Here is a 144,179-nt window from a genome sequence, read left to right on the forward strand (position 1 = left end):
TTCAAATGGGGCTTATTCAAATGGAAATTGAGAGGGTTAGTGCCCTTTTTAATAGTCGAAAGTGATTGGAGAGTAACTAACCCCCCTCTTACGCCCACCATTTCCCCAAACACATTCAATAAACAATTTTGAAATAGCCCTCATACTGAACATAGTTGAAAGTTTTGGAAATTAGGTCTTTGAGTATGACAACTCCCCCACAGACCTCATGGCTAAGATTGTAAGTTATGCCCTGGGAGCAAATAATGTTTTTTATAGTAAATGTTTTCGTAAAAAAATTCAATGAGGGCTTATTGAATTGGAAATTGAAAGGGCTATTGCCCTTTTTAATAGTCAAAAGTATTCGGAAGGGGAATCTACCCCCCCCCCCTCCCCATGCCCATCATTTCACCAAACATTTCCGATCAACATTTTGATTTGGCCATTTTGTTCACCGTAGTTGAAAGGTCTGGAAATTATTTCTTTGAGGATGACATTCAAAGACATGATGGCTATGGGGGGAGCCCCACAGCCCTCAGGACAAGGGTCGTAAATTATGTCCTTGGGCCATTTATGGTTTTATAGAAAGTTTTGTCGTAGAAATTTCAAAAAGGGTTCATTTGATTTGCAAATTGAGAAGACTAGTGCCTTTATTATTAGTAGAAAATGATCAAAGGGCAAATGCCTCCCCCCACGCCTATAATTTTCCCAAACACTTCCAATCAAAATCTTGAGAAAGCCATTTTGTTCAGCATATCAGAACAGTCGTATCAGAACCCCAGCCCTCGAGGTAAGGGGTGTAACTTATGCCCTGAGGACATATAAGGTTTTTGGAGAAAGCATGGTCAGATAAACTTCGGAAGGGGCTCATTGGAATGGTAAACAGACATTCTAGTGTTCTTCGTAATCGTCAAAGTGGTTGAAGGGAAGCTAAGCTACCCCTCTCCCCCCAATACACACATACACGTCGTATTGTCCTCGAATGCGTCTGATAGAAATTTTGAGACAGTATTTCTATTCAAAATGGTCTAAATATCATATAACAAGGCCTTTGGGGTTTAAACAATCCCCAAAGATTAGGAGCAAGGGTTGTAAGCCATGCCAATGCCGCATTTAAGGTTTTTACGGAAGGGACGGTTGTTTAACTTTAAAAGAAGCTCAGCCCTTCTCCCTGAAAAAGACTCTGTCAATATTAAGCGAACAGAAATTAATTAAAAATACTTTTTCAACAAAATAAGTTTCAAAAATAAAAGTATAGAACTCCACTAAACCAAAATGAATAGAAATAGAATCAAGTAGTCCACCAAAAATATAACTACCACAAATTAGTATCAATAAATAAATGAAACCCAAAACAAACAGAAATTAAAATAAATAAGTGTCAAACTCAAAACGAGCAGAAATTAATATGAGTAGAAATTAATATGAGTTTCCAGTAAAGTACAAACATAATTTGTACTTTACTGAAAAAATTCTTTTAAATGTTTTCACTTTTCTAACTTTAAGAAATCAAAAATCAATTAAGATTTAAGGAATAAATATCAGCATATGTATATTAAACTGACAATGCAGATTTTATTCAGTAAGTTCATTTGAATTTTTTCACTAAAGTACAAATTATATTCTGGCTTTTAGAAAATTCGGTGCTTAGAACCCTATTCATATTAATTTCTGCTCGTTTTGAAATTGACTCTTATTTATTTTAATTTCTGTTTGTTTTGGGTTTCAGTTATTTATTAATACTAATTTGTGGTCGTTGTACTTTTGGTAGATTATTTGATTCTATATCTGTTCCTTTGGTAATGGAGTTCTTTAGTTTCTTTTCAAAAAAACTTTTTTTGTTGAAAAAGTTTTCTTAATTAATTATAATGAAAACGGTGAATTGTTTATACAGGCCGCGCACGATATTAGGGGACCGTTTAACTCCACCATACACAGCGCCGACACTTACGCACAACTCCTTTTAAGAGCTATTCAGCGCGGTCCATCTAGGTCTATAGTAATAAAGCTTAGAAATCTGTACCGTAAGTTAAAAGTGCAGAAAAATGTTCACGCGTCATCTATTCCGACTACTAGGTCTGCAGTAAATATCCCTGTATAAAAGGCTTTTAGGAAGGGGTCTATCAGCTCTTCTTCTTTGTATAATACTTGTGCTGTTGAACTATGGCTTTCTCTTTCCGTTGTCCTCCTAATGAAAAGATTCGCCAGGTTCGTTTAATTATTTTCTAAAGTGAAAGTTGTCCAACACTGCATGTAAACGCCTGAAACCACTTTGGAAGAACTGTAAGAAAAGTATTTAAACTTGATTGAGAAAATGGATTTTAAATTTGACACTGCTCTACCCGTAAGCTTTTAAATAATCTTATTTTGCTCAGAGGGTATAAATGCGTCTCTGTAAAACTCTTGAATTACTACAAGGGAAATGTTTGGTGTCAATAGGCCAGCCTAGTTTAGCCTGCTGTAAGAATTTGGAGGGCAAGCATTATTTTTTGGGCTTCTGCCTTGTTGATTAAGTTTCAGTTAAAATTTCAATAAACAAACAATTTCACTCCCAGTTCAAAATATCTACTGAAACAACCAAATTCTAATTTCTTTCTTATCAGCCTAAAGTAAGATAGCCTAGCCTAATCACTCCTTCCAACTGTTTATTGCTAATAGCTAATCACTTCTTACACTATCAAGTTCACATAAATTCTCTATTATTCCACCCTAAAACTAGATTGCTTCACCAATCAATTTGTCTAAATTTTCTTAAATCACACTTCCTAGCCTAAAAATCTGACAAAATGGTCAATATATACCAAATAATATTATTGAGTTAGGACTAAAGTGAATACACCATTCCATGCCTTTTTTATGCTGATTACAAATATAATAAGCATTTCTTTCTGAAATGAATTTCCGCCCCCCCCCCCCGATAGAGGCTATACCTACCCGAACCCGGAAGTGACATATATAGGGTGGGGGGCATAAATTCATTTCCGATAGAAATTCTTATTATATTTATAATCAGCATAAAAAAAGGCATCAAATGGTGCATTCACTTTAGTCCTAACTCAATAATATGATTTGGTATATATTGACCAACAAAATCATGTATAGCCTACAAGCTTAGTGATGATAGTAGGATTAACTTGAATATGTTAGCTGTACACAGTGTTGGGTAAATTTTTACCAAATCATATTATTGACTTATGATTAAAGTGATATTAATTTTATTTATGATTAGTAAAATTATGATTAAATTTTATTTCTGATGTAAATGGGAGGTAAGTTTAAATTTTACCCCACCACCCTAATGTGCAAATATATACCCTGAATTGGTATAGCCTATAGGGGTGGGGGTATAATTCATGATAAATATCTACCAAATCATATTAGTGAGTTAGGACTAAAGTGAATACACCATTCAATGCCTTTTTTATGCTGATTACAAATATAATAAGCATTTCTATTGGAAATGATTTTCAGCCCCCCCCTATATAGGCTATACCTAACCTAACCTGGAATTGGCATATATAGGGTGGGGGGCTGAAATTCATTTCCAATAGAAATGCTTATTATATTCGTAATCAGCATAAAAAAAGGCATCAAATGGTGTATTCACTTTAGTCCTAACTCAATAATATGATTTGGTATATATTGACCAACAAAATCATGTATAGCCTACAAGCTTAGTGATGATAGTAGGATTAACTTGAATATGTTAGCTGTACACAGTGTTGGGTAAATTTTTACCAAATCATATTATTGACTTATGATTAAAGTGATATTAATTTTATTTATGATTAGTAAAATTATGATTAAATTTTATTTCTGATGTAAATGGGAGGTAAGTTTAAATTTTACCCCACCACCCTAATGTGCAAATATATACCCTGAATTGGTATAGCCTATAGGGGTGGGGGTAGAATTCATGATAAATATCTACTAAATCATATTAGTGAGTTAGGAATAAAGTGAATACACCATTTGATGCCTTTTTTAATGCTGATTACGAATATAATAAGCATTTATATCAGAAATGAATTTCAGCCCCCCCCCCCTATATATACCTAACCTAACCCTGAATTGGCATATATAGAGGGAGGGGGCTGAAATTCATTTCCGATAGAAATGCTTATTGTATTCATAATCAGCATAAAAAAAGGCATTGAATGGTGTATTCACTTTAGTCCTAACTCAATAATATGATATGGTAGATATTTACCAAATTCATTCTGACAAAAATGATTATTATATTTGGAAAGAGCATAAAAAAGGCATTGAGTGGTATTTTCACTTTATTTGTAAGTCAATAATATGATTTGGTAAAAATTTACCCAGTGTTGAATATTTTAAGTGCACTAATAGTCAATAGTAGAGTTGTTATAAAGGGGATACCACCAGATGGCTAATTTGACAGTGTATATATATATATATATATATACAAATCTTTAAATTAGCCAACCAGTATTTTAAGCCTAGGAGTCCAGCTGGACATAAGGAAACATATTAAGAAAACATTTTGTACTCCATAGTATGCAGAATAATCCTAGTTAACACATTTTGCAGTAGGAGAGCCTTTATCTTTGCTTCTTTCCTTTTTTTCCAGTTTTTCTAAGAAATTCATGAATTTCTTAGGACCTATAAATTCACAGAATATATACCCCCACCCCCCGAATTTGCAAATATATACCTAGATTTTGCATCCTCAATCTAAATATAACATCCATTTGCATCACAAATGAACTTTACTCCCATATTAGCCATATGGTGGATGTAGGTTATAAAGCAGAACAAATTATGCTGTAGTCTAGAGCATGGGCACCCATATGGGAGGGCAGGGGGGGGCTCCGCCCCCTGGCTGAACGATACTGCCTTTTTTTTATATTTTTGTTCTGAGATTTCTACTATATAGCATTAAAAATGCCAATTAGATGCGGTTTGCCCCCCCCCCCCTGGAATTCAGCTTATGGGTGCCCATGGTCTAGAGATAACTCTGATAAAATTAACTGTAAAAAAAAGAGTTTTCCAATATTGTACCCAATCAATTCTAGACCTAACTAGGGTAAAAGACTTCATCTTGGGAAAGACCACTTTTCTTTGGCATTCTGGGTAAATAGAGATGGGTTTTCAGATTGCCCCTATTTTACTGCAGCATGACACAATCTAGAAAGGGCACTAGCCCTTTCAATTTCCAATCAAATGAGCCATTTTTGAAATATCCATGACAAAACTTTCTATGAAAACCTTATATGCCCCCAGGGCATAACTTACAACCCTTTCCCTGAGGGCTTTGAGGGGGTTATCCAAAGAACTAACTTCCAGAATTTCCACTACATGGAACAAAATGGATATCTCCAAATTTTGATTGGATATATTTATGGAAATTGTGGGCATAAGAGGGGGTTAGTTGCCCTTCAATCACTTTCAACTATTAAAAGGACACTAGCCCTTTCAATTTCCAATGAAATGAGTATTTTTTGAAGTTTCTGCAAGATTGCTTTCTATAAAAACCTTCTATGCCCCCAGGGCATAACTTACAACCCTTACCCTAAGGGGTGTGTGTACAGGGGGGGGGGGTGTCATCCTTAAAGACCTAATTTCCAAAACTTTCAACTATGTTGAACAAAATGGCTATCTAAAAGTTTTGATTGGATGTGTTTGGGGAAAAGATGGGCGTGAGAGGGGGGTTAGTTGCCCTCAAATCACTTTTGACTATTAAAAAGGGCACTAGCCCTTTGAATATCTAATCAAATGAGCCCTATTTCAAGTTTCTACAACAAAGCTTTCAATAAAAACCTTATATACCCCCAGGACATAACTTATAATCCCCGCCCTGAAGACTGTGGGGGGAGTGTGACCTGCTCAAAGATTTAATTTCAAGAACTTTCAACAGCATTATAACAAAATGGCCTTTTGAATTTCTAATCAAATGACCCCTTTTTGAAGTTTCTACAACAAAGCTTTCTATAAAAACCTTATATGCCCCCAGGGCATATCTTACAACCCTTGCCCCAAGGGCTGTTGGGGAGTGTCCTCCTAAAAAACAAAACTTCTATCTGGAAATCAACTACGTTAAACAAAATGGCTAACTCAAAATTTTGATTGAAGCTGTTTGGGGAAATGGTGTGTTTGGAAGGGGTGTTAGCCAATAAATTTTGGCTATTAAAAAGGGCACTAGCCATTCCAATTTCCAATGAAAAAATTTGGTTGTTCTACTTGTCCTGGTCTGTCACTGAATTTGTCAAAGTTTTTTCTTTGCTCTTATCTGATCCTTAACCAAACTTGTAGAATTTGGGCATTAGGCCCATCCTGGCATTGAATTGCATTGGTTTAGTACTTCTCCTTACAAGATTCAATAATTTCAGCTGGTTCACGTTCATTACTCAACTGAGAAGGTTAATGGAGAATTGAAGACAGATGGATAAAATTGCAGAGAATTCAAAATGCAGTATTAAAAAAAAAGAATTCTAAAAAATTAAAATCTTGCATTTTGCACAAAACTTTGAAATGTTAAAATTACATGTAAAAAAAAGTTTTCCAATATTGTAGCCAATCAATCCTAGGCCTAACTAGGGTAAAAGACTTCATCTTGGGAAAGACCACTTTTCTTTGGCATTCTGGATAAATAGAGATGGGTTTTCAGATTGCCCCTATTTTACTACAGCATGACACAATCTAGAAAGGGCACTAGCCCTTTCAGTTTCCGATGAAATGAGCCCTTTTTGAAGTTTCCATGACAAAACTTTCTATAAAAACCTTATATGCCCCAGGGCATAACTTACAACCCTTTCCCTGAGGGCTTTGAGGGGGTTATCCAAAGACCTAACTTCCAGAATTTCAATTATATTGAACAAAATGGATATCTCCAAATTTTGATTGGATATATTTATGGAAATTGTGGGCATAAGAGGGGGTTAGTTGCCCTTCAATCACTTTCAACTATTAAAAGGACACTAGCCCTTTCAATTTCCAATGAAATGAGTATTTTTTGAAGTTTCTGCAAGATTGCTTTCTATAAAAACCTTCTATGAAAAAATTTGGTTGTTCTACTTGTCCTGGTCTGTCACTGAATTTGTCAAAGTTTTTTCTTTGCACTTATCTGATCCTTAACCAAACTTGTAGAATTTGGGCATTAGGCCCATCCTAGTATTGAATTGCATTGGTTTAGTACTTCCCCTTACAAGATTCAAAAATTTCAGCTGGTTCACATTCATTACTCAACTGAGAAGGTTAATAGAGAATTGCAGACAGATGGATAAAATGGCAGAAAATTCAAAATGCAGTATTACAAAAAAAAATTCTAAAAAATTAAAATCTTGCATTTTGCACAAAACTTTGAAACATTAAAATTAAAGTTAAAAAAAAGAGTTTTCTAATATTGTAGCCAATCAATCCTAGGCCTAATTAGGGTAAAAGACTTTGTCTTAGGAAAGACCACTTTTCTTTGGTATTCTGGATAAATAGAGATGGGTTTTCAGATTGCCCCTATTTTACTACAACATGACACAATCTAGAAAGGGCACTAGCGCTTTCAATTTCCAATCTAATGAGCCCTTCTTGAAGTTTCCATGACAAAACTTTCTATAAAAACCTTATATGCCCCCAGGGCATAACTTACAACCCTTGCCCTGAGGGCTTTGAGGGGATTATCATCTTCAAATGCCTAATTTCCGGAACTTACAACTATGTTGAACAAAATGGATGTCTTAAAATTTTGATTGGATGTATTTGGGGAAATTGTGGGCGTGAGATGGGGGTTAGTTGCCCTTCAATCACTTTCAACTATTGAAAAGGGCGCTAGCCCTTTCAATTTCCAATCAAATGAGCCCTTTTTGAAGTTTCTACAACATTGCTTTCTATAAAAACCTTATATGCCCCCAGGGGATAACTTACAACCCTTGCCCTGAGGGGTTTGTGGGGGGAGGGGAGTTGTCATCCTTAAAGACCTGATTTTCAAAACTTTCAACTATGTTGAACAAAAAAGCTATCTAAAAATTTTGATTGGATGTGTTTGGGGAAAAGATGGGTGCAAGAGGGGGGTTAGTTGCCCTCAAATCAGTTTTGACTATTAAAAAGGGCACTGGCCGTTTGAATTTCCAATCAAATGAGCCTTTTTCAAGTTTCTACAACAAAACTTTCAATAAAAACCTTATATACCCCCCAGGATATAACTTATAACCCTTACCCTGAAGACTGTAGAGGGAGTGTCCTGCTCAAAGATATAATTTCCAGAACTTTCAACTGTGTTATAACAAAAAAGCCTTTGAATATCCAATCAAATGAACCCTTTTTGAAGTTTCTACAACAAAGCTTTCTATGAAAATCTTATATGCTCCCAGGGTATATATCACAACCCTTGCCCTGAGGGCTATGGGGGGAGTGTCCTCCTCAAAACATAATTTCTATCTGGAAATCAACTACATTGAACAAAATGGCTATCTCAAAATTTTGATTGGATGTATTTTGGGAAATGGTGGGTGTGGAAGGGGTGTTACTTGCCTTCCAATTACTTTTAACTATTAAAAAGGGCACTAGCCATTCTAATTTCCAATAAAATGATGCCCTTTTCAAAGTTTCTACAACAACTCCTTTGATACAAAGTGCCCTGGTCTAGAAAAAAAAGTAATACACTGTGCCAACATTGTTCTTTACTTAGACAGTGCAATTGTGCTGTCTATGATTAGTTCTGCCTTATTGAAAATTTGGTGATTTAACATGTACATTTGGATCCTACTTGCTATCAAATCTGGTGAATTTGGTAGTTGTATCATAGTAGTTCCATTTATTTGCAAATTTGGTAATTAGACAAGTTTAGTTGGCTTCCAGACATTATCAATTTGGGCAGATTTGGTAGTTCTATTGCAAGAGTTCCACCTATTTTTAAATTTGGTGATTTAAGGGTTCATTTGGTTCCCTTTTGCTACTATAGAATGAATTAGGTGAACTTGTTAGTTCTATTGTGCTAGTTTTGCTCATTTGTAAACTGGGTAATTTGACATGTTCATTACAATCCACTAAACTCCTATTGTAATTCATTAAATATTTGCAAATATTATATTGCAAAAAAAAAAAAAAATTGCTGTTCTACTTGTCCTGGTCTATCACTGAATTTGTCAAAGTTTTTTCTTGGCTCTTATCTGATCTTTAACAAAACTTGTATGGCATTCTGGAAAAATAGAGATGGGTTTTCAGATTGCCCCTATTTGACTACAGCATGACACAATGCAAGTGTAGACCCAATCACCTCTTACTAGAGCCAGCCCAGTGGGAGTAATTTGGGCAAAATTATATTTTAGGAGCTTTTGGCTATCTTTGAAAGGGGTTAGGTTGGGAAAATGAAACTTTCAGGAATGGGTCTGATCCTTAACCAAACTTGTAGAATTTGGGCATTAGGCCCATCCTGGTACTGAATTGCATTGGTTTAGTACTTCCCCTTACAAGATTCAATAATTTCAGCTGGTTCACATTCATTACTCAACTGAGAAGGTTAAAGGAGAATTGCAGACAAATGGATGAAATGGCAGAGAATCCAAATTGCAATATTACAAAAAAAAAGAATTTGAAAAAATTAAAAACTTGCATTTTGCACAAAAACTTTTACCAGTTGAGCAATTAATTTTATTTATGAAAGTCATTAGGCTATGGAACAAAAGAGCTTTAAATAATGTCTGTTTTCCTCTATATTTTTTAAGAATAAACTAATAAGTCAATCATACTGAGCTGAGACTATTCAGCTTGAACTCCTCATTTTTTAGAGTCATTTTATTTTTGTAAACATGCATGACCAGATATGTTGAGCTTTCTGCTGGAAATTCTCTCTCCTGTTAACTTGGGAGGGAAGTGTAAGTTTTCCCAGAAATTCAAAAGATGATTTGTTACTTGTCTGTTAAATCAAACACATTCAAGAATTATGCTGTGTAAGATCTGACAGAAACTAGTTAAAGTATTAACTAGCCTGTAAGTCTTCAAAGTATTTAGACGAGCCTGTCATTTCTGGGTGTGGGGTTGAGGGGAGGCATCTTAAATCCTTGGAGTAAATTTGCCTGTAAAAGAGCATTAATATTGCAGTGGTTCCGCCATCTTCATACACTTTGTACCATTCCTCATTCTTTTGATCTGTTCATCACTTCTCATATTTGCTAATGTCAATTTACTTTGCATTATTACATTTGTCAATATCAGGTAAAAATATTCGTCACTATGATTTTAGCAATTAATTCAGAGAATACTCTTGTCCAAGTATATTACAATTTATGAGATTGTCAGTTATCAGTTAATTACAAGGCTCAGGGTGTTTTTTCACAATTAAAAAAAGTTTGGAAGAAAAGGAAGATAAGTCTGCAAACCAAGATTAGAATATTAGAAGCTACAGTGATGACAGAAGTCAAATATGGCTATGAAGAATGGCGCTTCGAAAAGCAGATGAAGATTTGCTAGATGTGTTCCAGAGAAATTGCTTAAGGATTGTTCTGGGTACCTGGCTGACTGACTGTGTTTCAAACAATAGGCTGTACAAAAAATGTGGTTCAATACTGCTCTCTAGGGCTGTAATGAAAGAGGTTGAGATGGCTAGGGCACATTGTGCAGATGAAGGATGACAGATTGCTGAAGATTGTTTTTTTGGCCAACTGTCTAGGGCTAAACAGAAAGCAGGTTGTCCTTGTCTGGGGTGGGAGGACGTCATAAAGAAAGATTGAAAGGAAATGGGAACTTCGTGGGAGGGTGAAAAAGGGAGGCTTTGAATAGATTGGGATGGAGGAGGAGCATGCATTGGCCTCAGGCGGCTTGGTGCTGTGGTGAGTTGTTAGTAGTAGTAGATTATTAGATTATCAATTGTACTTATTAATAGTTTCAGAAACTCATATCCCAGGGGTAGGAAACATGAAATTAGGTGATATAGAATTTGTTTACTCAGGCAGGAAGGATGGGGTACATAGACAGGGAGTAGGGCTCATGATGAATGAGGAAGCTGCTAAGTCTTGTTTAGGGTGGGAAGGTATTAATAATAGAATACTAATTGCTTATTTTATGACCAAAAAGTTCAGAGTATCAGTTATAGTAGTTTATGCCCCTGTAGAACCAACTGAGGGAGATACTAGTGACTCAGATGAATTTTACTTACAGCTACAGGAGGAAAAAGACATGGTCCCAGGTAGAAATATGATATTTTTACAAGGAGATTTTTATGCCCAAGTTGGTAGAAATAGGGATAGATGGTATCCTAGCCTAGGTAAATTTGGTGTAGGAAAAGAAAACAGTAATGGATACAGACTTTTGGAATTTTTAGGTATAACAATCTAGTTATAACCAATATGGAGTTTGGTCATAAAATGGCCCATAAGTTAACTTGGTATTCACATGAGGGTAAGACAGCATTATTGATTATGTTATAGTTAACAAAAGACTGGTAGGATCAATCCAAGATACTAGGGCATATAGGAGTGCTGTTATTGATGTTAAAAGTAAAGATCACCATCTAGTAGTGTCTAGGGTTAATTTAAAGCTGAAATTTCGGAAGGGTAACTACCTTCTAGGAAGTTAGGTAGGTAGACTCCAGGATGAGAATTTGAGAGAAACTTTCCAGGAATACTAAACTTGAGAGTTTAAAATTTGACAATGTGGAAGATGGTTAGAATAATTTTAGAAAAACAATTTGTGAAGTTGCTGAAGGTGTCTTAGGGATGAAAGTTAGGATTGCAGCTAAGATCATTAGTGAAATGCTTTATGTTTAATAGAGAGGAGAAGGGCCTTGTACAAGAATTATCTGAGTGATAGATTGTATAAAAACAAAAGGAATAAAAAGAAAGTGGAGAAAGCTTTAAAATATAAACTAAGGAGGTGTGAAGTGAAGGCTGTGGATAAAATTGCCAAGGATCTGGAAGATGCAGCTAGATGGCATAATAGTAAAATATTGTACTGGCATGTTAATGAATTGAGAGGGAGTAGTCAATCCAGACTTGTCCCAGTGAAAGATAGGAACAGGGCCGGAATTAGTGATAAGGAAAGAATTAAAGAGATTGGAAGGACATTTTGAGAATTTGCTACACCAAGATAAAGTTGCAGGAAAAGATATAGAGGAAACTAAAAAAGTTTGTGCTACCTTGGATGTGAAGGAAGATTTGTTTTGTGAGGAAGAATTGGTAACAGTACTAAATGGAGTAAGAAATATTAAGGATCCAGATGCTGACAGTGGGGTAAATGAGTTTCTTAGATATGGTTGCTCTGAGGTTAGAAATAAGCTACCTAAGAATATGAACATGATTTTTGAAAAAGGGGAAGTACCTAATGATTTTAGGAAAACCTTAGTTAAGTCACTTTTTTAGAAAGGTGATAAGAGTGAGTGTGGTAACTATCAAGGCATTAGTCTGGTCTCTGTAGGTAACAAATTACTTAGTAATATGATACTTTTTAGACTCAGAGATGCTGCACACAAAGTCTTAGGAAAAGAACAGTGCAGTTTTAGAAAAGGTAGAGGATGTTTCAACCAAATTTTCACTCTTAGGTTAATAATTGAGAAGTGCCTGAGTTGTCAAACACCTTTGGTCCTCAGTTTTATAGATTATGAGCAAGCATTTGATTCTGCTGATAGAATGGCTTTAGCAAAGGTCTTATTCTTCTATAGTATGCCAGGCAAATACATTAAATGGATTAGTGCTATGTATGAGAATAACACTGCTGCAGTTAAGGTAGGAAATGAGGTTAATAGCTGGTTATGTATTAAATCAGGAGTTAAGCAGGGTTGTGTTCTATCCCCCTTTACATGGATTATTTTGATTGACTTTGTCTTATGGAGCACAGGAAAGGCAATGGGAGACAAATTGAGAGGAAAAACTCTCCTGGATTTAGATTGTGCTGATGATTTAAGTATCTTAGATGGAAGTGTGAGCAAAATGAATGAACTTTTAGAGGTTTTGCGAGTTCAGGGTGCTAGAATAGGTTTGAAAATTAATGCTAAGAAGACTAAGTCACTAAGTTACTCATTCCTAGACTAAGGCTAGGAATAAGTGAAGATGAAAAGGTAACATTGGGTAACAAAAAGATTGATCAGGTGGGCGGCTTCACTTACCTTGGTAATATTATTGGTAAAGATGGTGGGAGCAGTGAAGATGTTGTAAAGATACAGTAAAGATGTAAAGCAGTAAAGATGGTGGGGGCAGGTGGAGGCTCAGGGTATTTTTCACAGGTAAAAAAAGTTTGGAAGAATAGGAAGATAAGTCTGCAAACCAAGATTAGAATATTAGAAGCTACAGTGGACAGTTGTCAAATATGGCTCTGAAGCATGGGTACTCCAGAAAGTGGATGAAGATTTGCTAGATTTTTTCCAGAGAAATTGCCTATGGATTGTTTTAAGTACCTGGCTGACTGACTGTATTTCAAACAGTAGGCTGTACGAAAAATGTGGTTCAGACCCGCTTTTTAGGGATATTCTTAGAAAAATATAGAGATGGCTAGGGAATGTTGGAGGATGACAGATTGCCAAAAATTGACCTTTTTGGTCAATTGTCTAGGGCTAAACGGAAAACAGGTTTTCCTTGCCTGGTGTGGGAGGACGTCAAAAGGAAAGATTTAAAGGAAATGGGAACTTCCTGGGAGGGTGTAGAAAGGGGGGCTTTGAATAGATTGGAATGGAGGACGAATGTGCATAGCTGTGTTGGCCTCAGGCAGCTTGGTGCTGTGGTGAGTTGTTAGTAGTAGTAGTAGTAGTGCATCCATTGGTGGCTGGCGTTTATGCCCTAGGAAAATACCCCTGCAGAAAATACCCCACCGCAGAAAATACCCCCCCCCCCCCAAGAGAAAATCGTTTTTAAAAGTTTCTTTTGTTTCTTAGGTAGGTACTTCAAAATATCTTCCCAGGACATATCATTCCCCCAAACACATCCAGTCAAAATTTTTAGATAGTCATTTTATTCAGCGTGGTTAATTTTCTGATACAAAATGTGCTGTTGAGGAGGACACTCCCCCACAACCTTTAAAGCAAAGGTTTTAAGTAATGTCCTTAGGGTATACAAGAACGAATTTGGGGCAATATACCATTTATTATTTTTTTTCCTTTAAAGAAGGGCACTTCGTATGGAATAATTTGTCGTAGAAACTTCGAAAAGGGCTCATTCAATTGGAAATTGGAGTGGCTTGTGCCCTTTTTAATAGTCGAAAAATGATTGGAAGGCAACTAACACCCTTTCCATGCCCACCATTTCCTGAAACGCATCCAACCAAAATTTTGAGATAGCCATTTTGTTCAGCGTAGTTGATTTCCAGATAGAAATTATGTTTTTGAGGAAGACAATCCCCAACATCCTTCAGGAAAAGGGTTGTAAGTTATGCCCTGGGGGCATATATGGTTTTTATAGAAGGGGTTGTCATAGTAACTTCAAAAAAAGGCTCATTCGATTGAAAATTCAAAGGGCTAGTGCCCTTTTTAATAGTCGAAAGTGATTGGAGGGCAACTAGCCACCCCCCCCGCCCAGCCTTTCCCCAAACACCTCCAATCAAAATTTTGAGATAACCCTTTTGTTCAGCATAGTTGATTTCCAGATAGGAAATATGTTTTTGAGGAGGACACTCCCCCACAACCCTCGGGACAAGGGTTTTAAGTTATGCCCTGAGGGCATATAAGAATGATGTTGGCACAATGTATTATTTATTAATTTTCCCTTTAGAGCATGGCACTTGGGGCACGTTGTCTCGAAAAGGGCTCATTCAATTGGAAAGTGAAGTGGCTTGTGCGCTTTTTAATAGTTAAAAGTGATTGGAAGGCAGCTAACACCCCTTTCAGGCCAACCATTTTCCGAAACAAATCCAATTAAAATTTTGAGATAACCATTTTGTTCAGCGCAGTAGATGTCCCGAGAGAAAATATGTTCTTGAGGAGGACATTCTCCCACAGGCTTTAGAGCAAGGGTTGTAAGATATACCTTAGGGGCATATAATGTTTTTATATAAGGTTTCGCAGAAACTTCGAAAAAAGTTCGTCCGATAGCAAATTGAAAGGGCTAGTGCCCTTTGTAATAGTTGAAAGCGATTAGAGGGCAACTGACCCCCCTCTCGCGCCCACCTTTTCCCCAAATATATCAAATCAAAATCTGATATAGCATTTTATTCAACGTAGTTTTAAGATCAGGAAATTACGTCTTTGAGGATGACAACTCCCTCACAGCCCTCTGGGCAGGGGTTATAAGTTGTGCCCTTTGAGACATATAAGGTTTTTATAGAACGCGTTGTCGTAGAAACTTCAAAAAGGGCTCATTCCATTAGAAATTGAAATGGCTAGTGACCTTTTTAATAGTCAAAGTAATTGGAAGGCAACTAACACCCCTTTCATGCCCACCATTTCCCGAAACACGTCCAATCAAAATTTTGAGATAGCCATTTTGTTCAGCATGGATGATTTCCAGATAGAAATTATGTTTTTGAGAAGGACACTCTCTCACAGCCCTCAGGGCAAAGGTTGTAAGTTATGTCGTAGAAACTTCAAAAAAGGCTCATTCGATTGGAAATTCAAAGGGCTAGTGCCCTTTTTAATAGTCGAAAATGATTGGAGGGCAACTAACCTACCACTCACGCCCACCTTTTACCCAAACATATTCAATCAAAATCTTAAGATAGTCATTTTGTTCAACAGAGTTGGAAATTCTGGAAAATTAGGTCTTTGAGGATGACAACCCCCCCCCCCCACAGCCCTCGGGGCACGGGTTGTAAGTTATGCCCTGGGGTCGTTTATAGAACTCATTGTCGTAGAAACTTCAAAAATGGCTCATTTGATTGGAAATTGAAATGGCTAGTGCCCTTTTTATATTCAAAAGTGATTGGAAGGCAACTAACATCCCTTCCACGCCCACCATTTCCCCAAACTCATCCAATCTAAATTTTGAGATAGCCTTTCTGTTCCGCGCAGTTTAAAGTTCAGGAAATTATACCTTTGAGTAGGGCACTCCCCCCGCAATCTTCAGGGCAAGGGTTATAAGTTATGCCCTGGGGCATATAGATTTTTGTTGAAATCTTTGTTGTAGAAACTTGAAAAAGGGCTTATTCGATTGGAAATCCAAAGGGCTAGTGCCCTTTTTAATAGTCGAAAGGGATTTGAGGGCAACTAACCCCCCCCTCACGCCCACCTTTTCCCCAAAGACATCCAATCAAAATTTTTAGATAGTAATTTTGTTCAGCGTAGTTGATTTCCAGATAGAAGTTATGTTTATGAGGAGAACACTCCCCCACAGCCCTCAGGGCAAGGGTTGTAAGTTGTGCCCTGGGGGCATATATGGTTTTTTTAATAGAAAGTGTTGTTGTAGAAACTTCATAAAAGGCTCATTCGATTGGAAATTCAAAGGGCTAGTGCCGTTTTTAATAGTCGAAAGTGGAGGGCAACTAACCCCCCTCTCACGCCCACTTTTTCCCCAAACACATTCAATCAAAATTTTAAGATAGCCATCTTGTTCAACGTTTTTGAAATTTCTGAAAATTAGGTCTTTGAGGATAACAACCCCCCCCCCCTCACAGCCCTCAGGGCAAGGGTTGTAAGTTGTGCCCTTGGGGCATATAAGTTTTTTTTAGAACGCATTGTCGCAAAAACTTAAAAAATGGCTCATTCGACGGGAAATTGAAATGGCTAGTGCCTTTTTTAATAGTCGAAAGTGATTGGAAGGCAACTAACACCCCTTCCACGCCCACCATTTCCCCAAAAACATCCTATCAAAATTTTGAGATAGCCACTTTGTTCCATGCAGTTTATAATTTCAGAAAATTATGTATTTAAGGATGACAAACCCCCCCAGAGCAAAGGTTGTAAGTTATGCCCTGGGAGCATATAAGGTTTTTATAGATAGAGTTGTCGTAAAAACTTCAAAATGGGCCCATTCAATTGGAAATTCAAAGGGCTAGTGCCCTTTTTAATAGTCTCGAAAGTGATTTGAGGGCAACTAACCCCTCTCTCACGCCCACCTTTTCCCCAAACATATGCAATCAAAATTTTCAGATAGCCATTTTATGCAACGTAGTTATAAGTTTTGAAAATTAGGTCTTTAAGGATGATAACCCCTCCACCCCCACAGCCCTCCGGATAAGGGTCATAAGTAGTGCCCTAGGGGTGTATAAGGTTTTTATAGAAAGCGATGTTGTAGAAGCTTCAAGAAGGGCTCATTCCATTGGAAATTGAAAGGGCTAGCGCCCTTTTTAATAATCGAAAGTGATTGAAGGGCAACTTACCCCCGTCTCAAGCCCACCATTTCCCCAAAGACATCCAATCAAAATTTTGAGATATTCATTTTTTTCAGCGTGGTCGAAAGTTCTGGAAAATTAGGGCTTTTAGGATGATAACTCCATCAGAGCCCTCAGTGCAAGGGTTGTAAGTTATGCCCTGGGGGCATATAAGGTTTATATAGAAAGTTGTTGTTGGAATTTCGAAAGGGGCTCATTTGATTGGAAGTTGAAATTTCCCTTTTTAATAGTCGAAATTAAGTGGAGAGTAATTAACCCTCACGCCCACCATTTGCCCAAACAGATTCAATCAAAGTTTAGAGATAGCTATTTTGTTCAACGTAGTTGAAAGTTCCGGAAATTATGTATTTAAGGATGATAAACCCCCCAGAGCCCCCAGGGCAAAGGTTGTTTTTATAGATAGAGTTGTCGTAAAAACTTCAAAAGGGGTTCATTCAATTGGAAATTGATAGGGCTAGTGCCCTTTTCAATAGTTGAAAGTGATAGGAGGGTAACTAACCCCCCTCTCACGCCCACCATTCCCCCAAACACATCCAATCAAAATTTTCAGATAGCCATTTGGTTCAAAGTTGCAGAAAGTTCTAGAAATTAGGTCTTTGAGGATGACGACTTCCCCCCCCCCCAGCCCTTAACTCAAAACGAGCAGAAATTAACACAAGTTGGGCTCAAAACCCCTATGCCTTCCCAAGGCAAGAAAATAATTTGCACTTTACTGAAAAAAATACAAATGAATGTGCATTGTCAGTTTAACATACATATACTGATATTTAGTAATCATAATATTTATATTATTTGATTTATTAAAGTCATAAAAGTAAAAAAAAATATATTTTTTTCAGTAAAGTGCAAATTATGTTCTGGCCTTGGGAAGGCATGGGATTTTTTTAGCCCAACTTATGTTAATATCTGCTCTTTTTTAGTTTGACTTGGTTATTTATTGTAATTTCTCTGCGTTTTGGGTTTCATTTATTTATCGATGCTGATTTGTGATAGTTTCACGCTTGGTAGATTATTTAATTTTATTTTTGCTCATTTTTTGTTTAATGGAGTTCTTTACTTTCCTTTATATATATATATATATATATATATATATTTTTTTTTTTTTTTTTTTTTTTTTTTATATATATATATATATATATATATATATATATATATATATATATATATATATATATATATATATATATATATATATATATATATATATATATATATATTTATATATATATATATATAAAACCCAAAAAAAGAATAATAACCCAAGAAAATATAATAATTAAAAATTAGAATAATAACCCAAAAAAAGGAAACTAGCATTAAAAAAAAAATCCTTCCAAGGGTGGTTTGATGGATAACCTGTCAGCTTTGAAAAAAGCTTATCTGCAGTATCAAGGGGATCCGGTAAGATGTATCTCTCCCACAGTCTACCATTCATAGTCCAAGGAGGAATCCGGATAAGGAACTCTAAATATTTGAAATATGCCCTACTGATTTCTATTTTGTCTCATTGAGATAAGAGATAAGATAAGATATTTATTTCAAAAAATGACTATCAGAAGCCCTGAAGGTCCGAATTCGTCTTTCGAAGTCATAAAAAAAAGTCATAAAAATAGCACAACAACTAAAAAACCGGCTAAACAACTGCCAAAAACAACAATATTAGAAAGGCAAAGCCATTCATTAGTAAAAAAAAAGGCGTCAAATGTAAGAAAGTTAAAAAGGTAAAAACTAAAACAAAACCAAAAAAGATTGAGATAAAAATAGCATTAAAAAGGTTAAAAGAGAACATATAAGCAAGGGGGAGGGAACAAAAGAACGAAACGGACACAACCTTGGGCATCACCAGTACCCAAAAAAACAAAAAAAAATCTAGTGGTTTATTTGATCAGTAATGAAGGGGACAAAGGTTTTTTCATACCTGGAGGTTAAGCAACGGATGGGGGACAAGATAGGGACGGGTTCAGAAACAGTATGTGGCAGGCGGTGTCTGAATGGGGAATGTCTTTTGGGGAAAATGTTTTCCGTGCGAGGGTTTATTATTGCATTTTTTACAAACCGAAGGCACAGCGTTCCTCTCCTGTGTTCAAGAGTTTCCAGCTTGGCCTTTTTAGAATGAGTGAATATGGTACCATAGCTTCTTTAAAAGTTATTCTTAGGGCTCTTTCTTGAATAGATTCAATTTTTTCTGATTCGTCATGGGAGATGACAAACTGGACAAGCATATTCAAGATGCGGGTGGACAAAGGAAGTATAGATCCTTAGAGAATGGGATGGGGGGACGTTAAATTTATTCAAGAGCTTAAGGGGAGACATGGATGCATTAGCTCTATGGACAATATCTTTCACGTGGATACCCCACTTTAAATTAGAGGAAATTGTAACCCCCAGTAATTTAAAGGAAGACCCAGAAATTTCTGGGGGGATAGGGTTGAGGAAAAGGGATGAAGTTTAAAGGGAAACAAATAGGCATTATCATAGATTTAGAGGGGTTTACTCTCATGTCTAACTCCACAGAGTCATCTGCCATATCACTGAGAATACTTATAGGGTTACTTATTAAGTTTTGGTAGCAGGTTTCAACAATCGTTAAGTCATCAACAAATTTCCATCTGTCGGGGAATTCCTTAGCGATACTATTTATCATGACAGAAAAAAAGAGGGGACCTAGAAGAGTACCTTGGGGTACTCCATTGTGTACAGGGAGGGGGCCGGAATAATGATTCTGATATTTGACTACCTGTGATCTATTTGATAAAAAGGAGGCAACTAACCAAGAAAGAATCAATATTGAAATCAGTTACAAGCTCCTGAACTAAAATATTTGGTTAACAAGGTCAAATGCTTTTTGAAGGTCAATGCAAACTAAATTTAGCCAGCAATTAGGTTTTTTGTGAATTTTCCCAATTGAGTCAATAAGAAAAACAAGGTAATGGGAAGTAGAGGTGGATTTGATGCTCCCGAATTGTCTCAGGTCAGTCAGAGTTAGGATTTTCTCCTTTTGCCAATCTGTGAGGAATCCTTCATATAGCTTAGAGAAAATGGGAGTGAGTGAAACAGGACGAGCACCTTCAAAGCCAGGTTTCCCTCTTTCTTTTTCAAGGAGGTTATGAAACACTGTTTCCAAATTTGTGTATATTGGCCAGACTCAGTAATCTCATTGAAAATAACAGACAAGTGCTTTGAGAGAAAGTCACTGAAAGAACTAATGAGAGGAAACGGGATATCTAAGGGCAGACACTTGTTTTTCGTAGTTCCCCAGTTCTTCTTTCGATCTCATACGGGGATATGGAGGGGAAACAGGGGGGAGAACGTCAATAGGTAATTGATAAGACAATGCTGGAAGGCTCTGAATGATGGAAGCAATGAACTTGTTAAGATTTTTAGCAGTAACTTCTGGAAATTCCGGTAGGTTGAAGTCAAGCTGATCTAGACTTTTTTCTAATTAGTGCTTTTATGGGTTGACTGATGAAGAATAAATTCTGAATAATTTGACAAACGAAGAGAACTTTGGTCATGAGACTATTTCTGATAGCACCTTGAGTTCAATAACTACTACTACTACTACGAACAACTCACCGCAGCACCAAGCCGCCTGAGGCCAACACAGCTACGCACGCTCCTCCTCCACCCCAATCTATTCAAACCCTCCCTTTTTACACCCGCCCACGAAGTTCCCATTTCCTTTAAATCTTTCTTTATGACGTCCTCCCACTCCAGACGGGGACGACCTGCTTTCCGTCTAGCCCTAGATGGTTGGCCGAAAAGAACAACGTGCCCTAACCACCTCAACCTTTCTTTCATTAGAGCCTTAGAGAGCAGTATTGAACCACTTTTTTCGTACAGCCTATTGTTTTAAATACTGTCAGTCTAGCAGGAAACCAGCAAAATCCTTAAGCAATTTCTATGGAAAACATTTAAAAAATATTAATCCGCTTTTCGGAGTGTCCATGCTTCAGAGCCATATTTGACCACTGTCACCACTGTAGCTTCTAATATTCTAATCTTGTTTTGCAAACTTATCTTCCTATTCTTCCAGACCTTTTCTTTAACTGTGAAAAAACACCCTCAGCCTTGGCTATTCTATTTTTAACATCTTCACTGCTCCCACCATCTTTACTAATAATACTAGCAAGGTAAGTGAAGCTGCTCACCTGATCAATCTCTTCGTTACCCAATGTCAACCTTTCTTCTTCAGTTATTCTTAGCCTTAGTGACTTAGTCTCCTTAATTTTAATTTTCAAACCAATTCTAGCACCTTGAACTCGCAAAACCTCTAAAACTTCATTCTTTTTTCTCACACTATCATCTAGGATGCTTAAATCATCAGCATAATCCAACTCCATGAGACTTTTTCCTCCCCATTTGATTCCGTGGTCTCCCATTGCCTTTCCTGTGCTCCTTAAAAAACAAAGTCCATCAAAATAATCCATATAAAGGGGGATAGAACACAACCCTGCTTAACTCCTGATTTAATACAAAACCAGCTGCTAACCGCATTTCCTACCTTAACTACTTCAATGTTATTCTCGTACATAGCACAAATCACTTTAATGTATTTGTCTGGTATACCATACAAGGATAAAACCTTTACTAAAGCACTTCTATCAACAGAACCGAACACTTGCTCATAATCTATAAAACTAAGGACCAAAGGTGTTTGACAACTCAGGAACTTCTCAATTATTAGCCTAAGAGTGAAAATTTGGTCGACACATCCTCTCTACCTTTTCTAAAACCGCACTGTTCTTCTATTAAAACTTTGTCTACGGCATCTCTCAGTCTAAAAAGTATCATATCACTAAGTAATATGCTACCTACAGAGACCAGACTAATGCCTCGATAATTATCACACTCACTTTTATCACCTTTCTTATAAAGTGGCTTAATTAAGGTTTTTCCTAAAATCGTTAGGTACTTCCCCTTTTTCAAAAATCATATTCATAATCTTCAATAACTTATTTCTAACCTCTGAGCCACCATATTTAAAAAACTCATTTACCACCCTATGAGCACCTGGAGCCTTATTATTCTTTAATCCTTTTGGTACTGTTGCTAATTCCTCCTCACAAAACAAATCTTTCTTCACATCCAAAGTATCACAAACTTTTTCATTTTCCTCTATATTTTTTCCTGCAACTCTATCTCGGTTAAGCAAGTTCTCAAAATGTTCGGCCCATCTCTCTTTAGTTTTTTCCTTATCGCTAGTTGTGGCCCCATTCTTATTTTTAACTAGGCCATGTCCGGATTGACTACTCCTTCTCAATTTTTTAACATGCCAGTACAATATTTTACTATTATGCTGTCTAGCTGCATCTTCCAGATCCTCGGCACTTTTATCCATGGCCTCCACTTCACACCTCCTTAGTTTATATTTTAATTCTTTCTCCACTTTCTTTACATTGCTTTTGTTTTCTTTCATTTGATCTATCACTCAGATAATTCTTGTACAAGTCCTTTTTTTTTTCTATTAAAATAAGGCTTTTTCACTAATATGCTTAGGTACAGTTCTAGCTTTTTTCCCTAATACACCTTCAGCAACTTCACAAATTATTTTTCTAAAATTATTCCAACCATCTTCCACAGTATCAAATTTTAAACTTTCAAGTTTAGTATTCAACTGTTCCTGGAAGGTTTCTCTCAAATTCTCATTCTGGAGCCTACAAACATCATAACTTTCCGGGAGGCAGTTACCCTTCCGATATTTCAGCTTTATATTAACCTTTGACACTACTAGATGGTGATCTTTACTTTTAACATCAATAACGACACTCCTTTATAATCTAATACCTTTTGTTGATCCTTTCAGTTCTCGGATTACTAGAGCTTATCTCGAACGACTTAATGTCAATCCGTCTTGTGAACACTTGGCTAGTTCATGGGCTAATTTACAAAAAATTACTGCTGTAATTCCGACTTGAACTCTGGGCCTACAAAATTGCAAAAGTTTGCATCCATTAATGTGTTCTTTTCCTACGCCAAATTTATCTAGGCTAGGATACCATCTATCCCTATTTCTATCAACCTGGGCGTTAAGATCTCCCAGTAATAACATCATATTTCTACCTGGGACCTTGTCTATTTGCTCTTGTAACTGTAAGTAAAATTCATCTGAGTCACTAGTATCTCCGTCAGTCGGTTTTACAGGGGCGTATACTACTATAACTGATACCCTGAACTTTTTAGTCATAAAATGAGCAATTAGTATTCTATTATTAATACCTTCCCAGCCTAAACAAGACTTAGCAGCTTCATTATTCATCATGAGTCCTACTCCCTGTCTATGTACCCCATCCTTCCTGCCTGAGTAAAAAAATTCTATATCACCCAATTTCATGCTTCCTACACCTGGGATATGAGTTTCTGATCTGACTGGTGGAGGCCAAGCCAGTCAACAACATTTTGGGTGCCTGGGGTGGATAGGGTATGCAAGGGGGTTTGCGACTGGGAGGGATATGAGTAAAAGGGGATTGTGGGAGTGTTTGGATCAGTAATGTCTGCGATGGTGAATTGACTGGTCGTGAGTAAGTTTCTGGGTTGGAGGGGCGTTTCTGTGTTGGAGGGGTGTTTCTGGGAGAGGATACCTGGGACATGTTGCTTTATATTAGATATGGAGGTAGGTAACAAGGAGTATTTGCTAAGGGAGGAATGGGAGCTGTAGTGCTGCTTAAAACATGGGGCTTTCCAGTGTGGAATCTCTGTGTGGTAACAGCTGGGACTGCCCAAGTTTGTGCACTTGAGTTTTGTTTGCAGGCTGATTTTTTTTTTTGCAAAAAGGAAGAGGGGACATAAAAATGCAGGTTATCACACCCGAAACAACGTCTGCGTGATGCTAGCTTACATAAAAGAACATGGTCAAAATTAAGCTTTGCTTTAGTACACTTGCCAGTGAGGTAAAAACGACATACATGCAATGACGAGCGCCTTTTTTGGTCTCACTTGTTATATAAAATAGCTTCCTTTTGTTTTTTGGTGTTATTGGTAACAGATCCATGATTATAGGGACACTTCTGACCTAATTTGCAATTTCCTTGCTTAAAAAATTTGCAATTTTTCATACCGCTATGATCAGGAACACTTTTTTCCTGAAGCTTGCTTGGAGCGGCATAATGTTCAAAATCACGATTATCTCCTAATTTACAAAAACCTGCCAATATTATATTAGCACATTACAGGGAAGTCTTTATTATTAGGAGGATTCACTTCCGTTGTTTCAAAACAAATGCAGGTATTTGTAATTGAGTTGTCAAGGTCAAGATTGTAATTGGGTTGAATAGAGGTGAGGTTGAGGTCAGGTATAATTTCTGAACTTATACTTATTTCACTTGTACTGGCTAAAGTTGATTGACTTAATCCTCTGCTTCCTTCATTAATATTCATTGAGCTTGGGGACAATACACTTTTTTGATGTTGAGAGTCAAAGTCTAAAGTATTATTTACCTCCTTTGGGATGGGATTATTTGTAGGTTGACCTCTCGAATCACTTCCATAAACTGACTAAAAATCTGTAATAAACATTAACACATCTGTTGACTTTTCTTTTAAAGTAAATATTTTTGAAAATCTAGTTGTAAGGAGGGGGCTGCTGTAACGCTGTCTGTTTAAACATATTTATCACTGTCGCATTCAGTGATTTGGCACGATACATGCGCTGAGCCTTCGGGAAGAACTTCAAAAACTTGGCGCTGGGGTGGGGCAAGGGAAATTCTAGGACTGACTGAATTAGGCCCAGCTTCCTGAGGCACGTTTGATTTTTCTGTTAAAAAAGAGAGCTGGCTGTGTGGAGAGTCAGAAAAAAGAGTTGGACTGCTTAGGTCACTTAGGATGCTAAACATTCTTTTTCTTTCAACTGGGATACGAGGCGTTCAAGGGAAACCAGAACGGGGTACATAAGAACCCGGAGAAGGAGTAAGGTTTACCTTGGATTTAGTAGAGCAATCAAGGCACATCCAGGAGCTGCTCCAATTAATTAAATCTATCCTGGTACACTTTTCGGCCCTGGAGTGGAACCAAGAGTCACAATTGGCACATTTATTGAGTTAGATGTAACTCGAAGTCTGCATTCTGGACAATATTATTTTTGTTTTGTCATTTGGTTATGAAAGGGTCAACTATCACGGAATGTACAAGCTTTGAACTTAGAGAGATGTTGACAGTTTGAACTCTGACTACAAACTGAAAATATTGTGATTGGTTAAAAATATCCTAGAAAAGAACCAGGTATAGAACATGAGGGAGAGAAACAGCATTATAAACTTTCACAAGGTGGCGTTTACCAAGATTCAGCTGTGATCCAACTGCACCAGCACACGCATTTCGGATCTTACATTCGGTTCAGGCAATAAGTAATTTCTGAGTTGACTTTAGGGATGTACCAATAGGCAAACCAAGGTACAGAAGCTCATGCAGTGGTACCACATCAGAATCACCCAGATTTAATCTATCAGGGATTTAAGAATGGTTAAAATTAAATAATAACACTTGAGACTTAGCCACATTTAAAGAAAAACCAATCTCATTATAATTCTTAGCAATCTCCCTAAAAAAATTTTCCAAACTAAATACAGCCCTACTTAGGCTAAGAACGTCATCCGCATAACATAAAACAGACACACTAACATAGGTAAATATACAGCAAGGCGATAAATGCCCTTGGGCTCCTAGTGTTGCGTTATTATAAATAGTAGGAGAGGTAATGGCCCCTTGTTTAATTCCAATATTCACACGGAGTTCTGAAGGAAGAAACAAGGATCCAATCTTTAAACGTACTTGGGGCTGTCTATACATACAATAATGAGGTTGAACTGCATCAACAGATACCCCCTTTTTTAGTAGCTCAAGCCTAGTATCAGGATGAATTAGAGATTCAAAAGTATTACTAATGTCATACGCGTAAACAGCCAAAGGGCCATCTGATCTTTCAGCATCCTTTAAAATTGTACATAAACCGCTTAAAGCTTGGTAGAAACCGAGACGCGGTTGAAACCTTAGCTGAAAAGGAGGCATGCAACACTGTTGACAAATCAATAATCAACAACTCAAAAATCTTTGAAAACACACTTGAAACTGTAATGTGCCTGTAAGACGATCATTGAGAAAGTGGTTCCCCTTTTTTCAAAACCTGAGTTATAACACCAACACATAAGCAATCGGGCACAACTCCTTCTGTAAAAATCATCTGGAACAGTAAAGCAATATGGTCAAAAAGATAATCGCAAACAAACTCAAAATGGCGCACACAAATTCCATCCAACCCACAAGAAAACTTCTTTTTAAGCTTCAGTATAACCTCTTTCATCAAATTACCTCCAATAATTACCTGCTCAGATCTAGCTCGACTGTTCAAAAAACTCTTAATTTCATCATCACACTTTTTAGCATGCGGACTATCAGGGGCTTTAAACTGGACAGAAAAATGAGCCACCCACTAAGATTCGGATATTTCTAAAGTATTAAAATCAGTAGATCGACCGGGGCGAGACTTCCAAAGCAAATTTGGATCGTCAGCGATTTTTGTCACCAGTTCAGCTTGGATATTGGCAGCATGATCACACAGCGCTTTACAGAACTTTCTTTTTGTATCAATACGTATGGCATCTAAACCACCAACTCTAAGCCTATCACACTCTTGCCATATACGCAACCATACTTTAGCCTGGGAACAAGCACTAACTAAAATCGGATTTTGAGACCAACCATATTTTTCTGTTTTCACTCAAGACTTGCAAACAGGTACAGCTGCATGATCAGCACATCTAATAGCATGAGTAATTTGTTCACAACATAGATTAAGTTGTAAGCGAAGCTCGTCCAAAATTTGCTCGTCCACAACTGCAGAAGAAGATTGAAGGAGGTGGTAGAGAACTTTTATTGTAGTCAAAATATCATCACATACTTTCCGAAAAAGTCCAACATTGGTAAGATCCCAAGATTTCCTGACAGACTACAAGACTAACCTGATTTGTGATGACGAACTTCAATCTTATTTCTTGAAGGATCCGTATTATATACTGAATCAACAGCTAATTTACAAGCTTCAGGAGTCAACAAGGATTTAGGGGGATTTGTTGCCACTTCAAAATATAGTAGAGGGGTTACAACAGTATTTCTATCCAAATCAGGGATAGCCTTACACATTGACCATTGTCTGAATTCTGTTATAGTTTCTTCCATCTTTCTACACATTTAATTCACTGTTGAGGTTATGCACGCCGAAACTATTTCAGTACCTGCTGGGGCTTCTGAAGGGTTCCAAATCATAAATTGGGGAAGTGCATTTTTCTCTTTTGAGCATTTATAATATATTTTGGGAATATCCATGATGTTATCCTCTTCATTGAAGTACTTTATTCATCTATCATTACAGCCATTTACTTCATATATTAACCTTTTCCCCTCAAGAATTGTTTCTTTAGGAAAAAAACTTTCCACTACTCTTGAAAAATTTACTAGTTTTTTACGCCAGTATACATGTATCGGCTAATAAAGTTCAGTACAAGATGATACAACAATGATCGGAAGTGGTAACGTCATACCAGGTCCACGCAACGCAGTCGTGAAATAATCCAGAACAGTCTGAATGAACTTATGCTTGAGAGCATAAACTAACATGGTCTTTGCGTGATGGTAAGACAACAAACCTTATTGATTATGTTATTGTAAATTGAAGACTGGCAGAATTAATACAAGATACTAGGGTATATAGTGCTGTTATTGATATTAAAAGTAAAGATCAACATCTAATAGTGTCTTGGGTTAATTTTAAAGTTGACATTTTGGAAGGGTAGCTACCTCTTGGGAAGTTACGATGTTGGTAGACTCCAGGATGAGAATTTGAGAGAAACTTTCCAGGAACAGTTGAGTACTAAACTGGAGAGTTTAAAATTTGACAAAGTAGGAGATGGATGGAATAAATTTAGGAAAACAATTTTTGAAGCTGCTGATGGTGTCTTAGGGAAGAAAATTAGGAACGCAGCTAGAAATATTAGTGAAAAAGTTTTATGTTTAATAGAGAGGAGAAGGGGCTTGTATAAGAATTATCTGAGTGATAGATTGTATGAAAACAAGAGGAATGTAAAGAAAGAAGAGAAAGCATTAAAATATGAACTAAGAAGGTATGAAGTGGAGGTCATGGATAAAATTGCCAAGGATCTGGAAGATGCAGCTAGATGGCATACTATTTAAATGCTGTACTGGCATGTTAATAAATTGAGAGGGAGTAGTTAATCCAGACTTGTCCCAGTTAAAGATAGGAATGGGGCCACAATTAGTGACATGGAAAGAATTAAAGAGAGATGGGCAGAATATTTTGAGAATGTGCTAAACCGAGATAGAGCTAGAGGAAATGATGTGGAGGAAAATCAAAAAGTTTACCTTGGGTGTGAAGGAAAGGTTATTTTGTGAGGAAGAATTAGTGACAGTTCTAAAAGGATTAAAAAATAATAAGGCCCCAGGTTCTGATACTGCGGTAAATGAGTTTCTTAGATATGGTGGTTCTGAAGTTAGAAATAAGTTACTGAGTATTATGAATATAATTTTTGAAAAAGGGGTAGTGTAAAAATTCGTTAGATACAGCAATGACTTTATTCAATAATTGTAGACACCCAAGTCACTAGAATAGAAAGATAATTTAAAATGTTGCATCTTTCCTCCTTCCAAAACCAGTGGGTGGGTAAAATATACTTAAATAACAACAAAGGAATAATTAATTCAACTTTGGTAACATCAAAGCTACTTGGGAATAATTCATATTTTCTTTTATGATCTCACTTCACTTTACTTATAAGAAGGCGCTAGGCTCATTTTTTTTTTAAATTCACACAATAAAGCTTGGCATCTTTTACAAGGATTTATCTACAATGTCTTGACTTTAACTGGGACTAATAACATTTTAAAATTTCGCTTATAATCTCACTTTACTTTGCTTGGTCTAAAGCACTCTGCTCATTTTTTCTATATATCCTATCTGACTTTTGATACTTAGAGGTTAAGCCTCTTTACAGGCTTTACATAGCGACCTGAGCGGGTTGAGTGAAAAGCATTCTGCAAATCACAATGGGAAGAAAGATCAGTGCTGGTTGCAGTTATTGGTGTGTGAAAGTCTGGGCTGGAATTGTGGGCAAATTGTTCTGGGCAGCATGATTCAGGGCTTTAGGATGGAAGTGTGGCAACTATAAGTGGGTTTGTGGATGGAGACGCAATAGAAACGCCTGGCGCGTTTGATGGTGATGCAGGATTTTCAAAAAATGGCCTGCAAGGGGTTCAGCCTGCGGAGTTTTTGCTGATTGACCAGTAAAAAGTGGTTTGTTTAGCTGGTGAAGAACTTTTTTATGCTTCCTAATCTGGCAATATGTTCCCCCATCATTTGTCTCAACTATGTATGATTGAGGGTTAGTGTCTGCTTTCCTAATTACACCAGATTACCATGCATTGCCATGGATTTGGGCTTGGACTGCTTGTCCAGCTTGTAAGGAATTTAGCTTCTTTGAGTTTCTCAATCATTATATTTCTTTTGGCGTGCTCGTTGCTTATTTCTATGTTATCTGAATTTACCATGATGGACTGTATGTGGGGAGAGAAGTTTCCTTGTGCATGAAACAATTGATCTCAAGTTTCTGCTCATTAGTAGCTGGGCTGGCCCTCTAGCTGGCCCAGTTTTGACAAGGATATCTTTGACTGTCTTTACTGATATTTCTGCCAAGCCATTTGATTGAGGGAAATTTGGGGATGACGTCTTGTGTTCTATTTCCCATTCTTTTACAAATTTCTGAAACAATTCTGAGGTAAGTTGCGGACCGTTATCAGATACAAGCATGCATGGAATTCCATGTCTCGCGAAATGCCTCTTCAGACATGCTATGATATGGTGGGCGTGTGCATGGTGCCCGACTCTGTCAGGCTCAATAAACCGGCTGTAATAATGGGATAACAATGGTTCTTTTGATTTGAATTTTGGTATTTGGTGCAAGAATAGTAATGTTTAATATAGTCTTCAATATCCTTTGTCCTGGACAGTAAACAATGGAGTGAGCTCGCTGCTTGGTCTTTTCTCTTCCTAGATGCGATGTATGGATGTGGTTCAGAATTTCTTTGCAGGATTTGAGAGGAATGACCAAACAATCTGCTTTCAGAATGATCTGACTGATGACGGTCAATTCAGACCTGACGTTCTAAAATAGGAGAATTTCTACTGGTAGACTTCTTTTAGCTTCAGGCCATTCCCTCTGGATGAATTTTGTGAGCTGGATTAATTGAGGGTCACTTGCTGTCTCTTCTTTCAATTTGTTTAGTTTCTCTGTCCTTACTGGAAAATCACCATTACATAGTGCACATATGACTCAATGTCTAATTGAGTCTCATTGCCCTGTTCATTAAGGTAGAACCGCGACAATGCGTCAGCGACGGGAGTTTCTTTGCCAGGACGGATTACCTCTGTGAAATCGTATGATTGGATTTTTACTAGCATCTGCTGGAGCCTTGGTGATGATTTTGAAATTGGGTGGTTTAGCACAACTTGCAGAGGTTTATGATCTGACACAACAGTAAATTTCTTGCAGTATAAATATTGATGATAATGCATGCAGCCAAAGAGGATGGCATACAGTTCCTTTTCTATTTGGGAATAGTTTTGTTCTGTTCTGTTAAGTGATCGTGAAGCAAGGGATGCATTCCTTTCGTTCTGAAGAATGGTGGCTCCAAGGCTTCCTGATGCAATGATTCCTGATGCAGGGTCAAAGAATGCAAGATAATCACAAATCGATTCCTTGTTCAAACAGTTTGTGGTAACGAACTGTAAGTAAGGAGCGACCCGGCTCAATGGTAACCGAAACTCTAGAAAACGAGATTTTGTTACCAATAGATACATACAAAGAATCTGATTTTAATGCTGATTTCAAATATATAAGTTTCATCAAGTTTAATCGTACCCATCAGAAGTTACGCACCTGAGAAAATTTGGCTGATTTTTGAAAAAAGGGGGAAAGACCCCCTAAAAGTTATAGAACCTTAATGAAAATCACACCATCATATTCAGCGTATCAGAGAACCCTACTGTAGAGGTTTCAAGCTCCTATCTACAAAAATGTGGAATTTTGTATTTTTTGCCAGAAGAAAGATCACAGATGCGTCTTTATTTTATTTTTTTTCAGGGGTGATTGTATCGACCCAGTGATCCTAGAATAGCGTGGGAGGGCTCATTGGAGCGGAAATTAAAAGTTCTAGTGCCCTTTTTAAGTGACCAAAAAATGGAGGGCAGCCAGGCCCCCTCACACGCTCATTTTTTCTCCAAAATCACCCGATCAAAATTTCGAGATTGCCGTTTTGTTCAGCATGGTCGAAAATGTGATAACTATATCTTTTAAGATGACTTGGTCCCCCGAAGTCCCCGGGGGGAGGGCTGAAAGTTATGAACTTTACCCAATGTTAACATATAGTATTGGTTATTGGGAAGTATACAGAAGTTTTAAGGGGTGATTTTTTCTGGTAGTGGGGGGGGGGGTCGGGGGTTATGTGGGAGGATCTTTCCACGAAGGAAGTTTTCGTGGGGGAAGGGACATTGCTTTGAAGGGGGCGCCGGATTTCCCAGCATTAAAAAAAAAAAAAATCAGAAATTAAATATAAAAAAAACAACTTTTTCAACTGAAAGTAAGCAGCAACATCGAAACTTAAAACTTTTTTAAGTATACGAAAATATTACGTAATGTGTTTGGGTTCACCCCTTAGTAAATACCTCGCTCTTTAAGCCAAAGATTTTTTAGTGCTTTCATAAGAGCTATTTATCCTAAATAACGGCCTTTGTGATTAAGGGGTCATTTTTAAAGAATTGGAACAAAATTCGAACTTTAGCTGAAAGAGCGAGGTATTGACTAGGAGGTGAACCCCCTAATATACGTATTAAAAATATATGAATGTAGAAGTTCGTTACGTCAGTTAATTCGTAAGTTACGTATATTTGATACTAATAAAAACTTTCGTAAATAAAATTAAACAAGTTTCGAGAAAGCCATTTAACCAATTAAAAGTAAAATTAATATGCAAATTTTGTTTTAATTATTCATTTACGGTGAGCCAAAATCGAAATCTACATTAATTCAAAAAATCGTTCTAAAATTAAATAAAAAAAAACAACAAGTTTTTCTAACTGAAATTAAGGCACGACGTTAAAACTTAAAACGAACAGAAATTACTCCGTATATGAAAGGGGCTGCCCCCTCCTCAACGCCTCGCTCTTTACGCTAAAGTTTGACTTTCTCACAACTCTGTTTTTTTAAACAATAAAAAACTTTAGCGTATAGAGCGAGGCGTTGAGGAGGGGGCAGCCCCTTTCATAGCCTATACGGAGTAATTTCTGTTCGTTTTAAGTTTTGAGTCGTGCCTTACTTTCAGTTAAAAAAAAACTTGTTTTCTTTTTATTTAATGTGGATAAACGCTGCTTCATGCTGGGTTTCCCTATGGAATTCCCGTTGGTTTGCCAGTTCACGAAGTGGCTGGTTCAGCAACGAAAGGTTCGGTATATATATTGCTAGATAATTCATTATTCCCAAAATAGTTCGTAGCTCGTCTTTATTAGATGGGGCCCGCATTTCTTTTAGTGTTTGAACCTTTTTAGGATCTGGATTGATGCTATTTTTGGATATTATGTGTCCAAAGAAACGTATGCTGTCTTGTTTGAACACACATTTTGTAGGTTCAATTTGACCTGTTTCTGGCGGGCTAAAGAGGCACACGTGTGCCTCTTTAAAGAGGCAACCCACCACAATGTTAGGCGATTTCCGGTCCTAGCGGTCGCAGAGAGACGGCGGTGATCGCATTTTGTAGCCTAAGCTCAAACTAAGAAACATGTAAAATTTCACCCCCCTCCGACTTTATCTTCATGGGGGAAGTGGGCCGGAAGTTTCGACCCTCCCACCACAGCCCCCCTTTAACGTTGTCTGATCGGGCTGAAATTTAGAGGATAAGCTTTCCTAGGGCCTGAAGGTTTATCCTCAAAATTTCAGCACAATCCGATCACTCCTTCCCTGTTTTCCAAAAACCAAATATCAAGTGTTTTTTTTTATCAGCCACGCCTACAGGCCACAGTTGGCAACGGATCCGGGTGAATGAGGACTCATTCGAAGCGGAACTCGACCTGTTAGGTCTGTTTGATATTTTCAGACAGAAAAAATTATCCCCCGAATTTACATTTACGAAAAACCTCGTTTTCCTATAAGAGCCCATGTTAATTTTTCCCACCACAGCCCCCTTTAACGTTGTCCTTTAACGGGCTGAAATTTATAGGATAAGCTTTCCTAGGGCCTGGGAGCTTATCCTCAAAATTTCAGCTCAATCCGATCACTCCTTCCCTGTTTTTCAAAACCCCCAACTTTTTTTTATCCACGCCTACAGGCCACAGTTGGCAACGGATCTCGGTGAATGAGGACTCATTCGAAGCGGAATTCGACCTGTTAGGGCCTTTTGATATTTTCAGACCGAAAAAATTATCCCCCGAATTTACATTTACGTAAAACCTCGTTTTCCTATAACAGCCCATGTTAATTTTTGAAATTCCTAAAAGCATAGTACTTCATTATTAAATTAGATCAAAATAGTCCTCTTAACCTGACAAGACCGACTGCAAGTTTCCAAAAATTCCAGCTCTTTCCCAGAACTTTTTTTCGCGAAAAACGAAAATTTTACTTTGTATTTGCTTGCGTCGAAAATAGATTGCAGAGACTAAAAATAATTAATCAGGAGTCTCTGATGGTACAGTGGTCAATATTCCTGTCGGTCATGCGGAAGACCCGTGTTCGATTCCGCGTCAGATTGAATTTTTTATATATTGAATTTAAAGTTAAATTTCTAAAATTTAAAGTTAAAAAAAGAAACTCAGTTTAAGAAACTCAGTTTCTTTTTTAAATCCAATCTATTAAATCCTTCGGCTCAATAGGCGTCTCCAGAAGAATATCACAGTCGGCCTTCAGCTTACAGGTAAGTCTCCACTGGTTTGATAACATGCCGTATACCCGCATGCTCGAAGAAAAATTGAAAAAAGAAAATCTTAATGTGCATTTGACTTGAGTATTCAGGAACTAAAAGCCTTAACACAAGAATCTTCAAAAGCGGGGGGTTTGGGGGCGGCAGCCGCCCAACTTTAACCCCTGACACGATCAGCTTACAGTTAGTCAAGCAATAATAAGTAATAAACTGTACAAAAACGTGCAGAAATTATTTGAAAAAAACTACGTTTTCTAAAGAGTTAAAGAGGCTGAGTCACAAGTTCGAACCTTAAAACGTACAGGGATTAGGAGGTGCAGTTGGGGGGCTTTCGCCCCCCAAACCCCCCGCTTTTGCAGCCACTTTTGTTAAGGTTTTTTAAGTCCTGTAGCCTGCAATCAGTTGGTCATACCAAGTTCATCATATTATAGCTTGTTATCGGTTAGGGAAAAATCTCCTTTAAAAAATCAAGCGAACAGGCTCAGTACTGTTTCTAATCAAAGAGTTGCAATAGGATGTTCTTACGGTAAAAAATTCAAGCAGACTTCGTTCGTGTTGCAAAGCATTTTTTTTTGCAAGGGAAAAAGCGGAGGTTGAGGGTGGCAGTAGACCCCCAAAATAAAAATCTTAACAAAAGAGGCTGCAAAAGCGGGGCGTTTGGGGGCGGCAGCCCCCCAACTGTACCTCCTAATCCCTGTACGTTTTAAGGTTCGAGCTTGGTACTCAGCCTCTTTAACTCTTTAGAAAACGTAGTTTTTTTTTTCAAATTTTACATAAGGAACGAACTGTATCCCATAGTAACTGAAGTAATAAAAGAAATCATTATATACATGATTATTTTCATCATGATGTTTCTACGACAACGCGTTCTATAAAAATGTTGGGATATATTCCTTAAGCAATCATCATAACCTCTAGACCATGTAGGATATATTAAAATATCTGATTAATGGTTTATGTTAAAGAACAAATTATGGACTTAGTTAGCTGTCTGATTCTTTGAGGATCATCTTTTACTATTTCAAAGAAAAAAAAAGCCTGTTTCAAAGAGTCCGTGGTAACGAACAGTATAGTAAGAGTGACTCGACTCAATAGTAACCGAAACTCCATAAAACGGAATTTTGATACCAATAGATATGTCCAAAGAATCGGATTTTTATGCTGATTTTAACTATATAAGTTTAAACAAGTTTAGGTTTACCCATCAAAAGTTTAGAGCCTGAGAAAAATTGCCTCATTTTCGAAAATAAGGTGAAACATCCCCTAAAAGTCATAGAATCTTAATGAAAATCACAGCATCAGGTTCAAGTTCTCAACTTATCATTATATATCCATCCTATTTTATTTTATTTCATTAGCATTAACCAAACTTGACTTCTTTAGCAGTGCCCACATACTGCACTAGTACCGCTAAAAGATTTACTATTGGCTGCTGATTGGGGAGACATGCTAACTTTACTGCCTTTTGGGTTTTCGTCCAAATTATGGATCATTGATTTGATGACGTTTCTCCTATATGATAAACTAAGCAGCTCTGTACCAAATGCTAGATTAGTTAATTAGTTTTTAGCGATTGTTTGGCAGAGTTTTTTTTTTTTTATTTCTAATGTTAAAAGAATATTTCATTGCAGCCACATTATAGAGTTGAAGAAGGTGATATATTGATAGAAGAAGAATATGATGCTTTGAATGATGAAACTTTTGGTAATGGTAAGTAAATTTTTCAATTCCATAAAACGGCTGGCCCAGCATATATTTGTTTTATTTATATTAACCATTTTTATCTTAAAAAATAGAGATTATGCTAATGTACAGAAAAAATAGGGACGATGGCAATGCTTTGGTGCGATATTACCCCTCCCCTCCCCCTTTGCTAAAACATAGAATGGGAAAACAAAGTCTGCTGACAATATGTTATCCATGAGTACATTCCGTGTCACCTTCTTATTGATTATGTTGCACATTATATTCTGCTTGTACTGTGCAATAACTGTAAAACTACCTGTATCCAGAAGTGAGAGGATAATTGTCTAAGAAATAGTTTGCTGCAACTAATTGCCAAATTTCTTCCAAATCTTCCCAAGATTGTGCATTTTAATTTTACTTCAAACTAGCTTGAATTTAAAGAAACACATTTTAGGGAGGCCATAACCATACATGCGCGCAGGAGAGAAGGCCCCTATCCCCTCCAATATTTGTCCTAAGAACCCAATGGGAGAATTGAAAATAGTGACCAGAAATCCTTTTTTTGTCCCCCGCCCCTGAATATCCCACCTCCCCCCCTAAACCCCCTCCTGAGAGTTAACCATTAGTACATCTCAAATAATGACCTTCGTTTGATCTTCAAAGAATCTTCTGGAGCTTGCTTTATCTAGAGAAAGATGTGGATGTGCCTTGAGATTGACCCACATTATTTTAAGGAAAACTTGGAAAATTACAAATAGTGCATTAGTTGCAGACCCCCCCCCCTTAAGGATAAATTTTTAAGATCAATATTGAAGATTGTAAATACTTACAAATAGGCTAATTATATTGCCAAAAATGATATAGCTCTAATATAGCATAAAAAATAAGGGTTAAATATTTAAGATTGTGTAAACAATGTGTTGAAATAACTATTCCTTCCCTTGATACTAGAACAGTTTTTTTTTCACTGTTTCAAAAGACTCATTTTCAATGACTTGTCAACTTTTTTTAATGATTTCTTAATCTCCTTAACCCTTCTGGATATGGCCTTGAGTAGGAGTCTTCTCCAGTCTGTTAACCTTGTGTGGCTTAATGCTGTGATAAGTCTATAGCAGTAGGTCATGGCTCTTGGCTCTCTTTCAAAAGACTTCATCTTCGAAAAGGCTATGCTTTCTTGTCTCATTGCTTTTCTAAATTCTAAACGTTTTTTTTCATGATTTTCAATTTGGTTTCTAAATGAAGCACTCCACTGAGCATGCTTGTATGAACCTTTTGAGTTTTTTACATTCTGCTTTAGATTTGGGATTAATTCCGGCTGCTATATTCCTGGCTGTATATATTCCAAATGCCTTATCCATATTTTCCTGCATAAGGCATTTGATTCCTTAACCCATGAAATTCTTCTGTCGAAGTTGTCACATTTTGCAGAAGCGCATCCAGGATTTTTTTTTCGGGGGGGAGGGGTTTACTAATTTTTTTTTAGGGGAGGGGGGTTACATAAAAAACCTAAAAAAAACGCATACAAAATTTGTTTATGTCCATTTTTGTTACGTTTTTACGAGTCAAACAAACATTTCGGGGAGGGGGGTTCAAACTGGGTAACCCCCCCCCCCCTGTATACGGCCTTGCCATTTTGGTACGAGGAGAAATGTATTTTCTTGGTTTCAGCCTTATTTGAATGATAGGTTCTGTTTGATCCACTTTTCAATTCACCCTCAAAAGAGAATTTCGGTGTCCTCCAGGGATCAGTTTAGGGCCTATGCTATTTTATTTATGTAACTGATCTTTTTTATGTAGTAAAATAATTAGAAACTTATTAATTGCTTTAGAATTTGTCGTCCTAAACCTTCCCTTGCTCATAGTGGTAACTATAGTTAGCCTTCTTTTGATGTCCTTGTTTGTTTTGCTGAAGACAGCGTACTTGGCACTTTGAGAAATTGCGAATCAGAGCTTCAATTAAATCTGGAAAGTTTGTTTTAGAGATTAATTTTATGGCTTGATGCTAAATATCTTACCCTAAATTTTTCTAAGTCCAGTTTTTTTTCGCTTGTTTCCCCAGTTATCTGAAATTAACCTGCCAAATGGGATATTTCATAGATCTGAAGATCGATATGTTCGTGTTTTGCACATTCTTGTTGATGAAAACTTTCTAACGTCACATTGAATTGATTGAAATGAAGATATGCAGGAGTCTTGTTATTTTAAGGAAGCTGAAACATACTTTTCTTGGATCAATTCTGAAAATCCTTTTTCACTGGTTGATCCAATCTTACGTTTCTTACTGTCCAATAGTATGAATGTCAACATTTCCTTCTCCGTTAAAACCACTTTCTAAAGTTTACAATAAAGCTAGAAACCTCATTCAAGAAACTAATCCTTCAGGAGTTAACCCTTTATTCCATCTCGAATCTATATTTTTTCATGCACATGTCTTACTTTTTCTCAGCTTCATGGTGACCTCCCCCAGCCCCTAAGTGTTCCGCTTTCTTTTACCTCTGATTAAAATATTTATGATCTTCATAGTATGAAAAAGCATATTCAAATTCATTTTAGTCTTAATCCTTTATTTTCAATCCTCTAATGGCGAGCCATATTGTATAGAACAATTTGCCTGAATCAGCTCGAAGGTGCCACTCTTTCAGGCTGTTCAATTTTTTTTTCTTTTGGCTTCTTTGAAGCTATTTTTGTCTGTTAATTTATTTTATTTTCCTATAATATCATTTTATTGGAGTCTATTTAATCTAATTAATTAATTTAGTCTATTCAATCTATTTAGTTTTCTTGTTCTATAGTTTTTATTTTACTTGTGTTTATTATTATTATTTTTCCTTTTTGCTCTTCTCTCTGTAAGTAAGTGATTATTATTTTTTTTCCCCTGAGTTAGTGACTAGTTTGTCTCCATTCTTCGTTACAGCCCAGTGAGCCTTTGGGGAAATAGTAAGATGTAATATTGGTCACAGGAACAATGGGTATTGGTCCATGGGAAATTAATTAATGACCCCATGGCGAAAGAAATAGACCATCTGAAGTATGAGGTCGAGATACTGAATGCCGACCCGGAAACACTAGCGAATAGGTTTTCACAAAATCAGCCCGAATAGCGAATAGGTTTTGCATCAGTAAAATCAGCCCAGAAAAAGAAAGATGGTTTTTATGACGAAGAATGTAAATTCAGCAGCGTTAATTTGTATAAAATATTACACAATGTAAAGAATGCACGGAATGATGAATCAAAAATCGAGGCACTAACAAGATACCGTTTAGCACGTAAAGAGCACAACAAATTAATAAAAAGGAAAAATATAAAAGAAAAGAAAAAGCCACTCTTTTAAACTGCTTTAGAGAAAATAACAGTAGGGAGTTCTGGAAAATGTTAAAAGGAGATAGGCTAAAAGACCTACAGTCAGAGGTGCCCACCTCCGAAACTTGGCCCGATTACTTCAAACAACTACAAGAATACACCCATGATAGCAACATACATCTACAGGAGGCATTAGGTCTAGATAACTGTGAAGGAGCATCATTCCCTCTGAACCAGGAAGATTACGTGTTATGCGTGACCCAGTCACCCCGGGAGAAATTGAAGATTCACTTAACAAAATACGAGGTGATTCAGCTCCCGGGCCCGATGGAATTCCTATGAAGATCTTCAAAGCATTTAGAACTGTTCTTTTACCTTTTTTGGCCTCATTATTTAACCTCATAATTTTAAAGAAGGAGTGGCCAATGACCTGGAAAACCTCGCTTATTTTCCCACTTTATAAGAAAGGTAATCCCGCTACACATAATAACTATAGACCAATAAGCCTCCTAAACAGTGCTGGAAAACGTCTAGAAAAAATTACAGATAAAAGACTGGAAATGTGGATAGAAGAGAAAAAAATCTTGCAAGAAGAACAAGGTGGGTTCAGACCAGGCTATTCTACAGCTGATAGAGTTTTTGTTATCAATGTTCTTGTAGAAAAATACTGCAAAGGTAAAAAAAAAGTTATATGTGGCTTTAATTGATTGAAATCAGCATTTGATAGTGTAGATCGTGTTTTATTGTTTAATATTTTATTAAATCTAGGCCTACCAATCCCTTTTATACAAATTCTATTATCTATGTATTCATTGAATAAAAGTTTTGTGAAAGTTGTTAGGAAGGGAATATCTCTGCCATTTTTCTCGAAAAAGGGCGTGCGCCAAGGAAGCCCACTTTCCCCAAAATTATTTGCAATATTTGTTAATGATATTGTTCTTTATTTCCGACAAAGATGGGCACCTACTCTCCGACTGGGTCAGATATATAATAATATAATAATATTATAATATATTTTATATAATATAATATATTATTATATATATATAATATAATATTATAATATTATTATAATTATAATATGTCAATGCTACTATTTGCAGACGACATTATATTACTGGCAAAGACAAAGAATGGTTTACAAACTCTCTTGAATCTCCTTGAAAAATATTTGCAAGAGAAGAATCTAGAGGTGAATGTCACGAAATGCGTGTTTATTTGTTTGTTTGTTTTTTGTTTGTTTTTTTGTTTCCCAGGGGTAACTGTATTGACCCAGTGGTCCTAGAATATCGTGAGAGGGCTCATTCGAACGAAAATTAAAAGTTCTAGTGTCCTTTTTAAGTGACCAAAAAAATTAGAGGGCAACTTGGCCCCCTCCCACGCTCATTTTTTTCCCGAACTCACCCAATCAAAATTTTGAGATAGCCATATTGTTCAGCACAGTCGAAAACGTTATTAATATGTCTTTGAGGATGACTTCATCCCCCACAGTTTCCGGGGGAAGGGCTGCAATTTATAAACTCTGCCCATTGTTTACATATAGTGTTGGTTATTGGGAAGTATACAGGTGTTTTCAGGAGGAATTTTTTTCTAATGGGGGGTCGTGGTCGGAGTAGGGGTTACGGGGGAGGATCTTTCCACGGAGGATATTTCCTTGGAGGAAGGAACATTTCCATCAAGGGAGCGCCAGATTTCCCGGCACTATTTAAAAAACGATCAGAAATTAAATAAAAAAACAAGTTTATTCTGAAAATAAGGAGTAATATTAAAACTGAAAACGAACAGAAATTATTACGTATATGAGAGGGTTCGCCCCCTAGTCAATACCACGCTCTTTGCGCTCAAGTTTTCTTTGCACTTTCAAAAGAGCTATCTATTCTAATTAACCAGCCTTTGTGATCCAGGGATTTGTGATTCGAACAAAATTCGAACTTTAGCGTAAAGAGCGAGGTATTGACTAGGGAGCGAACTCCCTAATATACGTAATACAAACATACCATAGAAATTCGTTATGTAAGTTAATTCGTAAGTTACGTCAGAACAAAATTTCGAGAAAGCCAATTAGCCAAAAAAGGAAAATTAATATGCGAATTTCGTTTTAATTATTCATGTACGGTGGGCCAAACCAAAGCTGCATTAATTCAAAAACATTCAGAAATTAACTAAAAAAAAACATTTTTTTTAACTGAGAGTAAGGAGCGACATTAAAACTTAAAACGAACAGAAATTATTCCGTAAATGAAAGGGACTGTCCCCTCCTAAACGCCTCGCTCTTTACGCTAAAGTTTTACTCTGTCTCACAACTTTATTTTTTAAAACAATAAAAAATTTAGCGTAAAGAGCGAGGCGTTGAGGAGGGGACAGTCCCTCTCATATACGGAATAATTTCTGCTCGTTTTAAGTTTTAATGTCGCTCGTTACTTTCAGTAAAAAAAAAACTTGTTTTTTTTAGTTAATTTTAGTATTGAAAGGTGATCTTGGTTTATTTAACCTGAAATTGAAAAGATACACCCAAATCATCAAATTCTGGTTAAGACTCTTCAAACTTCGCCAGACTAGACTTCCCCTAGCAGCATATGAGGATCTTTTCCTTCAATCTAACAAAACATCATGGACAGCACAAATCAAAAGGATATTAGATGACAATGGATTTTCAAGTTCACGGGAGAAAGGAAAAGAGCCAGAAGATCCTGAAAAATTCTTCAAGGAATTTTGTGCAAGACTTGAAGACCAAGAAGTGCAATTATGGCTATCAGCTGTGGATAAATCTCCGAGTCTTACTTTGTATAAAGAAGTAAGAGAGAATTTTGGACAGGAGTTTTATTTTAAGCTGGAATTACCCATTAAATATCTGAAGATTTGGATTCAGATTAGAGCTAATTGTCTTCCAATTTATGATAAGGTTGTAAGGACAATGAGGGAAGGTCCGGAGGCCGGGTGGAGTTGCTTTAGATGTGGGGACAATGATTATGGGTTGGGCCATTTCCTCCTGCGATGTAAGCAGCTTTCTCATTTAAGGGGATCAATTATCCAGGATGGGGAAGATAGGCTGCTTCGTGAGTTAATGAGGTCTAGGACTCCCCGTAGTATTCCGTAGTTTTTCTGTAGTATTTTTTTTTGTATATGGTTTTAAAAGGCTTTTAAATACAGATTATTATTATTATTGTATGTGTATTTAATGATGAATTTATCTTAGCTTTTCTTAAAATGATTATTGCTAGTTGTAAACTTGTGGCAGTCATTTTTGACTGGAAGGAATGGAAATTTTTCCAAAATTGATTCTAGACTTAAATGGTATTTTGTTTAAGATATAAAAAAAATTAGAGTGACCTTACACCTTAAATTTAAAGTGTGACCTTACGCCTTAAATTTACATCTTACCCCTTTAATTGGCGTGACCTTACCCCTTAAATTTTCTACTAACTTGGTATTTTGCTTAATTATCCCCATGTTCATTAATTGTCTTCTATTTATTTCTGTGTGACGTATTTTTACTTCGATTTATTTTAGAGAACTAAGAAATTATGTTCAGTAAACGTTGTAACCATTACTTGACTATGTTTTTGCGGTAAATTCAGTTGGGAGTGTTAATTTTTTATACATGCTTTTCCTAAATCTAGCTACCAGAACATTTTATTTTTGCCATTATTATTGGCTAATAGCCTTACTCTCTGTAGAAACAGCTTTTCAAGTATTATTTAAACTTTATTTGTATAATAATGCTGAACAATCCAACAGATGTAGGCCAGGATTTGACCCTATTTTTTCTTGCTCGTCAATTATGCAAAACTGTAAACGAAAGGTACATCAAAGTAAACTTTATTAAGGTGAGGGGGATGGGGGAGAAGAGAAAAAGTAACCTTTGATGCAATAAATGATGTAGGTACATTTTTATTTTGTTTTCTATTTGGTATGGGAGATTTTAATATTTTAATTATTTTTGGGCTTGCATTTGGTTTATTCTCTTTTGTTACTGACAGCCATTGGTAGTATAGCCAAAAAGTTTTTTTTGTGAGTATAGTGTGTTCTAAGAGTATAGGTATGTGATACAATAAGCTGTCTTTTTCAAAGCGAAGAAACTAGCAGCTCATTGTGGCATGAGACCAACACAATTGCGCACGCTCGTCCTCTACCCCAATCTGTTCAAAGCTTCCGTATTTACCCCGTTGCATGAAGCTCTAATACCGTTTAAATCCTTCCTTATGACCTCCCTCCCCCCATTCGGGGACGACCTGATTTTCGTTTGGCCCCAGGGAGATGGCCAAAATAAGCTATTGTCCTCCATTGGGACAATATGGCCCAGGCATATTATCCTATATTTCATATTAGCCCTTGAAAATAGGGTCAAGCCACCTTGAGAATACCCTTCAAAATCAAACAAATATCTTACAGTTTATTGTTTGATAGACACAAAAAATAACTTGGAAATAATTTCCTTCATCTGATTAAAGGTAAATTGCTAAAAATAGGAAAAAACATTCGGGAGAACCTTTGTATTCACTTCTTTCCTTCTTCTTCCATTTTTTAAGAAATTCATAATTTTTCACAATAACATTTTGTTCAATTTAGAAAAATCGGCTAAATTTACTGTTAGTCGAACGAGTACTCAAGTACTATCCTAAGACAATCTCTCAGGAGAACTTTTAGTATATTTTTCTCAGTCTTTCAAAGTGCCTGAGTTTCATAACCATGCTTGACTACTGTCATTACCTTGGCTTCCGGTATTATAATTTTAGTTTTCAGGCTTATTTTCCTATTTTTGCAAACTTTTTTCAGCTGCGAAGAAACCTTTTGGCTATTCTGTTTACTAGGTCTTCAACTCATCCACCATCTTTACTACCCAGGTAAAGGAAGGTATAGATTCCAACTTGATAGATTTTCTTATTACTGAACATTACCTCTTCACCCTTGTTTATTCCTAGTTTAAATAACTTTGTCTCTTCTTAACATTAGTTTTCAAACCTATTCTTGTACCATGAACTTTCAAAACCTCCAGAAATACCTTCCTTTCGCTAATATCCATATCTAGGATCCTTGACTCATGTGCATAATCATAATCTAGGAGATTTTTACCTTCCTATTAGGTACAATGTTCTTTCATAACCTTTGCCATGTTCCTTAGAAAACATTTTATCAAAATATTCTGTATTAATTGGGATAGGACCCAACCCTACATAACTTGTGATTCGATGCCAAACCTACTACTGACCTCACCTCCTAACTGAACCGCAGCGAAATTATTCTCGTAAATTTGCTCTAATGACTATAGTGTATTTTACCTTATATACTATACGAACATAGGACCTTTACTAAGCTTTTCTATCTTCTGTAATTTACTCCCTAAAGAAATCTATGTAATACTTATGCAATTAATGCTTTCAATCTTATCACCTGTCTTGAAAAGGATTTTTAATAAGGTTTTCCTAAAATTACCAGGTACTTTTTCTTTTCCATAATCATATTCATAATTATCACTTATCTTTTCTCTAACTTGGCTACCATCATTTTTCAAAAACTCATTTACTGCACTATCAGATCTAAAGCCATATTATTTTTTAGTCCTTTTAGTATGGTCTCTAACTCCTTCCTGCGAAATATATCTTCCTTCACTTCCAAATTGTCGGAAATTTTTACATTCTATTGATGGTACTTTTCTAAACCCCTTCAAATATTTAATACATTACTAAAACACCCATTTCTCTTGAACAGTTTCTCTATCCCTAATTATGGCCCTGTTCCTGTCTTTACCTGGGATAAGCCCCGACTGACTATTTCCTCTCATTGACTATATTATTGACTATATCATTTATGTATTGACTATATTATTGACTATATTACAATACAATATTTTGCCATGACGCCGTCTGGTTGCATCTTCCAGGTCATCGGCAGTTTTATCTATGCCCCTCATATCACATTTCTGTAATTCCCCTTTTCTCGTAACATCTGTTTTTGTTCTCGTAAGATCTCTTTTTGAGCTATTTCTCTTCTAAGCTTAAAATGTTTTTGCTAATTTCCCTAGCTGCCCTTCTAAATGTCTTCCCTAAGACAATTATGCTATCTTGCCAATTGGTTTTCTAAAATTATTCTATCCATTTTATTTAATGTCAAGTTCAAGAATCCAGGCTCATATCCAACTGTTCTTGGAAACTTCCCCTCAAATTCTCATCCTTGAGTTTATCAATCTCAGAACTACTTATTCGGTAGTTCGCATTCTTAAATTTCAGCTTTAAATTAGCCCTTGACTCAGCCAGATGTTGATCTTTACTTCTAATATCCTATATATCTTCTCTATCAATCCTGCCAAAGATTGATTTACAACGGTATAACCAATAAGGTTAGCCGTCAAACCATCATGAGAGAACCGTGCTAACTTACGGGCAATTTTATGGCCAACTACCGTATAGGTTATTCCTAGATTATTGTACCTACGAAATTGTAACAATCTATTACAATTGCTATTTTCTTTCCTACATCAAATTTGCCTAAGTTAAGACGCCACCTATTCCCATTTGCACCAACGCGAGCATTAAAGTCCCATAGCAAAAACACTAAAAGTATAAAATTTCCGCCTTGGATCTTGTCCATTTGATCCTGTAACTATATGCAAAATTGTCTGGCACATTACTGTCTCTGTCAATAAATCTACAGGGCTGTATACCACTTGGACTGATATTGCACTTTTTGGTTACAAAGTGTACTAGTGGGGCTGTATACCTATAATCTACAGGGCTGTATACCTGTAATCAACAGGGCTGTATACCACTAGGGCTGATATTGCACTCTTTGGTTACAAAGTGTACTAGTGGGGCTGTATACCTATAATCTACAGGGCTGTATACCACTAGGACTGATATTGCACTTTTTGGTTACAAAGTGTACTAGTGGGGCTGTATACCTGTAATCTACAGGGCTGTATACCACTAGGACTGATATTGACCTTTTTGGTTACAAAGTGTACTAGTGGGGCTGTATACCTGTAATCTACAGGGCTGTATACCACTAGGGCTGATATTGCACTTTTTGGTTACAAAGTGTACTAGTGGGGCTGTATACCACTAGGACTGATATTGCACTTTTTGGTTACAAAATGTACTTGTGGAATTTTGTTAATACCTTCCCAACCTAAGCAAGACTTTAAAAGCATTATGAGCTCTATTCCCTACCTATGTACCCCTCCCTTCCTGCTTGAGCAAATACATTCTATATCACCTAATTAATGTTTCCTAACCCTGGGAGATGAGTTTCTGATACCCTTAACAAGTTTGGACCAAAACCTCTGAATTTGCCAGTCAAAATGGCAACACGGTTGTTGTTTTTTAACCTTGTAACGTTCCATGTCTTAAATATCAAATCATTGAAATGGTTATGACCTCAAGAAAAGTAAGGGTTGGTTTTGAAAAATAGTTAGGCTTGTTTTGCCAAGCTCTCAAACTGAAATAACTCTAAATAAACAATAATCGGTGGATATAGAAAAAATTCCAGTGTCGAAAGTTTGTGTCAGTTGATATTTGACCTGTATTGATGAAATATGGGGGGTTTACCTTGAAAAACCCAGTGTCTACCCAGGCCTTCACTGTTTTGATAGAAAAAATCCTCATTTTTGCAACTATTTTATTGCTGTGTAGAGAGTAACAATGAATACAAATATATAGTTTGAAAACTTATGCTATGAAGTAATGTTTGTTATTTTATTGTTATATTGATTTTGTTAACTTGTTTCTGAAATTCAAAGTTTCATTAATTTCCAGGGGAAGATTGGGATGAAGATGCGACTAAGGTTGATTGCTTTAATGCCAGCATTGATGACAAAGCTGAACTGGCTGATGAGGTAAGAAATTAATGAATCTATTATTAAGAAATTAAAATATGAATTAAGAAAATAAAAATTTAATTTGACGAAGAACTTAGGTTGGATAGAACAGGAAAATGATTAATGTCATCTAGTGATTGGCGCTTAGCTTCAAGTTGCTATCGGTCTAGTTAAGTTCCGTATTATTTTCTTTTTGTATTTAATGCATCAGTTATTCTTCTACTTATCGAAACTATAACATTGTCAGGTTATATTCTTTGAGTGAATGTGTTTGGACTTCGAATAGCCTTAACAATTTTGCTGGTACTTTCATTTTGGAATACCCTTTGAGGCAAGTTACTTTATAAGTAATTTCTATCTTTTATTGTGAATCTTTTACTTATCTGTCTATTGCCCAATTGGGTCGATTTCAGCTGAACATTTTTTAGTCCATCAAAGTATATTGGAATATCCTGATGCAATAATTTTCTGTTTTCAGATAGAAGATATTTTGTTCTATTTTAATTTTTGAAAGATGTTTTGTCCCTTAGTTACAATGTTAAAACAACAATTATGGTAATTTAAAACACTACATTCTGAAGTATCTCTTCTAGTTTCGTCACAACATACGTTGGTTGACTGAAAACCTTATAAAGGAAGAATTTATTTGTATATCTATCTATCTACTGCTATTGCTACTACTACTTCTGTTACTACTACAAACAACTCACTGCAGCGCAAAGCCAACCGAGTCCAATGCAGTAACGAACACTGCTCCTCCACCCCAATCTATTCGTAGCCTTACTCTTTTGTCACTGCCAAAACAATTCTGATTTCCTTAAATTCTCCTTCTGACCTTTTCCTGTCCCATTCTGGGATGACCACATGGGCCATCATCTGGATGGCCACACATGGGTGGCCAAAAAGAGCAATCTTTGGTAATTTGTCAACATTCATTCGAAAAACGTGCCCTATTCATCTTAAATTTTTTGGAACCACATTTTTCGTACAGCTGGTTTGATCAAACGGGTACCTAGTCAATCAAACGGGTAAAAACGGGTACCTAAGACTATCCGTAAACAATTCCTCTGGGAAATATTTAACAAATCTTCCTCTGCCTTTTGAAGCGCCCACGTTTTACAACCAAGCTTGATCACGGCTTTCAATTTTCTAGCATTGGTTTGCAGACTGTTCTTCCTACTCTTCCCAACTATTTTTTAATTGTAAAAAAAACCCTCTGGGCCTTGGAAATTCTCCTATGGCATCTTCAATGCACGAAGTATCTTTACTGCTAATATAAGCGAGGTAACTGAGACTATCTTGGTCGATCATCTCGTTACTCAAAACCACCTCTTCACCTTCATTAGTTCCTAGTCTATGCAACTTAGTCTCCTTAACGTTAATTTTAATAAGTTTTATGTATCAACTCATATATCTATATATTCATATATCTATCTATTAATTTATTATCCATCATATTAATCCTATTATGTATCATTTTCATACCATAAATCATACGTATTGTATCGTATATAATTCATAACATTCAACCAGGAACCTATGCAGGGGATAGGCCTCGCTGCATGTCCCCGTCTCATTTCACTCAAAATCGTACATTCTCCTGGATTTCTGGGTGCTTCTTTTTCGAATTGCCTTGTTACTCCCCCCCCCCCCAGAAAACCTGCGCACGTGCCTGCATTTAGCATTCATAAAAATGTAATTTTTGTTAGTTTCCCTCATCAAGTTTTTGTTCTATTATTTTTTTTATTTTATTTCATTATTAACTGAATATTATTTCGTAGTCCATTTACAATTTTGGTTTTGTTAATATATATATATATATATATATATATATATATATATATATATATATATATATATATATATATATATATATATATTTTTGTAATATAACATTTGTAATATAACAAATAATTTTTGTTAGTTTCCCTCATCAAGTTTTGTTCTATTATTTTTTTTATTTTATTTCATTATTAACTGAATATTATTTCGTAGTCCATTTACAATTTTGGTTTTGTTAATATATATATATATATATATATATATATATATATATATATATATATATATATATATATATATATATATATATATATATATATATATATATATATATATATATATATATATATATATATATATATATATATATATATATAATATATATATATATATATATATATATATATATATATATATATATATATATATATATATATATATATATATATATATATATATATATATATATATATATATATATATATATATATATATATATATATATATATATATATATATATATATATAAACAATGTAAACAATGGGGAACTTACATTATATACAATACCTGCCGCAGGATTTGTGGGGGTTTTGTCATCCCTTGAAGCATCTCTAGATTAGCCTATATCAACTGAACCACTGCTTATCTTCTGAAGAATGTAAGCTGATAGGAACCAGAAAATGTCAAAAAGAGTTTCTTACTTTTACTATCCAGACGTGGGGAGTTTTCACTATAGTAGATCTTAGGGTGTGATTTATGCTAGGCCTAATTCAAGAAATTTGAGTAAATATTGAATAATTCAAATAAATAACCTATAAATAAAATCAGGTAAATATTATTTTAATTATAGGAAATGGCCTTAGAAGCTTCAGTATCCCAGCTAGTTGACGAAGATGACTCTGATATCGTAACCCAAACTCTGCCTGCCAGTATCAAAAGGGTATGCTCTTTCATTGATTAATATACTATCTATCTCAGGATATTTGTCTAGGCTTGGACTGGCTTCCTTTGATGTTTTAAAGATAAGCAGTTGACCTAGGCCAACAAAATTAGCCGATATTTCTGGAATTTGATATTTGAGCTGATTTTTGAAAGTTCCATTTACAACTGCTTTCTTTAAAATGGAAAGCGGTTGTTAACCCTATTTTGAGAGAATAGTGCTTTAACAAAGCTTAAATAGGAATGGATATACTAGTGCCACTGACAGTGTAACGCAAATCAGCAGACATAGAAATATTTAAAACATGCTGAATTCTATTTGTTTAAAATTTTGGTTTTCAATTAAGTTTATTTATATCAATCTAAAATTTCGACAAATTCTTTTGTTTTGAAATTATTTATTTATTATAAAATAGTTAGGACCGTATAAGTGTGCAGAACATAGGCTAGTTTAGTGAGAATTTGCACGAATATACTCGCTGTGTCCTTTTGCCAAAATGATTGTTTTATCTTTGACCAACTGAAAAATAAAAATAAAACAAGATGAAAAAATATGACAACGAATCTTTTTTTTTATCGTTACCTATTTATTTTGCTGCTCAAGACTAGATAGTCTTGATTTTTTCAAGTTTTTTTCAAGTTTTGGTTATTTTTTTCTCCAAAAAAAGGCTTTAGCATCTTGTGGCCACAGTATAAAACTGTATTGCCGTTGAAACTGTATCACCCATTGGAACTAGGAACATTAAAAAAGAGCGAGCTTAGTCTTAATGTGTTAAAACGTGGGTTATAGTTAAAGTAACTTTATTTCGATCCGCTTGGATTTTTTTTTTGAAAATAGGCTGATTCTTTGTTTTTAGATTAGCATGAAACAACTAGGGCTATGTCGGTCTGTTGAACAGAAATTACTACCCCCGAAAGGGGGTGGGAACAGGGCGTAATATTGGATGAGGAGAGGGGGGGGGTAAAGAACGAAGCTTTGAATACATTTGGTTAAAGGAGGAGCGTGCGCAGTTGTATTATTTTTAGGCGCATCAAAATATTAGTAATAATATTACTATGTTTCACTGCAAAAGCACAGAATTGGCCGGAATCCAAATAAAATAAAATTTATTTTTGAATTTTTAAAAGTCATTCTTATTTGCAACCAGTTGCCAAATATTGCTATGCCATGTTCCGTCACCCATCTGCAGATAAACTAAAACAAGGTCGTCCTCGAATGAGGTGGGAAGATGTCAATATGAATGACTTAATAGAAATCGGAACTTCTTGGGAGGGGGGGGATAAAGTGATGCTTTGAAGAAATTGGGTTGGGGAGGAGTTTGCACACTCTGTTGGCCTCAGGTGGCTTGGTGCTGCAGTGAATTACTAGTAATAGTAGTAGTCGTCTGAAGGTTTTATTATTTGCTATAAAGGGTAGATTATAGAGAATTTAGGTTTCTCAGAAAAGATTTAGCAAAGAAACAATTGTAAAGTTGGTCAGAAATACAAGACAAAATAGTCTGTATATTTTGTATGTTTCTAATTATCAGCGTACTTGTTCGACATTGTAAAAATCTATATGTTTCGTTTTTGGCTAATTTAATGCCAAGTTGTTTTTAATAAACCAAAAACTAATCTATTTCGTGAATTTTTCTATCAGAGTAGAGGGTGGTCTCCTCTAAAACTCGTCTTGTAACATTAGCAATTTTTTTATGATTATCTTTATTTATGTAGTTATCAACATCATTTACCTGACTATGTGACATTTTAATGTCATATGACGCTTTTAAAAAGGCTCAATTTATCAGGGGCGTGTGCAGGCGGTGGGGTAGTCTTGCTCCTTGAAATGCTAAAATTTCGTGAATTTTTGGGCACTTTTTATTCGAATTACGAAATTAAAATAGTTTCCTTTAATGTTACTGCTCCCCCCCCCCCCGAAAAAAACCCTACAAAATCATGCGTATGCTCCTGGCAGTTATTTGTTAGAGGCTAAACTTTACTAAGTCACTGCGTGTCACCTTTAAATAGTTACCAGCTGCTTGAGTGGCTGTCTTATGCAACAGACAAGGTGTATCCAGAATTAGCATTGCTTCACACGATAAGGAACTGCCTATCATCAGCAAAGGTGGTTGTAACCCTCTAAAGAGTCTGGTATAATAATTGGACGCGCCTACTATGCTCAAGGTCCTTGAAGCAGCTTTGTTAATTACTATGTTGCTGGTAAAACTTAAAAATAGCGTTGTACAGTACCTCGGCGTACCTACTACGCACAAGGCTGGAGTTAGGTTTGCCATCCCTTGTGCAGCTGGTAAACCTAGTGCAATACTTGGACATACTTTCTACGCTCAAGTTCTGGATAATACGTCTAGAGAATACGCATAATACGTCAATTTGAAGATGACAAACCGGTTTGCTTACGCTTAATTGAGTGAATAAAACTCAATGGTTCCGGAAGTATGCTCGACTATAAAGGTAATGCCAAGTTCAAAGGGGGGGGGGGGTAATTTTAAAGCTACCTCAGATTTTCTTATGCTTTAACTCTTCGTCAAAAACGTTATAATTTGATTAATTATTCCTGGATTTTTTAAAATTAATCTTCTCACGAAAAATGCGTAAATTCTTGTTATTTGGGAGTAATAAACCTTCTAAACTAATCGAATGGCAACATCCTGACATCAGTTTCATTTTATGAATTGGAGCCAGGGAATGTCTATGGGTGATGATACTGATTGACATGACCATACATACTCACAGTTGAGGTATAAAGGGCAAGGAAGGCTCTAAAGGCAAGGCTTCTACTGTGTAGCAAACCATTGGAGTAATTAATACTTTCTTTTTGTAATTATAATGCTGTATTTCGTCAGTCGGGTATCAAAAGGTCGTATCTCCATGATTTTAAATGCTCAGAAGAACAAAAAAAATACCTCACAACTTTTTTATTTCCCCTTCGATGACCGTAAAACCAAAACAGATTGATATGTAAAATCAATACGTATCAATCCGTTTTGGTTTTACGCTTATCGAAGGGGAAATAAAAAATTTGTGATGTATATAAAAATGTTGGCTGAGCTTATGCAATGAATAGGTACTATTTGGAAGATGAATATGGATTTAAATGATTGTTTGCCTGTTATTTCAAGCAAATTAATGGTCCTGTGTCAATTCTAAATTCTTGGTCAACCTTGGTAAGACCATTGGTGAGCGTGCCTTATTTGTTTGTTATTCCCGGCAATTTAACGGTCCAACCCCTGTTCTAGATTCTTGGTTCTCCTGCCTGAGATTCCAGGCAGGCGTATCTGTCTAGAAACTGTTACAATAGCGTATACCCTATTAGAGAGTTACGTCTACTTCTGTTGTTTATACGTGCAGCCATTTAAATATTTTTCTGTCTTGGCTTTTTCTTTCTACAATTACCCATGTCTTGATGCTTACTGCAAAATACTCTTCTGAAAATTTAAAATTATGACGATACAACCTTTTGATACCCAACTGAGGATTTCTTTTTTAGATTTTTAGTAATTCATCGCCACCTCCTCCTATGTTCAGCCATGATGTGAGTGGGTCACCAATAGCCAGATCAATCTGGGCATCCGATGACTTGCCAAGAGTTCAAAAGCCCCCGCCTGGCCTTGGAACACTTCCAGCAACCAAAAACTTTGGGATCCCATCTAATGTGGGTTTTTTCTCTTTTTTTCTTTATTGATATCTTTAAATGCAGGCACCATTTGAAGGATCAGGTTGAATTTTGCAATTTTTTGGGGGCTATAATTTTCTAACGACTTATTGTAATAGAATAACATATAACAGATCTATATCGTGCTAGTTTATAAGCATAGTTAAGTGTTTTTTTATTTCAAAAAATTTGTGTAGATCACTTCTTTGTACATTATTGTTGAACATTCGAAATCTTATCTGACCAAGTCCATAAGAAGCAACGGGGAAAACTTAAAGAGGTTAAAAACTTGTTATGATTTTAATGGGCAAATCCTGTGGTGTAAAAGAAAAATCCAGAACGGGCTTGTCTACTTAAGAATGAAGAATAAAAAATTTCTTATTTTTTAATAGACTTAATCAAATTAGCTACAAGAAATTACTCAGTGTTTGATTATAACATTTTGTTTTCAATGTAATTTTTTTGTATTAATCTGTATTTTTGGAAAATATCTGGTTAATTTGTAGTTGACAACATAAATTAGCTAGGATGAAAGTGAATGTATTACTTAATGCCTTTTTCTATGCTCTTTATAGTTCATTAATTGCTTCTTGGGGAAATTACTTTTTGAGTCCTTAAAATGCTAAAAAGGCTCAAAACACCCTTAGTAAGCACAATATCAAAAATTTGTTTTAAAAAGAAAAAACTGGCTAGTGAAAAAAAAACAGCCATTTGTACTGATTTGGGAATGGTAGACTAGGTATTGTCACTAGTCTTAATAGTAAAATGTTTGTAAAAAAAAATGCAGAATTTGTTTAAAAAAGAGCCAGAAACCCTTCAAAAATGATGTTAGTTTTGCCGGGACATCATTTTTGAGGGATTTAAGGTTCTTTTTTACAAATTTCTGTAATTTTTTTTCCAAATAACATTTTAAAGATAGACATATTTATTAACACACTCGGCACAGCACTAGGAAGCACTAAAACTGAGCTGTTTACAAGGTACTTAAAAATTGCACAAACACGTAACTATAATTACTTTAACACCCGTAAACACGGAACAAAAGAGTATCGCGTTGTCCGGAAGTAAACTATCTCCAACTTGTTCTGTCTTCTGGTGAGTGTGTTGAGGGGGAGCATACACCTTTGTTTTGAGGATCTTAGAACATTTTGTCCAAATTTCATTATAAGATTTTGGCGGCGGTTGTGGGGTTACTCAAGTCCCAGTAATTCAATCGCCTTTTCGTGGAAAGTATAGCTTTCTCTCATCATAATTGTACATGAATGCATTTGTAGGGCCGCAATACCTTGGCTGAGCCTGGGTTTAACTGTACGCTTGGGCACCAAGCAGGATACGCGTATTCTAGTACAGGCAGAACGTAAGTCATGTAGGCCAGTTTCATTGACTTCCCCTTGAAACTGAACCTTTTTTTTTGTAACAAGTGATTGCAGGGCAGCGTAGCCTTTGCGGACTAGCTCATTCATATGGCTGCTAAATCTGCAATCAGTTGAGAAAGTAGCACCTAATACCTTTTCACTGTTCACAGCCTGGTGGAAGGGTACTGGCTCTTTGAAATCAGTTATTAGGGTTGAACCTCATTTTCTTGCACTTCATTTCATTGAGTGTGAGACTTGTTAGTTCACAATCGGTGCGAAACATACTCATAATGTTAGGGTTAAATTTCGGCATAGCAAAGTCTCCTTCGAGTACATATTTCAGTTGGAAGGGTAAATCGTCCACAAATTTGTATCGATTCTTGAAGGACTAAATGATGTAGTTTATGACAGCCAGGAAAACGATACCAGCGAGTTTGGTACCTTGAGGGGGAACAGGTAATTGGATGAAAGAATTCGTGTCATTGTTGTTCAAGGCGAAGACACACTGTTCACGGGTAGACAGGAAGTCGACAACTATAAGCAACAGGTCAGTTTTGGCACCCATTTAACTTCAGTTTTCAAGAGCAACATGGTGTCTCATGAAGTTAAATATTTTTCCATAGTCAGTAATGGCAAGATCTACGAAGGATTAGCCCTTCTCTAGCCAGGATAGAATACCACCACACAACCTGACAAGATAAACTGAGGTGTTGGAGCCACGAAGGCATCCGTGTTTATAAGGGTCTAATTGGGGCTTTATGTTTTTCAACAGTAGCCTCGAAATGAATGTCTCTGTGACTTTCGCCATACATAGGGTCAGGGAAATGGGTCTCAAATCGTCGCACGACGTATGAGATGATTCCTTAGGTATAAATTTAATGTATGAATTTTTCCAAGGGTTTGGAATTTGTGGAAAGTCGGGTACTGATTAATGATACTCGCTAGAGTAGTCGCTATGAAAGGAGCATATTTACGAAGAAGTCTCAAAGGGTTTCACCAGGAAACGACGACCTCTTGGGTTCTAATTGGAGTAGTTGACGAGAAACTTGGTAAGGCTCTGCTGGCGGTCACTCGCTACACTCTCTAGATTTTCGAGAACAGTTGCAAGTTCTTCCCTTGTAAGGCTCGAGAATGTGGCGCATATACCAGCGAAAAAATTGTTCATCTTTCGCGCTGTAAAACATGAGGTGTCGTCTTTCAGAACCCGTGCAGCATTTGTCAAAATCAAGTCTAGTGTCCCGCCAGCAACATGATTAGCGGTTTTGACAACTTGTTTTAGACCGAGGCTACAAGCCAAATAATGTTTATTCGTCTGATTGAAATCTCCATACACAACAATGGTGGGGCAGCTGAACTTTGTGCGGCAAAACTCTACCCACTTTTGTAAATGCAATAACAGTCCTTTGCAGTGCCTTGCGATTTCTGGATAGTAGACGGCTGCGAGAATAAGGCAGGAGAAGCGCTAGGATAGTCCTTTAGGCCTTGTTTAAACCCACAAGGGTTCTTGGCTGAGGTCTTCCGGTTGGGGTAAGAATTTGTGGGGAATGTTGTTTCTGCAAAATATTGTTACGCCACCACGATTATGATTGAGGCCTCTGTCTTGCTGTGTAATACTCCTAGTGGTAAAACTAGGGATTGCGCAAGTTTTTTAAGTCACGTTCCAGCTTTCTGTAATAGTGGCAACTGAGATATTATTCTGACGCAAGACCGTTTCCAGTTCATCCATCTTGTTCGAGAGTGACCGGGCGTTGCTGAGTAATTAGTTCGGTATAACTGTCTGGATTGAGGAACGTTCCGGTTGCAATAAAGGAGGTGCGAGCAATTAATCTGTGGCATAGTGATAGCCGACTGTAGCTTCAAGGGAGCTCGATCAGTCGAATAGGTACAAGATATCTTTGATTGTGTGGTTTGGGCTTACTTATGGGATACAGTTAGTTACGACCACAGGAATGGGATTACACACGATTAGTTTTCTCCTTTTTGCCTTAGCGCCAGGCCTACCGCCGCGGTATCTCTGCAATTTCGTTTGGTTCGCAACATGCATGCGATCTACTTCAGGTCTGATAATACCGAGTAATGCAATGCTGTTTGGATAGATGGCGTCAAAACAGGCAAATTAAATGGAAAAATCTTAGAATCGAAGAAAAAACTAAAAAATTCGGGCAGAGGGCACGTTACTAAGCTTGTGGAAATTTCTAGTGGAAAGTAACTGTGAAGATGGTACTGCCTTTCCATCATATATGTGCGTGTATTTAAAAACCAGCGGCCATATACACAAAAATAAACAATTTAGAAAAAAGTTGTTCATACGAGAACAAAATAATTCTGAGAATGAGGACTCTTTTCTTACTAAGACTTTGACAGACGAACCAATGTCGTACAAATTTAATAAAATGCTTATTATTTATGTACTAGTTTTTATATTTGAAAATTGATATTTCTGTCAATAAGGATGCATTGAGCTCTTACTTGCTTGTGAGAAAGCATTAGAATTCAGGCGTTATTTAAATGTTCTGTTAAATACTGGGAGGCTGGATGACGAATATATCGGTAATTCTCATCATAAATGTGTCAGACTTTACGTAAATTCTTACTGGGATTTCCTTTCATTTTTCTTATTTTATACCACAATAGTAATTCTTTCAGAAATATATATAAACAGGCAAACTAGAAGATTTGAAATTAATGCTGAATTAAAGTGCTTAATTTGTGGGAATGATTAAAAATAATTGTAAAATGTTAAAAGTGAAGTTCTGTAAAATTCTGAATGTATGACTTCGATATTTCTCCTGTCAAAAACAGAAATATGTTGCTACATGTAGACAAAGTTATAAGAGAAGAACAATGCAATTTTAGATAAGGCAGAGGATGTGTCGACCAAATTTTTACTCATAAGTTCATAATTGGAAAGTGCCTGAGTTATCAAATACCTTTGGTCCTCAGTTTTATAGATTATGAGCGAGCGTTCGATTCTGTTGATAGAAGAGTTTTAGCGAAGATCTTATCCTTGTATGGTATACCAGACAAATACATCAAAGTGATTAGTACTATGTATGAGAATAACACTGCTGCAGTTAAGGTAGGAAAGGAGGTTAGCACCGGGTTTTTTATTAAATCAGGAGTTAAGCAGGGATGTGTTCTATCCCCATTTATATGCATCATTTTAATGGCTTTGTCTTAAGGTGCACAGGAAAGGCATTAGGAGACCACGGAATCAAATGGGACGGAACAACTCTCCTGGACTTAGATTATGCTGATGATTTAAGCATCCTAGATGAAAGTGTGAGCAAAATGAACGAACTTTTAGAGGTTTTTCGACTTCAGGGTGCTAGAACAGGCTTAAAAATCAATATTAAGAAGACGAAATCACTAAGGCTAGGAATAAGTGAAGGTAAAGAGGCGATGTTGGGTAACGAGAAGATCGATCAAGCGGACAGCTTCACTTACCTAGGTAGTATTATTAATAGATAGTGGGAGCAGTGAAGATGTTGTAAGTAGAATAGCCAAGGCTAAGGGTGTTTTTTCACACTTAAAAAAACTTTGAATGAATGGGAAGATAAGTCTGCAAACCAAGATTAGAGTATTGGAAGCTAAAGTGATGACAGTGGTCAAATATGGCTCTGAAGCATGGGCGCTCCGAAAAGCGGATGAAGATTTGTTAGATGTTCTCCCGAGGTATTGCCCACAGATTGTTCTGGATACCCGTCTGACTGACCGTAGTTCAAACAGTAGGCTGTACGAAAAGTGATTCAGTGCCCCTTTCTAGGGCTATAATGAGAGAAAGGTGACTAGGGCACGATCTGCGGATGAAGGATAGCAGATTGCCGAAGATTGTTCTTTTCGGCCAACCGTCTAGGTCTAAACGCAAAGCAGGTCGACCGCGGTTGGGGTGGGAGGATGTCAGAAAGAAAAATTAAAGGAAATGAGAACTTCCTGGGGGAGTGTAAAGAGGGAGGCTTTGAATAGATTTGGATGGAGGAGCTGTATTAGCCTCAGGCGGCATGGTGCTGCAATGAGGTGTTGTTAGTAGTAGTAATGTAAGGAGTCTCCAATTATTAGGAAGGACGCTGGGACTTTGATAAAAGGATTTTTTTAGGACAAATTTTGTAACTCAGATAAACATGAATGTAGGGGGGGATTTTAGTCCTAACCCTCCTTCTGTTTGAGAAATTTGTTTTGACTAAAGCTGTAATATGGTTGCTATGGGGTGACAGCTCCCATTGAGATCATTTGAGTGTAATTTTTTACGAAATAAAACTTTCACTTTGCCTAGGATATCATGTCGTATCAAACCAGCACATTACTTATGTATTTTTATTTCTTGAGAATTGGAGTGAATGCTCACAAGCCAAAAAACTTATTGACCTAGGTGTCAAGATTTGAGTTCTAATTTTGAAATAAATTTAGTTGTATGTAAAAAATCATAGAAATGTTTGACTTTTGAATTGAAGTAAATAAAATAAAACAAGTTTTTTTCATGGACTGAAAGTAAGGATCAACATTAAAACTTATTATTATTCTTTATTATTATTAAAACTTATTATAAAACTTAAATTATTCTGTATGTGATTGAGGGCGGTTGTTCCTTCTCAATCCCTTGCTCATTACGCTACAGTCTTAAAGTTCTTCAAAAATACTTTTTATTCAAAGTTTCAAGAGCCCTTCTTAAGGAATTGGGAAAAAAGGACAAACTCTAGTATAAAGAGCGAGTGATGGAGAAGGAGGCAGCTCACCTTGTATACTGAATGCTTTTTGTTCGTTTTAAGTTTTAATGTTGCTCCTTGCTTTCAGTTGAAAAACTTTTTTTTAATTTAATCTTCAAATCACCGTTTTTCTAGTCATGCCAGGAAATTTCTCTCCGTGAAAAATCTCTCTCGGAAAATTTTCCTCCCAATGGACTATTCTCCCCTTGGAAAATCCATCCCCCCGCGTTAAATTCCCTCCCCCGTGAACAGTGTCCGTATATTTCCCAATAAAAAATATTATATGTAAACTATGTACAAATTGCATAACTTACAGCCCTTTCCCCAGGGGCTGTGGGGGGGGGGATCATGTCATCCCCAGAGGCATAGTTATTTGACCTTTCAACTATGCTGAATCAAATGGCTATCTCCAAATTTTGATTTACCCTCTTAATGTTTTGCTCACTTAAAAGGGCATTAGAAATTTCGACTTCCGTTTGAATGAGCCCTCTCCGATCGTCGAGGGCCATTATTTCGATACGATCATAATTGAAAAAAAAAACAATAAACACGCATAAATGATCTATTTTTTAGCAAAAAATATAAAATTCCACATTTTTGTAGATGTGAGCTTAAAACAATTACAGTGGGGTTCTCTGATATACTGACTGTGGTGGTGGGATTTTTATTACGATCTCTTGACTTTTTGGGGGATGTTTCCCCTCTGTTTCGAAAACCAGGCAAATTTTCTCAAGTTCGTAGCTTTTAATGGTAACATTAAACTCAAAGATTTTTTATATATTTAAAATCAGCATAGACATCTAATTCTTTTGATGTATTAATTGCTATTGAAATTTTATTATTCAGAGTTTCGGTTAATATTGGGCCGAGGCGCTCCATGCTTACAGTTCGTTATTACGAACTGTTCGATACCTGTCGACGTATTTATGGTAGTTATATTTTAAGCAAATATAAAAAGAAAATAGTTTTTTGGGGAATGTTTTATTGATAATAATTATTACAGTTGGATAAAAATAACGAGAAAAAATGACTTTGGGGAAATTATGTTGAAAACGATTTACGTATTTATGTGTTATGTCTGTTTTGTTTGTATTGTCACGACCCTCGCTAGCTTTTGTACAAATAAATTATTATTATTTTTTTTAACACCAGTTCTAAAATGATGTATTGTACAGTAAACAAAAAAGCTGACAAAAAGAGAAAATTATGTACGGTAAAACTTAAAGGCGTATAACTTATGCATAGCAACATACTTTTAATAAGAAAAAATGTATGCAAAAAAACTAGCAGGGAAAGATTCTGGCATATTTTTTTATAAAAAAGGATAAATCTTTTGCCTTCGAAGGACCTTATAGTTTCTCGCTTGTCAATTTAGAGATTAGCATTCACTTTCTTCTTTCCTTTCTTTCATTACCCTGAACTTAATTATATCATGTAGAATATCCTGAATGTGTTTTTTAAAATACATTTGCTGTTAAAATATTATCGGTGTATAGGATTCTATGTGCTAAAATCTATGAATGTGTTGATAATATCCTGAAAATTTTTAATATGCTTATAATATACTTCTTCTTAAAGACATTATCAGTGTATAAGCTTATATACGCTGAAATGCCATGAATATGTTTATAAGATGCTGAATGTCCTCATATGTTTATAGTTTATTTCACCTTAAAACACAATCCGTTTTGTATACGCTGAAATGCTGCGGTTATCTTGGAAACCTGGATATGCATGCAACGCACTTCCTCTTAAGACATAGTCAAGGTATGAGATGATATACGCTAATATGAGTATAAATATAATGTGCTGATAATCTTGAATATCTATATAATGTAGCCTACTTCCTTTTTAAACATGATCAGCGTATAAGAAACGGTGTGAATATGCTGATAAGATGTTGGGTATCCTTATATGTTTATAATGAACTTCACCTGAAAAAGTTTTATTATGCTGGAACGGTATGAATATGATTAAAACCCTTGATTTCTTTTTAATACGCTTCTTCTTCTTCTTCTCCTTCAATTTTCGTTGTTTCTTAAGCTTTTTTGTTTGTCCTGTTTTTATTTATTGACCCTAAAATTCGAATTTGGAACTTCAGGGTTTGTGATAAAAAAATTTGAAAATAAGTATCTTGTCTTACGAACTAATTTGCGCTAAAATGCTATGAGTGTGCCAATAAAACGATGATTCTTCAGAACATATTTATAAAACACTTCATCGTGAAGCATTATATACTATCTATTATATATAAGATATGTATCTGGTAAGATGCTAAATTATTATATAGTATCTAAATCAGCGTCGTGCTTAACCAGGGACTGTAGAAAAGCTCATTTTGTATATCTACGTGTAAGGATTGTTTTCACCCTGTTGATGCTCTTTTTTTCAATTTTGTATTTGTGTTGTAAATTTTAATGCAAAATTTTGCAGCATTATTACTCCTATCCCACACACTCTAGTATTCACTCATCTCGCCAGCATTATCCTCTGTAAAATTGATAATATTACGTTGCTTTTTTCGTTTTCTTTTTGTCTTTTTTTGTGATTGGTTATTCAGACATAATTAGAGCAATGAATTTATCGGCATTTCCCTGTTTATTTTCTAAGTTGTCTAATTGTATATTTGTAAATTTCAATTCAAGTTTTGGAGGTGTTCTTGCTTTAATAATTTGAAATGAAACACAAAATATGCAGATTATGTGTAAAACATAAGAAAACTATGAGCCGATCCAGTTAAGATGTCCTGATGTCGAGGATTTAACGACCTCGCTCTTCGCTGCAAAGCTCAGATTTCTTCGACATACCAAAAAGAACAACTCTGACAGTACCTCTTACTTACCATCTCTTTCTGTGGTGATTCGTTGTCCACTCTCGGTGAATGCGTTGATGAAAGTTTAGGAACTCCTAATCCCCCCCCCCCGCACACACAAGTCGAAACGGGCTAGACTTAAATGTCTGTTAAACGTAAATAATTATTTGAATTTGTTTTTAATATGATAGTAAAATCTACGGATCTCACCCTCAATCGACAAATGATTTTGTTTTCATTTCTTATGCCTGTCATGAATTAGACTCTGCTGTTACTTTTACAATAAAACAGTTTCGCTAGAGAAATTTTTTATATATGAAAATACCAATCTGGAGTATGTGGGATAGCCCTATACATGGCTGGAGGTCCCCTCCTGGAAAGTAAAAAAAAGTCAAGTCCACAAAATTAAAATAAAAATTCTTCAAACTGTTGTAAAAACCCACTGATCCCCCTTCCTCCTACTTAGCCTTGGTGGTGGTGTCAATTGAAAAAATGTAGTGGGAGAGGGAATTGCATTTTTTATAACAATGAATGGGGGGGGGGAATCTGTCTTTTTCAATGAAACTACCGGAAATGTAGTTTTAATGAAAATACCAGAAAAGATATTTTTCAAAATTTAGGGAGGATATTAAACCCCCTCCCCAAGTGGTGCCTATGAAACTTGGGCCTCGGTGTATCTAGAGTTTACAGATTAAAGGATTATCGATCTCACCCTAAGTTCATCATTAATCTACCGGAAATGTAGTTTCAATGAAACTGCCGGAAATGTAGTTTCAATGAAAATACCAGAAAATATATTTTTCAAAATCTAGGGAGGATATTAAACCCCCTCCCCAAGTGGTGCCAATGAAAGGCACAAAACAACCAAACAACAGTTTGAACATCATCAAAGCCCCGTGGTAGTGCACTTAGAAACGAACAAGCGACAGGATAGGGAGAGCAGGGTTTCTTAATCACTTAATTGGAGATGTGAATTTTTTTTTCTTTATGGGTAACTTTTTAAGAATGATTTCCCAAGAGTTCGATTAATTACAAAGATATGCGAATTTATGAAAATGCAATAAAATATGAGCCGATGATTTTTTGTAGTGGGGGAGGGGAAAAGACCAGACGTCTCCTATCCATGTGCGCATTTGACTACTGCCTACTGCTGATATTGCAACTAGTGATATGCTTATTACACTTAAGTCATTCTTATTCCCATCCCCTCTGCTTTCTATGTTTTAAATATACTTTATAGTTTTGTTTATGTTTTTTGTAGTTCTGAATTCGTTTAACTTCTTGTGAGGTCTTTTTGATTGAGTCTCCTTTTTCTTTTTTTTGTAATACATTGTTAATTTTTTTGTAATCTAAAGGTTAAAACGCTCGAAGAACTGGAAAGAGATTTGATGTCCCCCAATCGGCCATCAAGCGTTACGGGAAGTGCGGTTTCAAAAATTCGTTCCGCAGAAGAACTAGAAAAAGAGCTGTTGGGAGGTGAACCAAAGGTTCGATTTTTAATAAGTTTTTATTTCATATTTTCATCCTTGGTAAAAAGCTTAAATATGTTTAGTGGCTTGTGCCATTGAAAGAGGGAGGGCATAGATTCTCCCCAATGGTAGTTTGTGAGAGCACAAAAAGGATGTCAGGAGTAATCTTATTGTTTGTGGATTTTGTAGATGTGAGTTGTGTTGCACTTCTGTGCAAGTCAGATTTATATTTTGTTTTGGTTGAACTGACCATGACTCAGAGAAAGAAGGAACTGACTTTGGTTTTGGTTGTTTTGGTTGAACTGACTGTGACTCAGAGAGAGAAGGAACTGATTTTGGTTTTGGTTGTTTTGGTTGAACTGACTGTGACTCAGAGAGAGAAGGAACTGATTTTGGTTTTGGTTGTTTTGGTTGAACTGACTATGACTCAGAGAGAGAAGGGTTGTCATTCTTGTGATGAAATTACTTTGCCTCGGAGTACAAAAATTAGTCATTTTCAAGAATCGAAATTCTTCTATCAAGCTTCATTTTTGACAGAAGACATTTTGTTTTAAATTCCAGTTTATTATAATTGTACCCATCAACTGGGATTTTGTTAAGGATTTTCATTAAGGATAGTCTAATTTCTTTATGGGACTAACCAATGACAGCTCAGAGTAGCAGAGAGTTTTGTGACAATGCAATGGATGAAGCCGTGTCTGGAAACTCCGGGAAGTACAATTCAAACTTACTTGACGCAAGGCCTTCTCTCTTGAAGAGTGCTAAATAAACAAAATTTCTTGAAAAATTTCCGCTGGCAGGGTAGTTGAACCGAAATTCCCTGGTGACTAGCCAGATCCTCCTATCCTAGACCAACTGGACGAACATAGTCTGAGCTTGCCCAATATGCAACACTGGTTACCAGTTTGTATATCCTATATATTTAGTGTGCTACCTCATAAAAAATACTGCTCGTTTTATTGTAGTTTAAAGCTATCCGATCATAGAGAGTGGAAACCCATTACGTAAATATAGCAAAATAACCGACACGGTTTTGTGGTGTGTTGGCCTCCGACGGCTTTGTGCTGTGGAAAATGTAGTTAAAAAAATATCGTGTGTTTAATTGTTATTGGATCATTGTGAGCGGCAACCCTTTAGGTAAATATACCCGTTGCCTTAAAAAATCCGTTACCTTATATAAAATATCCTGTGTTTAATTGTTGTTCAAGTTATCCGATCATGGGAAGTGGAAACCCAGTAGGTAAATATAGCCAAACAACCGACACAGTTTTGCGTTGTGTCGGCCTCCGGTGGCTTTTTGCTGTGGGAAATGTAGAAACAATATCGTTTGTTTAATTGTTATTTGAAGTTATTTGATCACCGTGAGCGGCAACCCTTTTTGTAAATATAGTCAAAAATCCGACATGCTTTGTGTTCGGCCTCGGATTGCTTTGTGTTGTGATGAAATGTAGTAAAAAATATTATGTGTTAATTGTTATTTGAAGTAATTTGCTATTGAAGTTATTGTTGTTTGAAGGTATCTGATCACGGGGAGTGGCAACCCTTTAGATAAATATAGCCAAAAGACTGAAATGGCTTTGTGTTTGGCCTCAAGTGGCTTTGTGTTGTGACGAAATTATTCAGTAGTGCTATTATTAGCTAATAAGTGCTATTTCGTTATGATAGACTTCAACAGTGTCAAAATGGAATGCGAAGAAATATTCCTGATTCCGATAACACTTCTTAACTAGTTTGAAATTTTTTTCTTTTCGTACTATAAAATATTAAGACATTACCATACTTAAAGCCTAAATTAAAACATTTTGGGTGTCATCACAGGAAGATGCTCCTTGGGGGCCGTAGTTACGTATATATGTCTTTAAACTGTTTGGCAAATCCAAATAACAAAATTATTAACTTTTTAGTGGAATTTTACTTTATATGGATGGTGCCATTTCAAAAGTGACAGTATTCACCACTGTATTATCAATGTTATCCTATCCAAGTGGTTAGCAGACAAGACTTGAAATCCTTTGTCCGTGAGGGCAAGGGTTCGAGTCCTGATGTCACTGGTTTTTTTTTTTGGAGCGGGGATCAGTGGCGGGACTCTGTAAGCTCAGCCAGAGTCGACAAAACTGTAAATGGGCTCCTGGAGAAATCTGGGAAAGGTAGACAGGAAGGTCGTGGGAAAGCGCAGGATGTCTGGTGTCCCCCTCCTCCCATTGCACTTTCTGGTTGTAGGGTCATGAAACGGAGATCAGCACCTCCGGAAGAGACTGTAAAATCCAATGCCATATTCTTCAGCTTTTTTACTTTATTATAAATATTGATTAAAAAATAAAATGCTGCAAATGCAAAAAATTTTCAAACAGAAGCTTGAAAAGAAAAAATTCATTAAAAATACCTTAATTCTATGCTAATTCTATGTGATTACATGATATTTTTTCCAAAAATATATTAGTTACTTGTCATGAGCCATTGATTCCTTTTTCAATCCAGTATATTTGGGTCCTTCTAACTAGACTCCTGGTGCCAGGGCCCCGTGGAGTGTTAAAATAATTGCAGCCCGTGAGTGACAGTTGTGGAGCAACGCATTTATCTAGATCTCACGTTTAATAAATGTATCTGCTCGCGTATCACGTTTGGAAATGCGTTATGATTATTGTAATTTATTATTTGTAAGGTCAATTAAAGAATTAAAGTACTGAATCAAACTGTAATTAAACTGAATTAAACTGTAATTAACTGTAATTAAAGAACTGAAATTAGTTCAGTATAAACGAAGCAATCGTCAAACTCTATCTGCATTGTTTCTGGTTTACCTGTATTAAGACTGTGAACTATTCAGGTTAATTAACATCCGTGAAACGATTCATTGTGCAAGCTTTATTTCATAGTGGTATGGCTCATTTTTGGATATAGGAGAATGCATGTCTTCTTGCTTACTTTTCCTGGTATTAAAGGTCTAAAATACTGTAAATATCAAAATCGGGAATTTTAGAAAAAAATCACTGTTTTGAAGTATTTCTTGTATTATTTCCAAAAAAATACAAGAGAGGCGAAGATTTTGTTTAGGTTTTTGAAGACATAATGTTAGATTCTATCATTGTTCAAAGTTGTTTCATTTCTAAAAAGTTAAGCTTTGAAGCTAGGGCATTTTACCGAGGCAAAATGGTGGGAATTCGCGGAATCAAAACTTCAAAATAGAAAAAGTCACAAAATAAATTGTATTCATGGAAAACCAATATAGACTCCAGTTATTAGAATATCAAGATCTGTTTATCCGTGATGGAAAAATAGTTTTACCATATTTAGAAAAAGTAGTTTACTCTTGGGTGTCAAGGAAATCGATGCGTGGTAACAACATTAGAAACTATCTCTCAGCGTACCGTACATTTTTGGAGCAGTTTGAAGCAGTCGTACCATATTATTTGGACAGAACACATTCGAACAGAAGTTCAAATATATCTTAAAATGTGTATAGAGATTATCTAATATCCGAAATTTCAGTTAAAAACATTTGATAACTTTTTTTTTTTGACAAGAAAAAAAAATTAAATTTTACTTTTGTTACTCTTTAAAAATTTAATTTGAAAAGCAAAACGAAAGGAACATTTATGAATGTGGTTCAGAGACCAGGACCCAGGGATGGAATTAAAATCCAATGAGATCGCAAATTTGTTCCCAAAAGTAATCTTTTCGTTCTATGGAATGCCGAAATAGAGAAAGGTTTACCGGTATATAGCTTTTTTTTTAATCTGTTGATTACTTTCCAGCCAGGATTGCCTGGAATGCCAGTGTTAGGAGCTCATCGTTCAGTTGTTACAAGCCAACCACCGCCATCTGTTTTGCCTTATTCTCCTGATATTTTGAGGCAGCTAGTTGGCACGCCTGAGAGGTTACCGAATGGTAAGTTTATTGCAAACAAATGTTTTTTTTGTATCATTTTGATCAACAAACGTATTTCGTACACTGATAGAGATGTATTGTAACTTCTGAAAAATTCCAAAAAAAAACATTAGTTAGAATTGTTGGTCAATTTTGTGTTCAAAATCCAAGAACTTAAAATGCAAAAGATAAAAATTTATTTATTATTTAAGAAAATCTATTAGAGAGATAGAGGGAGATCTATTTTACAAAAGAAACATTAGTATTAACAGCCCCACCGAGAAGCAAAAAACTTGTCCTAGGTGGTGGCAAAAATATACTAAAAAATAATACAGGACTAAATAAATAATAAAACAACGAATACAAATCTCACATCCTAATCAGCACCACATACCTTACAACAAAACAATTTCAACTTTTGTATTATAATCAAACCCCAAAAGGCCATAATAATTTATTCAATTATTTATTTACACCCCCCCCCCCCAATAACCACTAAAATTTATACTTACTAAAAAGGATTTCTTTAATTACTCTGTTAAAAAAAGAGATATCACTAATAGTTTTAATGCTCCGATCAAGATGACTCCAACTTCTGATCCCCCCTATGAAGCACAGTAAACATTGACCGAGTCGAAACAATCAATGAAATATTAATCGCTGCAAAAGATCGAGTGTCATAATCGTGGACCGAGGATTTCAAATTTGCTAAACTGTCAAAACATAAAATATTTGTACCATTTTGTTGCCTAAAATCAAACAAAAAGTGTAAAAGATCGAGTGTCATAATCGTGGATCGAGGATTTCAAATTTGCTAAACTGTCAAAACATAAAATATTTGTACGATTTTGTTGCCTAAAATCAAACAAAAAGTGTAAAAGATCGAGTGTCATAATCGTGGACCGAGGATTTCAAATTTGCTAAACTGTCAAAACATAAAATATTTGTACGATTTTGTTGCCTAAAATCAAACAAAAAGTGTAAAAGATCGAGTGTCATAATCGTGGATCGAGGATTTCAAATTTGCTAAACTGTCAAAACATAAAAGATTTGTACCATGTTGTTGCCTAAAATCAAACAAAAAGTGTATATAACTCGTAGTCCAGAAGCGTAGGCAGTATCCTTATTCGCTAGCTAGAAATATTAGAAATGTAATATAGAAATATTGCAATTACTGATGACGGTGAGGAACTGTAGGGACTGATCCAAAGTAATTACCAAGTAGCCCTAATTTCGGCTATGTCAATTCTGCACTATATTGCATTGGATTCGACTAACGAGGCTTCTTGACTTCTATGGTCCTTGTGTCGGCCTTGTGGTGTGTTTCTACAGCCGGGTTTGAACTCTGGGTCTCGTATTACTAAGCTGAGGTCAAACGCACTGCGCCACCAAGTACAGTGTCAATTCTCTGGAGTTAAAGAAAGATGGGTAGAACATTTTGAGAATGTGCTAAACCGGAATAAAGTTACAGGAAAAGATATAGAAAAGAATGGAAAAGTTTGTGACATTATGGAGGTGAAGGAAAATTTATTTTGTGGGGAAGAATCAATGACGGTACTAAAATGATTAAAAGATAATAAGACCCTGTGCTGTGCTGAAATCATGGTTAATGATTTTTCTTAAATATGGTGATTTTGAAATTAGAGATGAATTATTGAAGATTATGAATACGGTTTTTGAAAAAGGGGAAGTACCTCGCGATTTTAGGAACATTTTAACTAAATCCCTCTATATAAATGGTGGTAATTATACAGACACTAGTCCGGTTTCTGTAGGAAGCAAATTACTTATTATGATGATACTTTTTAAACTTTGAGATGGTGTGGATAAAATTTTGAGAGAAAAAAGCATGGTTTTAGGAAGGGGAGAGGATGTGTCCATCAAATTTTCTTCATAGGAATTGTCTGAGTCATCAGACCTCTTTAGTCCTTAGCTTTATAAATTGTTAGCAAGCGTTTGATTCAGCCGATTGAAGACCTTTAACGAAGGTCCTATCCTTGTATGGTACGCCAGACAAATACAGTAAAGTGATTAGTGCTATGTACGAGAATAACATTGCTGCGGTTAAGGTTGGAAATGAGGATTGTAGCTGGTTTCGTACTGAATCAGGAGTTAAGCAGTGTTGCATTTTATTCCCATTTATATGGATTTTGTTGATGGACTTTGTCTTATTTAGAAGTCAAGTGAAAGTTTGAGTCCAATATATGTCTTAAATTGGCCTCAAACCTCATGAAGATGAGAGAGCTTGTTGGTTTTAACCATTCAGGCTGCTTGACTGAGACCCCAATTCTGAAAATGTCCAAATTAATTTTGTCTAATAGTTAATTAAAATTTGCATCCTGAGCCCCTGATGATAATCCACAGATCTTATATGAGGGGGTCACTATAGAAGGAGTACACTAAAGACTGGGAAATCATATAATCATATGATTATATATTCGATGTTATATATATATATATATATATATATATATATATATATATATATATATATATATATGTTATATATATATTCGATGTTATATCGATGTTATTATATATTCGATGTTATGATTATATATAATCATATATTATATGATTGTTATATGATTGTATGTAATCAATGTATTTTGATGGACTTTGTCTTAAGGAGCACAGGAAAGGTAATGGGAGACCATGGAATCAAATGGGAAAGTAAAATTCTCCTAGACTTAGATTATGCTGGTGATTTATACATCCTAGATGAAAGTGTTGTTTTAAGACCTCATGACGCAAGAATGGGCTTGAAAATTAATTTCAAGATAATTATGTCGCTTAGATTGGGAATAAGTGAAGGGAGAAGAGATGATGCTGGGTAGCGAGAAGATCGATCAAACTTACCTTCAACTTACCTAAGTTGCATAAGTAGTAAACGCAATTTATGCAGGGGAGATGTAGAAATAGAATAGCCAGAGCCTAGGGTGTCTTTGCACAGTTAGGAAAAGTTTGGAAGAATAGGAAGATAAGTGTGTGAACCAAGTTTAGAATATTGGAAGCTACAGTGATTACAGTGGTGAAGTATGGTTCTGAAACCATATGGGCAATTCGAAAGAAGGGAGGAGAGTTTATTATATGTTTTCCAGTGGAATTGTCTACGGACTCCTTTGGGTACCCGTCTGACTGACCGTATTTCAAACAGTAAACTGTACAAAAAATGTGGTTCTATCGCGTTGTCTGAACGGGGAAGAGAAAGGTTAAGATGGCTAGGGCACGGTCTGTGGATGAAAAATGACGGATTGTCAAAGATTGTCCTTTGCGGTAATCCATCAAGGGCTAAACGGAAAGCAGGTCGTCCCCGAATTGGGTGGGAGTAGATCGTGAAGAAGGATTTTAAAGAAATAGACAATTCTTATGAGGGTGCAAAGAGGAGTGTGCACAGCTGTATTGGCCTCAGGGTGCTATTATTTCGTGCTGCAGTGAGTTATTATTATTATTATATAAATACATTTGTTGTATAATAGCATGCAAAAGTGGAACTATAATATTTTCAGACTCTTGTAGATTTTATTGTCGTTTTTTGCAGGGTTGTACTTTGGAGACTGGTTATCTTTTTACTGTATTTCTTTTGTTAGGCCAAGTCCGCCCTATTCCACCAATGTTAGACTTTCGAAGAGGGTTCCCGCCCCCAACTGCTATGCCGCCACCCTTGCATTTGTTGCATCAGACACTGGCACAGCAACATCTGAACCAAAAAGCTGACCACCATCACAATCACCGTCAAAGATACGATAGCTATGGGTAAGCTCTATGATTCATTTCATTTATTCTTAATAAATGTAGTGGCTTGTCTTCATTTAGAATCATAATGATTAGTAAATATCAGAAAAAAAGTAGTCAGAAATAAATTGTTCCATTTCTAATGCTTCATCTCCCAGCGAACTTTACAAAGAAAGCATTTTATATTTAGTTAACCAAGGGTAAAACAAATGTAAGTGTAATCTTCTAAGTACCGTCATGGTTGGTGGGTGGCTTGACAAAATTGGCAAATAACAACAAGGAGGATCTTTCATTTCGTAAATTTGTAGTTGACAACATAATTTAGCTATGATGGAACTGAATGCTTCACTTGATGCTTTTCTTTGTGCTCTTTAATAATTCCATAATCCCCATTTAATAAGCCCATTGTAACCAACGGTTTACAAACATATTTCTAAAACACACTCTTGTAAGAAAAAATTACCATTTTTAGCTGATTTCAACTTTTGTCTAAATTGTAAAATGTTGTATTGAAAAGAAGTTTGCAGTAACTTTTAAAAAGAGCCAGAAACCCCCTCTAAAACGACGTCACAATAAAACTGACGTCATTTTTGAGGGGCTGTCAACTACAGTTTTACTGTTGTCAACTACAAATTTACCTTTCTTGGAAGGGGGGGAAGGTGTAGCATGTTTTAATCATCTAAAGCATGATTTAAGACAAGGAAAAATCTGCTCTCTGAGGTTAGAGTATATGCCTTCTAAGGTGTGCTTTCTTATGACCCTTATTATACCAATTTGCTACCAATTATACCAAATATGCTCTCTGAGGTTAGAGTATATGCTTTCTAAGGTGTGCTTTTTTATGACCCTTATTATACCAGTTCAGATGAAGGTGCTATCAAATCTTCGATTAATTATTTTTTTCTTCGAGGAGGGATGAGCATAGCAAAGAAAAGAAGGAACTAAATAGAAAGAGGTTCTTTGATTCTTGCATGACGTAGTTTGCTTAGTGCTAACATGGGTGTAACAGAAAAAAGCTGTTTGCACCACGCTGACGGTGTTTTTTTTTTTCAAACATCAGAACTTGTCAAATTAAAAATTGGCTTAGATTTAATTTATTTTGAGTTTATTAATATATATATTTCAGTTAAATATTTGTGTTTCTTCAGATCTAGCCAGTTATTTTGAAAAAACTGTAAACTCCATAAAATCTCATCCATCAAGTTGGAGACTTGTTTCAAACTATGCACAGAATTAGGGCGTGATCATAAATATTTTCTTTTTGTGTTGCAAATATGTTGTTTTGTATTGTAGATAAATATATGTTATTTCTGAATTGTTATTCTCTATCTAAAAAAATAATCTAATATTCCATTAAGGATAGATTTCGAGTAGTTGGTAAAAAAGCTTGTTATTTCTTGTTTATTTCTTATATTCAACGAATTACATTTATATTTGCTAGCCTTTGCTTTAGATAATTCCGAAGAATCGCTGCGATATCGCTGCGTCAAAAAAAAGTCGCTATAGGCAAAAAATCGCTGCGATAAGCAAAAAAGTCGCTGCGATAAAATGATTCCATGGAATCAACGACTGAAAAGGATATTTAGATTTTTCAAAACATACATACATATTTGAACACATTCAAAATATAAGGGGGGGGGATTCATTTAGAAACTCCGTTCATTTTAATCCAATTGCGTCTTTCTTAGCTTAAAAGTAGTTCAGGATGTGCCTTAAAATAACATGTAGATTAAAGACTTATAGTTAAAGTCGGTTATTAGCTTAAAAAATGAGACATAAAAAAGTCTTTCTTAGCTTAAAAATTTCGGGATATGCCTTAAAATAACATGTAGATTAAAGACTTATAGTTAAAGTCGGTTATTAGCTTAAAAAATGAAAGACTTAAAAAAGTCTTTCTTAGCTTAAAAATTTCGGGATATGCCTTAAAATAACATGTAGATTAAAGATTTATAATTAAAGTCGATTATAAGATTAAAGATTGATAGCTGGCAAAATGGGTTTGTTTCCGCTGCCTAGGTTTTATACGAAAGAAGGCTAAAGTATTTCGGTCATGTTTTAAAGATAAAGAATTATAGGCCGTCAAAATTTTGCTTTTTTTATGCAGCTGTGGCCAAATAAAAAGAAGAACGTACTCGAATGGGATGGAAAAAGGTCACAAGAAAGGGAAGTTGTGAAAACGAGAAGTAGCAACTGTATGGGAGGACTTAAATGGTGAAGCTCTGAGCACAGTGGAGTTGATATGAAGTATGCACAGCTGTGTTATTCTCCGGGGACAGGTGCCGCTACGAGTTATTGGTAGTGGTTGGTTTTTGTAGAATGATCCCTGGCTTGCTATTTTAACCATCGTTATTATAATGAATAAATATTATTTTCTTATAATTGGTAATGCATTTGTAGGTATGACGAAGATATCGGAGAGGATGAATATAACGGTCTAATGTCCCGACGAGAAAAGCAATGGCTAATCAATCTAATCAATACTCAGCATCTGTCTGACAATCCTTACGTAGATGACTTCTACAACACGGTAATCATTTCTGTAGTGTTTCATCTGATCAATAATCAGCAGTTTTTGATGAACGGTTTAGTATAACACTTAATATAGCGTTTTAATTTAATTTTTTAGCTCTCGATATGGGAAGCTAACTGATACAAGTAACAAATCACTTCAGCAGCACGCCGCCTGAGTTCACCACAACTGTATTTGCTTCTCTCACTCACTCTTTTCGAAGCTCCACTCATTATCGATTCCATTGAAGTGCCAATATTTATCTAATCCTTTTGTAAGATCTCTTCTCACCCATTCATGGAGGGCACCGGATGTGTGGCACCGGATCATTTGACACCGGATGTGTTGCCTGAAAGTGCAATCTTTCGCAGTCTATCATCCTTCATTCGTAAAACATAGTCTAGACATCTTAACTATTCTTATATTTTAGTTCTAGAAATTTGGGGTCTAACCACGCTGTCCATACAAATTATTGTTTCATATATGGTCAGGCAAACGAATAGATAAAAGTGTCCTTAGGTAATTCATCTGGAAAATATTTAAAACATATATAACGTTGAAAATATATAAAACATACTTAAACATATATAAACATGTTGGAAAATATTTAACAGATCTTCTTTGGTCTTGACTGTTCCATTTTTTACATATTTAATGTATGAACCTTCTTAAGATAAGATTTATTTACAATTAATTAATCATACGATGAATGCATTCTTCTAACCTCCCATAGGCTCCTAGGTTTGTAAAAGATGGGAAATACATACCTTACAATTTAGCACTAAATCAATAGAAGAAAAATGTTAAACACATTGAATACATTAATTAGACTCCAATCAATGCTACACGAAAAGCAGATAAAAAAGCAACAACAACAAAATCACATAAGATCTATCTAACGAACTAGACCAACTGTTTGGATCAGTTATCTACAGAGTTGTTTACTTCCCTCCCAAGGGCCCCGATAGGAACCAGCTGATATCATATTTACAGAATTGCGTTGAATGGATCAGAAGTAAATACCCTTATGCTGCGTTATTTGTCGTTGGAGATTTCAACGACTTTAAACCCAAGTAGGTCGCGGACTCACTGTCCCTCAAACAGCTGGTAAAGTGTCCAAGGCGGCAAACTAAGACCCTTGATCTATTATTTTCTAACTGCAGTGAATACTACATAGAGCCAGTCACACAACATCCACTAGGGCGAAGTAACCATTTGATTGCACGACTGGAACAAAATAACTACAAGCCGGTAAATAAAAAAGGAGTCATATCAATCTGGCTTATCACTGATGAAAAAATTACTACCTATAAACTCTGGTTAAAGTCCTAGAACTGGTCTAACATTCTGAAACTTGGCAATGCTAACTCTATGGCAGAAGACTTCCTCGCCCTAACGTTTAAGTAATTTGAAGACCGTTTTCCTAGAAAAGAGAAAATGATCAAACCACTTGATAAACCGTGGATGCCTAACGAAATCCGAGAGCTCATCTCACAAAGAGATGAACTATTCGAAACAAACCGTCTATACGAAGCAAAACCCTTGCAGAACTTAGTAGTAAAAAAATGTCGTGATGCCCGCAAAGCCCACGGGTCAAAAACAGTGAAGAAGTTCATGAAAAGCGACCCCATGTGTTTTCACAGCAATGTGCAAAACTTATAGGTCGAAAAAAAAATAATCATGAAATCTTGGACAAAAGTGGGAGCAAACTTGACGACATTCTATCGTGGCTCGAGAAAGGGAAAAGCTTCGTAGACTTGGCCCTCGCTGATTACAGAAAGTGAAATGGTCGCCAAAAGTGACTTGCTGCATCTAGTCACTGATTTTCTTTCCCAGCGGGAGCAGTGTGTTTTCGCTCTTAGTGAAGACGATTCAAATTCTGCATTTCTTCCAATCACTTGTGATGCCCCTCAGGACACTAAACTACCCGGAATTATTTTCCTCGCTGTGATTAACTTCATCCTGCTAACTTTCAAGGACAGATATAAATTCGTTGATGATCTGTCATTCTTACTCAAATACCTACTAGAAGGCCAATCAGCGATCCTCTTTTTTGATCCTAGTCTACCCACGGTTTTACAGAATGAATACGAGCGAGCTAGCCTTACCCCCAATGAGCAGAAGTGCAAGGTGTTGCGTTTCGACCCTCTTAAATTGGACTTTCAGGAGCCTTTACCTTGTTTAAAACAGTTGGCAGTGAGAAAATTATGGGAGTAATTTTCTCCGTTGACTGCAAGTTCAACAACCACGTAAGTGACCTTGTGCAAAAAGGGTATGCAGCGCTGCAGTCACTGGTTACCATGAAGAGGTCCGGGTTCAGTGTGAATTCCATGAAGCTTGCCTTCAAGACTTATATCCTACCCATCATTGAATATGCGTGCCCAGTGTGGGGCCCTAGTTTACAGTAAAGTGCTGGGATACGGACTTGTAAGATTATGCTGGGTCAGGCCTTCACTACTTATGACAATGCGCTTAAGGTTCTTGGCCTCGAGTCGCTTTTTAAACCTCGTCAGAGACTTATTTGCCTGTTCGGCCATTTCCTGCTCCGTAGCAGCAAACACAGGACGATCCTGCCACCGGTAGCCCCCATTACGTCCCGTACCCGGAGACAATACAAGCTCAATCCAGTGACATACCGTACGACTCGCTACCAGCATTCCTTTGTACCCTTTTTTACAGACATTGTCAACAAATCCTAAGAAAAGTAATATGGTTTTATTCATTTTTTGTTGTCGTATTTGTTACTCAACTTTGTCGTATTTGTAAAAATCCTGGGTATTAGTGCTTTTAGAGCTAAAAAGAGTAAGTTTAATAAAATATGTCTATATCTATGTCTATATCTATTATCTGGACCACCCACTCGTTGTCAGCAGAGCCAACAACCTGGGAGCGAGACAATTCATTGTAAGACTACTTGCTAGCTACCTGAGTGACAGACTTCGGTGTGTTCAACTCTCCCTCGATATCTTTTTCGAGCTCCTTAGGATTACTTGTGGTGCCCCACAGGGTAATATCCTGGGCCCGATTGCTTTTGTTATAACAGTCAATGAGCCTCTAAAGAAAAAGCCAAACAGGGCCAAGTTTACTGATGATCTCTCCTTGCCTCTCTTGCGTGAATTAGCCACAGCCAAAGACGAGCTTAAGCTAGCCACGATGAACTGACATTGGAGGCTCAGGAGGATAGGATGGAAATCAGCAAGGAAAAACATGTTTTCATGAGAGTGAACTTTCTCAAGAAACACATAGGCAACATTGAAACAGAAGTTGAGCTCAAATCAGTGGACTCTGCCAAAATTCTTGGAATTATTATTTATAAAAACATGCAGTGGGATTCCCAAGTTAACAAGATTGTAAGCAAAGGAATACGGTTGTCAAGTCTGGCATTCGGAATTAACAAAAGAACAGGACAAAGAAATAGAGAAAATGCAGAAACGGGCTTATCGCATCATCCTCGGCCAAGCCTACAGTTCATACGAGAAGGGTCTCCAGAATCTCGGTCTCAAAACCCTACTCCGACACAGACACGAAGCAGTCATGAGGTTCGGCTACCCATGCCTTCTTTCATAACGGCATAGAAGCATCTTACCGGATTTCTTAGAGCCAAGAATTGGCGGTACTGCAACAAGGAGCAAAACTGCTCTTAAAGTTGTCCTGAAACAACCAGCACCGAATTCAAGTCAGCACTACTTATCTTCATTTGTACCATATTTTGTCGAAAAATTTAATAATTGTGCATAGTTAATTGTTTTTAGTGTTTGAATTTGATAATGTCAATGCTTTTTTGCCAATGGTTTGAATTGATGTTGACAAAGACCCTGAATGAAAAAAAAAATCAATATGACAAATAAATAAAAAAAAATTCCTCTAACTATTTATAATTCTTTAATAACAAATACTACCCAGGAAAGTTCGTCCTCATTTATTCCTAGTCCAAGCCACTTAGTCTTCTTAAGATTAATTTTCAAACCTGTTTTTGAGTCCCATGAGAATTGACGGATAATAAACGTAATCAAAAATCAGCATTTGTTCCCCAATCCCAATTTCCAAAACGTGGTAATTATTTTTGTAGAGAATGAATACAGTGGTATTATGAGAAGCAACGGTATTTTTTTTTGGCATTTTGCCGAATCAATCTTCAGCTTTTTTTGTAAATGGTTTCTTATGTTATTATGGCGTGTGAATATAATAGGTTTATTTATTTGGTGTGGAAAGCACTGGATAATCAATCTAATGAATACTCTACATTCGTCAGGTAATTTTCACATAGACAAATTCTACCAAGCGATAACCGTTTCAGCACCATTTTATCTAATCAGTTCTCAGCATTAGCCTGATAAGCAGTTTAGCCTGATATAAAGTTTTAAGGGAACGGTCTTGTGAATCAATTAAATCAGGTAAATGTGCAACATTTTTTTACCCTTGGGGGAGTAAAAAAATTTATAATTCGATTAAGAAGTACCTAGAATCCATGAAAATTGTGGATTTCAGGGGGCCAGAGCCCAGGGGTTCTGGCCCACCTCCTCCGCACCTGCGCACGTCTTTGGGTCCAATGTCTTGACGAGAGAAGCAAATAGATAATAGATCTCATCAATTTTGCTTCTCTGTATAATAATCCTGACGCATAATAGATATAGGGAGAAAGAAATAGTGAAAGAATCACCCTCCTCAGAAAGACTCCTCCTGAGTAGACTTGTTTTAAGACATAAAACATCAGGACGTTTGGTCGTTAATTGTTTTGACCTGGATATTTTAGTCTTTTTTATAGTGTTCAATCCTTCCCGCCTCATTTCATACCCCCCCCATCCCCGACAAAACGTTGAGTTTTTTTTATATAGCGTATCCCGTTTTGTCTCACAGTTACTAGATGTAGAACGTTTTTTTTGAAGGTATTATTGTCATTATTTTCTTTCATATTGCGAAATAATACAATTTGCTTGTGTATCTAAGTTGGGTGGCCACTTTAACAAGATACAGGCAAAGAGGAAAGGAACTCCCTATAATTCCGTAGTAAAAAGTGTGCTAAAGTTTCATTGGTTTACGCCTACGACGCATTTCGTAAGACAATCACATTGCTCATTATGAATATACCAGAAAGTGAAGCCTATATCCCAGCCTTTTTAAAACACGATCGGTTCCTGTGAAAAATTGCGAATGCCTGAAAACACATATTTAGTGAATCATTTAAGTGACACTTAAAGTTTAGTCACTAAAACAACTGAAAAACCACACTGACAAACAATTTTTAGCTAAAATTAATTGTTATGTGCTATTACTACGACTTTTTAAATTAAGTCGAAAATGTGATCATACCCTCTCTCTGAATAATTTTTTCTATCGTTTTTTTTTCTTCTAGACTTGGGTATTTAAAAAAATAAAGAAATATTAATTGTTTACAGAAGTTTCTTCTGTAAATGTTTCGGCTGAATTCAAAAGCATGATCAGATTTTGTTTGCCAAAAAGAAAAGAGGAACCGAAAAAAGGTGACACAAGGCAAAGTTCTTAAGTCACAAGATTTATTCAAAGTAATCTCTGTGTTATAGACTTAAAGAATTGGCATGTTTACCCCCCTTGCTGCCAATTTCCGATATAGTGTTTAGTTCCTCCAAAAGAGCAGAGAAATGAAGGAATACTTGTTAAAAATCTTGTTTCTGAAATGTTTCCGTTATTTTTACTGACTCAAAATTTCACACAGTAGAATCAATGCCCCAGTTAGGTCGCAAAAGGCGGGATTGTTGGCTTTCCTTTTTGACACATGCTTAAGACGTAGTTTGATTGACTTTCAAAAGCAAGTCACAGACATAAAAGGTTGAAAAAGGTAGAGTTTTAGCCGCGGAAATAAAGGAAATTAATCTCTATTTTCTTCTCGGTTAAACATAAGATAAAGAAAAGTGTAAAGGAAACGACAAAAGTAACAAATAATCGGGAGAGAAATTTAAAGGACTAATGAAACTTTTGGACTCATTAATATCAGTAAAGAACTCTCTTTCTGCTTAAATCCATAAAACTTACTCCCCAATAAAAGACATAGTAATATATAAAAGTAAAACAATTAAAAAGTTTCAGAACAACAAATAGACACAAATATCGCAAAGCATCCTTCAGTTCATTTCCCACCTAACTCTTATTAGTTAAAACTGGACATAGAGGTTCTAAAAATAAATGAGCTTATATTTTCTTGTTTCTGCCAAGATAAGATTTATTCATGATGAAACGCAATCAATAATACATTATACTTTTCCCCCAAATGCTCATGGGCCTGTGAAGAAGGGAGGAAGAGAAACGAGTCTCTGGCTCAGAGGGGAAAAAATCACTCTCTCACAGAGGAGAGACAGTGAAAAACGAATAATAGAACCCAAAAATTAAAATGATTAAATCAAATGAATAAAAATAAGTAATTCGAATAGATAGTTTAAATATGCTTTAATAAATCCTCCACATAAAAGAGAATTAAAAAAAATAAATAATTTGTTAAGTTTTAAGAAACCGATTTTTTTTTTTTTTTAAACAACCCCAAAGAGTGGCACTTTCTAGATGATTCAGGTTTCTTGTTCCACACGATGCGACTCACCAGTACAGGATTAAAATCTGACAAACAAAGAAACACACTTAGAAACAATAGGGAAAATTTTCTGAAGATAATAGAATTCAATTCACTGAATATTTCGGTACTATGTCCAAGGGCCGTCCTCAGCACAGCACAAGCAAAACTATATAAAAAATTTACATTAAAATGCGAATTTTAAACCTAAAAATGTTTTTAAAAACTTTTAAAACAGCCTTAGCATCATTGCTTCAACGAAGTTTATAACCAGGACTGATTCCTAGTTGAACTTCCATCATTCCTGGTTGAACTTCCATGATCCCTGGTTGAACCTCCATGAGTCCTGGTTGAGCTTCGTTAAAGCAATGATAGCTATTTACGATTGAAATCTGACCTTACAGAAAGATTAAAAGGAATTTGAATATAATTTTTTGCTTTGCAAAGATTAAGGTAAAAGACGGTGGAACAGTTAGGGGCTGATGGAAGTCACCATGACGCTGAGAAAAAGTAAAAGATGTACACGAGAGAATAAACAGTGATTGGAGGTCGAGGAAAGGGAAAATTCTTGAAGAATTAGTTTCCTGAATGAGGTTTCCATCTTTTTTACAAACTTTAGAAAAAGGTTTCAAAGGGGAAGGAAATGTTCACATCCATAGGATCGAACAGTAAGAAACATGAGTTTTGATCAATCAGTGAATAAGTACTTTCAAAATTGCTACAGGAAAAGTATGCTTGAGCTTCCTAAAATTGTGTCTTCTTCTTCTTCTTTGTTTGTATGCTTATTGCCAACTAATTACCATATTCCGGCTGATTTTGGCATGAACCAACTCTAAAAAAAAAAATTATTATTTTGCTAAACAAAGTGCTTCAGTATTTTCAAGCTTCTTTGTTGTTCACCTCAAATTCTCAAACTAGTCTGGGACCCAACCGAAGGAATGTGCTCTATTTCAGTTTGTGAGTGGTCAGTGAAATAACCAAGATTTTTCTGTACCAAAGGACAGAGCATGACCTGCTGATCCCGGGAAGGCCCGCTATACCGGTGTCAGACGCTGGCATCAGCAGCTATCTCAGTTCGAAGTTGCCTTTTCGCTTCTTTTTTCTCGGCTAGCAACGCCATCTTGAGAGTACAAGATACATGCCCTAAGTAGGAAACGCTATTGTCGAGGAAAAGTATCTGGATAGAATGATCCCACAAAAGCCAACAAGCTAATTTCATTATCTCATACATCCAGCATATGTCAGTATTTGCCAGCGTGTTTCAGGCTTCATCAGTGATTTATCAAGTGTAGTGTATCTAGCAAGCGTAGCCTAGTATTAGTAGGCTATAGCCTAGTATTTCAGGGGTTGACAACCTTCTGCATCAGCTTCCTGTTCATTTCCGAACACAGTTATAGAAGCAGTATGATCATTCCCTATCTCACCCATTATAAAATTAGTGACTTACAAATAAAGTAAACATACTACTTGATGCCCTTTTTATGCTCTTAACCAATATAATAATCATTTTTGTCAAAATGAATTTCCCCCCCCCCCTAGGCTATATATATACCAATTCAGGGTATATATTTGCACATTAGAGGGAGGGGGGTCAGTTTTAAACCTACCTCTCATTTGTATCAGAAATAAACTTTACCCCCACTGCCCTAATGTGCAAATATATACCCTGAATTAGTATTAATAGGGGTGGGGGTAAAATTCATTTCTGAAAAAGAGGGGTAAAATATAGAAAATAGAGAGGTATTGTCTGGGTGACAACTATCATTTTGAGAAAGTATAAATTCAGGAATCTAAAAGTTTCAGTTGTATTGACATGCTTCAGAATTTAGTTGTAATAGCACTATTTCTTACATTTAGAAACAGTAGGCTAACAAAGGGGGAATAATTGATCTTTTTTTTTTTTAACCTTGTTTCCATCAGGGGCATAGCTCCAGTATTGATAAAATTCTACTTAAGCTACTTTTGGCTATCTTGGATAGGGGATAAGTTAGGAAAATGAATCTTTCAGGGATGGGTCTACAGGCTAAAGTATGTCCTGGGAAGGTATTCTGAAGTACCCACCTCCACTCCTCCCTCTAGAGGGTCCTGGCCTTTGATTTTGAGTGAAACCTTGCAAAATAGATCTTCTGCTTGAATGAATTAAAAAAACAAAATTTTCAGCTTCACAATCCCAAGTATTAATGTTTTAAAGATATGCAAATACATTTCATATATTAAAAAAAAAAAACATTAATATGGCTCAAAATTATACTCAAATAACAGGAATTATATTTTCAGAACTAAAGCCAGATAATAAGAAACGAGTAACTGAAAATTAAGGTAAAGAGTTGTTTTGTCAAATTTCAACAGGTTCTACCTGTCATGTAGGCAAATTTCAGGACCCTTTAGTGGGAGAAAGAGTGGAGGAATGTACTTCAAAATACAATCCCAGGAAATACCTTAGCCGGTAGATCCATCCGTCTTTTTGGTAAAATTCTACTTTAGCTACTTTTGGCTATCTTGGATAGGGGTTAGGTTAGGAAAATGAAACTTTGAGGGATGGGTCTACAGGCTCAAATGTGTTATGGGAAGGTATTCTGAAGTACCTACTTCCACTCCTCCTTCTAGTGGGCCCTGACCTTTGATAACTTTTAAATATCTGTGTGTTATGAAAGTGAAACCTCATGTAAGTCTATCGGATCAAGCTCTTTTGCGCCCCCCCCCCCAAAAAAAAATCCTGGATTCACCCCTGAAAACATCACACCTATTCCACCAGTTATTAGAAGAAAAAAATCCTTATTTTCACAAATTTCATCAACCCCCCCGCTCCCTTTTTTATAAAATCCTACATAGGCCAGTTGAGTCCACTGTATGTAAATAATAGATTAAGTCATAATTTGTATATAAATAGCCATCCCCCTAGTGATTCGAAACAGTAAAAGCCATCCCCCTAGTGATTTCGAAACAGTGGAAACGTACTCCCAAAGAATATTGAAACAGTGGACGTATACTTTTTTCTATGTGCGAGAAATTCACGTTGTAGCTGACAGATATGATGGTTTATTCGGGTATCGAGATGCCGCTAGAAATCATGTCAGCTTGAAAGACAGCAGCGGTTGCCACAAGCACAGAGGTGCGAACGCTAGAGCACAAATATTGCTGGGAAGGAATACAAAGCTGTTCAACTGGACCTCCATCTTGGCAAGTTTGAAGACAAAAAGTCAGCTCCTTGAGGTTCTCTTTGAGATTTGTGAAGGATCTGTGGATCTCGCCAAACTAGGTGTGACACTCTATCTCTCGGGAGGCTTTTCAGATTGGATGAAAGTTGCGAAATTGCCAGCAAATGTGAGTACAGAAGATTACAAAGAGCATCTCAGCTCAGACCATGAATAAGCGGACACAAGGATAATTTTACATGTCCTTGATGCTCTAGGGAGAAACTTCAAGGAGATTGCTGTGCTAGCAAATGACACTGACATAGTTGTTGGACTTCTGTATCACTGCTGTCAGCTATATGAAAAGAAGGAGCTGGTTGATTATGCCATATATGTGAATTTTCAGAAGTAATCTGTGCCAATTCACCAGCTTTGTGAAGTCCTGCCGAACAGTCTGCTCGGTTGCCTGCCAGTGGTCCACTGTGTGACTGGGTGTGATACCGTCAGCTATTTTTATGGCAAGGGCAAAAAGTCAGCTATGAAAGCAGTTGAAAGATGGAACCTCTATGAGGATATACGGAACATGATTGTGAGGCTAAAGTGCGATGATGCCCATGCTGTCTTGGAAGAATTTACATCTGCCTGCCGAAAGTTAGTCGTAGCAATGTACGGCAAAGACCCTGGTGACTTCAGGTCTTTGAACGATTTGCGCATTCACCAGTACCCGAGAAAACGGGAACTGAAATACTTGCCTCCGACAGATGACGCTTTTTCTTTTCACGCTATGCGTTCTTTGCTACAGGTCAAATTCCTTTTGGAAGCGAACTCACCAAGGCCTTCGCCAGTTGACCCTACTTGATTCGACTGTACTTTTTCGAAAGGCAAAATTTGTCCAGTTCCAATGGGGGGAGATCCTTTCCCACAAGGTACCAGTCCTGAATACTGCCTTTGTCGAACTGGCTCTAGAGCCTGCCCGTGTGTTGACAAGAACAGAGTCTGTGATTTGTTGTGTCAGTGTGCAGGAAAATATAACGAATCAGCAGATGAGTCCTCAGAAGACGAGTTTTGAAATTTGGACAATTCGTTCTTATATGTAATAGCCATTTGTTCTTTTAGTTGTTTCATTTTGAGTTAAAAGTTTCTTAGCTGTTCAGTTTCTCCTCTTCTCTGCTGCGAGTTGAATTCGCAACGTTTCCTGTATTAGGTTTGTAGAATCGATGCATTTCTGGCTTTACTTTGAAACTTACACATTTTATTCGTAGCTAAAAGCTGAAGAAACCTAAAACTTTGATCTTACAACGACACGCCAACATTTCTCAACAATATAGCGGTCGTTTCCGTAATCAGCATGGTCAGTTACGTTGGGTCCAACATCCGTTTCGCGGTCATCTCGCTGACCACACCTGTGTCAGTTTTCAGAGGCTGGGTCCTTGACTAAACTCTACTCCAAGCAAAATGGACAATATAGCAATTAAAAATCCCCTTCCCGTTGTTATTCTTTTCATTCCCCCTCATCCTTGCAATAGCTAATTAAAGGGTTTCCCCAAAATATTAATAGAGCCTATAACTTAAAAAATATTAGAAGGGAAGCAGAGAGATGGGAGCCAGAAAGTATCATCGCGAGCACCAGTTTGCACCAGGATGAAAACATCCTCTCGAGCACAATTTGGGCTACAGATTACATTTTCAAAAGTTTGTTCTTCTAGCACAACAAATTTTCAATGTCTTGTGAGGTTAGTCTCCTACATGAGTGTAAATGGTGGAGGAACTCAGAACATATTTTTGTGCTCTAATTTTGTCTTCAATCCATTCCTGAAAGCTAGATTTCAACACGCAAAAATTGCAAAAATACAGTTTGGAGGGCCAGCTTTGTCAGGGTGTTAGTCTTCCTCCGGCAATCCCTCTACTTCGAGACGTTTTTAATACCACTGCTAAAATTTTACTCGTCATCTCATTTAAATAAATTTCACCTCTGATTCAGCATGATTTTTTTTTGTGCTTCACGTGTTATTGTTTATGTGATTATGTATAATTTTGTGTTAATGTTTATGTGCAACAAATAATTTGGGTAGTGTATTTTTTTGCCCTTGGGTCTAAAACACTTCTTTTTTCAGGTTTACCGCTTACGTCAGCAAAAACGGCAGCGTGATCATGAAAGGGAAAAAGAATTAGAAAAAGCTGATGAGAAAGTTGTTGAAAAGGGATTGCTTTCAACTGAATCCATTGAAGTAGGGAAATTTATTCTCCCTCAAAACAAAAACAAGGAGGACTCTAAAAGCTACTCTCCGCTTCAATTTGCCAATTCATTAGGAAAGATTCAATACTTGACGGTAGCTGCACCAAGACGACTTATCGATGTTGATAGAGGCGCAAATGTGGCTGTCCATGAGACGACTGGACAAAAAGAGGCCAGAAGACATAAACAGCTTTTGCTTGACATCGAAAGGGTAAGTGGTACTTCGCTGGCTTCATATATGGCTTAAAATAAGAATTTTATCCTTTTTCTTTGTTATAACCTGTCAACTCTTGATGTTGTTCAGTCATGTAAGGGTTCACTCCTCGTTGAAATTATTGTTTACATGCAAGCTCAACCCAGACAAAATTTAACTGAAGCAAGACTTTGCCTATTGAAGACGTTTCCATGACGACAACTCGTATGCCAGATTGATGGAGGAAGTGCCAGAGGAACGGTGCGGGAACTGGTGCTTTCTAATGGGACTTTGAGGGGTTTAGATGGTGGTGATAACAACAAGAAGCTCTAAAAGTTATGAGACGACGTCGTAGGAAGCAACGAAGATGATGACATAGACAATGATGACAATGGCATCTATGTTGATAACAATGTAATAAAAGTGACATTGACAGTGATAACATTAACGACAAATATGCGACCAAAGTGGATGTGATAAGGATATAAGCCTGGCTTCTGTTGAATCGGAGATCATAGAGTTTGTGGGGGAGTTGCCAAACTGGGTAAATTGAAACTAATGCTTTGAATGATGGTATACTTTTCTTATATCTACCATCTATAATTCTGTAACATCGTCTATGGATTTAGATTTTTGTTTTTTATTAAAGAATTGAGATAGCCATTTTACCGAACAGAAGATTAAAGAGGAAGTTGCCTTCCTACCGATACTTGTCCGAAATCCCTATGGTTCCAGCCCTGCCTAATAAATGAAGACTATGTACCCATGATAGATACAGTAATTTAGCTTTTGAAGATATTAATGTGATAAAACTACAAATAATAGGTAAGGACACCGGCTACAATTCAACGTTTATTTTGAGCGATGTTGTGATCTCAAAAGAAAGGATATTCAAGGAGAACTCCTCCGTGGAAAATTCCACCCCTCTCCGTTTATTAATAATACCTAAATTTTTAAATTTAAGAGTATTTGACAAATTCTTCCCCGAAAATTCCTTTCGCGGACAGTTTTGTCCTGAAATATCCCCCTTTTCGGAAAACTCGTCCACCGAATCCGCCCTCCCCCTTAGCAACTCCCCCACTAAATTATAGCCTTGTAAAAATTCCCCGCTCCTCCCGCGGAAAATTCGCCCTGACAATACCTCCCACTGGCAGTCCCCCCTCCCAGAAAATTTGATATTTTTAAATAATATGACTGGAACAGACTGTCAATTATTTTTGTTGAGGGGCCTCTAATTTCAGTCAGCGCGAAAAGTATTAACAGGGCCTTGGGGAGGGTGCAAAAAAAAATTATTCCGAAAACCTTCGCAAGAATGTACTCAGTAGCTTCTTAGAGTTTCTTGGGGATCGAATGAACAGTAGACTAATGCATACAGGACAGAAAGACATACAAATATATAGACTATTTACTGTACTATGAACATAAGAGGACTAGATTCACGGTGCTTGGACAGCGTGAAGGGTTGCAAAACCCTTTGATCGGCTTCGCCGACGAAAGTGTTGTGAAAGCATCATCCTAGTTTTTTTTTATCTTTGCCATCGCATCAGTTAAACCTTGTAATATTCTACAGCTTAGATTTCTCAAAATGGCCATATTTCAAGAAGAATTACTATTACTAACAACTCTCTGCTGCACCAAGCCGCTTAATGCCAACAAAGCTACGTGCGCTTCTTCTCAATCCCAATCTATTCAAAGCCCCCCTCTTTACACCATCCCAGGAAGTTCCTGTTTCCTCTAAATCTTTCTTTATGACATCCTCCCACCCCAGACGAGGACGACCTGCTTTTTGTTTAGCCTTAGACGGTTGGCCAGAAAGGACAATCTATGGCAACCTGCTATCCTTCATCCGCAGAACCTACCCTAGCCACTTTAACATTTTTTTCCTTATTGCCCAAGAAAGCGGGATTGAACCACATTTTTCGTGCAGCCTTCTGTTTGAAATACGGTCAGTTAGCCGGGTATCCAGAAAAATCCGCTGGCAATTTCTCTGGAAAACGTCTAGTAAATCTTCCACTGTTTTTCGGAGCGCCAATGCATCAGAATTATATTTGACCACTGTCATCCCTGTAGCTTCCGATATTCTATTCTTGGTTCTCAGACTTATCTTCCTATTCTTCCAAGCTTTTTTTTCAACTGTGAAAAAACATCCTGATCCTTGGTATTCTACTTCTTACATCTTGACTGCCCCCACCTTCTTTACTAATAATACTACCAGTGAAGTACCAGCTAAGTTAAGCTGTCCAGCTTATCGATTCTGTCGGTATCCAACGTCACCTTTTCATCTTCATTTATTTCTAGCCTTAGCGAATTCTTCACATTAATTTTCAAAATGTAGTCAAGGTAAACAATTTTTGCAATGATTAAGGACTCTTCATTTTTAAACCGAATCAGAACTTACCTCATTTTTATGCAGTGATTATCAAATTTTTAATTTGTATCTAGTTTCCCTAAAATATCCCAAATGGCGTATCTGCTGATATAAATTCTTATCAGCTCCCCAAGGATTATAAAACATTGCAAATGTTTTTGCAATGGAGATAAAAAAAAGACATTTATTTTGGAAAATCGGTATCACAAGCTCCAAGCTGCCAAATTCGTATTTCGGGGTCAGCAAAAAAAGGATAAAAACATCGAAAAAAGTTTAAAAACAACAATACACCGACATATCGCTATAGAATGCAAAATTAAATTAACAGAATGAATAAAGCATTAATTACCTATTATTCAAAACCTTCATTTTATGAAATCTGTCAAAAATTGAAATATAAAGGGAGTTCATAACCCCTCTTAAAAAGGAAAGACGGAGACCCTAGTTTTGAAGATGTTAGCCCTGTATCTATTACTTCTGTTATGCCAAAACTATATGAAGGAAAAAATCTCATCTTTCTTGCAGATTGGCTAAAAGAGAAATCCTATCTTTTAATGATCTGAGGGGGTTAGGGAAAACTCTTGAATAATTCTGCTAAAAGAATTCTCGAAAAGCCTAATCCTTAGCTAGATTCAATTCCCATCGATCTCCAAAAAACATCTGACCTTATTAACCAAAATGTATTAGTTGAGAAACATTTCACCGAATTCAATATTAACTCTTTCCTGGTAATTGATTGCCTCCCTCTTATCATATATCCGTCATGCCAGACTCAAGCAAAGGGTTGTTGGGTCCAGTCTCGATGGTGTCTATTGTTTTGTTTGGGGCAAGGGTTAGTGACTTTTCCCTAAAAGACAAGCCGAAAATCCGCCCAGCTGGGAATCGGGACCTAGTGAATCTAGGAGAAAACACGGGTAGTGTTGGATGATTTACCCCTGACCCTGCATAACACTCCCGACTGAGGACAGAGTATCAGGGGATTTGCACCTTTGCTACGGAGATCTCATTGGCGTGTGTGCGAGTTTGTTTTGTCACTATCAAATAAATCACAAGTATTCCAATATCTGAGTCATTATTCTAATCCTTTCTCTATCCACAGTGGAGGTACTCATCCTAAGGTATTCAACTAGCCTTTCCCCCTCCTTTTGTCCATTATTATTAACAGCTTCGCTAAAGAATTTTTGGCAGATGGAAATTTGTCGATGAGTTAACGGTCGTTGAAACCTGTTGTAGAAATTTGACCAGCAACCTTATGAGCATCCTCAATGACATCGAGCATGATGCCCTGGACTTGGACATGCGACTAAGCGCTTCTTCATTCAGGATAATCTCGATTTGTTTCCTTAAATCTTCGCCATATTTCCTTAAGCCTAATCCTCTGGAAATTCCCGCGTCCTCCTTCAAATTATTTGGCGTTACAATATTTTCAAAGTTTTAGTGGGTTTTCCATTTTAAAAATATTATCCATAAAGGTAATTCGTCTTTCTTCCTCTTTAACTTCCTAAGTAAATTTGACATCCTCCCTTCCCGTTCATATTTACTTAATAGATAAGTTTTTGCCAGTGTTTCTAGGGAACTGTGTCGACCAAGGGTTATGTTTTGTTAAAACAAATTGCTTCTGTAGTTTCAAACATTAGTTCTTTTACTAACAACAACTATTGCTACTGAACCTGTCGCAGGACCATGGACCATACTATCAGGACCATGCTGCGCAGCTTTGCATGCTCCTCCTCTTCCCCATTATGTTCATTGCTTCAATCTGTATTCCCAACCAAGATGCCCCCACTTCCTTTAAATCTTATCACTTCCCCCCCCCCCAGTTAATAAAATCTTGCTTTGTTTAGAAAATCAGTTGATATTTAATTGCCTTACCATATATTCCCTCCCCACTCGATGAAATCATGCTTTCTTTAGAAAACCAGTTGATATTTAATTGCCTTCCCATATATTCCCTCCCCACTCGATGAAATCATGCTTACTTTAGAAAACCAGTTGATATTTAATTGCCTTCCCATGTATTCCCTCCCCACTCGATGAAATCATGCTTTCTTTAGAAAATCAGTTGATATTTAATTGCCTTCCCATATATTCCCTCCCCACTCGATTAAATCATGCTTCCTTTAGAAAACCAGTTAATATTTAATTTCCTTCCCCTGTATTTCCTCCCCACTCGATTAAATCATGCTTTCTTTAGAAAACCAGTTGAAATTTAATTGCCTTCCCATTTATTACCTCCCCACTCGATGAAATCATGCTTTCTTTAGAAAACCAGTTGATATTTAATTGCCTTCCCATATATTCCCTCCCCACTCGATGAAATCATGCTTACTTTAGAAAATCAGTTGATATTTAATTGCCTTCCCATGTATTCCCTCCCCACTCGATGAAATCATGTTTCCTTTAGAAAATCAGTTAATATTTAATTGCCTTCGCATGTATTTCCTCCCCACTCGATGAAATCATGCTTTCTTTAGAAAACCAGTTGAAATTTAATTGCCTTCCCATATATTACATCACCACTCGATGAAATCATACTTTCTTTAGAAAATCAGTTGAAATTTAATTGCCTTCCCATATATTCCCTCCCCACTCGATGAAATCATGCTTTCTTTAGAAAATCAGTTGATATTTAATTGCCTTCCCATATATTCCCTCCCCACTCGATGAAATCATGCTTACTTTAGAAAAACAGTTGATATTTAATTGCCTTCCCATATATTCCCTCCCCACTCGATGAAATCATGCTTTCTTTAGAAAACCAGTTGATATTTAATTGCCTTCCCATGTATTCCCTCCCCACTCGATTAAATCATGCTTCCTTTAGAAAATCAGTTGATATTTAATTTCCTTCCCATATATTCCCTCCCCACTCGATGAAATCATGCTTCCTTTAGAAAACCAGTTAAAATTTAATTGCCTTCCCATATATTCCCTCCCCACTCGATTAAATCATGTTTCCTTTAGAAAACCAGTTGAAATTTAATTGCCTTCCCATATATTCCCTCCCCACTCGATGAAATCATACTTTCTTTAGAAAATCAGTTGAAATTTAATTGCCTTCCCATCTATTCCCTCCCCACTCGATGAAATCATGCTTTCTTTAGAAAACCAGTTGATATTTTATTGCCTTCCCATATATTCCCTCCCCACTCGATGAAATCATACTTTCTTTAGAAAATCAGTTGAAATTTAATTGCCTTCCCATATATTCCCTCCCCACTCGATGAAATCATGCTTTCTTTAGAAAACCAGTTGATATTTAATTGCCTTCCCATATATTCCTCCCCACTCGATGAAATCATACTTTCTTTAGAAAATCAGTTGAAATTTAATTGCCTTCCCATATATTCCCTCCCCACTCGATGAAATCATACTTTCTTTAGAAAATCAGTTGAAATTTAATTGCCTTCCCATGTATTTCCTCCCCACTCGATGAAATCATGCTTTCTTTAGAAAACCAGTTGATATTTAATTGCCTTCCCATATATTCCCTCCCCACTCGATGAAATCATTCTTTCTTTAGAAAATCAGTTGATATTTAATTTCCTTCCCATATATTCCCTCCCCACTCGATGAAATCATTCTTTCTTTAGAAAATCAGTTGATATTTAATTGCCTTCCCATATATTCCCTCCCCACTCGATGAAATCATGCTTTCTTTAGAAAATCAGTTGAAATTTAATTGCATTCCCATATATTCCCTCCCCACTCGATGAAATCATACTTTCTTTAGAAAATCAGTTGATATTTAATTGCCTTCCCATATATTCCCTCCCCACTCGATGAAATCATCATTACTTTAGAAAATCAGTTGAAATTTAATTGCCTTCCCATATATTCCCTCCCCACTCGATGAAATCATGCTTACTTTAGAAAATCAGTTGAAATTTAATTGCCTTCCCATATATTCCCTCCCCACTCGATGAAATCATGCTTTCTTTAGAAAACCAGTTGATATTTAATTGCCTTCCCATATATTCCCTCCCCACACGATGAAATCATACTTTCTTTAGAAAACCAGTTGATATTTAATTGCCTTCCCATATATTCCCTCCCCACTCGATGAAATCATGCTTCCTTTAGAAAATCAGTTGATATTTAATTTCCTTCCCATGTATTCCCTCCCCACTCGATGAAATCATGCTTCCTTTAGAAAATCAGTTAAAATTTAATTGCCTTCCCATGTATTTCCTCCCCACTCGATGAAATCATGCTTTCTTTAGAAAATCAGTTGAAATTTAATTTCCTTCCCATGTAGTCCCTCCCCACTCGATGAAATCATGCTTACTTTAGAAAATCAGTTGAAATGTAATTGCCTTCCCATGTATTCCCTCCCCACTCGATTAAATCATACTTTCTTTAGAAAACCAGTTTATATTTAATTGACTTCCCATGTATTCCCTCCCCACTCGATGAAATCATTCTTTCTTTAGAAAATCAGTTGATATTTAATTGCCTTCCCATGTATTCCCTCCCCACTCGATTAAATCATGTTTCCTTTAGAAAAGCAGTTAATATTTAATTGCCTTCCCATGTATTCCCTCCCCACTCGATGAAATCATGCTTTCTTTAGAAAACCAGTTGATATTTAATTGCCTTCCCATATATTCGCTCCCCACTCGATTAAATCATGCTTTCTTTAGAAAACCAGTTGATATTTAATTGCCTTCCCATGTATTCCCTCCCCACTCGATTAAATCATGCTTCCTTTAGAAAACCAGTTGATATTTAATTGCCTTCCCATATATTCCCTCCCCACTCGATTAAATCATGCTTCCTTTAGAAAATCAGTTAATATTTTATTGCCTTCCCATATATTCCCTCCCCACTCGATGAAATCATGCTTTCTTTAGAAAACCAGTTGATATTTAATTGCCTTCCCATATATTCCCTCCCCACTCGATTAAATCATGTTTGCTTTAGAAAATCAGTTAAAATTTAATTGCCTTCCCATGTATTCCCTCCCCACTCGATGAAATCATACTTTCTTTAGAAAACCAGTTGATATTTAATTGCCTTCCCATATATTCCCTCCCCACTCGATTAAATCATGCTTGCTTTAGAAAATCAGTTAATATTTAATTGCCTTCCCATGTATTCCCTCCCCACTCGATGAAATCATGCTTTCTTTAGAAAATCAGTTGATATTTAATTGCCTTCCCATGTATTCCCTCCCCACTCGATTAAATCATGCTTCCTTTAGAAAAACAGTTAATATTTAATTTCCTTCCCATGTATTCCCTCCCCACTCGATTAAATCATACTTCCTTTAGAAAACCAGTTGAAATTTAATTGCCTTCCCATATCTTCCCTCCCCACTCGATTAAATCATGCTTTCTTTAGAAAACCAGTTGAAATTTATTTTCCTTCCCATGTCTTACCTCCCCACTCGATTAAATCATGTTTCCTTTAGAAAATCAGTTAATATTTAATTGCCTTCCCATGTATTTCCTCCCCACTCGATGAAATCATACTTTCTTTAGAAAATCAGTTGATATTTAAATAATTTTATTTTATATTTAATAGTTATTTGCACACGTCTTTGCCCTTGAAGATTGGAATAAATTCGTTGAAGCCCCTTTGATTGGAAACACGTCGCATCATGAACAGCTAGCAACAGCTTTGGCCAGTATGGAGCGTCTTACCTCAATTCTTTCTCTGCGTAAAGGAAAGGTTAGCTCTTTTATTTGCATTATTATTCTGGATTAACAGGAAACTTACGTTTTCTTTCTTTTTTGAATATTGCTCGCCAATAGTGATATTTGACTCTTTTGATATTTACTACTTCTACTACTAATAACTCACTGTAGCATCAAGCCACGTAAGGTCTACACAGTTGCCCCTCCTCCTTCACCCAATATATTCAAAGCTTCACTCTTTACCCCTTACCATGAAGTTCTAATTTCCTTTAGATCCTTCATTATGACATCTTCCCACCGTATTCGGGGAAAATATCCCCTTTTTTCGTTTTGCCCCAGCTGGATGGCCAAAAGGAGCAATTTTGGGTAATTTCTCATTTGGGTAATTTCAAAATTTGGTATTAAAGGGGAAAAAATCCCCTTTTTTCGTTTTGCCCCAGCTGGATGGCCAAAAGGAGCAATTTTGGGTAATTTCTCATTTGGGTAATTTCAAAATTTGGTATTAAAGGGGAAAAAATCCCCTTTTTTCGTTTTGCCCCAGCTGGATGGCCAAAAGGAGCAATTTTGGGTAATTTTTCACCTTTCGTATTGAAAACTTATTCTAACCGCCTCAACTTGTTTTTCATTATCGCCCTAGAAATCACATAGAACTATTTTTTTCCTACATATTTTGTTTGACTTACAAACGTAAAAACTATCCGTGGACAATTCCTCTGGAAAAAAATTAACAAATGTTCCTTTTCCTTTTGACGCACCCACTTTTTGAAAGCATACTTGATCTCTGTCAGTACCCAGTATTCTAATCCTGTTTAGCAAACTTATCTTCCTATTCTTCCAAACTTTTCATAATAAGCCTTGTAATTAGGAGGGGCCTTCTAACGCGTACTTCTCCGTCCTCTGGAAAACACCATGTGTCTTGGCTATTCTACTGTTTACATCTTCAATGCATCCACCATCTTTACTAATAATATTATTTAGATAGGTACTTTCAAGCTCCGACTCTTCGATAGCGACGTCCTCTCCGTAGTAATGCACGGATGCGAATCTTGGGCGTTGACCGAGGAGCTGGAAAAGTGAATCTATGGATTTAAGATCCAATCCGTCTTCGACGCATCCGTGGTATCCACTAGACCGATAAGATCACTAACACCTTTATACGTGAAAAGACAAAGCAATCACTCATGACTGATAGAATTAATGACTGACAGAAATTTCGTCGTGCGAAATTTCTGGTGTCAAATTAGTATGAGATGTAACTTTTTTTGGCTGCCGTAAAGTGTATTAATAAAACAAGACCTTACTTCATCTGGGTTAGAAATGGATGTGTAGTGTTTGTGCAAAGAAAATTCTAAGGAGGAAACAATATCTGCCACAGGAACTTGTTTTGGTAGAAAAGAAAATTTTGGACCTTTTTCAAGAGTTTGGATTTCCTTAGGTTCAAGAGCTCTAGAGGAGAGATTAACAATAGCGGTTCCTGGAGTAAACCACGGGGTATAAACACGATGATTCGTCGAAGATTCATACCTCAGACATTCCAATTTCTTATAAGACGTTATCTAGACAAACGAAAATCGTGAATAAATAAATTCTTTTTCAATCGTACAACCTGAGAATAATCAACAGTGGACAGATTTTCGCACAAAAATTTCTCAAGAGATTTTCTTTCTGAGGAAATAATCTGTCGTTTTTGTTTTTTTTGCGTTAAAATTTTGAAGATATTTTTTTAATTTAAATTTTACGCGAAATTCGCGTATTTACGGGGATTTAAATTAAAATTATATATTAAAGACTTAGGAATAAGATTTTCAATTCTGCAAGATTCTAAAAAATTTTGTTGATTGATAATATTAGCGTGTTTTTTGCCTAAACTACTAAAATAAAAGATATCATAGGTCAACTGCTCCCCATAAGCTAAACGAAAATAGCAACGAAGACCACACTGCCTTTCCATCATAAACAATAAGTAGAACAACAGAAAAATTTTTATACAAGACAGTGGAACGCAACTTTAAATGAATATTTCGACCCTATATCCAAGGCCCGTCCTCAGCAAAACAGACGAAGAGAACAAAAACACTGTAAAAGACACTTGCATTAAAATTCAATCATTAGATCTGTTTAAAAAAAGTTTTAAGAAACGCCAATATCATTACTTCAAGGAAATTCAACCAGGACTGGCATTTAAAGCAAAATGGACAGAGAATAGTTCATTCAGATGAAATTAAAATATTTACAGACAAGCTTTTAAAGCTAGTCTCGCCTTCTTGGCAGCCAGCCCAGAAGGTCTATTCGTAATAGGTTGAGTGGAGTTATTTACTGATTTTTTTATATAATTAGTCAAATCATTTTTAATTAAATTCGTGTATAGGGCATTAAGCGAATATTCCCCCAAATCTCTATTTAAAGAAATATTACTATTTATTTTGATTTTAATTTCAATTGCCTCTCGAACAACCTGTTTTATACCTAAATCATTGCTAATAAGGCAAGCTTCTTCAAAAAGCATTTTATGACTAGGGTTATCATATATGTGACTGCTTAAAGCAGAATCAAAGGAAATATTTGTATTATTAGAATTTAAAGCTTTAGTTATGTCATATTTGTGTTGTTGCAGGCGTTTATCTAAATTTTGATGGGTTCTACCAACATAAAAATGGCCACAGTCACATGGTATTCGATAAACCCCACTCTGGCGAGTAATTGGGGTTATATCTTTACCAGAATTTAAGAAATTCATGATTTTAAAATTATTTGTAAATACGACATAAAAATTATTTTGTGTGCAAACTTTTTCTTAAACTTGTAGTGACTTTTGGAATATATGGAAGGTAAATTATATTTGAGGGCTTGACGGAAATTTCACATTGCAAAATACCCTTAATTTTACGGGAGTGTCTTGCCAATCTTCGGCTAATTGTATTGTTAATAAAACAATAGGATAACCGTTTCCAAAAAGTATGTCTCTAATAAAATTTAGTTCATCTGTGATGTAAGATTCAGAACAAATGTTTAGGGCACGGTCAACAAGAGATGTAACAACACATCTTTTAACTTGTGGGGGTGGTTGGATTTAAAATGTAGATATCTGTTATTTTGTGTGGGTTTTCTGTAAATTGTAAAATCCAGTTTATCAATGTCACGAATAATTAAAACATCCAGAAACGGTAATTTATTTGCATTTTCAATTTCTAAGGTAAATTGTAAATTTTGGTCATATGTATTAAGGTGATCTAGAAAGCCCCTAAGTTCATTTTCCCCATAATTCCAGAGCGATATTACATCATCCATATAACGCCCCCAATATACATGTTTTAAAAAATATGAATTTAAGGCCCAATTTTCGAGGTGTTCTACATAAATGTTCGCTAATAACCCGGATAGCGGCGCCCCCATAGGGAGACCACTTGTTTTGTTGATAAAAAGAATTACGGAACTGAAATACCTTGAATACTAACTACAAATTTAAAATAGTGACATTAAAATCACCCCCTGCAATCCATTCCTATTATTAAATCTTCCATTAAATGAAATTTCTCTTCTATTTCACTTTTAAATAGCTGGTCAGATATTGCTAAATCAATATTTGTGAACATTAGAACTCTGTAAAAACTATTTACTATTGTATCTTCTGAAATGCAGGCACTTTTAAGTTTTTATACTAAATCAACTGAATTACATATGTACGATTTCTGCGAATAAAGTAACGGTTTGAAGGTTGTACATAACCACTTTCCAATATTGGAAGCAGGGGCTTTCGTACATGCTACAATTGGCCTTAAGGGAATACCTTGCTTGTGTAATTTCGGTAAACTGTAAAACTTTGGGCAAAAGCTACCTCGGGGGAGAAATTTATTATAGAATTGTGGGGTGATTTTGCAATTTTGTTTTAGATTCTTTAATTCGGTTATAATTTTATTCGCAAACTTATCAGTATGGTCGTGAGTCATGGAAGTATATGTATTTGTGTCATTTAAGTGTGAATAAATTTTATTGTCTTAATCTAAGGTATCCATGACTACAAGTGAATTTCCCTTGTCTGCTTTAGTTATTATAATTGAAGGGTTTTTGCGAAGATTAGACAAGATTTTCATGTCGTGCGAAATTTCTGGTGTCAAATTAGTATGAGATGTAACTTTTTTTGGCTGCCGTAAAGTGTATTAATAAAACAAGACCTTACTTCATCTGGGTTAGAAATGGATGTGTAAATATTTTAATTCCATCTGAATGAACTGTTCTCTGTCCATTTCGTTTGGAGTACCAGTCCTGGTTGAACTTCCTTGAAGTAATGTAAGTAATTGAAGTAATTTTAATGTAAGTTTCTTTTATAGTGTTTTTATTCTCTTCGTCTGTTTTGCTGAGGACGGCCCTTGGATATAGGGTCGAAATATTCATTTAAAGTTGCGTTCCACTGTCTTTTATAAAAATTTCCCTGTTGTTCTACTTATTTGTTTATGATGGAAAGGCAGTGGGGTCTTCGTCGCTATTTACTGATAGAATTATTAGCAATTGATGGTGCTAATGGGGTCACATGGTGTGGATGAGTGAGGGCCACATCCCTCATGATGTGCGATGTTACACTCATCTCAGCATCGGAAGACGCAAACGACAAAAGGCAACACCCTGCTGATGCATTGAAAAGGAGTCTGTGTTGTCCAGATCTTCGCTCAAAGATCTTTAGTCTAAAGCACAAGAGAGGTCATTGTGGAGAGGCACCGTTGTCGCCCTCTGTGCCAGCTGGCGTGGGAAGCTGTAAGTATAAACATGTAACGTAGATACATCTGCCCATTTGATTGATCTTCTCGTTATCCTATATCACCTCTTCAGCTTTGTTTATTCTTAGTCTAAGTGACTAAGACTTAATATTAATTCAATAATTAATATTTAAGTCTTAATATGATAATTAATAACCTTTAATAGTTAATTCTTCTTAATATTAATTTTCAAACAGAATCACCTCTTCTTAGTTATGTTCTGTTATTTGTTTGTTTTTGTTATTTATTATTTTGTTAATGTTGTGTGTTATAGTTGTAATAGATCAATCGAAACTTAAACCTGAATCTATGATTTTTCATTTTTTTTATTTAGGTTCCAGTGTCTTGGATTATATGATAATGCCATGTAATTAATTGGCAGTTAATTAATATATCAGCATGTAATCGATCTATACTATGCATTTGAGGATAAAAGTAAGAGTAAATAAATAATCAAATAACAAGAAATAATGAAATAAGCCTTGTAATTAGGAGGTGCCTTCTAACGCGTACTCCTCCGTCCCCTAGAACCTCTACTATTCTATGTTGTTAATATAGTTCCTGTTTTCTGTTTTAATTTGGATATTCCCAAGGGTAATCCCCACTCTATTGACCAGCATTTTCCTTCCCGTCTTGTAGAACAACCATATATGCCACTCACTTCCCATAGGCATTCCAATTAAACCAAATATCCGTAATGTAAGCTAAATTTGTAGACAAAAACAATTATGACTGGCGAAAACAAAACTAAAAAACTCCTCTTAATTCCTCTCTCTCTTTACTTACTTTCTACTCTGTGGCTTATCGATATTGTAGAGGCTGATATAAGCCATATTAGAAGTAGATTGAAAAGTTCTTTTCATTGACACGGCACTTGGCCGACTTTTCCTAAAAAAAACAATCACTTAGTTGACGATGCCACAATTATATTATCAGAAATAGATGAAAACTTATATAACTTTAAAGTAAAAAGTTATAAACATTTTAAATACTTCTGCTTAGAGTTTTATAAGCTGAAAATAAAATAGATTTTTTCTTCTTGAGAAACCCAGTGGACATTATAGGTTCTATTACGGCTGAACCTTCGTGTAGCTGAACCTTCGTGCATCTCACCCCAGGTGCAACTGAAGCTTCATGCATCTGACTCGAGGGGCAACTGAACCCTCGTGTAACTCAACCCCCGTCCAACTCAACCCTCTTGTAACTGAATCCTTGCGTAACTTGACCTTGAACAAATTATAATAAATTGATTGGCTTTTTATTTTCAGAACTTGGTCGCGAGGGCATGTCCCTTCTTGCCAAAGGAACAGAAGAATAAAATTGTGCGGATAATTTTTTCCAATTTAGATCTTTTTAGAAGGGATCATTCTGACCCAATGACAGGAAAACTTGTGACCCTTCTTGTAGAAGAAATCAGGAAATTGGAGAATCTTGAAGATGCCTTGAATTTAGCCGACGCAACTTGCTTCAGCAATAATAATTTAACTGTGTCATTATCAAATAAGGTAATGTATTATATTTGATTTGTTTCATAATTTTGGTTTCGCTTAATCATAAGTGACCTGCTTCTATCTCTTATTTGAAGGAATCTTTTTTTTTAACCAAGTGCTAAGAATGGTTGCCAAAGAGATAGCACTTCCCTATTACTGCATTTTAAAAAAAAGTTAAACTTCTGGGTTTGTCTGTACAGAGGAGGAACGAAGAGATAGGGAACTAAGGGATACTAGTAATCATTTTGATTGGAGGTATATTCCGAAACATTAGTTAAAGTTGCATACGGTGGGAGGTCGAGCTTTTAAACCCTAGTCCCTTGCTGAATTTTATAGTTGTAATAATTTCCAGAACACGCCCTAGTTTATAGAAAAAAATTTGTCAGTGGAGGGTTGAACCCAGGCCCCCACTATCTGTCACCCACCGACGGTACTTTTTGTAAAATCTTTACTTTTTCATGGATTAGTGGTTTATAGGCCTGTTTGTCATTTATTTGCGTTGAGCTGAGCTAATCTTGCAAAAGTGCATCAATGGCTTCTTGTTATATAGTATTCAATCGTTATAAAAATAACTATTTTTTTTTGTCTTAAAGGGTAAAAGCTAAATTCAAACGCTTTGACAGAATGTCCTGGCGGCTTGCAACTAGAGTGCTATCGGGTGTGCCTGGCAAAGATGCAACACGTAACTCTAGTTGTTTATTTCTATTTAGTTTTCTTTATCATTAAAATATCTTGTGTTATAAAATATGATTTAAGTTATTTATTAGTTCAACTCCATGGAATGTGTTTTTAAGCGGAAATAAATAAATACTAGGTACCTTATCCTTGATATTTGTATAAGCTGTAGACGGCACTGTATGCTTCAAGTCAGGTTTAAAGGAAAGGCGTGAAAGGCTTCAGAAATGCCTTTCCGTCCAAAGTTGTGAGTTTTTTTTTCTAGTGTATTTCTGTTTAGATTTTTTTCACATGTATCGCGCGTCTTTTCTTTACCTCACTTCCATACATGGGCTACTTAAAAACCTCCCAACTTTTGGGTTTGAAGGGGAAATGGTTTCACACGTAAATTGTTTTTTTGAGTCTACGTCTTCAAAACTCCTATAGAGGGGATGGGAGTCGGGTGTTTTGACAGTTTTTTAAGAGGGGATGTAAGGATTCCCCTTTTCATAACCCCTCTGCGTAAAAGTAACTGTTGGCTGTGTAGTATTTTGTACTAGTCTCTAACAACTGAAGTAACTCAGTCTTGAGTTAAGTGACTCCTTCAGAATTTTTGTTTAATGTAATTTTGACACTTTAAGGGCTGAAATTCTTCTTTTAGGACACAAAAAAGCATAAAGGTGCTCTTTAATGAGATCCCATCTCTTTTGTTTATAGAATTTTTTTTTCATATTGGCATAATGTCAAATTATGAACCAAATGTTGATCAGAAATAAGAACAAAAAAGTAACGCAAACCAGTAGAGCCATAGGAATTATGTATATAACTTACGGTTGTATATGGCCCCAATAAGGGGGTGGGGGTATATGGTTACGGTTGTATATGGCCCAAATTGTTGATAAGAAATAAGAACAAAAAAGTAACGCAAACCAACAGAGCCAGAGGAATTACGTATATAACTTACGGTTGTATATGGCCCCAATAAGGAGGGGGGGGGTATGGTTACGGTTGTGTATGGCCCCATTTGTTGATAAGAAATAAGAACAAAAAAGTAACGCAAACCAACGGAGCCAGAGGAATTATGTATGTAACTTACGGTTGTATATGGCCCCAATTGTTGATAAGAAATAAGAAAAAAAGTAACGCAAACCAACAGAGCCAGACGAATTGTGTATATAGTTTACGGTTGTATATGGCCCCAATACAGGGGAGGGGGGCTGGAAAAAGATATTTGAAAATACTGTAGGAAGGGGGCTGGAAAAAGATATTGAAAATACTGTAGGAATAGAATGGTGCCACTCGTTTGTTATTATATTGTTTTGTGAAGAGGAGGCCACGCTCCACACTACTACCAACAAGGAACATGTTTTACCTTATATCCACCCCTCTCGACTCTGTTTATATATTATGGGAGTTACTGCGTATACCCTAAGGTGTAGACAAGGGGGTATCACCGTAACTAACCCTTTTGAGAGTTACTACCTGTATTAATAACTAATTTTTTTCAGGTTGGATTGGAAGTGTGTTTAACCCTGCTTGCTCAAGGTGAAACCCTACAGAAGAGTGAAATCAGCAAACCCAATTTAGATCTTTGGAGTAGTTATGTTAAACATATATCCGAAGAGCTGTTGAAATTAAAAAGTATTCCCCATCCTGTTAATTTGAGTGCTTTGAAAATGGCTGGTCTTTCACCCTCCACTTTGAATTTGTTGGAGAACAAATTTACTACAATGTGCTGCTCGTAGTCAAACAAACTATGCAATTCACCTAAAATAATAGATTCTTTCATGCAAGTGTGGATATTGGGTTAAAGACGTTGCTTAATTTTATGATTTGTCTCTGCCAGTGTGGCGCAGCCGGATGGTGAGGGGTAAGGGCACCCATCGTTAGTAGTTTGTAAGGTACGTGAAATATATACTGTGTTTTTAGACTATATGGTCTCAGTTCTGGAAATAAACATCCTTCATTGTGGCGTCTCATCCCACTAGCTAGTGGCATCTTTATTGGGGAAAGGGAAGGGGTAAAATTCAGTTTAAAATATTCGTTAATGTTTGGCTGAATAAAACTGAATATTTTGAGAATTTTTGAGCGAAAACTGACTTATTTTCATGAACTATATATTGCGAGGAAAATTGTCTGTTCTACGTGGTTTGCACCATCTCCCCCTTTTAGATAATCAGTGCCATATTACGGTAAAGTAGGAAAGTATAGCTAATGAAATTCTAGGATGGTTACCAAATGTTTTGAATATCGTTTGGCCACAATTATATAAGCATGTCTCGATATTTTGACTTGGTGGGGTTGTATTTGCTTTAATAACCAAATTAGAGTTTTACTAGCCAAATAGCCTGCTCCCATATTCTCATCTAAACCTACCTTTTAAGTAAAGGACAACATATAAATTTTAAGCAGTGAGGCAGGTTGAATTTAAAAAATTCTTAGAGGATTAAGCCCCCCCCCTCCCTTACCACAAATTTCAAAATATGCGCGAAGTCCGTTTTTGGAAAATTTAAACCGCCATAACAATTCCAAAATCTAAATTATCAATATTGAATAATTATACAATTCAAGTGTAAAAACCAAATAACTAACTCATTCAGTCCGAAATCCTTTTTTGAACGTTGTCGCTATTTACAGGGATTATGGTATTAGATGGAAGAGAAAATACATCAAAAGTTCTAGTGACCTATACCTTATATCCTCACGCTGGCTACGCCATTCATTTTATTAAGTGTTTATATTTAATTTTTACGTTTATTTTGTGTTATATATCCCAAATAAAAGAGTGATTTTAAACAATTACAGGTGATTGTATTTATGTTGGTTGTATCCTTATGTGAGTGCACAAGTTCGATGCACCTATTTCGAACATCCTACTAATTGTGAATTGTGTTATTCTTTCTTGATGCCTAGATAAATATTGTCGGAAGAATATCTTAGCTTTGCTCTCTGTTGAGATTTAAACCCACTTCGGCTTAAATCATCCCCGTTATTTTAGTAAGGGAAGTCTAAGGATTGCTACTCTTAGGTAAGTGTATTTTAATTTAGTGGGCCAGAGGTGAATACTAGTGTTGCTAGACTCTAAATAATTCTACCCTCTTTGCGGTCAGACTCTATCCACCCACCAGGAGCGTCCCGAGGCTCACTTCATTGGGGGGGGGGGATCTTCGTAAATTATAACGAATCGCTACCTGATTTATGCCGAATTTTCTGCATAAATCAAGAATTTTGCTAAATTTCGGCAGATTTTGCTAAATTTCTGCCGAATGCCAATACCAAATGCCAAAAAAGTTGGGAGGAGGGGGGCCCTCCGCCCCATTGTATTCGGCTTATGTGATCGAATATAACCAATTTCTTCACTTACATTTTTTTACCATCCACCCGTATACTGTCATTTTTCTCTTTTATGCCGCCCTACCACTCCCAAGGACTGATCCCAGTTGAAATCTCGCGCCACTATTTTCTGGCTTCTTATTGGCAGCAAAAAAAGACACAAATTAAATATTCCTAGGCACGAATGCGTTTTCCGTCTCACGTTTCTGTCTTTATTTCTGGGTATGGTAATATAGGGCCTTTAGGTTGAATCTGGTGGGCTGTTATCCCTCCGCCCACCCCTTGATCTGCCTGAGGTATGCGAACACTAGAAAGAAAGGTGTAATGAGATGTAATGATTTTAAACAAAGATATACGACTTGATTCTATCTCTTCTGCAAAAGTTTTTCTAAATGATATTTCTGTTAAATAGTTTTATATTGTAATTCTTTTCAAATATTTAATTTTCCCATTTGACTTTTCCTAATTTTACTTTCCAGTAAAGTTAGGCTTGTAACTTTAGAAGTTAGACGATTCATTGACTTGTTTCATTAGTTATACCATTCATTGACTTTTAAGGGTTGGTGATTTTCTTACTCATCCCCTTGACTTGTGGTGCAGGATAATCACATGAGCAAAGCTTAAAAGATATGTAGTGATTTTATACAATATTAGGCGCTTTTCTTCCGTATCGCTCCTCTAGGCAGTGGCGGATCCAGGGGAGGGGCGAGGGGGCGCGCACCCCCTAACGTAGTCTAAAAGAGTGTAGTTTACTTAATTAACGCAAGTTCGCGCTAATTAAACTTGCTCCTAGCGCAAGTTTATCGGATCAATCTATTTTGCGTTCTCCCCCCCCCCTAAAACAAATCCTGGATCCGCCCCTGCCTCTAGGCTGTGTAGTTTCATATTATAATTTTCCTAGTATATATTTAATTTGCGCATTTATGACTTTCTAATTTTACCTTTAAATTGTGATGTCTGACTTCTTGGCGTAATCTTGTTCTTTGGAACGCCTTCATGTGATGCAGTGTGATGCATTTGATTGTCCTTATCCTATAGCACAATGAATCACCTTTTTTGTTATTGCTTGTATAGCCCAGGTCGTCATTCCTTAGGATTTTCCCCTACTTGGGTTTTCAACTCTGGGCTTGGAATCTTGGGAAGAGTATATTATATAAAATAGTAACTTCAAAACGTATATTATTATATCAGAATTATTTAATACCTTGTTTTTTTTCAACATTGGAAGTTTTCGCAAGTGAATCTTGGGATTTTGTAAAATTTTGAGTGGCAACTCTGGTAGAGTCTGCAAGAATGCTGTTGAACTTCAGTATAAGTGAACCTAGTCTAGGGTAATCAGAAGCAATAGTCGAGACTCTAAAAGCGATAATAGTGATAAAGATTAATTTAGAAAAACTATTTAAAGATATGCCCAAAGTTAAGAGAAAACAAGCAATTGACGTCACTCCGGAAATTTTTCCTCGGTCGTACCCAGGGGGGATTTACCCCCTTCGCGCACCCCCCCCATGAAATTTGTGTTTGACTCTCACAAAAGCAACGAAAATGTAAGTAAATAAATTTTTGTTGTGTTTTGTAAAGTTTTTTGAACCCCCTCCTGAACAAAAATATTTCTAACTGAGAGCGCACAAAGCCTCCTTAAAAAATTTCTATAAAAAATTAAATACAATCTTTGTAAAAACAAATTCCCAAGCTATTAAAAAAGGATGATGCATGTACTTTATATACCTTGTGTGCGTAATATAATATTTAATTTCATTTTTCCCAAAATTCCATTGTTGGGAATAAAATCCTTAGTTCTTAATAAAAATTCAAAATTCATGACAAAACTTTTGGCGGATCGCCTGAAAAGAATCTAATTGGAAAGTAATGATAAAAGTAACAATTCCGAAATGATTAAAGCTAATGTTGATTAAACTGGGGAACAACTATAAAAGAATGCTATGCATTTTAAAACCAACCATATTGATCTTTGAATATCTTTCAATTCATTTATTTAGGTTAATTTAGTGTTTTATTTATTTTCATATTTGATTTAGGTATTTTAAACTGAGAAGGTTGTTTCGAAGTTCGGAAACAGTTGAAATGCCCTAGAGTTCTTATACCCACCGGTCATAAGCACTGAGCCTAAGAGGAAGGGTAGTTTATAAGAACTCCGTCTAGCATTTGGCGATACTTGTATTTTTTCAACTTTTTAATCGTTTTTCTCAGGAACTGAGACCAAACACTTTTTATTTCACTAATATTACTAATTACACTACTTAAATTAATCATTCTTTTTCTATAATGGAAAAAATTCAAAGTGTCCCAAAGCTCTAGATGGCGTTGATAGCACTTTTGTCGACACTTCAGTCAGTTGCCACACTTTTAAGTTACTCATTGTATTTTTTGCACTGAGCCCTAATTTCTTGTAACAATGGTCACTGTATCTTGGTTGTTGTAGAAGGTTGCTTCATTTGCATTTAAATTCTGAATATGTTTAACTCTCCATATGGTAAGCTTCTATAGTAGCATATATTAGAAGGTTTGTTTACAAATATCTAATGTGTTTATTTGGTTTGTTGACTTTTTCTTTGGATTTTATTCGACAGGTTGAATAAATATCTTCCCTTTTTTATTCTTGGATTTTGACTTTTCTTTCTTTTAAGAAATCTACTCTTTCTTTAGCGTATCTCTCTGCATACTATTGAAAACAAAAGACATATCAAGTAACTGATATGGATAGAGAATCATATAGGTAAAGCCCATAAGCTCACCAAGAAATATAAATAAAAAAGATTTGAAACGCCTAAAAACTAAAAAACAATTTTCCCGAGAATGGGTATAAGTCAAAATGAGGGGCACCAAAAAAAAATTACCATACGCCAACATCGTTTTTTAATTAGGCTGCGCTATTGCGATGCCTATGATAGGTATCAAATTAAGAAAGTCGGTGAGTTGAGGATAACCAGTTAAAATCAGGGACGGATTTAGGATTTTTTTTAGGGAGGGGGGGGGCAAATTTTTTTGATCCGAAAAAATTTAGGTGGGGGGGGCGCAAAATAGATTGATCCAATAAACTTGCGCTATGAGCAAGTTTAATTAACGCAAACGTGAGTTAATTAAGTAAATTACACTGCTTTAGACTACGCTAGGGGGGCGCCCCCTGGATCCGCCACTGGTTAAAATGGTCAAGCTATTTAAAGCCCAAACTGTTTTTCACTCTTCGTTTTCACTTATATTGATAGATTATTGAGAAAGAATTCTTTATTTTTTATTCTTCTTTATTCTTTATTCCATTTTGAAAATAATTTTATTCTTGTATATATTCATTACTTTAAGCTTTTTAGTCTTCTCTAAGATTTAAAGAGTCTTTAGCCTTCTCAAGACATAAGTTTGTCTTAATATTGATCAAATTAAAAAAAAATATATATATTGATTAAATTTTTAAGTAATTGAACTTTCCGAAGTGGTCGAAAAACGGCTTACAAATTTATATGAAAAACACTCAAGCCAACCAAATTATCATTGTAATTGTGCTGCCGCAATACGAAGCAACTACAGCAACATATATTTTTCTTACTGATTATCCATCAGTGTGATTCTTCATCCAAATCTAGCTGCAAAATACCTCTAGTCACGCGTTTTAAAACTTCTACTTATGCTCATCGCTTTCAGTTGAGTCTCTAATCAGCAGACGACTTATAAAAAACGTTAAAGGTACTAGCAAGGGGAACATAAGAGGGGGGAATTTGGTTGCTGTGTTATTGCACTGTCATAGAAGGTGCATGTACTGATAAAACTTGAAAGTAATTAAACCTTAGGAAGTGGTGAAAAAATGGCTCACATATTCATGAATTTATGTGACAAATAAAAAAGCGACAAAAATACAAGATGACGAGTTGATAAAAACGAGCTAATAAAATGTAAGTTGAACTTAATTCTTGAAAGTAATAATAGTCAGTAACTAAAATGTAGACTCAGAAATCAGCTCCAAGTTAAATGTACTTTGGTCTTACTCAGGGGCGAATCTCCAGCATTTTTATTGGCGGGAGAGGGGCAAGAGGGGTCCACATCCGGATAGTTAAAGGGCATAGGATGTATAATAATTTTTTTCTTCGCATTATTGGGGGGGGGCAACTGCCCCCCCCCTTGCCACTCCCAAATGACGCCCCTGGTCTTACTATTGGTTGTGAAATGAAGTCACCACGGTCTTTATTAATTGATGATTTTTCAGGTGAATTTCATAAGGCCTAGGGGATGCTTATATTTTCAAAGATTTATTGTAATCATTACATTGACGCATAGTTGTATTCTTTTCTTGGTATGCCTTGTATGTCTAGTTTTTTTTTCTCCTTTTTAGCCTCTATTATTTGATAAACTAAACGCATACTGCAGTCTAAAATCAGAATAATGATAAAAATGATAATTTAAACCGAGTAAAGGTAATAGCGTATCAAATAAAGAGGAATGCTCGGCAATTCAAAGACAACCATATTGATCTTTGAGTATCATTTATTAGGTTTAATACAGTGTTTTATTTATTTTCAAATTTGATTTAGTTATTTTAGACTGAGAAGGTTGTTCCGACGTTCGGAAACAGTTGAAATACCCTAGAGTGCTTATACCCACCGGTCATAAGCACTGAGCCTAAGAGGAAGGGTAGCTTATAAGAGTAGGAACTTGAGCTAGCGTCGACAAAAAAAAAATATCAACGCCACTAGCATTCGGCGAAACTCGGAGTTTTTCAAGCTTCGGAATCGTTTTTCTCCCAGGAGCTGAGATCAGACACTTCTTATTGCCCTAGTATTACCAATTACACTAATTAAATGAACCATTTTCGTTATTGCACTGAAAAAATACCAAGTGTCGCCAAGCGTAAAATGGCGTTGATAGTTGAAACTAGCGCCACTTACGACTCTTTTAAATTACCCATTTCATTCTTTGCACTGAGCCCTAATATATTGCAACGATGGACACTGTATCTTGGATTTTGCATTGTTGGTTTATCAAGAGATTATACTAGCCTTGTCAAAGCTGAGATGAAAACTTAATGTTTAACAGTATGACTAAATTTTTTCAAGGTTGCTTTATTTGTATTTTAATTCTGATTTGTTTAACTCTGCATATGAAAAGCTTCTATACAAGGAGATACTAGAAATTTTTATTTAGAAATATTAAATAAGTGTATTTGGTTTGTTGGCTTTTCCTTTGGGTTTTATTTGAAAAATTGAATAGATAACCTATGGCTATAGTTGAATAAAGGCATACGGGATGCTTATATCGTTGAAGATTTAAAGTAATCATCACATTCGTGTAAAGTTACATTCATTCTTTTCTTGTCTTGGACATGCGTCCTTTTTTCTTCTTCTTAGCCTCTACTTTCGGATAAACAGAACTCATATTGTGGTCTTACCATTTCCGCTTTTTAAAGTTTGTTTTCGTTCGCCTCCTTTGAGGTGATTCTAAATCTTGTATCCCAAATCCACGTCTAACTATTGCTATGCCTTAAAATACTTAGTTTTTTCTGCTTTAATCCCCTATTATTGGCTGCACAATAAGGAAAAATTGTATAGCTGCACAATAGTGCTATACAACGAACAATTAACGGCTGAACAATTTGCCTAAGGAAAATAATAATAAAAAGGTTAGATGCTAAGAATAAACGCATTCTTGCAGGCAAACTGACTAATATCCGTCAGCATGTAATGCCAGGTGATCAGACCCACGACAAACTATCTTGTGAATAATGTAATAAAGCTACATTAAATATAGAATAAAATGGAGGCAAAATTAATCATGTCATTTGACATTTCTCCGGTCGTTTTTAAATAGGAAAATTTTATTTGGAAGATAGTTTTTTCTAAGGCCAAACGGACAATGTATTGAATTTCTGGTGTTATAAGCGACAAGCACAAACCGCTTTTGGAGGTAAATAGAAGGTCAAGAACTATAATTAAATATTCTATTCACCTTCGTAGATTGATTGTTATTTCATAAGTTTAAACATTTTTTAGCTGATGTAGTTTTGATTAATAATCCATCTCAAGGTGGTTTTTTCGCATTTATTGTTTCCGGAGAAATTCAAAACGGCTAGGAATAAAAAAATTAGCTCTTAGGCCTATAGATCGGAAAATACTTGTCCATCCCCAAAGTTGAGTAGAACAGTTTAGATTTATTTTTCGAATTTCTAGCGATTGTAATATAAACTTTTTTGAAAAAAAAATGGCACACAATTTACTCAATATTTACGAAAACAATTTTAAAACCTTCCAGAATGCTTTAAAAAATAGTCTCGTCGCGGTTTTTTTCATGCAGCCTTCCTATGTACAAAGATGTCAACTTTTCAAAAGAAAAGAAAATACTAATTTTTGAACTAAAAATAATTCATTTTTCAACAGATTCCAATATGGAATAGAAACAATTTTCTTTAAGCGATGTATGAAAACCAACAATTAAAATTGTTGATTTCTCCAACGATCTTCTTAGGAGTTATTCGATGATGAGATAAACAGGCACTTATAGTAGAACGTTCCTTACATAGAAACGTTTTTCTCTAGTATGAGTTATAGAGTAAACGTAAAGTTCTAGTAGTGAGTTCTCGGAAACGTTTTTCTCTGGTATGAGTTATAGAGTAAACGGAAAGTTCTAGTAGTGAGTTCTCGGAAACGTTTTTCTCTAGTATGAGTTATAGAGTAAACGGAAAGTTCTAGTAGTGAGTTCTCGGAAACGTTTTCTCTAGTATGAGTTATAGAGTAAACATAAAAATCTAGTAGCGAGTTCTAGTAAATCTTGTTCTCTAGTATGAGTTATAGAGTAAATGTAAAGTTCTAGTAGTGAGTTCTAGTAAACGTTTTTCTCTAGTATGAGTTATAGAGTAAATGTAAAGTTCTAGTAGTGAGTTCTCGGAAACGTTTTTCTCTAGTATGAGTTATAGAGTAAACGGAAAGTTCTAGTAGTGAGTTCACGGAAACGTTTTTCTCTGGTACGAGTTATAGAGTAAACGTAAGAATCTAGTAGTGAGTTCTAGTAAACATTTTTCTCTAGTATGAGTTATAGAGTAAACGTAAAGTTCTAGTAAACGTTTTTCTCGAGAATGATTTATAGAGTAAACGTTCAGTTCTAGTAGTGGGTTCTAATAAACGTTTTTCTCTCCAGTTTTTCTCTAGTATGAATTCTTTGATGTTTAAATAGGTTGCTTTTTTGGCGGAATTTTTTCTCGCATATATTACATTCAAAAGGTTTTTCTCCAGTATGAGTTTTTGGTGATAAGATAAACCGGATTTCGAATTAAAACATTTCTTACATAAATCACATTCGAGAGGTTTTTCTCCAGTATGAGTTCTTTTGTGATAAAATAAACCAGATCTTAAATTGAAACACTTCTTACATACATCACATTCAAATAGTTTTTCTCCAGGGTGAATTCTTTGATGACTGGACAAATTGCCACTTGTAGTAAAATGTTTCTTACATATATCACATTCGAAAGGTTTTTCTCCAGGGTGAATTCTTTGATGACTGGACAAATTGCCACTTGTAGTAAAATGTTTCTTACATATATCACATTCGAGAGGTTTTTCTCCAGAATGAGAAACCTCCTGTTTTTCAGCAACCTTTTCAGCAGATACATAAATGTGACTTGGCATCTCATGTTCACAATTCAGATTCACTTCTTTTTTTAGACATATACTTCCAAGTACGGGCATGCTAGGGAGTCCACATCCTTGTTTGCTTATTTCCTTATCTGAGGACACTGCAACAGAAAGAACTATAACAATATAAGATTCAATCGAAATAGATCATTACGACTTGTATTTTTTCATCCCATTTCTTATTTAGTACACCTCAGCGTTTAACGTTTTTAACATTATACTGTTGTTATAAATTTAATTATATTGACTCCTACCTCGATATTTAATTTATGAAACCCAATTTGCGGTATAGTTCTAAAAAAAATTCTTTTACGAATTTTTTACTCAGAGAAACGTTTGTTTTATATTTTCCAAATGTTTTGGCATATTTTTCCAAATCTCTAGAAGGTATATATTCTAGGTAGCATGCGATGGGTAGGAAGGTAGGAAATGTGTGACTTCCTCCCTCTTTTTACCACGAAAAATTTGTCAAACAACTTCTTGGTCAAAAATTATGGGCGTTTACGGCGATCATAAGGAGTCAACTATACTAGTTAGCAGAAAATAAAATAAACACCAATCAAGTCTCAAAGAATTGCATTTGATCTATCACATCTTTTTAACAGTTATTTAGCTGAAACGGATATACTTTATGTAAAGCTAAATGTGTTTAAATGCAAAATCAATTTAGACTAATATGAAACAGATCTGAAGTAAAATATTCTGACCAATTAGGGTAAATACTGTATATGTCATTCATTTTAAGCTTTTACGAGGTTTCATTTTCTACCTTATATTTTGTATAATTTCACAATATTTCTCAATGTTAATTTTTTTTTTCCTATCGTTTATCTGTTTGTAATTCTCAAAAACGGTTCCATACTTTTTCGGGAAAATTGGTATCTTAGGATATTCTCGCATAAAAGAACGATCTAGATAGTTCAGAAGTCTGAGAAAATTCGTGAAGAGCCTTGATTTTGATTTTATGCAAATAACGTAATGTAGTAAAAATTACAATGGCGTAATTTACGTAATGTACTTCATGACATCTTGTAATGAAAAATGCAATGACGTCATGTAGGTAATGTACTTCATGGCATCATATTATGATGCCATGTAATAAAAATTGCAATGTCATCATGTACGCAATGTAATTCATGACATCATATGATGTCATTCATATCGGGGTTGCTGCGGTAGCTAGCAACCTAGGAAACTTACCCATATATAGGAAACTTACCGTCTCTTGGCCTGAACAACAACTAAAATATATTGGCTTGAAAATAAAAAAAAAGTGGCTGAAACCACGACATTCTGTATATAAGGCATCTTTTTTTTCGCAGATAGCTGGACACTGGAACATTGTAAAGAGCCATTATGATGTAACTCAGCTAACAAAGTGAAATATTTTTTATTTAGGTATGTTTTTTCAATCAATTGTTTTGGGATAAAAAATAAGAGGAAAAAAGCATAATGCAATGCCAGGGTAATAAAACAGCGCTTTAGATGTCAGCTCATATTTATTTGCTGATAGACAGCTGATCCATGTAAACAGTTAGCAACATTCTAGGAAATGAACAAAAATGTTAAAAGATAACTATATCTGAAAGATGTTAAAAGAAACATGTTAAAGAGACGTTCATGCGCTAAACGTTTAAACAGTTTGCACTCATTGACAAGGAGGGGAGTTTTTCCATGACTGGAAAATTTTTCTTTCATTTTCTAGGTTTTCCAGGACCCATGAGAAACCTGAAGGGCACCAGAAACAGAAGAAAATATCCCATATTTTAAAAATTTCAACAGAGTTCTAATGAGTTCAAAAAGCTAGAAAAAAAGATAAAAGTAAATAAGGTTTTTCATTTCACCTTCCCATTTTGGACTAAAAAAAATACAGGATATCTGAAGCATACCTTTGTCTCCGTAAATTCCCGACTCCAGTTTAACATGGTAAGCTTTATGTTGACGATCCCCTGAGATGCCAGGAGAAACAGCAAAAACATTCGCTTCGTCCACTTCCAATAATATTTTTGGAATAAAGATGTCCACTTCTGGGCAATAATAAGGATGTCCACTTCCAATAATATCTTTAGCATCATTTGAAGACGTATCTTCAACTTCTGAAAAATTTGAACAAAAATTACACAAAAACACTTACAACAAAAGAAAACACTTACTTATAAAAAATTCTACAGAATCTTATAATCTTCCGAGCGTAAAACTACCACAAATCACAATCAATAGACAAATAAAACTCAAAACAAACAGAAATTACAATAAATAGACAAAAAGACAAAAAAAATTGAAATGTTTTCACTTTTCTTACTTTCATAAATAAAAAGTAATCAAAACTTCTAAGGAATCAGTACATGTGAATTAAACTGACAATCCATGGTCATTTGTTTTGTTGTTGTTGTTTTTTTCAGTAGAACACAAATTGTGTCCCGGTCTTGAGAAGGTATGGGGGTTATGAGCCCTACTCATGTTAATTTTTGCTTGTTTTGAGTTTGACTTGGCTATTTAATGTAATTTCTGTTCGTTTCAACTTTCATTTATTAATTCTAATTTGATATTTGCTAATTGCAGTTTCTTGCAGCTTCTGCATTACTTCTGAACCTCTAGAACCTTTAGAGTAGAGTAGAGTAGAATATTTTTATTTATAACACGTACATAAATAAATGTCACAAAACAGCGCACATGCCTGGTGGCATACTTTAGCGCTGAAAATATTGCCAACAAAAATACACAGCCATTTTCTAACTAAATTTTACAACAACGAAAAAGAAAATCCTAATGAAAAAATGCCTAGCATGTCATAAGATATTTCTTCACCAGTCTTAGAAAATGTCGCTTGTTGCTACATTCTCGAACTGATGCAGGAATTGAGTTCCAGATTTTTGGGCCAATGTGACGGATGCTGAATCCCGCTCTCGATGTCGGGCGAATTTCGCACGAAAAGTCTGAACGATGCGTAGTATGATAATTATGAAATTGAGAATTAGTTGAGAAAATGCCGGAGAAATTTACAGGTAAATTACTATATTGATAATCATGACAAATACTAGAGATAGAAATTAAATGAAGTTGGTCCAAAGAGAAAATTCCTGAAGTCCCATATAGGTGTCTAACTGAAGTTCTGCAATCAACATTAAAAGAATCCTCATTGCTTTATTCTGAAGTATTTGAAGAGATTTGAAAACAGACGGAAAGGTAGATGCCCAAACCGAAATGCAATAGAGAAAATATGGGTGGACGAAAGAATAATAAATAGATTTTAGAATAGCTTTAGTAAAAAAGTGACAAAGACGAGTTAGCATGCCAATATTTCGGTAAGTTTTTAACGACAGTGTTTTTACATATTTATGAAACGACAAATTTTCATCCAAAATAATCCCAAGATATTTGAACTGATCCACCCGTCTTAATTCAAAACCATTCAAAAAAAGAGAGAAGGTATCTGACACTACTGATCCAGTTCGCGAAAATAACATATACTGGCATTTTTTTTCATTAAGAGCTAGTAAATTCCTTGAATACCAATCAGATACAGTTAGTAACGTACTTCCAAGGTTCTGGAAAAGAACTGATAGGTCCCGGTGAGAAGAAAATATTACTACATCATCAGTAAACATTATAATTTTACAAAGAGGAAAAACTTCTGGAAAATAATTTATAAAAAGAATAAGTAAAATAGTCCCAAGGACAGAGCACTGAAGCACTCCGCAATTAATCGGGAAAGCTTCGGAACGGAGATTACGAGATTTATCAACACAATCTAGTCGTCACCCGGAAATGTAAGATGCAAAAAAATTAGTAACTTGCGTTGAAAACCATGAGACTTTGGTTTAGAAAGAAGCAACGGATGATTTACGGTGTCAAACACCTTGGCAACATCAAGAAAAATTGCCAACGCGTGTTGACCATCATCTAGTGAGTCATTAATATTTAGTAAAAGCTCATGAATTGCCAGTTCAGTTGACTTTCCTTTTATAAAACCATATTGAGACGTGTGTAAAATCTTACTATCAAAAAAATATTTTGGTAATTGACTATTTGCAAGTTTTTCCAAAATTTTGCTGAAAACCGAAAGTAGAGAAATGCTTCTATAATCTGAAGGGTCAGTTGAACTCCCAGCTTTAGGTAATGCTATAACATTTGCTTTTTTTAAAAGTTCAGGAAAAACCCCATGCATAAGTGATCAATTAAAAATATGTGCCAGCAAAGGTGAAATGATTGACGCTATTTGCTTTACGGTTTGAGCCGAAAATCCAAATTCGTCCTTAGAAAAACTCCGTTTAAGCTTCAGAATAACTTTTTCAATCTCATGAGGCTTAATCTCAGAAAAAGAAAACGAATTTTCCGCATGTTGCTCATTAACTGGAACAGAAGGGAATTCAGTTGCATATTCATAGTCAATGCAAGTCTAGAACCAATATTACTGAAATAATCTCCAAAAGCATTTAAAATTTCATTGGGCTCTGTAACATTTTCCCCATTTAAAACAAGGCAATTAACACTAGTATTCTTACTACTATGAGGACGTATCTTTTCATTTATAATTTGCATTTTTTTACAATTATCTTTTTTATGCTCAAAAATATTATAGTTATTTTTTTTAAACTAAAATGTGATTATATTTTATTTAAAATTTTTCATAAAAAAAATTATTTATAAACACGACTCAGGATTATTTAATTTTAAATAATTCTTAAATTTTATATTTTTATGTTTTAACGATGCCAAAATACCTTCAGTAATCCATGGGTCAAATTTCTGCGCAAACTTTCCATGCGAAACTCGTGTTGAAGAAGCCCGAACCCGCAGTCGCATCATTTGATCAATAAAATCTGAAAACGCAGCATTTGCGTCATCTGAGCCATAAACCGAACTCCAATCATGGTCACCAATTAACTGACGTAGAACTTTACTATCAATCCATGTATATCGCTTATTTGAATTATCCATTGTTGAATCTCGATGTTGTTTATTACTATTATTTAAATTTAAAAGAACACTCACCGGAAAATGATCTGACATATCAGACAAAATTACTGACGATTTTTCAGCATCAAATAAAACAGGAGAAAAAAATATATTATCTAATAATGTAGCTGTGTTAGCTGTAACTCTTGTCGGCAGAGAAATACTTCGAAGAAAATTAGAACACAACATCATAGTTAAAAACTCCTTATTATTTCCAACATCGAGATTCAAAAGATCAAAATTAAAATCACCCGAAATAATAACCGGTTTTTTCAACGCTTCCAGATTTTTCAACAGCGGTTCAAAAACTTCAAAAAATATTTTTGGGTTACCCGACGGAGATCGATAAACAGACCCGAAAATAAATGGATTACAGTCCAAAGGTACAACTTCAACAAAAATAGTCTCACATAACCCTTCATCAAATACAGACAAATCACTGAGAATACTAAAAGACCATTCATCACGAATATACAGCATCTGATCTCCTCTCGCATTCTGACACCTTTTACGCGAAATACACTTCATCCCAGGCAGATTTAACATTGTAAGGGGTGTATTAGCAGACAGAAAAGTTTCGCAAACTCCAACAATGTCTATAGGACTAGATGCAAGCAAAAGCTTCAGTTCATTGAATGCGCTTTGTAGCCCCCGGGCATTTACATGTAACGATCTGATCGGAAAATCACAACTTTTTGTTTTATCCGATAGAAACTCGCCTGAAGAATAATCACATTCAGGTAGATTATTTACATAAGGCATATCTTTATCACTTCCGGTAGCTGAATTAAGAATAACATCTAATTTCAAACAAGAATCAAGAAAACACTGAAAACGATCCATGAAACAAAAAAAGAAAAGAAAAATTCACAGCTTCTTAGTTTAGACGACAGGTTCATATGACACATTGCGAATCTGAACTACGTCGGAAATCGTTTCACACGGAATGATTTGCGAACCACAATTGACATAAACAACACCTCGTAAAGTCCATACATTTTTCAATTCAAACTTAGTGCGCGCAAGCTTGTAGATTTCTTGCCTTTCTCTGGTTAGAGCCTCATTTACATAGATTCGGGAACCTTTCAAATTCTTGCGATTGCGCAGGATCTCAACTGCAGATGTCTCAGTAAAAAATGTAAGTTCAATCGGAGTTTTTATTTCCGAGGCACCTCCCAAACGCCTTCCACCCTTGACAACGGATTTATCAAGATTGAGTCCCATTTCACTGTTAAGTCGAGCTAATACTTTCTCACCAAGGTGAGGCAAATCACGCGCGGGAGAGTCTATCCCAGATGCAATGACCTTAGTCAAAAGAGAAGACTGGTTTATATCATCTAGCTTAGTTTCAAGCTTTTGGAGCTTTGCGCAATTTTGGACAATTCTTGCCCGCAAATCGCCAAGTGATTTCTCAAGCAGTTCAAATTTACCCCTGAATTGCAGATCGATCGCCTCATAGACAGCTTGCGTAACAGTATCAAGAAAATCTGACTTAATCTGTGTCACCGGAGAACTCCCTAATCTACTGCACTGCTCTTCCACTCTCCAACGAATTTCATCCTGTATGCCGTCACGAAGGTTAACAATTTCTGACTGCATCAAGTTAACCGACTCAGATAAATCCCCGGCTAAACCTTCCGAGTCCTCCTTACACAGCCTTATCGCTCTCTGAACATTTTTTCTACCATCTCTCAGCGCTTCTTCATATTTCTCCACGTAGGCCCATATATTCTCGGACGTTACTATTTTAATTTCGTCAGTTCCGTAACAGCAAACTTCATAATTACTTCCATCACCTTTGACAGGTATTACCTGCTTATTTTTGCAAGGCCACAGCTTTTAATATTTAAATTGAGCAAACGCCCGGTTTCCCACTTGCATAGCTTTGGAAAATGACAAAATGAAAAAAAAAAGCAAAATCTCTCTCTCAAAACGTCCACAAACCTTCTTTGCATGAATGCCTAGCAGGGACTGATGACAGTGGGCGGGATCAAAAAATGGTAGAGCTGAAAACGGCCAATGGAAAATTTACCAAGTATCCAAGTTAAAATATCCAAAAAAGTATGATACAATTCTCTTGTGTTAACTAGTCAATGACTGAATCTATACTGTAATGAATTAAATTTGCTACTTCAAACTAAGAAAGTCATCAAAAAACGTTCACACACTTTTTATATGGTACTTTATGGAAGAGTAAATTGATCCTTCCAGCATCGAGATTTCGTAAATACATAAAGAAATCGAGGAGCAAAGGATTTGGAAAAGAAACAACATTCCAGAGATAATGGCCAATTGTTGTATGTTTCTGTCATTAAAAATCTTAGTCTAGGTAGAAGCAATCACTTCTATCTAATAAACAGCAGACGACATATAGTAACAGAAAGGATACGACTTGCTTTGAAAAAAAACTTATCTAGACAGAAAAATATGGCATTTCAAGCTCATTGGTGACTCCATTCTGGTAACTATGCTGATTGGCGGGAAGGTTGACTGTTTGGTTAAGTTAATAGTAAAAGTTAATAAACAAAATAAACTAATGCGAATTTAGAAAAAGTCCTTGTAAGCCCTATAAATTGGCACTGAATGGAAATGAAAAGAACAACATTGGAGTTATTATTGTCATACGAAGTGTCCCATTAATATCTATTTTTTGAAAACCAAGTAGATTTAAAATCTCCAGTCTTGAATATAAGATCCTTTAAGAAGGTGAAAATTAAAATATACGTTTTCACAAAAACAGCCACACGACAGTAAATAAATTTCCAAGAAGGTGTACATTTCCACTGAAACAAGCAAATTCTTGACAAGCCTAAGCTTTAACTCTAGCCAAAATGAAATGATATAATTAAGCTTTAACTCTAGCCAAAATGAAATGATATTTATATCATTAGAATTATAAGTTTCAGATCTATCCAGTCACTAAAGCATAGTTATAATTAAGCTTTAACTCTAGCCAAAATGAAATGATATTTATATCATTAGAATTATAAGTTTCCGATTTATCCAGTCACTAAAGCATAGTTATAATTAAGCTTTACCTCTAGCTAAAATGAAATGATATTTATATCATTAAAATTACAAGTTTCCGATCTATCCAGTCACTAAAGCACAGTTATAACTAAGCTTTAACTCTAGACAAAATGAAATGATATTTATATCACTAGAATTATAAGTTTCAGATCAATCCAGTCACTAAAGCATAGTTATAACTATGCTTTACCTCTAGCCAAAATGAAATGATATTTATAGCAATAGAATTATCAGTTTCCGATCTATCCAGTCACTAAAGCATAGTTATAATTAACCTTTAACTCTATCCAAAATGAAATGATATTTATATCATTAGAATTGTAAGTTTCAGATCTATCCAGTCACTAAAGCATAATTATAATTAAGCTTTACCTCTAGCCAAAATGAAATGATATTTATATCATTAGAATTGTAAGTTTCAGATCTATCCAGTCACTAAAGCATAATTATAATTAAGCTTTACCTCTAGCCAAAATGGAATGATATTTATATCATTAGAATTACAAGTTTTCGATCTATCCAGTCACTAAAGTACAGTTATAACTAAGCTTTAACTCTAGCCAAAATGAAATGATATTTATATCATTAGAATTATAAGTTTCAGATCTATTCAGTCACTAACGAAAAGTTATAATTAAGCTTTAACTCTAGCCAAAATGAAGTGATATTTATATCATTAGAGTAACAAGTTTCAGATCCAACCAGTCACTAAATCATAGTTATAATAACTTAGGCTTTTTCCTTGGGCATGATCTAGACATTCTCTAAAAGCTAAAAAATTGAACTTGTTTCAACGATTTTCAACCAATTATCTATCTAAAAATCATTGACACTGAATTTCACAACGTAATTTGAAGAAAGATGGAGTTAAATCTCAGCTAGAAAAATATGTTTACATATATTAATGCAGTTCTAGCTTGTAATTATAAAAAAAAAAATTCTAAACTTTAAGAAAACCCTGAATACCCTCAAAAGTCAAATCGAGATAAAAAACACAGTATTTGAAATGTTCCCATAAAAAACCATAGACTGGTGACTTACAAGCCCCGCCTTGAACAAAAAGGAAAGTTACATTTTTGCATGGGTATCACAGACGTGTGTCCTGTTTCTTTATTATCAAAGAACAATCGTGTCAAAACTGTGAGTTTGAGATATTGGGAGACGGCGGATATGAATGGAAAAGTTTTTTCAACTGAAAGTTAGGAGAAACATTAAAAGTTAAAAACGAAGAGAAATTATTACGTATATGAGGGGGGTTGCCTCCTCCTCAACACCTCGCCTTTTACATTAAAATTAGAATTTGCCCAAATTCTTTAAGAACGGCTCATGAAACACAAGGCTTGTTTAATTAGAACAATAAGAAGCTTTTTTAAAAGTACTAAAAAACCATAACTTACGTTAAAAATTTGAATTTTGTCCCAATTCTTTAAGAACGACTCAAGCAACACAAGGCTCGTTTAGTTAAAACAACATGTCCACGTGTGAATTTTATTTGGCAAAGAGAAAGCAAGACATAAGAAGAATTTCGTATAGGAATTACGGCATATTCCCCATTCTAAAATTTCCCCCTGAAAAAATCACCCCCTGGAACCTTCCCTCCCTATGGAATATTACCCAGCAGAAAATTCGTCTCCCACCCAAGAAATGTATGTATACTCCCGATAACAGATACTATAAATAAACAATGGGCAAATCTTATGGCTTAAAGACCTTTCCCCAGGAGCTGTGGGGGGTCATGTTATTTCCAAAGAAATAGTTATTCAGCCTTTCAACTATGCTAAACAAAGTGGAAATCTCAAAATTTTGATCGGACGATTTTGAGAAAAAAGGGCGTGGGAGGGGGTCTAGTTGCCCTTTAATCTTTTTAGTCACTTAAAAAGGGCACTAGAGCTATTTATTTCTGTTCCAATGAGCCATTCTAGGACCACTGGGTCGACTCGATCACCCCTGAAAAAAAAATACAAATAAACACCCATCTGTGATCTTTCTTCTGGCAAAAAATACAAAATTCCACGTTTTGAAGATAGAAGCTTGTAACCTCTACAGTAGGTTTTTTTTTTATTATGCTGAATCTGATTGTGGGATTTTCATTAAGATTCTATGATTTTTAGGGGGTCTTTCCCCCTTTCTTAAAAAATCAGGCTAAGCTTCCCAGGTTCGTAGCGTTTGATGGATAAGACTAAACTTAATGAAAGTTATATAATATATATTTGGAATCAACAATATAAACTGATTCTTTTGATATATCTATAAGTATCAAAATTCCCCTTTTTAGAGTTTCGGTTACTATTGAGCCCAGTCGCTCCTTACTTACAGCTCGTTACCACAAACCATTTGATGGTAATCCTTAGTGCACTTTTTAAATAATAAAAGAGACTGCCACAACAAAGCATAGGTTTTCAGCCATTTTTCGCCACAAAGCGTAAGTTTCTGACCAAAGATAGCTAAGGGGTTAAGGAATACTATTAACATTAAAGAAGGAATTAAAATTAACATTAAAGAAACTATTCATAAAGAGCCAGGGATAAGAGTTTGTCACTTTTGTTCATTTCATTTGTAAAAAGCAATAGTTTTACAAGAAAAGTACAAAGATTCTTTCAACTAAAACAAACTATTCTACGACTAGCATACGACGCAGTTTGAACCCCTCTCCCGCTTTGAGAAAGTTTACAGTGTAGCATAGCACATGCTTGAAAAAAAAAAAATTATTTAATATCTGCAATACCATAATACTTCAGGTGAATAGCAGTGGAGCTCAGGGAACGGATGACCATTGATAGACACAGACTTGATAAAGAAGAGGTAGGGAAGGCTCAACATAAGCTGAAATGCTAGACGCACTTTCCAACACTTATGATCTTTTTAATTGCTTCTGAAATTTCTGCTATTTGTCAACGTCCTACTCTTCATTTTCAAGTAAAAAATGTCTTTTTCAAAGGGTAAAATACTTAATTTGAGGCATTTATCAAATTGCATTCACCTTATCACTCTGATCAGCAAGATTTTGTTTTTTTTAAATAAATAATAGTTAGGTTTTAAAGTTCAATTTATTTTTCTAGTTAAATTAGCAGAAATAAGTAGGGAATGGTAACAACTCTTCACATTTTCGAGCAAAAGTAACACAAACAAGAAGAAAATTGCCTCTAACACCCATAGTATCAATTACCTTGCTTAAAAGCAGTGATGCCCAACAGCAGGGGTTTCTCCATAGTTCACCAATTGAGTCAATACACAGTTAGTCTCTCGTGACTGCCACAGGTGGTTAGAAATCTCTAAAATCAGAATAATAATTGAATTATTATATGGTACTATGTGCCATAGTGTTATGGTGCAGTATTTACGATAATTACATGGTAAATACTTATATGGCACAATATCTTCAAAAGAGATGAAGAAGCACATAACCTAGAAAACAGTTGCAAGATAAGAGCAAAAAGCACAGAAAAACCATAATGATATGGTGCGGTAATTACCATAATTACATGGTAAATACCTATTTGGCACAATATCTTCAAAAGAGATGAAGAAGCACATAACCTAGAAAACAGTTGCAAGATAAGAGCAAAAAGCACAGAAAAACCATAATGATATGGTGCGGTAATTACCATAATCACATGGTAAATACTTATATGGCACAATATCTTCAAAAGAGATGAAGAAGCACATAACCTAGAAAACAGTTGCAAGATAAGAGCAAAAAGCACAGAAAAACCATAATGATATGGTGCGGTAATTACCATAATCACATGGTAAATACTTATATGGCACAATATCTTCAAAAGAGATGAAGAAGCACATAACCTAGAAAACAGTTGCAAGATAAGAGCAAAAAGCACAGAAAAACCATAATGATATGGTGCGGTAATTACCATAATCACATGGTAAATACTTATATGGCACAATATCTTCAAAAGAGATGAAGAAGCACATAACCTAGAAAACAGTTGCAAGATAAGAGCAAAAAGCACAGAACAACCATAATGATATGGTGCGGTAATTACCATAATCACATGGTAAATACTTATATGGCACAATATCTTCAAAAGAGATGAAGAAGCACATAACCTAGAAAACAGTTGCAAGATAAGAGCAAAAAGCACCTGAAAAACCATAATGATATGGTGCGGTAATTACCATAATCACATGGTAAATACTTATATGGCACAATATCTTCAAAAGAGATGAAGAAGCACATAACCTAGAAAACAGTTGCAAGATAAGAGCAAAAAGCACAGAAAAACCATAATGATATGGTGCGGTAATTACCATAATCACATGGTAAATACTTATATGGGATCATATCTTCAAGAGATGAAGAAGCACATAACCTAGAAAACAGTTGCAAGATAAGAGCAAAAAGCACAGAAAAACCATAATGATATTGTGCGGTATTTACCATAATTACATGGTAAATACTTATATGGCATCATATCTTCAATGGGGGTTGAAGAAGCACAGAACCAACGACAGTTGTTTTCTCTTTTTGTATAAAAAGTATGTACTGAACAAAGATTGGCTGAAATTAAAATCACATCTTGTGGACATGGTGACCTGATGCCTAAGGTTGCCACCCGGTGAAAAAAAATCAATATATTTTAGAGATTTTTTTGGTCGATTTAATGATTTTTCAAAGGAATATAAAAAATTACCTGAAATGGTGATAAATAACTAGGGTTGTCAACCTTGCTGATGCAATGATTCGAATATTTGAATGGCTTCGGTCAATCTTATGCTGGCTTTTCGTATTTAACCTATCAATAATAAGACTGCAAATTAACCAATCATTAACAGAACCAGGAAACATTTGCAAGATAAAAGCATAAAAAGCACAGAAAAACCAACATTGAAAACCAATTTATTGACCATTCAATTTTTATAGTCACAACCTGTAAAAATTGGTCTTATTGTAAACGGATTCGATTCTTTTTTCAACCCTAGGACAATCTGTAGTACATTTTAAGTTCTTAGAACCTATTACATTCTCCTGGACACAGGTGTAAATTATGCAAAATGCAAATTGTTTAAATAAAAGGTTTTTTACTGGGAAAAGGGGTTATCTTTGATCCTGGGTCTCCAAAAAGACTTAGGATATTAAGGTAGAATTTGAGAAAGTATTGAGGGACGGAAACCAAAATTAAAACATACTATGTGCACAGTGACAGTAAAAATGACGTTTCAGCTGAGTAAAAATTTCTAAGGAATAGCTGAGGGTATTAAGTTTGAACTTACACAGTAAACTGAGAGTTATGTAGAACAGCGGTTACAGTGTAACCAGACCCCTTTACCACCCTTCTCTAAATATTGATTGAAATTTTTGTAAAAGCCATTTTGCTCAAACCCATCCAACAGTTTAGGTGAAAACTATATCTCCAGGAATATCATGCGCCCCACAGCCTCCAGGGCAAAAGTTGTGAATTATGCAATTCGTCCAGTGTTTACATTCAGCATGTTTCCTTGCAAGAAGGAGCATATTCCATACATAGTGTTTCCAAAAAGGCTAAGCATATTAAGCTAAACTTCAGGAAATGTTAAGGTGTAGTTTAACTAAATCAAAAGACACCCTGGGCATCCAGTCTATCAAAATGGAGTCTCTGCAGTATCTTAAGAATGCCTGAGAATAATAACTTGAAAATTTCATGCCATTTTGAGGGCAGTATTGAAGTGGTTGGAGGGCAGACAGTTGCTCTTCCATGCTCTTTTTAGCTTCACCCTTCCAAAGACATCCAATCAAAATTTTAAAATAACCATCTAGCTTAAAATACTCTAAAGGCCAAACAACAATGATGCCAGGGATGATATACCCCATATGTTCAATACATGTTGCCCATTATTTATACAGAAGGTTCATAATTTGGAAAAAAGGCATGTTTGACGTTGAGCCTCCAAAAAGTTGCAGGAAAACGAAGGGAAATTTCCAGGAAATGTTGAGAGGAATGTCGTCACAAAATAAAAATAAACTATTTAAAAACACACTACATAATCAAAAGGACGTATCAGACAAGAAGAGGCTGAGGAATCAAGTGGACACTCCAGGGCATGTTGAAAGGAATATTCAGGAGTGATTGCAGGGCAACCCGCCCCCTTCCCCATTTTAGATATCCTTCTGAATACTAAGAGACATCTTGAAAAGGCATATTGTTCAAAATAGTCAAAAGGTCTAACAATTATGAACTGAATATCTATATATTGAGCTATATATGAAAATACTATGTATTGTACATAAATTAGAAGGCACTAGCCTATGTGCATTTAGGTTATCAAAAAGGCATATCTATAATATCTGTAGGAACAAGTAAGAGTATGAACTTGAAACTTCCAAGGCTATTGCTAAAGCTTTTGCTACTAAGACTGAAACTTTGACTGCTTGCAACTTCAACAATAACTACTAATAGATGTGCCTAATCATAAATGTGACTGCAACCACTTTTACTTGCAACGAGCTTTAGTAAATTTTTAGGGAGATTAAATAATAAAAAAAACAATGCTTTTTCACAAAAGTAAAGAGCAACGTGATGTCTTGAGCAGATCAAAAATACTAACAGAAATTATAATAAACTAAAAATTAAAGAAACAAATATTAGACTTAATAGAAAATGAAACCAATAATGAACTTATATGGTACCAAAAATAAAAGTGAAAATCAACTACAAACACAAAACAAACAGAATTTACAGAATATATGAACTAGAAAGTCGTCCTCCTTGTACCCTGATTACAGTTTATAAAAAACAAAACAGATATTGAAAGACGCATAATGATGTTAAGAAACAGACATTAAACTTAATTAAAGATTGATGTATAAAACAAAAATTGGTATTGAGCTCAAACTCAAAAAAAGCACCAATTACTAGATATATGAACTGGGAAGTCGTCCCCCTTGTACCCCATTTATAGGCCGAGTGTCATTTGATCTTTACCGAAATAAAAAAAATAATGTTTTGTCAAATAAAACTCAAGGCCATACCCAGAGTGAAGGATGCTACCAGGCTTTAGCCCCAACCCCCCCCCCCACCATCGCCCAAAGGTTCTATTATAGTCGTAAAAAGGATACAAAAATGTGTGTAAACAAGTTTTGATGCATTTTGTGAAGATTAAAAACAAACTTTTTAAAAAGTTAAGGGGGCTTGAGCCTCCCAACAAGTCATACCCCCTCCTCTGCAAAAATCCTAGATATTGCCCTATATAAATTAAACTGTTCAAAATACATATTTTTCAACAAAATAAAAAAAAAATTATGTTTAAATTCTTCTATTTTGGTCTGTTTCATTTGAACAAAGAGCAATGGTGCCTAAATTACACTCTGAAAATGAATAGTTTTAATTTTTAATGAAACCCAAGTTGATCTTTGAAGTGAAGTTTTGGAATGACTATTTGGTTCTTTTATGTATTTTAAAGAAATATATCTAGAATGATGAAGATACGAACGGAACTTTAGTGTATTAGTTGAAAAAAACCTTTCCGAAAATTTAGTTTTTCAAATAAAAATAAAGGCCATTTTAAAATTAAGCTCAGCATATACAAGTACCTTTTAAAATTCAAACTAAAAACGACCAGAAATTACTATTAAAGAATAAATGAAACCCAAAACGAGCAGAAATTAAATAAACAATCATAGCAAAAAACATACAACAAGTGATAATATAATTGAATAAATAGATCTTAAAGCGAGTAATGCTTAGATTGAATATGAAAATCAAGCTTTAAACGAAAAAACATATTTTGGTATTAAAGTATAAATGAAACTTAAAACGAACAGAAATTAAATAAACAATCAATACAAATAAACATATAATAGATATTAATGTAAATGAATAAATAAATCTTAAAACGAGTGAAACTTCAATTGAATATGCAATTCAAGTTTGAATCGAATAAAAATAACTACAAACAAGAGTTTGGGTATCGACTCTCTGCAGATGCATAAAAGCTACTGCGTGGGGGTTAGTTGCCCATTTCAATAAAAACTTTATATGCCCCCAGGGCATAACTTATAACCCTTGCCCCTGAAGACTGTGGGGGGAGTGTCCTGCTCAAACATATAATTTTCAGAACTTTCAACTACGTTGAACAAAATGGCTTTATAAAAATTCTGATTGAATTTGTTTGGGGAAATGGTGGGCGTGGAAGGGGTGTCAGTTGCCTTAGAATTACTTTCGATTATTAAAAAGGGAAATAGCCATTTAAACTTCCAATCAAATGAGCCCTTTCTGAAGTTTCTACGACAACACTGTCTATACAAAACCATATATGCCCCCACGGCATAAATTAAAATCCTTGCCCAGAGGGCTGTGAGGGAGTTGTCATCCTCAAAGACCTAATTTCCAGAACTTAATACTACTATTAATAAAATGGTTATCTCAAAATTTTGATTGGATGTGTTTGGGGAAAAGGTGGGCGTGAGAGGGGGGTTAGTTGCCCTCCAATCACTTTCGACTATTAAAAAGGGCACTAGCCCATTGAATTTTCAATGGAATGAGCCTTTTTTGAAGTTTCTACGACAACGCCCTCTATAAAAACCTTATATGCCCCCAGGGCATAACTTAAAACCCTTGCCCCGAGGGTTGTGGGGGAGTGTCCTCCTCAAAAACATATTTTCCATGTGGAAATCCACTACGCTGAACAAAATGGCTGTCTCAAAATTTTGATTGGATGTGTTTTTGGGAATGATGGGCGTGGGGGGGGGGCTAGTTGCTCTCCAATCACTTTTGACTATTAAAAAGGGCACTAGCCCTTAGAATTTCCAATCGAATGAACCTTTTTTGAAGTTTCTAAGACAACACCTTCTACAAAAACCTTAAATGTCCCCAGGGTGTAACTTAAAGCCCTTACCCTGAGGCTGTGGCCTGGAAATCAACTACGCTGAAGAAAATGGCTATCTCAAAACTTTGATTGGATGCATTTGGGGGAATGATGGGCGCGGGGGGGGCCGACTTGCCGTCCAATCACTTTCGACTATTAAAAACGCCACTAGCCCTTTGAATTTCCAATCGAATGAGCCTTTTTGAAGTTTCTATGACAACACCTTCTATAAAAACCTTATATATCCCCAGGGCATAACTTAAAACCCTTGCCCTGAGGGTTGTGGAGGAGTGTCCTCATCAAAACATATTTTCTATCTGGGAATCAACTGCGCTAAACAAAATGGCTATCTCAAAATTTTGATCGGATGTGTTTGGGGGAATGATGGGCGTGGTGGGGGCGGGGGGGCTCTTTGCCCTCCAATCACTTTCGACTATTAAAAAGGACACTAGCCCTTTGAATTTCCAATCGAATGATTCCTTTTTGAAGTTTCTATGACAACACTTTCTATAAAAACCTTATATGCCCCCAGGGCATAACTTACAACCCTTGCCATGAGGGCTGTGGTGGAGTGTCCTCTTCAAAAAAATATTTTCTATCTGGAAATCAACTACGATGAACAAAATGGCTATCTCAAAATTTTGATTAAATGTGTTTGGGGGAATGATGGGCGTGGGGGGCTAGTTGCCCTTCAATCACTTTTGATCCTTAACAAAGGCACTAGAACTCTCGATTTCCATTTGAATGAGCCCCCTTTGAAGTTTCTACGACGACCCCTTCCACATGAAATGCCCGTGGGGAAAAACAACAATAATAAATAATAACACATTGGAGCCGTGTGGCCTTTACAATAGGCAACGCTATAGCGTTGCCTCTGATATCAGCTTGATGGAACTAGATTGATATTACCAAATATAATGCATTAATTTTCAGAGCGTTTGTTTATCTATTTATTTATCAATGTTCTGATAAAATAAATACTTAAAATATATATTTTGCCTTCAGTAAAACGCAAATGACATTCGCGCTTTAATTGGGGTACAAGGGGGATGATTTCTCAGTTCACATATCTAGTAATTTCTTTTCATTTCGAGTTTCAATTAGATATCAGTTTTATTCTTTGTATATTAAAAGTTCATTATTGGTTTCATTTTTTATTAAGTTTGATATTTGTTTCTTTCAAGTTTTAGTTCATTGTTCATTTTAATTCCTGTCAGCTTTTTTTGCTCTATTGAAAATATAGCTTTGCTCTTCAGTTAGTTTTTTTCTGAACAGCTAAAAAATGTCTTGAAGATAATAATTGAAAAATTTATGATTTTTTTTTGAGGAATCAATACTGACCTGTCACTAAGAAAAAAAAATCTGAATCTGCAAAAAGCAAATTTCTAAATGTGTATTTTTTTTAGTTGACTTGTGAGCAAGGAGTAAAACCTTTTAGAATTATTTAAAACATATTACAAAGAAGTATTTAAACATTCCCTTTTCCACTGTATTGTCACAGTTGTTTAATAGACTACTGATTGAATTCTAAATTAATTCCTCATCAGTCTAAGTACCGTACTGCTGTAAGCTTTTGTCTTTGAATTCTGATTATAAGCAAATTACAGTCAAAACATTACAAATTTGACAATGACACCATTTGACAATGGTGTCAAAACATTATAATCTTTACCCACCATTTGAAAAATCAAACAATTTAACATTACAGTACACATTGTTTCCCATAAAACATGTAGAATAATCAAAATTGTCATTAAGATCAAGAAGAACCAACAGTTTATAGCTATTTTTAAGCACTTCTAATTTAAACATAAGGTAATATCGTTAATTGGAATGAACTATATTGAAACTTAACCTACTTTAAATTAGAACTGAAATTTAAATTTCCCATTAATTTCCATACCATAAGACCTTTATTATAAAGTATTCAAAAATACTAAGAGGAAAGTGGTTGTTCATCATTTACTTTTGACAACTAGAAATCTCCTAAAGCTTTCTAATTCTTATTATTGATTAAAAACAACTTTCACATTTCTATGGCCATCCTTCCTGTATACAGAATTATATATTCTGCAACACATGGTTTTTTTTTTTTACTTTTTTGGTGGGAAATATTGCAACTTGAACATTTTTTATATATGCACAAACAAGGGAATTATTACCCTTTACACAGGACAAACTAATTTGAAGCACATTTCAAGAATAATAAAAATTTACCTTACATGTAAAATACTACAGTGGGTGGAAGTCTAATGCCCAAACCACACCATACTTGCATCTGTAGAAAAAAATGTATGATTTTAATAATGCCTAAGCTTTTTTCTTGGTTTTCACATAAAATATGTATTTCAGAAGTGGAAACTTATTGATGAAATAAATTTCTTTGAAAAGTTTATGACACCCATTCTCTACTAATAATACTACATCTATTTTTCTTCTGCATTACAGATGGAAAAACTACTTTTCCAAGCTTCCACTTTGTCTAAATCTGAAAAAATATGCCTCAACTTTGACTCTGATTGGTCAATAAACAATTTTATGCTTGAAAGTTGTTCTAGTTAGGACACTATTAAAATCATACATAAGTGATGCTTATGTTGTGTGTAATTTTGATTTCATGGATAAATATGACGATAGTGTGTCCTTTCAGAGGCAACGCTGTAGCGTTGCCTATAGTAAAGGCCAATTAGGCCATACGGCTCCAATGTTTTATTATTATTTATTTTTTTCCCAGAGGCACTTCATACGAAAGGGGTCATCGTAGAAACTTCAAAGGGGGCTCATTAAATTGGAAATCGAGAGTTCTAGTGCTCTTTTTAATAGTCTAAAATGTAGAAACTTCAAAACAGGCTCATTCGATTGGAAATTAAAGAGCTAGTGCCCTTTTTAATAGTCGAAAGTGATTGAAGTGTAACTAGCCTCCTCCCCCCTCCACGCCCATCACTCCCCAAACACATCCAATCAAAATTTTCAGATAGCCATTTTGTTCAGCGTAGCTGATTTCCGGATAGAAAATATATTTTTGAGGAGGACACTCCCCTACAACCCTCAGGGCAAGTGTTTTAAGTTATGACTTGGGGGCTTATAGGGTTTTGATAGAAGGCGTGGCCGTAAAAACTTCAAAACAGGCTCATTTCATAGGACATTAAAGGGCTAGTGCCCATTTTAATAATCGAAAATGATTAGAGTGCAACTAGCCCCCCTCCACGCCCATTAGTCCTCCAAATACATTAAATAAAAACTTTCAGATAGCCATTTTGTTCAGCGAAGTCGTTTTCCTGCTAGAAAATACATTTTTGGGGATGACACTCCCCCAAAACCTTCAGGGCGGGGATTTCAAGTTATGCCTTGGGGGGATATAAGGTTTTTATAGAAGGCGTTGTCATAGAAACTTAAAAACAGGCTCAATTGATTCGAAATTAAAGGGCTAGTGCCCTTTTGATAGTCGAAAGTGATTGGAGTGTAACTAGCCCCCTCCCCCCCCCCCCTCACGCCCATCATTTCCCCGAAAACATCGAATCAAAATTTTGAGATAGCCATTTTGTTCAGTGTAGTTGATTTCCAGATAGAAAATATATTTTTGAGGAGGACACTCCCCCACAACCCTCGGGGCAAGGGTTGTAAGTTATGCCCTGGGGGCATATAAGGTTTTTATAGAACGCATTGTCGTAGAAACTACAAAAAAGGTTCATTCGATTGGAAATTAAAAAAGCTAGTGCCCTTTTTAATAGTCGAAAGTGATTAGAGGGCAACTAGCCCCCCCCACGCCCCTTATTCCCCCCAACGCATCCCATCAAAATTTCGAGATAGCCATTTTGTTCTGTGTAGTTGATTTCCAAATAGAAAATATATTTTTGAGGAGGACACTCCACCACAACCCTCAGGGCAAGGGTTTCAAGTTATGCCCTGGTGGCATATAAGGTTTTTATAGAAGGCGTTGTCGTATAAACTTCAAAACAGTCTCATTCGAATGGAAATAAAAGAGGTTGTTCCATTTTTAATAATCGAATGTGTTTGTTTTGCAACTAGCCCCCCCCCCACGCCCATCATTTCCCCAAACACATCCAATCATAATTTTGAGATAGCCATTTTGTTCAGCGTAGTTGATTTCCAGATAGAAAATATGTTTTTGAGGAGGACACTCCCCCAGAACCTTCAGGGCAAGGGTTTTAAGATATGCCCTTGGGGCATATATGCCTAAGGTTTTTATAGAAGGCGTTGTCGTAGAAACTTCAAAAAGGCTCATTCGATTGGAAATTCAAAGGTTGATTTCCAGATAGAAAATATGTTTTTGAGGAGGATACTCCGCCACTGCCCTTGGGGCAAGGGGTTTTAAGTTATGCCCTGGGGGCATATAAGGTTTTTATTGAAGGCGTTGTCGTAGAAACTTCAAAAAAGGCTCATTCGATTGAAAATTCAAGAGCTACTGCCCTTTTTAATAGTCGAAAGTGATTGAAGTGTAACTAGCCTCCCTCCCCCCCTCCACGCCCATCACTCCCCAAACACATCCAATCAAAATTTTCAGATAGCCATTTTGTTCAGCGTAGCTGATTTCCAGATAGAAAATATGTTTTTGAGGAGGGCACTCCCCCACAACATTCAGGGCAAGGGTTTTAAGTTATGCCCTGGGGGCATATAAGGTTTTTTATAGACGACGTTGTCGTAGAAACTTCAAAACAGGCTCATTCGATTGGAAATTAAAGGGCTAGTGCTCTTTTTAATAGTCGAAAATGATTGGAGGGCAACTAGCCCCCCTCCACGCCCATCATTCCCCCAAACACATCCAATCAAAATTTTTAGATAGCCATTTTGTTCAGCGTAGTTGATTTCCTGATAGAAAATATATTTTTGAGGAGGATACTCCCCCACAACACTCAAGGCAAGGGTTTTAAGTTATCCCCAGGGGGCATATAAGGTTTTTATAGAAGGAGTTTTCGTAAAAACTTCAAAACAGGCTCATTCAATTGGAAATTAAAGAACTAGTGCCCATTTTAATAGTCGAAAGTGATTGGAGTGTAACTAGCCCCCCGCCCCCCATGCCCCTCATTTCTCCCAAACACATCCAATCAAAATTTTCAGATAGTCATTTTGTTCAGCGTAGTTGATTTCCAGATAGAAAATATATTTTTGAGGAGGACACTCCCCCACAACCCTCAGGGCAAGGGTTTTAAATTATGCCCTGGGGGCATATAAGGTTTTATAGAAGGCGTTGTCGTAGAAACTTCAAAACAGGTTCAGTCGATTGGAAATTAAAGGGCTAGTGTCCTTTTTAATAGTCGAAAATGATTTGAGGGCAACTAGCCCCCCCCCCCCCACGCCCATCATTCCCCCACACATCCAATCAAAATTTTAAGATAGCCATTTTGTTCAGCGTAGTTGATTTCCAGATAGAAAATATGTTTTTGAGGAGGATACTCCCCCACAACCCTCAGGGCAAGGGTTTTAAGTTATGCCCTGGAGGCATATAAGGTTTTTATAGAAGGTGTTGTCGTAGAAACTTCAAAACAGGCTCATTCGATTGGAAATTGAAGGTCTAGTGCCCTTTTTAATAGTCAAAAGTGATTGGAGGGTAACTAGCCCCCTCCCCCCCACGTCGATCATTTCCCCAAACACATCAAATCAAAAGTTTGAGATAGTCATTTTTTTCAGCCTAGTTGATTTCCAGATAGAAAATATATTTGAGGAGAAAATCCCCAACAACCTTCAGAGCAAGGGTTTTAAGTTATGCTCTGGGAGCATATAAGGTTTTTATAGAAGGTGTTGTCGTAGAAACTTCAAAAAAGGCTCATTCGATTGGAAATTCAAAGGGATAGTGCCCTTTTTAATAGTCAAAAGTGATTGGAGTGCAACTAGCCCCCTCCCCCCCCCGACGCCCATCATTTCCCCAAACACATCCAATCAAAATTTTTGAGATAGCCATTTTGTTCAGCGTAGTTGATTTCCAGATAGAAAATACGTTTTTGAGGAGGAATCTCCCCCACAACCTTCAGGGCAAGGTTTTTAAGATATGACCTGGGGGCATATAAGGTCTTCATAGAAGGCGTTGTCGTAAAAACTTCAAAAAAGGCTCATTCGATTGGAAATTCAAAGGGATAGTGCCGTTTTCAATGGTCAAAAGTGATTTGAGGGCAACTAACCCCCCTCTCATGCCCACCTTTTCCCCAAACTCATCCAATCAAAATTTTGAGACAGCCATTTTATTAAACGTAGTTTTAAATTCTGGAAATTAGGTCTTTGAGGATGACAACTCCCCCACAGCCCTCAGGGCAAAAGTTGTAATTTAAGGATTCTCCAAATCCTTCCCATTATTTCTTATGGAAGGGATGCTCGTATTAACTTTGGAGAGGTCTCATTTGACTGAAAATTGAAAGTTCTTAATCACTTTTTAAGAGTCAAAAGAGATTGGAGGGTGACTAGCCCCCTTCCTCTCCTCCACGCCCTAAATGCATCAGAAAAAAATTTTGAGATACACATTTTGTTAAAATAGTTCAAAGTTCTGATAACAAAAAACTCCGGTGTCAACACAGCCCACCAGGGCCCGGGGGTAGGCTTTGCAAGTAATGCCCTGGGGCATAACTTATTAAAAGGGGTTTATAACTTATGGGAAGGGGTTTTGTATTGGAAGAAAACATAGGAAATCTATTATAATTATCCAATTATAAGGTTAAAATACATACTCTGAGATAGATGTAAAATTGCTTTGGCACACAAAATCCTATTAAGGTCAATTCCAAACAGTCGTGATCCCTTTGTGTCAGCAAGTGAAATGGTCTAAACCCCCTTTATTGGAGCTACTTTTCAATCCATTCATTGTTGTCAATCGCTGTCGACAAGTTATGCAAGCTGTCTATTGTTCATATATAAGGTTTTTATCAAAGAGGTAATCGTACAGACTTTTAAAAAAGACTCATTCGATTTAAATTGAAAGTTCTAGATCCGTTTCTTAAAGTCTAGAATAATCGGACAGTAAGCACCCCCCCCCTGAAATAAAAATTTGAAACTTTTTTCAATAAAAAAAGAACAAAAATTAATTAAAAAAACTTTCCGAAAAATAAGTTTTTCAAAGAAAAGTAAAGGCCATTTTAAACTTAAGCTCAGGAGATATAAATACTTTTTAAAATCCAAACTCAACACGACCAGTTATTCGAAGATATCAGCATAAAAAAATCCCACCGCTGCCACCATTTTGTAAGGGGGGGTTCTTCTCATGGTGATGACTCCATGCCCAAACTCAGCCATGAGACCCGAGTACCCCTAAATAAGCCTCAATAGACGAAATGAACCAAGTGAGAGAGATATCTTAACAAAATCCTGATCATTATAATAAAATATACAAGACAACACAGGTATAAGAAAAACTAAGATTTTATTATTAAAGAAGAGAACTTTTTAGTTAATAGTTATTTCATTATAAATGAAAATTCAATAATTATTATTCACAATCAAAGATCAATTCTTGTTCATATAATTGCTAGAAGTAAAATTTATTATTATTAAAGGAAAGCAAGCATTATAACTAATATATTAAGACTAATATGTTCCTGCTTAAAAGAATTTAATAATAATATTAAATAATGGGATATACACTCATTTACTAGGATTTTCACATAATAAAATTAAGAAAGAGCAAGGGACACATTAGACTTACATTCTACATGCACACGAGAAGCTTGAGCAAAGTCCAAAACCCAACTCAATTCTATCCTCAGTGTCCCCCTATATCAAAAGATATGTTCCCCTTATTTGTCAAACAAACGTAGCTAAATTCAACCCTTCTTAGAAAGGGTTTGTATTGCAAAATAAGGAAATTGTGTTAAAAAGGGAAAGGGTTACAAAATTAGTTCATCAGAAATATACTCTGAAAGAACATTGGCTGAAGCCGGATTCTACCAAATTCATAGCAACTTGATATTAAATCTAAAATTAGAAGGACACTTCTTACACTTCAAATTCCATCTGTAATGAGAAGTGGCATCACAATATTGGTTGTTCCAACCTTTGCCATAAGTCAAAATCAAGTATATTGCCTTAATAACAAAAATATTAAAGCTTTGGTCATAGTAAAAAGAGGGAAAAGAGAGGATCTTCGTCAGTCACTTGAATATATTAAAAAAGCTACCGACACAACTTCAAATATATGAGTAGGTAATCCTGAAATTTTATTAGGCCATAACGATCTAGACGGATTTGTCAGAATGACTGAACCTTTTCTTTTACTGCATCTCAGACTGGTAACAATTGATTTATGCCACCTTCTCTACGACTGGGAGGGGTTCCGGACATCCTTCCAGGAAATTGTCAATTTTGAAAGGATTTTTACAAGCAAAAGTCTTTTTGCATTGACTGTCGCACTGTTACCCACGGAGGAACAGCTTTTGGTACCAGAGCTACTCCATTGTCCAAATGTTTATCGTTCTCCAATGTATAGAACTCATATTTTTCAATAAACATAGACTATTATAATCCACAACTGGTCAAACCTAGAGACGATAAATGGAACGACTAATGGGACCTAATAGTACGAAAATTTGCAATAATCTCAGATTAACAGCAAACAATCATTTACTTTTTAGATGTGAATGAAGCGGAGACAGTATGGTGTTGTCTTTAGCAACATGGCATCCACACATCTGTTTACACTGGGTATTGTACCACTAGCAACCAACAACTTGTCCAGTTTGTAATGCAAAATTGTGAAATCAAAATTCTTTTTGCCATAACTTCTTGTGAATGTGGTTTAAATATTAATAGCATCCAGCGTTTGATTCAGTTTGGGCTTCCCAAAAATATATCAATGTTGAAGCAGGAGCACGGTAAGGCAGGAAATTATCACAACCAGTCAAAGACAGTTTTGCTGTTTAAAGAATACTATCATCTCCGTCGCTTTTTTTATTGGGGAAAATAACTTGGGTGTGATGCAAAAAAAAGAGTTTTGGAGGATTGTGCCAAGGTTACAGAATATATAAACTTAGCATTTTCTAGAGAATGCATTCGAAAAGAGCAACTTTTATTTTTTAGGGAAAGCTGTAGAGCAGAATCAACTACTCGCTGCAGCAGCTGCAATGGACAATACGGAAAATTACACGGACAAAAAAACCTTAAACAACTGTTTGATAATTTTTCTGCATTGGAAAAATATGGTATATATGGCATAATCGAAAGCCAGGTTTTAAGTTTTCTTGTCGGAAAATTAGACAAATATCTTGCAGAAAAATTAGATAATCATGATTGTGATGAATGACCCTGTCAATGAAGTGGTGCTGAGAAAAAAAAAAGGTTCAGTGCTCTCCTCCGGCCGTCTGTCACGCTTAGTCCATTGGACGTGGAGCTTCTTGAATGATTTTTTTGCGGCAAAAATCACAAAAAAAAATATTTCGTTATAAAAGGCTCTTTTATGAATTTTAAAATTAAAAATTTTTTTTATTAGTACATATTTTTAAGTTTTTACAGTTATTCAGCTAAAAAGAGCTATATACTAAAGAGATTATATTGTATTTTATATAATGCTTTTAAGATAATTGAATCCTCTAATTGTGAAGAATTAAATTTAACAGATCTAAAATTTATTAGGTATATGAATAAAACTGAAACTTTGATTAAAGTAAAAAAGTGTGACACACTGGAATATACTACATAAGAAAAAACTAAGAACAGTTGAGATTCTGCCCTTGTATTTATTCAGCGAACATTCAAGCGATCTGAACCTACTACGAAAAAAACCATCCGAAGTCACAGAACATGTTCTAAAGAAACTGAATTGCTCAAGGTCACTATACATGTAAATTAGAGTGCTGGCGCGACAACGTAATTTGAAGACGTTTGTATAGTGGCATTGCAGAACTTTTTTTTTACCAAGACAAGCTACTTGTCATATCGATGCTTTCATTTAGTTCAGAAAACATGCAGATGCAAGATTGTCCTAGTAAAGCCTATAAATTATGAAAATCGACGACAAAGGTTTTTGGCTCTAGGGCCCAAAGTGTCATCAGAATTAAATGCCCACATTCATAACAGTCTACCAGAAAATAGACATATGGAGGAGATACGAAAGGACAGAGTAAAGAATGTATATAAATACCCCAATATTAAAGTTGCAGAGAATCACAAAGAAGTTTTGCTTGATTATATTACTGCAGAAAAAAATCTCGCAGCTGTCAATCTTGAACGAGTTAGGATAGTATTTATTCTAAAACGAAAGTGAAAGTTTCTGAGTCTTAAAAGCCAACCAGGGACATTTAATGAGTTTATACAAAAAACTAGTCATGCTGGACAGCACTCTGAAAGTTCAGTGAATTCGAAACTTTAAAATTTAACCAGGGAAGACGTTAGAAGTTCTTCGGTTGAAGATAGTAACTCCTTTTTTGCTTTAATGTTTAAAATTCAAATTGACCTTATTTCTAGAAGAGGTTTTATTATTACAGACATAAAATATCCATGAACCATGGCACCAGTTAAATTTATTTTGAACATTGTAGTTTATGCTGAAGAAACAATGCAGTAAGTGGTAACCGCCCATGTTCTGATGTCAAACTTGACAGCAAAAGCATATAAAACCTTGTTTAATACTGTATTTGGCATTGCTAACTAAAACTTTCCAAACTTCCTGCCTCTCGATCTGGCTGTTAATGCAGACTTTTCAGACGCTAAAAAATTAGGACCATACAAAGCAGTAATTCAATCTAACCTAAATGAGACTGAACGTTCCTAATCTAATGATCTGGTATGGGTCATAGGTTGCAGGACTCCTTTTATGTACAGTGTAAGGCAAACAATTCAGAAACTTTGCAAAACAAAAGCAGAAAAGATTGTTTTTCTGCTATATGTGAACTGGTTTGTAAATTATCAACACAAAGTGAGGCAGTGATATTTGGGACTTGTAGGAGGGGTACCAAACACAAATCAAATTCAGACATTTTCTTCAGGCCTTTCAATTAAGACTCTAAAAGTCTCAAGAGGATGGACTTCCAATTTCAATTCGACACAGTGGTGGCTGCGTGCCAATAGTCTTAGATTTATTTGAAATAATTTTTCAAACTGTACAGACGAAAAGTGTGACTATTTGCCGGCTACTACTAAGGCAGTTTAATCCCATAATAAAATGTCAAAGACTATCTGCAGAACACTGTTATCTGCAATAAAATGGTACTACAGGATTGACAGGTCTACGGCATCTAAACGTATTGTTGCTTAAAACGGATTTTACATTTTTTTTAAGAGCAAAAGGTGTAAGACTCTGGGGAAAAAATCATTTCAGACAAACAAAGACAGTTCTTCTCTATCAGTTACACAGAGTGGAAATTCCTGCAACTCATTTAATAGTAATGTAGCAGGGTTCATAGGAACGTATGTCATGGTGAATACTCAAGGACTCAAGGGAAAGAGCTATGGTTCACTTTTGGCATGTGTCTCTAAACTAACAGAGGATGGGTACTGTTCAGTTTACCATGATACACGTGGTTATAATGTATTTATAGAGGGTCTTATGGACCCAGATGTAACTGTCCTAACTCATGATTTTGTGGTTTCACCAACTAAACTAAAGAGTATAAAATGGTTATGATTGAAACTTAGATCCTTGATAATTTTACACATAAAAAGGAAAGTTAAATTGTACAAAGAAAGTATAGAAACAGTAAGTTAATCTATATTTTGCAGAAATTTTTTATCTAGTAGTCGGCAGCATCTTATCTCAATTACTGAGAAAAACTAAATAATCGCATTATAAAGACAATCTATCCATGACACGTATTTTGGGAGACCTGGGGGGAGGGGGCGAGGTATGACCGTCAAAAGAGAAGAACTAAGAAATATTATATTTAGTGTGCATTGAAATCATTATACCAAAACGTTTTAATTTTATCATTTAGGCTCATTTTACACAATGTAAAAGTACAACCAGACCTATATTTCTTTTGACCATATGACTTTAAACCTTAAATTGTTTTAATATAACTTGAATGGTGCATCAATATAATGTAATTTTAAGTTTGACTTTAAGTAATATGAAAATATAACTTTTTATATTTATTTGAACTTCATTGACATTTCGTTATAGCGATATTTCATTATTGTATATTTGTTTTAATAAGTTTTGTAAAACTTATTAAAAAATATAAAAATATGAATTAAGTTATTTTTTTTTATAGAACCTGATTTTGTTATTATTAAACATTTTTTTCAGTATTTTTGAGAGAATATGCAAAAAAAATTAAAAATATTATATAACTTTTACAATTTACATAAGTATATATAAAAAATTTTTGATTTTTAATCAACTAAAGAATATTGAAAAAGCTCCTAGAAACAAATTATGTATTAAAGTAATCCCACCGATTGTTAGAGTATCTTTTTGTGAGGTTTTCAATGCTCTTTCATTTGTTAAACAATCACAAAATGGTTACATATAAGTATGTAAACAGTAATAGTTCTATAATATTTTTGGGGTTTTGTGTATCTGACATAGCAACTGAATAGTAGGCCCAATGATCTGAAGGATTATTCAAAAGTGTGTGTTAAACTTTAGTGTGCATTTGCGATCCTTTTGTATTTAATTTAATTATTATTGATGAAAACTGTATTTATTTTTATTTTTTTATTATCACTTCTATATTTTAGATATTAAAGGTAAATTATTAGTTTTTTTACAACCTTTTACAAGACTATTTTTGAAACATATAATTAATATATATTTGTTTTTTTTTCTTTTTAGTAGTCTTTATTTACGAGTTACAAAAAAAGTTTCATCTGGACGATTAAGTTGCAATATGAATATTCATAAATATTATTAGCTTGATTATATGGTCAAATAAATTAATTGAAAAAGGGAATAAACCTTTTACCTGACAAGTACCATTTAAAAGTGTATTTAAAATTCAATTTTTGTTCTTGAACATTTTGTTTTTTGTTTGTTTTTTTTTTGCTTTATGTCAGATTTGTTCTATACCATATCATATTATATTTTATTGTTGATTACAAATAACATTTGACCATTCCAAAGAAGCTGTGCCTATTCTTTTATTAGCAGATAAAAGTGCTCAAGAGCAACTCCAAATCAGTTGTGACCTTTGTTTTAGGAGTGGTTTAAAATTAACAACAAAATATACTTTTTTATAATGGCTATGGTAATAGTTTCAACCTAATAAATAATAAACCACAGTCCAAGCACTATTGTAAATTGTAAATCAAAGCCTGTAAAAACCAAAGGCTAAAAAATACGTTAAAAAAAACTGTCAAGTAAAAATAATTTCCATTTGTTGCCGATTCAGGAAAAGTAACCGTTTTTTTTATTAATGTTAACAGTAAAATCTAATTTTGAAAATATATATGTGCAAGATTTGAGAAAAGATCAGAAAAGTTTCGAAAATGCCCTCAAGACAAAACAAACAGTTCACCATGAATGTGTCATTGTCAAAAACCTAAGGCAGAGCACTGACAACCCCACAGTTTGAACAACAAGAGACTTTAACTTTCTCTCATAATCTCTAAATGACATTTAGACTACCTGGCTATAAAAAGACAGTCTAATTATACACAAAACATAAAACAGCAAACCAGTCTGCTACTGAAGTGAGTTACTGTAGATACAGGCAAGAAAAATAGCTAACTGGCAAGGATCATAATGTTGACTGGAAATAATTGAGTTAAAAGGGGTAAAAATAAAGTTACAAAAGAGCCGGTCACGATTAACAAAATGTAGTTATTTTAGCAGAGTAAAAGTTATAGCACTTCTATGATATTTACCGACCACTCAAATTGTCCATCCATTTACGCACTGTAAACCGGTTTCTTTCGATTGTTTCTTTAAGCTTGGTAGGAGAAAAGACAGAGAGTAGTGATGAAATAGATGAAAAATATGTAAGTTTGTCTATATAAATATAAATTAGGGGGGGGGGTATTTATACAGTGTGAAGTCAGAAAACAATTCTTAGATCATAATGTCAGAATAAGTGTGGCTAACAAATTTTGCATGCAGACCCACTGTAATTTACCCCCACCCCCCTAATGTGAAAATATATAGCATACATTTGTTTCTAAGTTATTTCACTTTTATCATAGTTAGGTGTATTTTACTATGAGTAATCAATCGTCACGTCGTGACCGGGGGGGGAATGGCGGGGTTTTTTAGAAGTACCGTGTCATTTAAATTTTCTCTGTCCATTATTTTACTATTTGGTGCCGGGACAGGAAGGGGGGTGTGGACTATATTACTTTTAGTTCATAATGTTTAGATGAGATTTAGACTACATGGCTAATATCACACCGTTTTATGTATACATGTGCTCGATATAGCCAACCTGTTAGCTAAAAAAAAACAGACTAAGTCTGCAAGAACATATAAAATAGCGAACCAGGTGGCTTCAGAATTAAGTCTCTTTATATACAAACAAGAAAAATAGCCAACTATGATTCTTTGCTATAAAGAGGTATAAGTAATTTTATTAAGGAGGGGGGGGGGCAAGGAGAAGGGACTTGACTGGACTTTATCTAGTGAAAAAGGGTAAAAATAAAGCTAGAAAATAGACGGTCTCGATTAACAAAATGTAATTATTTTAGCAGAGTACAAATTATAGCTATTGTCTGATCATCACCAACCACTCAAATTGTCCATCCGTTGATACACTGTCAACATGTATCTTTCGATTATTTCTTTTAGCTTGGCATGAGAAAAGACAGAGAGCAGTGATAGAATAGATGAAAAATATGTAATTTTGGCTATATAATTGCAAATTGGGGGGGGGAGTATTTAGACAGTGTGAAGTCAGAAAACAATTCTTAGATCATAATATCAGAATAATTGTGGCTAACAAATTTTGCATGCGGACCCGCTGTAATTTACCCCCACCCCCTTAATGTGCAAACATATATCCTAAATCAGTTTATTAGTCGCTTCACTTTTATCAGAGTTATGTGTATTTTATTATGATTAACCGATCTTCATTTCTTGAGCGGTTGGGGTAAGGAGGGGGTGAGTATAAGTACCAATTAATTTAAATTTTCTATTTACATCATTTCACTATGATGTGTTGGGAAGGAAGGGGGTGTGGAATATATTACTTTTCGTTCATAATGTTTAGATGATATTTAGACTAAATGGCTAATATCACACCGTTTTATGTATACATGTGCTCGATATAGCCAACCTGTTGGCTCTAAAAAAACAGTCTAAGTCTGGACTAAAATATACAATAGCGAACCGGTTGGCTTCTGAATTAAGTCTATTTATATACAAACAAGAAAAAGAGCCAACTAGGATTCTTTGCTATAAAGAGGTAAAACTAATTTTTTAAGGAGGGGGGGCAAGGATAAGGGAGTTGACTGGACTTTATTTAGTTAAAAGGGGTATAAATAAAGTTAGAAAAGAGCTGGTCACGATTAACAAAAATGTAATTATTTTAGCAGAGTACAAGTTATAGTAATTGTCTGATATATACTGACCACTCAAATTGTCCATCCATTTACGCACTGTAAACCGGTTTCTTTTCATTGTTTCTTTAAGCTTGGCATTAGAAAACTCGGAGAGATGTGATAGAATAGATGAAAAATATGTAATTTTGGCTATATAATTGCAAATTAGGGGGGGGGGAGTATTGGTAAAAGGGTAAGTTAGAAAACAATTATTACCTCAGGATGAAAGAATAATTTTTGCTATAA

At 35.6% G+C, this 144,179-nt stretch overlaps 2 protein-coding genes across 2 annotated transcripts; one reads left to right on the plus strand and one right to left on the minus strand.

The window, feature by feature from the left end:
• The first annotated feature begins 2,275 nt into the window (after positions 1 to 2,275).
• Positions 2,276 to 106,958, plus strand: Patr-1 (Protein associated with topo II related - 1). Its single transcript, XM_089098800.1, has 13 exons — positions 2,276 to 2,323; positions 35,781 to 35,859; positions 46,888 to 46,967; positions 49,583 to 49,672; positions 53,159 to 53,323; positions 63,549 to 63,680; positions 67,418 to 67,550; positions 71,120 to 71,285; positions 73,662 to 73,791; positions 85,560 to 85,892; positions 93,769 to 93,915; positions 99,901 to 100,137; positions 102,285 to 106,958. The coding sequence occupies exons 1-13, from the start codon at positions 2,294 to 2,296 to the stop codon at positions 102,519 to 102,521; spliced, it is 1,959 nt and encodes a 652-aa protein (XP_088954926.1). The 5' UTR covers positions 2,276 to 2,293; the 3' UTR covers positions 102,522 to 106,958.
• A 3,576-nt stretch (positions 106,959 to 110,534) lies between these two features.
• Positions 110,535 to 123,002, minus strand: LOC148944920 (uncharacterized). The gene is made up of 3 exons (XM_089099273.1): positions 122,896 to 123,002; positions 113,630 to 113,836; positions 110,535 to 111,841 (listed from the first exon to the last, which is right to left on the minus strand). Exons 1-3 carry the CDS (start codon positions 122,936 to 122,938, stop codon positions 111,129 to 111,131), a joined length of 963 nt encoding a protein of 320 aa, XP_088955399.1. The 5' UTR covers positions 122,939 to 123,002; the 3' UTR covers positions 110,535 to 111,128.
• Positions 123,003 to 144,179: the final 21,177 nt, after the last annotated feature.

This window comes from Artemia sp. Qi Xiang Cuo, chromosome 13 (genome assembly GCF_049724085.1).
Source record: "Artemia sp. Qi Xiang Cuo chromosome 13, ASM4972408v1, whole genome shotgun sequence".
In the NCBI taxonomy this organism is placed as follows: domain Eukaryota; kingdom Metazoa; phylum Arthropoda; class Branchiopoda; order Anostraca; family Artemiidae; genus Artemia; species Artemia sp. Qi Xiang Cuo.

Excerpts from the sequence above, each read along its gene's own strand:
- Patr-1 (XM_089098800.1), top strand. The coding sequence starts at position 2,294 with ATGGATTTTAAATTTGACACTGCTCTACCC. Across the intron at positions 53,324-63,548 it reads ACTTTGGGATCCCATCTAAT|GTTAAAACGCTCGAAGAACT; the intron begins GTGGGTTTTTTC and ends TGTAATCTAAAG. Across the intron at positions 71,286-73,661 it reads CAAAGATACGATAGCTATGG|GTATGACGAAGATATCGGAG; the intron begins GTAAGCTCTATG and ends ATGCATTTGTAG.
- LOC148944920 (XM_089099273.1), bottom strand. The coding sequence starts at position 122,938 with ATGGAGAAACCCCTGCTGTTGGGCATCACTGCTTTTAAGCAAG. Across the intron at positions 113,837-122,895 it reads CATCACTGCTTTTAAGCAAG|AAGTTGAAGATACGTCTTCA; the intron begins GTAATTGATACT and ends CAAATTTTTCAG. Across the intron at positions 111,842-113,629 it reads GGGAATTTACGGAGACAAAG|TGTCCTCAGATAAGGAAATA; the intron begins GTATGCTTCAGA and ends TTTCTGTTGCAG.